The following is a 144,179-nucleotide window of genomic DNA, read 5'->3' as shown; positions in this document are numbered from 1 at the left end:
TGCTGAGCCACAGCAGGGCTCCTCCCAATGTGCAGCAAGCCAGGCCCAATAAAGCTGGGAGTGGGGGTGGGGAGAACTCAGCTCCTGCAAGGCGCACGGTATCTGCAGGGTGGGCCTCGGCTGAGGAGAAGCATCCAGGAGAGAAGCAGGAATTACGTGAGGATCTCCAGATGCGAGAATTATAGGGCTAAGCCCCCCAGTGAGAGCTTCCAGTGGAATTCTACAGGAACAGCCCCACTGGGTCTGGTGGAGGCAGGAGGAAGGCTCCGGCAGGGAGTGTGGAAAGAACCAGATGGGGCCGGAAAGCAGTGCCAACTAGTGGAACAGAGGTTTAAGGGCAGTCATTTTCTTGGGTAATGGTTTCAGCAGGGGCTCCTGTGGAAACCGAGGAGAATAGCAGCAATTGAGATTTTCTGCTGTGTGCCAGTGGAGGCCCCTTGAAATGAACCTACTTAACTGCAGTTCAGCCCCACAACCCCCCGGGCCCCAGGTATGGCCTCAGACCCTGCTCTGATAACCATAGCCTTGATCTTCTCCACCTTGACCAGGACTTCCTGTCCCTACACAATGTCAGCATTTATCCTTTTGGTTCAAGCACCAGAGGGATGGGTCAGAGATGCTCCTGATTTTGGAGCTGACTAGCTCTTGGCCAATTTGTAAGAACATATCCTAGAACCAAGTAATTATGTCTCTGTGGCCAGGACTATGCAAAGACTTTTGGGTTTTTTTCTCTCTCAAATACTGAAGACCCACTATGTGCTGGACTTGCTTTGGTCTTGAGGAAACAAAAATAAATACTAATGGTGATCGGGTGGGATGTTTGATGACAACACACCTACATACAATGAGGTAAATACTATAGAAGCCGTTGGAATCAAATGCTGTTGGACCAATGCAAGGGAGGCCTTTTTCACATTGACCTGTTAAAAAGACCTAAAACCGCGGTGAGCTAGATATTTGAAGCCTCTCAGGCAATCATACTGAGTACAAATATAACCACATTTGGAGGTACCTGGGGAGTGTGTCTAGGCGCAGCCACCAAGATCAGAGTAATCACAGTTCCCTTCCACTTTGGATGCTTTGCCAACTAATTTAAACAGATTCACCCAGATGCCCGTTCACACTGTCTCCGAACCATGTGGTATTCCTTCTCGCCTTCATCCTACAGATGATCTTGTTTTAGAGAATCTCCCTCCATGTCACAGGCCACCTGGTTAGAAAGTGGAAGACAAGAGCCAAAGTCTGTTGGACTGAGCCCTGACGACTCCATCCCCCGAGTTGGGCAGTGGATTTTAACCTATTTGTGGCTTAACTTTCTCATCTTTAAAATGGGGGGTTGCCAACCTCACAGATTCATCATAAGGGCTGAGCTAAACATGGAAAATGGGGCACACAGCCTGGCAGAAGGCGGCCACTGAATACATGGAAATTGCTCGTTCTCTTTGCCCCTCCTCCCTAGAGGCTGCCCTGGGAAAAGAAAGAAGACGGCTGCTTCCCCTGTGATTCTTAGAAGCTCTGTACCTCACAGCCCTGCAGTTTCACCCTCTTTGGACCCCTGGGAAATGTGTGTTTGCACATTTGCAATGACAGATCAGCACTTGGTCCACCTTGTCCAGCCCCTGATACCACCAGGAGGTATTACCAGATGGTTTCTCCCTTTGCCAAAGAGTCTCTAGGATTTCCACCATCTAGACACCCTTCACTGGCTCAGGTGACCACCCTCGGGGAGGTGCTCGCTGGTGGTGCCATGCCCACTGGCCAGGGCCTGGGGAACAGTTTCCTTTCTGTTTCCCACAGGCTGAGCCGGTGCCCTGCTGCCCCACTTATGGAGCGCAGCCAGGGCCGGGCCGGGCAGGCTCATTCGGGGACTCAGTGGGATGCTGCCTCTGATGTCCCTGCCAGGAGCCTCTCCTCTGCCACGTCTACATTCACGTGGCTGTGGGACGAAGCTGCGGGATGCGAAGATCCCGGTTGGTGGAGTGTCTCCCCCTGCCTGGATTATTCTCTTTCCTTTCCCCACTTTCAGCCGGGCAGTCGGCTCCAATCTTGTCATCTAGGGGTGGCCAGTGGTGGTTCTTAGTGTCCGAAGGACAGAGGAGGGGGGTTGCCGCAGCCTGCACATTTCCGGATTTCACTTTCTCAACGTCTGAACTTTAAGAAAACATGCATAGGGTTTGAAAGAGATGAAAGAAAGAGGTTATAAAGACAGTGTCTTGAAGAAAGAAGGGCTGCACAGGCTTCCCTCTAGCTTTCTGACTTTCCTTCCAAACTGGAAACAGACACCCCCAGGGGAAGAAGAGGACCATGAGCAAGGCCTTGGGTGACTGCATGCACTTTCTATTTCTGCATAATAAATTACCACCAACCCAGCAGCTTCAAACACCATTCATTAGCTCACAGTTCCTCGGGGACCGCAGGGGCTGTGGTCCTACAGCTCATGGATGTGTAGGTCCAGTGCAGCGTGCGCTCAGAATATCACAGGCTGAAATCGAGGTGTCAGCGAGGCAGAGTCTTGTCTGGAGACTCTGGGAGAAATCACTTCCAGGCTCCGTCAGGTTGGCAGGACTCCGTTTCTTGTGGTCTTAGGGCGCAGGCCCATGTTTCCCGCTGGCTGGCAGTCAGGGCTGCTCTCCATTTTACTCTCAGGCCCGAGATGGTATGTTGAATCCTTCTCATGCTTTGAGTCTTGGATTCCCTCTTCTGCAACCAGCAGGAAAAACACTGTGCTCTTATGGACATAGGTCATTATGTCAGGCCCACCTGAATAGTCTCCCTAATTTAAGGTCAACTGATTTGGGACTTGAGCTACATCTGCAAAATCTTTTCACACCAATACCTAGATTATGGTTTTCTGAATAACTAGGAAGAGGTATGTGTACCCCTGGGAGCAGGAATCCTGGAGGCCAGCATAGAATTCTGCCTCCTGTAGCCCCAGAGCAAAGAATTAAATCCTGCTTCTTGGCCATGAAGGGGATGGCTGGATGAGCTGGCCAAGAACACAGGATCATAGGAAGCCCTGCAAATGTTCTCACCTTCGCTCTATCTAGGCTTGCCCATGAAACTAGTATGACAACGTCAACTCCCCAGTCCTGAAGCCACCATGTGGACCTGGGCAAGTGGACACCTGAGAAGTGACCAGTAGTAATCATACTCTCAAAACTAGGTACTGTGTCAAAGCTCAGACGTGTGGTCAGAAATTAAATGGAGTTATGTAAGTCAATGACAGTGATATTTCTTGCACACCCACAAGATAGAAGTTGGACACCTTGGTGTCTCCAACACTAACAACATAGTACCTGATGTATTTTCCTCACTGTTTAATGAATGAATGAACAAAGGAATGGAGCTACTAATGAATAGTTTGCAAAAGTTCACAAGAGCCACCAGCTTCTTGAATCAATCTCTTTCAAGTAACAGAAAAAATTCATCAGGGCAGCTCTTTTAAAAAGTGTGTTTGGAGAAAGGTTGAGTATTGTATAAAAAAATAATTCTTTAATCAAGATAATTGGGAAAATGCTAGATCACAGTGGTAAACTGGTTTCTTTCCTGAAGGATTTTTTTTTTTTAACATCCTTTAAAATGCCAGTGTGTGTTATTTTGAGTGGGATAGCATATGCAGCATTTTCAAAATTTCCTCGACACAAAAAATCCCACTGGCAATGCATCAGGAAACCTGGGCTCAGATGCTGCAGTAACAAAATCTCAGTGGTTTGCCCGGTGGTGCTTTGTTTCTCGTTCACTTTCCACGACAGCTGCTAGGTGGCTATAGCTCTTCTCAACATGCTCTGCACTCTTGGATCAAGGCTGAAAGGGCAGCTCCAATCTGGGCCATTGCCAGCCTCACAGCGGAGATCAAACTAAGCGGGTGGAACCTTGCGAAGGGCTTGAGGCTTTCGCTGTTGGCGGCACGTGGCACTCGGGGGCTGCTTCGTTGGCTGCAGCAGATCACGTGGCCAAGCCTGATGTGAACCGGGAGATCAACCCCCCAGAGGGAAAGTTTAGTGATACTGATTCTGTGTGTGGAACCCACTTTGAAAACCCCACCTTAGGAACCCAGCACTTGAAAATCACTCTGGGCTTGGGGCACCCTGTATTGCCTACGACCGAGGAAGAAAGCAGAACCACAGAGCAGTGCAAAATTCACGGGCAAATCTTGGATTTTATTCCAAATCAGTTGTTCTTGTAGTTTATGCTTTTCTTTCCATTTGAGAAAAAACTGGGAACAAAATAAAATGGAATAATGATCCAAAATTTCACTCCTTTAGTTTAATATGTCTAAATATTTTCAAAAGAAGAAAAACATTAAGTCTTGCATCATCTTCTGCCTAACAGTTCTGATTTTTGGATATGACCAAAAAAAAAATCTCTGGGAAGGGAAGAGCATTGGTTTTGTTTTCTTCTTTAAGTTCTTAATGGGACAGTGCTCTGGGCATCGTGCGGTAACGCCGACCAGCCATCCTGCTCGCTTCAGAGCCCTGGGCCCCTCTTTTCCCACAGGGCCGTGTTCGCCTCGCGGTCAGTCCTGCCCGCGGGTCCGTGCAGATCTGTCCCCGTGAGGGGATGAAAAGCAAACAGTTTTGTACAAATAACAACCTGACTCTGGGCTAGATCTGCACCAATAACACAGCTGGTGAAAGACTTCAGACTCCCAGTGATAGAGTGCGGCATTCTCTCACTGAGAAAAAGAAGGTTCAGGAGAAAAAGCACAAAACCAAAGTGAAGGATTGAGACTTTATTTTCTTCTTCTACTTCCCGCCTTTCTATCCTTTACTTCAGAGCTGGGCAGGGGACAGAGACAACTTGTCCCAATTAAGAAAAATTAAAAACAATAGCGATGCTACTTAAAGATTCACCTGATTGGCTAACTACTGATCCAAGACTTTATTCTGGCTGCCGTCGAACAGCACATCGAATTTTTTACTGATCACCCCAATAACAGTTCCATCCCAACAAATCTATAGCTGAAATTTCAGGAAGAAGGATGACTCTGTGAACTCCACTTGTTTGAGAAACACCTTTATACTCAGGCTGCTGATCCATTCAGTGCAATAGGAGAACCACCCAGAATTAGCTTTAAAAATGCAATCACAGCTATTGGACCTCACCTGTCACACCCACTACCATTCACTAAAGTCCCTTCATCAAAAGCACTCCTAATACATACACACACACCCAACATATGCACTTATATATCTAAGTTAAAACTCATATATTAACTCATTTCTATAGTTTGCAATTCAAATAGTTATACATTGATAGCTAGAGAGACCATGATCAAAATCTAACAAAATACCTGTATGGTGGTTTTAACTGATGCCCTTTCACCAAGCCTAGAACTGGCCTAATGACTGTGTTTTGTGAACTGTGTGGGTTTACTCTCTCCTGGGCCATATGTTTTGAACAGCTTAACTACTAAGGCTTATATTTTCAACTCTGCCCCCAAAGGTCTTTGATTCATAGGCAGTGAGATTGACCTGGATTTGACTCTGCCTGAATGAAACTCGTGCTTGTTCTCAGCCATGAGTCATCAGAAGTTGAAATCTGCAGGTGGATGTGATGGGTGCACTGGCTCTTCAGAAATACAAAGAGAGTCTCTAGAGAGACTCCATACAAAAGATGTTGAATTTCAAGTCCCCTAAGTGGCTTTATGCAAATTAAGTCATTTACACTGCCTAAAATAGGACAAGCCTAACAGGGTGTTCACAAAACAATAACCCACACTCTTTCCTCCTCCACATGGTCTTTATAATAGTCTAATTAGCTTAAATTATTTTGTTAGCTAAAGCTTATAATTAAGATGTAATAAGAACCTCTCACTTATAACTAGAAGTCATAGCTAATCATCTTGAAACATCAGTTTCTCAACTTGATCTTATTATAAAACTGTCCAGAGAAATGGAATATATTTTCTTCTTCATCTAGGCTCTTAAGAATATACATTTTACTTATATTTTTGGACAAGTGTTATAAATTACATTCCCAAATTTTCACAATACCAGAGAACTAGAGGAAATTTAAAGAAAAAAGAAAAGGCTAGGACTGTGTCAACAAAGACCACAGATGTGAGCTAACTTGACTGCAGCAAATAAGTACTCCATGTTGGAGAGGAAATAATATATATGTCATTGGCTTGTAAATATTTTAAGTGGAAAGTTTTAAATTTCCTTTTTATAAAAACCAGCTTTAAGAGTATCTGAATCTAGTTGCCCAAACCTTAAACTGATAGTAAAAGAAACGCCTCTCCATCATCCCCTCCAATCCCATTTATACACAGCAAGCTTTCAAGACAATTATAAAGCATCCCTTTAATTTGATAGATAAGAAATTCACTATGAAGAGTTTTGCAACTTCAGGAATGTAAAAGGTCATTTTCTAAGAGCCTAACAAAATTTTTGCCTGCTGAGAAGTAAAGACTACATATTAGGCGACACTGTTTCCCTATGTTCTGACAGATGATGTCATTCATACTCAACCCAGAAAATCCAACAGGGGCTTCTCCATCTTCTGAGCACAAATCCACACATCTGCTTTTATCCATACTCATGTCCTGTGCACCCCCCTTTGACAAGGAAAGAAGTGTTGCCGCTCCTATGAAGCATCTCCCCTTGCTCCTGGCACCCAGCGCCTTCCCCTTTATAAGGAATCGCTTCTGCCATTCTTTCTTCTTTCCTGCATCCTCTTTTATTCTTCTCCTCTGGGTCCTTCCATCGGCACATGGACAAGCTCGTGTTTCACATTCTCAAACAACAAATGACAATAGCAGCTAAGACGAACTGTCCTAATCCCACAGCACCTTCTGTTTCTGACTCCATGCTCTGCTCCTCTTCACAGCAAAACCCCATGAAACATGAACCCATTCATTATCTTCACGCCCTCACCCCCTTTCCCTCTGGGGGTGTCGCTCTACCCTCCACTGACTCATCCTGCTGGGGCCGCTGACAAGCTGCGTGATACCGTTTCCAAGGGTCATGTATCTGCCCTCATGTTACCCAGATTGCCAGGAGCTCTCAAAGAGGTGACCACTCCCTCATCCACCAAGCACTTTTCTTTCTTTTTCTTTTCTCAGTGACCCCACACTTTCCTCATTCTCTTTCAACCTTCTACCAGTTTCTTCTCTGTCTTTTATGTTCCTTTTCTTGGCCCAATCTCTAAGGTTAGAATGCCCCAAGATTCGATCTTTCCTCTGTACATTTTCTCCCTGGACTTACATACTAGTTATGTGCTAATGACTCAGGGGTCATCAGTTAGGATTCATACCACAAATAACCAAAAATCAAACTTTGTCCTAAAAGTAATAAAGGTGGGGGGGAGGGCCTCACTGGATCACATGAATGAAAAGTCCTGAGGCAAGGCAGTCTTCAGGGCTTAATGATATCATCAGGGAACCAGTTTCTTTCTAATTCTCTGTTCTGCCTTCCATGTTATTAGCATTATCCTCAAGTCAGTGTGTCCCTCATGTTGACAAAATGGCTGCAGTGTTTCCAGACTTTACATCCATAAATCATGCTGTCCAGAATGAGAAACAGGATTTATAGTAGCTTTCTCAGTGGTCTCAGAAAGACAGGAAACATTTTTCTTAAAAGATCCCCAAAATGAACCCTACGTGTGCCACTTGCCCAAATTTTTCACAGACCTACTTCTGATCCGATTCCTTTGGATATGGTAATGCCATATACAGGGTGCCTTAAATCTAAGTTTCCTGAATCAATAACAGTGTGGGAGGTATGCAAAAGAATTCTATAGGCTAATTAGTCCATTTCCTCCTCATCTATGTTGAACTTAGGCCAATTGCATTGAGATATATGTCCCTTATTCTTAATCCTTTACATAGCCCTGCAACTTTCCTGTACAAAATTTTTGTATTCTACATTTTAAGCTATCCTGAAGGGACTGCTGATTCTCTATTATTGTGCCTTGATTTTTATAACAATATGTCAATGGAGAGGTTTGGAAAGAGATATGATTAATTCTATTGGTTATGTTTTGCTTGAGATACAAGGGTAAGATTGGCCCAGATGGCCTTTGGATATAGGTCTGATCTTAACTTTACCAGTTTTTGTTACTAGCTATAGTAAATGATGTGAATGACTGGGTTTAGGTGAGTTTGTACTTCTATCATATAGAACTTCCTGTTTCTTTGTGTCCTAAAAAGAATTTTAGGCTGAATAAGTTTTATAACTAAAAGCAGAATCTTTTTGTGTATAAACATTAATAGTGACTCAAAGAGATAACTGCCTATAAAGTGATGAATAGATTTTTAATATAATTTTCTGTCAAAAAGTACACATCAAAGATTATAGTTAAGTTTAGCATTAAATAAATACAGAACAAGTGTCTTCAAATTATCTTGAACTCAGAAAAAATGGAAGTGTGAATTTATTAATTGAATGAATAAAGAGCAAGAGTTGAAGCCTGGGCATCTACACAGAAGCTAGGTTAATTTTGTAAAGCTGCCTTATTTTTTTTAACACTTCACATACTTGCCTTTTTAAAAAAATATATATATTTTAGGAATCCTTTGAAAGCTTGTGGATTGCTCAGAAATGGAGTAGTTTACAGTCATATTATTTAAAAATTCTTGATTGCTAATCTACTTGGTGAAAAGTTAATAGCACAACTGACTAGAAATCATTTTGGCTTCATTTACCTGAGGTAGGGTCATCTTAGAAAACAGTCTTCATGTTCATTAGAATTGAAATTACAATTAAATAGATGAAATGTGTTGAGTTCTTATCAAGAGAGTTTTTAAAATTATAGATACTTCGAAATAAAAAAAAATCTTAACAAAATTTTACTATAGTCAAGAAGGGAAAAAGTATGGCTCTGACCCTTTGTGTTGTCTATACATTGATATCCCCAAAGATGGGAGAGTTAGTCAATCTTGTCTTTCTGGCAGAACTATCCCCAGATAGATAACCATAGAAGTACCACAGGATTTGTGCATGGAGGGTCTCCTTATTCAAGGCTCAAAAGGGCTCAAGAAGGAAGAATTTGCGCCGAGTGGAGACAGGAGTGGAGAGAGGAAAAGAGGGAAAGAGAAACTCCTCTAGAAGCTCATAAAATACAGACATAAAAATTTAAACCCTATCATAATAGATTGGAAAAAAATTATACCCAGCCCAAAGTTACACAATATCATTTTGTCTTCTTTCTCCTTGTCAAGGAGAGATCTCACATACATAAGACAGGACCCTGGTGACTGAACAAGGGTGTGGAATTGGAAAAGAAGAGGGTACAAGACATTGTGATGCACTGGGAGCCCCAAGGCCTCATAATCCCACACTTTGATGTTAGTTTCCTATTTTTGTTTTAAAAGAAGAGAAAAAATGTGATTATGCCATTAAAACACTCATGGAGTTAACCTTCTATTTTGTGTAGTCAAGTAGTACAAAGAAAGGAATGCCTTTGGGATACATTTTGGAAGTAGAATAACAGTTGGGGTAATAGCAAAAAACACAAGAATTTCCCTGAGGTTTTTCTTTTGCGTGGATGATGGATGCCATTGACTTCAACAGAAAAATGGTTAAGAAATAGGGTTGGGGATGAGGATTGTAAATTAAGAGTTCTAATTTGGCCATGTTAACTCTACAGTGTCTTCAGTGGCCCAAGGGAATTGAAAACCTCAGAGGTTTTGTTGCTGCACTTTGACCAACATTCCTCATTCACCCTGTCTCCCACGGGCAAAGCCTGAATGTCATCCTAGACCAGGCCTTCCCCTTCCCCTCCAGCCATCAGCTCAAGCTGTCTACATTTCACCATCTTATTTAATCTGACTTTCATACCCAATGCCACCTCTATGATCCAATTCTTGCTACTCTGTGCCTCCTCCAGTCATTAGGACCAAAAGAGTATTGTGTGAAACTATTGCTGGATGGTACCCCTCACAAGACACAACCCCAAATGATGATAAAGATTTGATGATCTGGTGTATGGTACATTTTATAAGTTTCTTTTAAGTCTTTTCTTTTTGTATCCCTCCCACACACCCTAGTGCCAGCATTATTTTCTGGATAGCCCCACAGCAGTCTGGTTGACCAGAGCTCCAGTTAAGATACCCAGACTAGTTCCAAAGTCTGAAAAATCTCAGCCTCACCCTAGTCAGTCTTCCAGCCTACGTTTGTCCATCTTAAGAACTCCAGCTTTACCTAGCATTTCCTCGTCTCTTTCAAGCTATGAAGCAATAGATGGAGGAGAGGGAAAGAGGAAGAGAGGAGGAGAAGAAAGATCTATGTGTATGTCATCTCATATCCACCCTCTCAAACATTATCATCATTCTAATACAGTATGCTATTTGGATCATTTTCCTGTTCCAAGGACCATCAGAATCTCCAGTGAATGCAGAGTCTGCTGTATATATAATCAGTGTTACTTATAGAATCAAAAGAGAAGAGGTGATCATAAGTGATTAAAAGCTGTTTAAATTTCTTCAAAGTTCCTGGGATAAGAGGGTTTCCGTCGGTATTGACAGGGGAAACAGAGATTCCCCCACAGAAAGGAAGACAGAAATTATTCTAATTAGGGAAAGTCAGGGAAAACCAGTCCATTTAGAGGCAGTTCATGAGGAGGTATGCATCAAGAGACAGGGACACATACACGAGGCTGGTGTTGTCATGTGATGGATGTTAGCAGAGTCCACAGGCAGGAATTTGAATTTCTGAGGTAACTGAGAAATCCTCAGAGCAAATTTGACCAATTACCTGCAACCCCATTGGAACAGCCACGGTGAGAACCACACTTCCCTTCTGTTCTCCAGACGCACCTCCATAAGAAGTTAATTTGTATTGCACAACCCAGTCTTCTGGCTTAGACAGAAACATTTCGTTTTTTTTTAGAAATTACCAAGAATATTTATAGCTTAACTAAGCTAATTTAAAACACATAGCAAAAGCATGCCGTGCCTTGGGCTCTCTGGGCTGCAGCTGTGGGAGCGGCTGCACGCCCCTGGGGGGGGTGGTTGGGAGGATGGGGGGGCTGGGTGGGTGAGGACACCGTGTCAGCAGCAGCACTCTCCATTCATCACGACCTTGCTTAGATTACACAGGACCTCTTTGCTCACTAGGTAACTGTCTGGCATAGATGCAACCATTTCCTGGCACGTTTTCTTCAGAACCTAAACTTTCGAGGCATTTGAGCCTCAAGCAAGACCCTGAGCTCCTCTCAGGGTGAAGTATTTTGTGTCCTGACCCAGCAAAATATTTTACAATCTGTTCCCTAATCCTGGAAAAGCTGAGTCTTACCCTTGTATAAACCGAAAATTTGCCCTAAAAAATGAAAGCAATTAAATAAAACAATAGGGAAAAGATTTCCTTTGTTCTGCAGAGAAAATTCAACATTTGCCCCCGGGCCACAGCCAGCTATCAGGAATCTCAGCTGAGTGAAGTTGGTCAAGCCTGCCCCAAGCACCTGAACCAGACACCAGACATTCTGCACCTTCTCCCTGGTGCTTCGGTGGAAGCAGTGATTTTTATTAGCTTCTGTAATATTAAGAGACACAACATGCCAGAAGGTTCTTGAATCTCCATAGAACATAAAGTTCATCAATTATAGGTATACTGGACAGACTCTTATTTTTCTGATTAAACTAGTAATGCTTCCTCTGGAAAAACTGTTTTGTCATCAATTAGGGCATGGAAGGAGAATTTTTTTTTTTTTTTTTTTTGCTCCAAAATGTACAAGGAGAAAAGGAAAATGGAAGAGGAGGAGGGGAAGGAGGCCACTAGGAAGTGGAAATGACCACCAGCCACTTTTATTCTGAAAACACAGGGATGTTGATTGCAACAGTACGTTTGATACATATATGCCTCCTGATAAAAGCAAAGGCAACAAATTACAAAAGCCAATGTGATCATCGCTGAAAAGCAATATGCAAATTATGGTCTTAAAATAAGATTGGGAGAAGCATGGGCTTCACCCACATGAAGGCGACTTCTTTGCTAGGCTGCTCTTATTGTTTACACTAATCTCCGCTAAAGTGAGCGTGGAGTTTCTATGAAGTGCAGTGTTGTGATTCATGACATTTAACAGATGAGAAAGGGCCCTCTCCAGAAATGAGCCTCTCGGCTGAAGCTGAGCAGAAAATAGCCTGAAATGAGTCACACAACGTAAGAGACGGTGCAAAAGATGATTCACAGGGTCCCAAGGAAAAGAAATAGGAATGAATGGCTAGTGTACCCAGGGAAACGCAGTCTCAGTGGGCAGAATTTACTGGTCTGCCTCCCGCTGAGCCCGGTCACTGAAGCTGGTGGGACGAGGTGCTGGTGCTGAAAATGTGATGGGTGGGGGGGAGCTCCTTGTGAGGTGGCAGCGCTGTGGTGGCTGCTCGCTTCGGTTAGGGATCTTCATGGCTGAGCGATACATCTACACTAAGGGCTGTGAAGTATATGATGTGAAATGATTTATCCAGAAGGCTGCACTGCTGGCATCAGATAAAACATTTGGAATCATTTTAAATGTACATTACCTAGAGGCAGCCTTCCCTCCCCAATGCTAAATTTAAACCATTCCTGTCATTTCAGACTCTCTGATGAAATCTGTTTCTCATAGGATGTCTGCCTTGGAAATAACATGCAACCCCCATCCCTATAAAATGGAAGGGAATTTGAAACTTCTAATTCAGCCGTTCTTCCACCTTCCTCTCCCCGTGCGCAGGCCCATGTGCGCAGACACAGCCGCCCTCACGCACAGCCCTACTTCTCTCTTTCAAGAATTTCAGAACAGAAGAAGGAATGCATGGAAGTGATAAAGATGAGCTTCCCAGGATGGCGGAAGAAGAAGGAGGGGGTGGCTGGTGCCTGCCAATAACTCACAAACAGCGGCACTGAATGACTCATGCAAAGGCCCCAGAAGGATCATCGGTTCCCTCAGTCGCTCTTTAGAAGAGAAACCAGAAACGTGGTATTATAAATGTTCCCACAGAATCGCAGCTTTACTGGATCCAAGGCAACCACAAGTTTACCCTGCTGCTCTCTATGCTGTAGTGTAAATAAGCTGATGGGCCCTACACACCTAGAAACCCAACAGAAAACATGCAGCACACACGCGTGATTCAATATCCAATGGGAAAGCTTACATTGTCTGATTGAGTCCATCCTATCCCATGCTTGAATATTGAAGCAAGTTTTTGAACCGTTCAATATTTCTTGATGCAATTTAAAGGCGAAATCAACATATGAATGTGACTATCCTGATCTCAACTGTAGATTCCAAAACTATTTCAAGAAATTAAAAACCCACTTTAAGCAGAACTCAGGAAGAGTTCCAGTTTGAAGCCCAAACACAAATGTTCTTTGCTGTTCGTGGAGACTTGCTCACATCACTGATGATCGTAACACACAGTCACAAGAACACCACATCTTTAACTTTTCCCATATGTCTTGGTTTTGCATGATGATGATGCTACTGCTTACCATACTTCTTCCCCTCATCTGGAATGAGTTAGCCGAGGAACTGGATGCTCTTGCAAGGGGGCCAGTAAAGATGCCTAGGATCCTGCCCAATGCGTAGCAGTGCTCACAAATGTCTGTAAGTGTAAAAAAAAGGGTTGGTAAGCCTTGTTTTGTCTCAGTAACCTTCTCCCTCCCCTCAGGGTGGCTCAGAAAGAGCAGGTTTCTATGGCCCTCTCTCAAGCTGAGCAGACAGGCAGGATACCAGCAGCCCTAAACCAACAATGGTTCACTAAGAACTAGGAAAAGTCTTTGTAGAATGCCCAAGGCGGTAAATCCTCTGAGTGCTTCCTTAGAGAGTCCAAACTACCTGGGTTGCTGTCTCTTGTTTCCAGGGTTTTCTATCAAGGCATTTGACCAAAAATCTTGCGGCCACCATGCGTTGTGACATTGCATTGCTCAAATAGTTAATGTGGCTGAAAGCTTCCACTTGACATTTCAAGGAATGTGCATAAAGGCACTGGGGAAAAAGTGGTTCTTCATAGGAAGTCCTTAACTTAAGCCTGATGTCATACATTACTTCAAGTGTGAGAATGTCCTTAAGCCATATCATCAGTGCTTCTAGCCTTAATTAACTCAAGGAAAACCACCTGCAGTACTCACTACCACAGCTAAGAGCTTTAGCCTTCCTGGGGTTCTACCATGTTTTTCATCCATACCAAGTATTGCTGAAACACCCGGTCCCCTAACACATTTCTTGATGTGGGGCTTGCCATCAGGAGTATAAGAAGTCAGTCCATTATTGACATCCTAGTGGATGTCAGTACATACTGTTGAATGCAAGTTACTGTTTTGTATCACCATATTACTTTGTGATGAAAGATCTGTGAACTCACAAGATCAATTGCAGTCATCTTAGAATGTAACCACCTCTATGGTGGCAAGATGATATTGCTATATTATCAAGCCAAAACGTCCTAAACTGGCTCTGTCCTACAAATTGGACTGCTAATTATAAATGCCTTCTGGGTGGAGTCAGCCCAAAGGAAAAGTTACCTCAATGAAGGTATGTTAATGAAGGCCAGTTCACTCCTGCTTCTTACTTAAATCTTTACTCGGTGCTCAGAACAAAGTTTGATCAATCCCCTATTGACTTTCAGAATGTACACAGAATCCATACTTCCTCTTTGATTAAAACATGCAGTGATAAGCAGAGCTTGGCAATACATACTCAGTCACTTAAATCTTTTTTTGAAAGTATCACAAGATGCTTTACAGGCAAGAGTCATGAAACTAAGGCTCAGAGTCAAATATAAAACTAGGTACAACTTAGGCATATTCCTTTTCTACTAAAAAATATTTGCAGATCTCTCTATTGACATAGGAAATAGTTTTGGTTCTTACAGCAGTTTATAGTACTGGCTGTCCCTTCAGGGTTTCCAGTGTTCGTGGTCAAGGCTGGGCTGTGCTTACTACAGAGTAATCAGGGTAACCTCATGGCCACTGACAATGTGTAAGGGGGACTGTGAGCCATTCCCTAGTGCCTGGGCCCAGAATTCCATGTTCTGCTTCCCTAAGAATAGTCTATTTTAGAACAGAAAATGAAAGGTAATTCCCATTTGTGTTAGAGAAGCTCAAAGAGCTTTGTGTTTTTTAAAAAATTAACTTTCATGGCAACCTATTGAGATAAGGAACAGGTGTTAACCAGATTCTTACTAGGAGATTACAGTCGTAAGCAGGGAAGGGCATGGTATGCCAGCAAGCGGGCTGTAGTACCGTCAGACATTGGGGTCAAACATCTTTGCACTTGGCTTCCTGCTGAAGTATCACTTCCTGCTTTCATGCAGCACATTTATTCAATATGTGAAACAAAATTCAGAATCCTCTTCTCGTTAGTGTATGAAACTTCTGGTAACAAATCCCGGCCATTAGAGCCACTACTGTCTTCGTTAAAATATAGCAATGGTGATGTTTGGTACCACGTGGAATTATAGTCTGATAGAAAAATCTGCATGAAGTAAATGCCAAATTTAAGTCATAAGGGCAATTAAGTGATTTTATCACCAAAACTATTCACAATTGCTTCAGGGTTTTTTTCCATATGTTCTGTTTAATGGAGAGCATGCATTTCAGTAGTATCCTGCACTAATCCAAGATTTTGAAGCACTCTATTCAGTAACCAATATAGAATAATTGACTATCAAATTGATTTTTTAAAATGTACTCTTTGTAAATCCCAGGCATTCTGAATATCTTTAGAAATCAAATTAGGTCCTAAGAAAGCACTTGAAGTGTGTGCCCAGTACTCAACATTTCTCACATTCAGCTAGGGGATTTAGTTACAGCTGTCTATGGGCATAAAGAGATGGAGTTAGTTCTTCTTCTCAAGGAAGGGGTGGAAAGGCAGAGAGACTCCAATTAAGACAGTCACCATTTACTCACATGACCATTCACAATGGGAACAAGAACTCAACCTATTAATCTACTCCCGTTATACTGGGTGCAGGGATAGAAAAAAAGAGAAAGTAACTTGCCTTTTTTGTCTATCTTGCAAAGTGAACAAGAGAGCTATTTGGTCAGGGAAAATTTTAAGCCCAAATAATTAAATGTATTGATGGCTTTTGGGGTGGGGGGGAATTACACTGAGATTATTTTAAAAGGTCTTCCTTCTGTTCAAAGAAAAAGGCAAGGACAGTGTCCAGAAAGCACATTGCCATTCAGAACTACCACCACCACCCCCCACAAAGAAATAGAATGACTTCTGTCACCATAGGTGGTTTGGTTCCGTCTAAGTATAACCTTAACAATCCTTGTTAATCAGTATTTTAGTTCTATAAAAAGAAGTATAGTACTTTGCAGTCATTTCCTAATTAAAAACATGTGCAAGAAATGCAATGGTAAAGGAAAGGAGGTAAAACTTAGGAGTCCTTAGAAAAGGAAAGTGCCTATTTTCTCTTTATGCTCTGACCTTTGCTTGATTTCCACTGTCCACATTCTCTAGCTCCTCGCTGTGATGTCCCATGGGAGCTTGGGGCTGTCCCAGTTCCAGAAGTCTTTCAACGGTCTGTGCACTTTACCTGCCTCTGAACCCAGCACTGTAGGATTTGGTGAGAGTCAGACCGCCAGCACAGGACCCACAGACTCAGATGCCCCCTGTTGCCAAAACTCTGCAAGTCTGCCTAATCCCCAGGTTGCCCAGTGCTTTCTCCAATTTGGCCTCATTTTCAGAATTGGGTCTCTGCCTAGGTTTCTCTTTAATTTTTGCCTGTTAGTTGCCCTGTCTGGTAGACTCTTTACCCTCAAAGTCAGGCACTACATCCTGAACCTGAAGGAATGGAGATTGAGCCCTGATGGTTCTCACCAACCCACAGCTCCTGCCTCCTGTCCTTTCAACCAAATAGGGACAGATCATCCAAAATCATGACTTTTGTTTGCTGGCTCCTAGAGCCCAAGTTCTCAGTTTCTCACTATTTACTCACTCACCTGGAGGACTGTGTAACTTGTCTCCACAATGGTGGCAACAATCCCTCCCATCAGGTAGCCTTCAACCAACTTCACGAAATGCTGTTATCAAAAGTATAGCTATGGTATGATATCATGATTATTGGACAATATATTGTACACTATCAAAACCAGGAGACTGACATTAGTATATTATTGCTAACAAAAGATCTTTACATCATCTTCAATTTATTCATTTGTGTGCTTATATAGTTCTATGCAATTTTATGCCATGTATAGATTTGTGTGACAACCACCACAATCAAGATACAGAACTATTTCATCACCACAAGAGAACTCCTTCACGCTGTCTCCTTGTATCCTTGCCCACCCTCTCCCAACTACACCCTCCTCACCTCTAGTCTCTGTCCCTTGCCAACCACTAATTTGTTCTCCATCTATATATTTTTCTCATTTTCAGAATGTTCCATAAGTGAAATCTTACAGTATGTAATCTTTCAAGATTGATTTTTTTCACTAACCCTAAGACCCTTGAAGTCTATCCACGCTGTTGCTTGTATCGACAGTTCATTCCTTTTTATGATAGTATTGCATTGTACAAGTTTGTTCAGGTGAATGCAGGGTAAGTAGGGATTGTTGCTGCCATCTTGGAGACAAGTTACACAGTTCTGCAGGTAACTGAGTAAAATGCTGGCACAAAGACTGAGAACTCTTCCCCCGCAATGTAGGAGATTTGGGTTGAAGATTTAAGTTGATTCCAATATTTTGCTGTTATAATTAAAGTTACTATGAATATTTGTATACAGGTTTTGTGTGAACATAAATTTTCACTTCTCTAGGATAAATGCCCAAGAGTGCAACTGCTGGGTCATATGCTAAGTGCAGGTTTAGTTTTACAAGAAATTGCCAAACTATCTTTCCAGAGTGGCTGTACTCTTTTACATGTCCACCAGCTAATGAGACCCAGTTTCTCCACATCCCCCTCACTAGCAACTGGCATTATCACTAGTTTTCATTTTAGCTATTGTAGTAGGTGTATGATGATTCCTCACTGTGGCTTTAATTGGCATTTTTCTAATGGCTGATATTGAATGTGGTTTCATGTGCTTATTTGCCATCTGTATCTTCTCTATGGTGAAAAATCTGTTTATATCTTTTGCATATTTTATAATTCATTTTTCAGATGTCGTTTCTTATTCTAGATATAGTCTGTAGCTTGTCTTTCATCCTCTTAACAGGGTCTTTCACAGCACAAAAGTTTTAAAATATGTTGATTTATTTGATTAATCATGCTTTTGACGTCCTATCTGAGAACTCTATGTATTCTTGGATAAACTAAGAATATATATTTGTATGTGCTTGATTCTGCATGAAGGAACTGGAAAAACACCAAATCTTATGAAAGTGTGGGGCATCTTAAAGTGGGAACTGGGGGATGTAGGCAGGGATAGGAGATGTGACTTTTCATCTTTTAATATTCAAGTTTTTAACTACATGAGGATGTTAATTTTAAAAATGGAGGATGGGCTTCAGAATCAGATTAGTTTCAAAACAGGTTCCACAGATTAGCTGTTAGAGCTTGGAAAGTTATTACTTTAGTTTCCTCATCTGTAAAATTAAATGTAAAAATAGACATAGTATCAGTCATTTTTATGAAAATTAAATAAGATTACGTGAAAATAGTTTAATAGTAAACCAGTATGAGATTGAATTATGAATCACCAAAGTAAAATGTATATTTAATATAAAATAGTTCAATTTTTTCCTACTGTTTAATAGTTATCTTTGGTGACATACTGCTCAGTTTTTCTAGGCTTTGTATATTCTGCTGAGGAATTACAGTAGCTGCATTTGTGGACTCTGCTTCAATTAATGTTGTTTTGATAAGTAAGCATTTTTTATTTGTGCTTATAATTAGCTATGTTCTTTACATGAACTACCAATCTCTAATACTCTCATTAAGTAGAAATTTTTATTCTTAATGAATAGGTGAGAACTCAGGGCTCAGAGAGGTAAAGTGACTTAATAGTTTGTCTAATTCCAGAGCTTTATAACAAACTTTGGGGTGCCTGGGTCGGGCTCAGTCGGTTAAGCAGCCCGACTCTTGATCTTAGCTCCAGTCTTGAATTTAAGCCCCACATTGGACTCCACACTGGGCATGGAGCCTACTTAAAAAGAAAAACAAAACAGCTTATATCTAACTTGGATGCCAGTATAATCCAGAATATTTTCCATGGAATTCCAAACCCTTAGGGATATTGAATAGGCTGAAGATGTCTTTTCTCTGTCATCTTAAAACTGGAAGTCCTGGGGTGCCTGGGTGGCTCAGTCACTAAGCGTCTGCCTTCAGCTCAGGTCATGATCCCAGGGTCCTGAGATCGAGCCCCACATTCCTCAGCGGGAAGCCTTCTCCCTCTCCCACTCCCCCTGCTTGTGTTCCCTCTCTCACTGTGTCTCTCTCTGTCAAATAAATAAATAAAATCTTAAAAAATAATAATAGTATAATAGTATAGTGTAATAATAGGAGTAATAGTATAGTATATAATAGTATATATAATACAGTATAGTATAATAGTATATATAATATATAATAGTATATAGTATATAAGTGTAATATAATTAGCATAATAGTATGATACATATAATATATAATATATAATTAATATATATTATACAAATTATATAAAATATATATTTTAAGATTTCACATATATCTTTTAAGATTTCATATATACGTGAGATCATATGGTATTTGCCTTTCCTTATTTCACTAGCATAATGTCCTCCAGATCCACCCATGTTGTAGTAAAGGCAAGATCTCACTTCTTTCCATGTGGGTGTATATATATGTGTGTATCACAATTTTTAGCCATTCATACATCAGTGGATACTTAGGTTGTTCCCATAGCTTGGCTACTATAAAATAATGCTGCAACAAACAGGGGGTGCATATCTTCAGTGTGGTTTTTTTAGAAAAGTACCCTGATGTGTAACTGCTGGATCATATGGTAGTTCTAATTTTTTGAGGAACCTCCATACTGTTTTCCATAGTGGCTATACCAGTTTATGTTCCCACCAAGTGCACAGGGGTTCCCTTTACTCCACAGCCTTGCCAATACTTGTTATTTCTTTGTTGTTGTTGCTTTTAAATATTTATTTGTGTAAGAGAGCACAAGCAGGGGGAGCAACAGGCAGAGGGAGAAGCAGGAGCTCCCCCTGAGCAGGGAGCCCAATGCAGGACTCGATCCCAGGACCCAAGGACCATGACCTGAGCCAAAGGCAGACCTGAGCCACCCAGGCGTCTCTCTTTTTTGTTGTTGTTAACAGCCATTTTAACGGGTGTGAGTGATATCTCCTTGTAGCTTTGATTGCCTTTCCCTGATGACCAGTGATGTTAAGCACCTCTCATATGTCTGTTGGCCATCTGTATATCTTTGGAAAAATGTCTATTCAGCTCTTCTGCCCATTTTTAAATTTGTTTTTTGCTATTGTATAGGTTTTTTAAATTTTTATTTTTTTAATTCTAGTATAAGTAACCTACAGTGTTATATTGATTTTGGGTGTACAATATAATTCAATTCTATACATTACTTGGTGCTCATCACGGTAAGTGTACTCTTAATCCCCTTCACCTGTTTCACCTATCCTCCAACCCACCTTCCCCCCCGGCAGCCACCAGGTTCTCTACATTTAAGAGGGATTTTTTGTTCATCTTTTTTTCTTTGTTTTGTTTCTTAAATTCCACATGAGTGAAATCATATAGTATTTTTCTCTGTAATTTTTTTCACTTAGCATTATGCCCTCTAGATCCATCCATGTTGTTGCAAATGGCAAGATCTCATTCTTTTTTATGGCTGTGTAATATTCCATTGTATGTATATATGTGTGTGCGTGTGTGTATACTACCTCTTCTTTATCCATCTATTGATGGACACTTGGATTGCTTCCATATCTTGGCTATTGTAAATAATGTTGCAATAAACATAGGGGTGCATAGGTCTTTTTGAATGAGTGTTTTCGTTTTTGGGTAAATACCCCATAGTGGAATTACTGGATATGGTAATAGGTAATTCTATTTTTCATTTTTTGAAGAATATCCTTACTATTTTCCACAGTAGCTGTGCCAGCTTGCATTCCCACCAACAGTGTGCAAGATTTCCTTTTTCTCCACATCCTCGCCAACCTTATTTCTTGTATTTTTTATTTTAGCCATTCTGACAGGTTATGATGTGATGTTTCATTGTGATTTTGATTTGCATTTCCCTGATGATTAGTGATGTTGGACATCTTTTCATATGTTTGTTGAGTTTTAGGAGTTCTTTATATATTTTGAATATTAGCCCCTCATTTGCAAATATTTTCTCCCATTTGGTAGGTTACCTTTTCATTTTATTGGTGACTTCCTTTGCTGTGCAGAAGTTTTTAGTTTGATGTAGTCCCATTTGTTTGTTTTGTTGCCTTTGCTTTTGTTGTCAAATTCGAAAAATCCTTGCCAAGACTGATGTCAAAGAATTTACCACCTATTTTTTTCTTTTAATAGTTTTATGGTTTCAGGTCTTTATTCAAGTCTTTAATCCATTTTGAATTAAATTTTATACACGGTGTATGATAGTTTTTCCAACACCATTTGTTGAAGAGACTCTCCTCTCCCCATTGTATATTCTTGATTACTGTAAGGTTATAAATTAACTGACCATATATGTATGGGTTTATTTCTGGGCTCTCTATTCTGTCCCATTGATCTAGGTGTCTTTTTTTATGGCAATACCATGCTGTTTTGATTATTATAAGCTTTGTAATAGCATTTGAAATCAAGAAATGTGATGCCTGCAGCTTTTTTGTTTTCCCCTCAAAACTGCTTTTGCTATTCAGAGTCATACACATTTGAGGACTGTTCTGTGAAAAATGCCATTGGAATTTTGATAGGGATTCCTTTGGGTAGTATGGTCATTTTAACAACTTTAATTCTTCCAGTCCATGAGTACAGAACATCTATTTATTTATGTCTTCTTCAGCTTCTTTCATCAATATTTTATAGTTCTCAGTGTACAGATCTTTCACCTCCTTGGTTGAATTTATTCCTAGGTATTTTATTCTTGTTGCTGCAACTGTATATGGGATCATTTTAATTTCTCGTGATAGTTCATTATTAGTGTATAAAAACAAAACAGATTTTTGTGTGTTTATTTTGTATCCTGAAACTTTACTGAACTCATTTAGTAGTTCTAACAGTTTTTGGGTGAAGTCTTCAGGGTTTTCTATGTATAGTGTGATGTTATCTGCAAGTAGTGACAGTTTTACTTCCTTCTTACCAATCTGGATGCCTTTTATTTCTTTTCCTGCCAAAATGCTCTGGCTAGGACTTCCAATATTATGTTAAATAAAAGTGGCAAGATTGAGCATCCTTGTCTTGTTTCTTATCTTTCAGCTTTTCCCTGCTGAGTACAATGTTAGCTGTGGGCTTGTTGTATATGGCCTTTATTACATTGAAGTACATCTCCTCTTATATCCACTTTGTTGAGTTTTTATCATAAATTGTTGCTGCATGTTGTCAAATGCTTTTTCTGCATCTATTAGAGATGGTCCTTCATTTTGTTAATGTGGCGTATCACATTTACAGATATTGAACCATCGCTGAAATAAATGCCACTTGATCATAGTGTATGATCCTTTTAATGTATTTTGAATGTGATTTGCTAATATTTTGTTGACGATTTTGCGTCAGTGTTCATTGGGGATATAGGCCTGTAATTTTAGTTTTTTGTGGTGTCCTTTTCAGGCTTTGGTATTAGGGTGATGCTGGTCTTGTAAAATGAGTTTGGAAGTGTTCCCTCTTCTATTTTTTGGAAGACTTGGTTAAGGATTGGTGTTAATTCTCCTTTAAATATTTGGTAGAATTCATCAGTAAAGCTGCCTGGTCCTGCACTCGTTTGCTCGGAGGTTTTTGATTGCCAGTTTAATCTCCTGAATAGGAAGTAGTCTGTTCGGGTTTTCTCTTTATGATTCAGTCTTGGTAGGTTGTGTGTTTCTAGGAATTTATCCATTTCTTATAGGTTTTCAAATTTGTTGGTATATAATTGTTCATAGTAACTTATGGATCCTTTTTATTTCTGTACTCTTAGTTGTAACATCTCTTTCATTCTAATTTTGTGTCCTCTTTTTTTTTCCCCTTGGAGGGTCTTGCTAAAGGTTTGTCAAATTTACCTTTTCAAAAATCAGCTCTTAGTTTCATTGATACACGTAAGTGTCTTTTTCATTTCTATTTCATTTATTTCCATTCTGATCTTTGTTATTTCCTGCCTACTACTAATTTTGGACTTCATTTGTTCTTCCTTCTCTAGTTTGTTGAGGTATAAAGTTAGGTTGAGATTTTTTTTGTTTCTTGATGTACGCGTTTATTGCTATGAATTGCCCTCTGAGAAACACCTTTCCTGCATCCTCTAAGTTTTATTATGTTGTATTTCTATTATCATTTTTCCCAAGGTATTTTTTTCTCTTTTGATTTGTCCTTTGACCCATTGGTTGTTCAGTAGCATGTCGTTTAATCACCAGATTATTTCTGAATTTTCCAGTTTTCTTCCTGTGATTGATTCTAGTTTATACCATTGTGGTCAGAAACGATGCTTGATATGATTTCAATTATCTTAAATTTATTAAGACTTGTTTAGTGGCCTAACTTATGATCTATCCTGGAGAATGTTCCATGTGCACTTGAAAAGAATGTGTATTCTGTTGTTTCTGGATGGAATGTTCAGTATGTAACTGTTAAGTCCATCTGGTTTAACATGTCATTTAAGTACATTATTTCCTTATTGATTTCCTCTCTGGATGATCTTTGGAAAAACTATTATTTTCTTTATATCAAGTTATAATTAGGACTAGTGGATTTTAGGGCACCCAAGGAAATTCAAAATCTTCTTAAAACCGTACTAAATATTTGAGATTTAAAGGGAATTGTAAGCAATTTATAAATATTCCCCTTTTGCTATCAATTAATAAAAAGCCCTTCCATTTGGTGATAAACAAAATTTAAGCTTTTAAATTTATATAGCAAGTATGTTTTCCACTCTCTTCCAGTTACTGGCCTTCTCTGTGCTATGAAAAGTAGATTATCAAGCCAAGCATATCTTCCCTTTTTTTTTCACCTCAAAATGTCCTCTGTACTGTGGTTTTTTTTAAACTTTAGCATGCATCAGAATCCCCTGGAGAGCCTGTTAAAACATAGATTGCAGGGTTCCACTCCAAGTTTCAGATTCAGTAGAACTGAAGTAGAGCTCAATAATTTGCATTTCTCGCATGTTCCCAGTAATTTTGATGTTCTTAATCTGGAGACCAAACTGAGAACCACTGATCTATGATTATACTCAATTACTCCCCTTCAGTTTAAGAGAAATAAATAGCACTTCTCTCCAACAAATTTTACTTTACTCTTGATTCCATTTTCATTATTATCTGCAATTATTCCCTCTATTCCCAGCTCTCCAATCTCTGTATGTACTGACTTCTTCCTTTCTGCCTTCTTGATGAGTAGACTTCCATTTTTAGAAAACACAAAAAACAGGTGTGCCATCTACCATTTTTGTCTCTCATGTATTTACCTGTTCACTGCCAAATTTCTATATATAATATCCTTGAACCAAAACCTCTACATTCTCTTACTTTTCTTCATTACTTGGATCATCTCTGAATCAATTAAGAGTCCCAGCAGGCAACAGGTAGCACTCTCAACTTGGGTAAATTATTAATTAACTATAAAAGTATGGGCAGGACATAGGGGAAACTACAACAGATACTGCAGTAACCTGAGTTAGAAACAATGAGATGATCCTTTTTCATTCCTAGATCTGAATGAGTGAGAGGAAGCAACACTAAACAGAATCTGGAGAGAATGTTCCATGGGAGCTATGACCTTCTGGTGAGGAGTGTAACCCATAACAACACTATGGAGGTAGGAGACAGGGAAAAAAAAGGTTCAGTCTCTTTACTCCTGTCAATACTATTCTGGTTGCTCCAAACTGGCTAAAGCAACCAGAAGCCAGAAGGAAAATGAGCTAGTTGATAAAGTTCTAGAGTTCAGCCTCACAAGACAGGATAGTGGAGAGAAGAATACAGAATGGATCTGAGGTGCAAATAGATGATATCCAGCACAATCCGTACCTTTTGATCTTCAGCCTCTATTCTTGTCCTTTATTTAGGTAACAATTTCTGCTCTCAACATAGAAAACAAAATTCTATAAGCTGCCATTTCATAAGATGATGTCAATTCTGTCATATTCTTCTTATGAACACATGGAATAATCTCTAAGATTCTACATATGTAAGATGATAAAATACGTCTTGATAAATTTAAAAGGATTGAAACAATACAAAATAGGTTCTCCGAATTTAACAAAATTAAAACAGAAACAACAAAAGGATACTTAAAGAAATTCCCAAATATTTTGAAATTAAACAATATACCTTTAAATAATCCACGGTTCAAAAAAGTAATCAAAAGGAAATTTAAAAATATTTTGAACTGAATGAAAATGAAAACACGACATATAAAAATTTATGGAATGCAGGTAAAGCAGTGCTAAATGGTAAATTTATAGCTTTAAATGCCTATATTTGGAAAAACTCCTAATAATCTAGGTTTAAACATCTAGAAAAAGAACAGTAAAAGCTAGAGCAAGCAGAAAAAAGGAAATAATGAAGATAAGGGTTAAAACCAATTGGAAAAAAATAGGGGAAAAAAATCAATGAACCCCAAAGTTGATTCTTTGAATAGATCAACAAAATTAATATGATCAGGGGAAAAAAAAAGAGAAAACACAGAACCAAAATCCAGAATGAAAGTGGAGACCTCACCACCAATCTTACAGAGATTAAAAGGATTAGAAATACTGTGAAGAACCTTATGCCAACAAACTAGACAATTTAGATAAAGTTCTAGAAACATACTGAAACTGACTCAAGAAGATATTAAAAAACATCTCAGTAAGCCTGCAACCTGTACAGAAATAGAAAGACACTGAATATTTTCACACAAAGAAAAGCCCACATCCAGATGGCTTCAGTTGTTAATGCTAGCAAACATTTAAATAAGAAATACCAATTATTTATAAACAGTTCCAGAAAAGAGGAAATACTCAACCCATTCTATGAGGCCATTATTACACTGATTCTAAAGCCAAAAAAAAGAGAACAAAAGAAAACCACAGACCAATATCTCTCATGAATTACAGAAGCAAAAATCCTCAATTATAAACAAATAAAATCCAGTATCTCTTTTGAGGTGCTGTTAATGGTCCATTTCTTGACTTACTGGTAAATCACTGAGCTGAATATTTTTGTCTTTTGCACTTATCTGTGTTATGGTTCAAGATTTTAAATAAAACACATAAAAGAAAGTAAGGAATGCTTAGTCTGTGCCTTCAAAGTATAAGTAATTTAGTGAAAGATAAAGACTAATAGGAAAACAGAAGTAATGGCAGAATATGACAAGTACCCTGTAAGGCATAAAGTGTTAAAAGGAAATGGGAACACAGTCGATCTGTGTATACTACTGTTTTTTTCTTTTGAGAAGCTATGAGGAGAAAAAAAAAAAAAAAAAAAGCAGGAAAAAGTTGATGAAGTAAACAGAATTGGGTTGCCTTAACCATGGATAAAGAGAATTTCAGTAGGTGAAGAGAAAGAAATATTTATGCAGAGAATCTGCATGAACAAAGCAAAATCTATTTGGGAGAAATATCAGGCTAAGTTTGGCTCTACCACCACAGGTAGAGATGGGGGAAAAAAATCACTTGAAGGCCAAACCAAGGAAATATGAACTTACTCAAAGTGTAGAGGGAGTTACTTAAGTTTTAAATTTTCAAAGCACAGACAAGACCTATGTATGCTTTTGGGCTATTAGTTTGGGAATTAACAAGTTTGATGGATTGGACCAGGCAGATGGAAAAAGGGATAGCAGCTAAGGGATTAAAGAAGTGGTTCTTTACCATGTTCTCAACCCTTCAGGAGTTAGTGAGATCAAAACCATTTTCATAACTTGTCATTTGCCATTTTCTATCTCAGTCTCTCAAGTTCCCAGATACTATATGACAAGTGACACTGCAACAGATTGAATGCAGAAGCAGCTAGGAGAATCTAGGAGTCCTCTATTAACCCAGACAGCAAAGACCTAAACCTGCAATACCGAGTTATATGTTTTTATATATAAAAATATAAAATGATCCCAATCTTAATTTTGTTTTATAAAATAGTTACATTTTTATTAAAAATGTTATTTAACATATGGTTTATGATTTTTAAGGGAACTGAATTTTTACAGTTCTAATTTTGAATACATTAAATAAAAATAGATGTAACACATATAAACAAAAGCTCTTTGGAGTTCTCAATAATTTTTTATCAGTATAAACCTTTGGTCCTGAGACCAAAAGGTCTGAGAATTTTTAGAAAGAAAAAAGGACATAAAACACAGTAGTAGTAATGAGAATGAAATGGAAAAGGTTAAACGATAGGCGCTGGACAACCAATAAGTGTGGGGGCAAACGGGGAAAGAGATAAAGTAGAATCCAAAAGTTCAGCCCAAATGACTTAGAAGAATGACAAAATAAGAGATAAGGAAATAAAAAAGATCAGGCAGTTTGGGGGTATCAAGAATTCAGTTTTGACACAAATGAAATGCCAGCCAAGCAGCCAAGTAGAGAGACATAAAAAAAAAATACGTAAAGACTAAGATACAGTTTGATGGTTATGTGTGTAGGGAAGACCAGGTTGTTCTCGTATATCTTACATAATTGAGCATCACTTCAAGCAAAAAAGATACACATAAGCAGTACCATAAGTCTTGGATCACATGTCCCCAATTCTTTGGTGGAAGGTTGTTTAAGTTTCTTCTGAAAAGCTCTCTTAAATGGACAATTCTGGAAGCTTCTGGTTACATTTATCTTTTCTAAGTGCTTTTTTATATGTCCTCAGTCTTGGTTAAATTGCTATAGACAATTAGCAATTTCTAAGAGGCACGGCTCTAGGGGAATCAGAAAAGACACTTCATTCTCATTAGACACTTTCTCTGGAGTTCACTTTCTTTTCTTTTTTTTTTTAATGAAGACAATATGCAAGGTTAATCTATTGGGCTTCTTCAGATCTAAAATTTTATGAAACAGCTATTAACACCCTTATCATGAGCAAACATGATATGATGTTTGTTCTATGATTGTTTTGGTCAATCGTAAAAACCTTTTCACTCCCCTGATCCTTTAAATTGACAATTTCTAGATTTTCTTCAATTCTTATATTAAGTCTTGAAGTCAAGGGATTAAAGATGAACTAATTATTACAGGCAGAATAATATCGTTAGGGGAAAAAAAAAAACCCATCACTTTCCTGGGCTTTTTGGCGGTAAAGTATTAGGTTACTATCTTCATGGAATTGTTTATGAAAAGTTATAGTGTATAGCATGCTTATCTTTCCTTTTACTAGCAAAAGAATTTTTTTTCCCAATGAAATTTTATATAACACCTAACTATATAAAATGGACCATAAAGGGCAACGCTCTAATGGAGGTTTGTAAAGGCCTAAAGCCCCACAGACTCAGTCAGCCCTTGTCCCTCCTTCACATCCCATCCAACAAAGGCTCTTTAGGGTGCTTCCCAGGCAACATGGAGTGCACTGTGAAAACCATCACTTTGTAGCATCTTTAAATGTTAAAGATTCCAATATGCATTAAGAATCAAAGCTTCATATGAAATAAAGCAATTCAGAAGGCCTCTTTACTGCAACTTCAATAAAACATTATAAAATCATTTCTTCTCAATTTAAACACAATATAAAACTTATCACAGACACATCTTAGGAAAACTGCCTTTTTTAAGTGGTGAAGGAATGAACACACAGCATCAACGCAAACAATACCGGCTATAATATAGTAGATCAGGAGGAATAATTAGTAATTCCTCCTATGCTGGTTGTCAATATAAGATATCAAATACACATTAACAGTAAAATGGATCAAGATTATTTTTTATTGCACATTTGCTTACAAATTTAGGTAGAGCTAAGCCTCAAGTATTAAGTTAGTTTCAGCCATATTTCAATCACCTGAATTACAGCAGTGAATTGCCTATATGTTCCCCTAGGATTATGTTTCAGAAACTAGAACATTAACCTTCCCAATTTGTCTAGTTTACTGGAGCACAGATTTAACATTTGTTTTTAAAAAATTTAACCACTCAAAACCAAATAGCATACTGTAAAGAGAACAATGTTTATGCCTATTCATATAACTCAGGCTCAGAGAACTTCTGATTACATAATATTGTAAAGGGTCTTCAAAACTATTCAATTCTTGTATGTATAATTAAGCATTTATTTTGGAAAATTTTAATATTTTGATAAATTGATTCTCTCATAATCAGGCTTTTATGAGGTCTTCCCTCCCCACCAAAAAACCAACACACAATGACTCCAAATTTAATAAAGGAACCATTATCTTGGACAAAAGCTTCAGAATAGTATTCACATTCTCTTTTCACTGTACTCTGTAGTTTAAAGCAAAATATGCGTACAAATTGAAATAATACAGCATTTGAGCAGTCCATGCTTTAAATAGATCTGGAACATTGATGGCCTGATCAAAAAAGATGCAAGAATGAAAACAACTACTATTGCAAACATAAAATTTTGGCCATTAATGGATCAGAAGTAATGGCTGATGCTCCTACTTTAAGCTCATCAATATCATATTAAAAAAAAAAAAAAGTGACAACAGATATTTGGCAATATCTTCTAAATTATTTATCCCAAATTCTCAAATGGAAAGTTATTTTTAATGCCTCACACTTAAATTTTATACTTCAATCACTCATGTTTTCCTTTTCAGACTGTTCAGGAGAAATAATTCTACTTAAATTTTTAACCTAGTAAGTTTTTCCTCTCACAGAGTTTTACATAAAAAGTTACTGAAATCACAATTCTGTGGCATTTGTTTTTAATCATACAAACATTATATACCTAAACTGCACTAAAGAAATTAGATCCTTTCTTAATCTATCTAGAACGATGTTACCAAATTTGTAAGAACTCTTTTCCATAACTCTGCTTTTTAACAATCATGATTTATGAAAAGTGCATTTCAACTCCACAGCAAATTAGCATCCATGCTTATTCCACATAGGTACTGCTAGTGGTCCCTGTGGTGTCCTTTCAACAATGACAAACTCATCAGGGTTGCCAAATGCCTCATAGAAAACCAATAAATCTTGTATCGCATGCTCTTCAATCTGAAAAAAGGGTGAAAAAAAAACTTGCTTTAATCTTTTAGCAGGATTATATTAGCTTTTCAGTTTCCTTTTGCAGAAGTCCCACTTTCTATGAATACAATGCAGCAGAATTAAATTAGGTATCCTGCTATCCCCATGGCAAGTAGAAGGCTTAAAGCCTGAAGAATAATCAGATACCCGCCTTCTCTTAAATTTTAATCTTGTGCAGAAAGAAAAAAACCCTGAAAATAGTTGTTGGAATCCATTCATTCCAATAACTTCAGTGAGATACTTTCTGCTCTACAAGTCTTCTAACTCTTCAGGGCAACTATGGGTCTTATCTGTTTCCAAGCCTGGGTCCCTGGTCCTTCAACTAAATCTGTGGAATTTTAATATCCCTCTAATAATTTCTCTTTTCCGTAAGTTAGCCAAAGTTGGTATCTGTGGCTTACAACCTAAGAACACTTACAGAAGCACTAGATAATGCTGAGTTCATTATTGATCACTTTTATTCTTTTTAATATTTATTTCTTTATTTATTTTAGAGAGCACGCACAAGTATGGTGGGAGGGGGAGAGGGAGAGAGAGAATCTTAAACAAGCTCCAATGCCCAGTGTGGAGCCAGAAAGGGGGCTCAATCTCATGACCCTGAGATCATGACCTGAGCCAAAATCAAGAGTCACATGCTTAACGGACTGAGCCACCCAGGTGCCCCATTGATCACTTTTAAAAACTAAAACAGTCCAAAGCATCACCAGTGCTAAAAAAAAAAAAAAAAAATTACCCTGGTGACAATTTAGTCTAAATTAATTATCCTGAATTCCTTCAATTAATACTATTGAGTGCCTCAGTTTAGTTTTATATAACATTTTAATGTGATAAATATATGCACCTCTGTGATCAAAATAAACATAATTTTCTTAAGATGAAATGTAGTATAGTTCTTCTCTAAATTAAGTCCATAAAGGCACATTACTTACCTGAATCAAAGCCAAGGGTTTTTCTCGACTTCTGATAAGAGCTGCTTCCTGCTGTAGTTCTTCTTCTACAATAGATGCAAAAGTGACTGGGGCTACCATGGAAGGAGCAGTCAATGAAGAAGACAGCCAGGGACTGAAAGAATAGTAACATGAGTTCTCATTCATCTTCCCAAATTTTTGCATATAAATTCTCCTCTGAAATATTCTTCAACAGTGTTACATTTTTTTTTCCCCAGTGACCTACAATATAAAGGGACTTGGAAGCTTTTGCATTCTCTTTACAGAATGGTGAGGTGAAAAACAGAGGAAAGGAGAGCTAATATTTTATTTGGATCAGTGTTGTAGAGAAAACTTTAGAAAACACCAAAAGGATGGATGGAGCAGAAATGATATAACCAAACAGAAAAGTAACTCAAACTGTGGAGCAGACAGTAGTCAGAAAACTCACTCTATTCAATATTCTACTCCCAATTTTTAATATTATCTTTCACTGCTAAACAATAGCCTAGCTTTGGAGGCTCCAAAGCTAATCAATTAGCCTTACTTGTGACTGTCTACAAGTGGTAAATCTGAAATATGGTTGCCTTCTGGTCCTGGGGTACCATGAGTCGAGCATCTGCAAAACAAATGCCAAAATTGGAGATTAAAACTTCTACTAATATTAGTAAAAGTGTTTATTAACATAAATACAGAGGAAGAATTACAAGTCCTGACTCAGGATACAAGTTAATGTGTGCAGTCAGACTTACCTTTAAAATTGTAAGTAAAAAAAAAATCTATGCCTAGGTGGCTCAGTCAGTTAAGCGTCTGCCTTCATATCTAAGAGTCTGGGATCTAAGGGTCCTGGGATCGAGCCCCGCATCCGGGCTCCCTGCTCAGTGGGGAGTCTGCTTCTCCCTCTCCCTCTGCCCCTACCTGTTTGTGTGTGTACACGGGCTCTCTCAAATAAATAAATAAAAATCTTTTTTAAAAAATCCTATGTATAAAATACCATAGAGGAAGATCTCGCAAGAAATGGTCTGTTTCTTCTAATAATATTCATATAACCATTTACTCTTATCAAACATACATTAGGAAATACAGAAAGCTTTGTATATAAAGTTTTACATTAATAAGTTTATGAATAAAAGTGAAAAATTAGCACTAAGTTTCAAAATACATACAAACTGGATAATTAGCAGCCAAATTTTGTGAGCAACTAATATAGTAAATATTTTGCTAAGCCAGAAATTATAGGATGGTAATATAAGATATAATTTCTATGTTCTAAGAACTCACAAAATGAGGAAACAATATATAATTTGAAGTATAGCAGAAAATAATTTAAGACACTATCTAACAAGGACTATAAAAATCAAAAAAGATTTGGTCATTTGAGAGGGCCTCATGGAGAAGACAATAAAAGAGGTGTAGGATGAGGGGTTAGGAAGTATTCCTGTAAGGGAAAAAATTAACAAAGGTACTACAGAGACTGGCCTAATTGTGGAATTTTACAGCTAGAAAAGTACCTAGAAATTATCTGGATTAATCAAATGCCCTCTTTCAGGAATGAGCAAACTAGGCTTAGTCAGGTTTAACAGAAAGTCAAAGAATGAACAAACCGGGTCTAAAATATTGACTTCCTGATTCATTTATGGATCATTTGTAGAGTTACTAGGTATGTGTAGCACTATGGTGCTGAAAATCAGGCTGATTAAAACTCAGTCCCTTCAGGAGGGAAAACTGAAAGGGGAGAAATCAGAGAGGGAGATGAACCATGAGAGACTATAGACTCCGGTAAACAAACTGAGGGTTTCAGAGGGGAGGGGCAGCGGGGGGATGGGGTAGCAGGGTGATGGGTATTGAGGAGGGCACGTGTTGTGATAAGCACTGGGTGTTATACACAAGTATTGAATCAATGAACACTACATCAAAAACTAATGATATACACTGGCTAACTGAACATAAAAACAAAATTCAGTCCCTTCCCCTCTAAAAACTCTCAGGAGAGAGATTTAAAAATCTATTTATAAAGAATGATAAAACAATGGGAGATAAAACAATTGATACTTGTACCAATTTGCATAAAGTAGTATGGATTCACAGGAGAAATTGACATGCGGGCATATGCTGTTGGCTTCACTGAAGAAATGGCATTAAAGCTGAGGAGAGTGGCACTGAAGTAGGGTTTCTGGTTGTACATATACATGAAATGGTAAAAGACTTTGGTGGCTTAAGTAAAGACAGGCTGTTCTTTTCAATAAATAGAATGATTTGGAAGAGATTAAAAGAGAAATAAAATTAAAATGAGCCAGTAGGGCCAGAGTACAAAGTGCACTGAAAGCTAAAACGTTTAGACTTGATGTATGGACAAATAAATTTATTGAGAGTATTTTCATATATATTACCTCATTTAATCTTTGCAATACTCTATAAAGCATGTATTATTTACATTAGTGATTAGGGAATTTAGACTCAAAGAATATTATATATATATATATAACTGCCTGACTCACAGGTTGGGAAGTAGCAGAAACAGAACTCAAAGCAGATCTTTTTCACTCAGAGGACAGTATGTTTTCCATTATCACAAACCTGCCTTTATTTCTATTATTTCCCTTAGTTTAGAATACATTCCACTACAAATGTTTTCTTATTCTTAAGGACTGGTTCAAATATCACCTTCTCTCTGCTCCTACAGCACTTCAACTACTATTACAGAGCTTCCCACACCGTGTTGTTATTGTTTGCACATCTGTCTTAACTGCTAGACTAGTCTCTCAAGGTACAGCACTGTACCTCATTCATGTGTCCAACAGAACACCTGGAACACAGTTGTTTGTAAAAACAGATTTAAAGAATAAATAACAGAATCAAAAAGCCAAAGGATTTTAAATATGAGATAAAAGCAGGTTTTTGTTTTTTTTAAGTTCCTCATTCCTCTGAATTACTGGTAACTTTTTTCTTCTAGATGTTAGGTACTGAATGAAGTGAAAATAGTATAGTTATATGTTCTTAGTTTTAAGTTCTAGGACTTGAAATCTCCTGGATGCTTGACCTATGACATCCAAAATAAGAGAAGTCTCCAGGATGAAGTAGAAGACTTGTAGCCAAGAGAAAAATGAAGCTAAGGAGATGAACTAGAAAGTTACTGGAATAAATGTTACAAGATGAAGAGAATCTAGACTAGAATAACTATAAAATAAATGGAAAAAAATTCTACATTGTGATGGAAGAGAGAGCTACCTTAGAGACTAAATGCAAATTCCCATGGTTAAGTTCCTTGAAAAGTCCTAGGAAGGAAGGAAGGAAGGAGAAGGAAGGGAAAGAAGGGGAAAGGAAGGCGAAGGGCAAGAAAGAGAAAAGAAAGAAAAGAGAAAAGAAAAGATGAAAAAAAAAAGAACGGTCTTAAAGTCAGTCCGAGGCTAGAGATTAGAGGCCTTCTAGGGCACTAAAGCATAATATGCTAGCCTCTATTAGGTGTATACATAAAAGTGTTAAATACAGGCCTAGTCCCTTAAATGTGTTTGAAATATCTAGTTGGTAAGTCTAAATGAGCACACATAAAAGTTAAATGAATGACTTGAGTGGTGCTCAAAAATCCCTCCCTGGTATCTGGGATTGGCTAAAAATTTTGACATTGTCAAAGAAACAGAAAAATATTGTAGAATCAATCGTTAATAAGTAAGAAGCAGCAGCTACAAGCTGTCTGTGAAAATGGTATGGTACTGGCTAAAACAAATTGAATATCAGAACTAAAGTATCTTATATAGGCCTTGTTAAATCACAGTTGAGCAATCAGAGCTTAAGTATAACAACTTACCTGTATAACATTTTATAATTTATAAAGTACTTCCATATACGCTGTCAGATATAAGCCTTATGATAGACATTATTGTTCTTATTTCAGATGTGATGAATCTGGTTCAGAAAGGTTCACAGAGGGCTACTGTGTTAGACTGAAACTCAAATCTGTTTTATAAGATTGTAATCTCAAGTCTTTCCATTAATGATTTTTCAGTGGATAATCTCATTAGTTATAAATTTATCCAAACAACTGAAAGTCCATGAAAATTTCATCTTAGAATGAAGTAAAACTATTAAATAGAGGTATGATTAAACAAATACCAAAAACATACTAAGCTTTCAGATAATAAATACAGGTATTTGCAACACAGAAACAGACATCTCAATAAACAATCTGTATAAAAATTGGCCTTCTGAAAATAAAAGCAACATTAAAAGGCTGGCAAAAATAAAATCCTCTTTCAGTGATTTTTGTTCAAACGGAACAACATTAATCTTACCAAATTTAGGCTTTGAGAATAAATTACTTCTTACTCGTACCATCGACTTTGAACTTTTTTAAGGAATTCAGTATTAGCTTAATGACAAAGATTTTTATGTAAGTTTAGAGCTGATATAATTTTTGTCTCACAAGTAGTTTTCCTTAACAGTAAGAAACACAAGATCAGTTTCTGTCCAGAATTACATAAAGGGGAGTTTAAGTGGAAGGAAAATGAAAGAAAACACATGAAAATGAAAAAGAACACATAAGTAACAATAAACACATAAATTCCACAAATCCCTCTTTTCTGCATTTTAACATCCCCAAATAACATTGCCATTCCTGGATTTCCCTAGCCTTGAGAGAAAAAAAAAAATCACATTTTCTACAATTAAAACAAGAATATAAGATTTGAGGAATTTCCTAAGATGAACTCCATTACACTTGCCACACAAATTCTCTAAAGGACCACAGCATTTGTCTTCTAGCTATAATTCTATTACTTCTATTTACACTGCCTCTATTATACTTCTCCTCTCTTAAAAATCTCATCCTATGTTCAAAAGCTTGTGGCAATAGATTAATATTTTTCTAATACTATTTATATGACCATACATATAATGACCAAATATTTGGCACTGAATAAGAAAAGTGTTTATGAACTATTACTCAGGCCCTTCTTCAATTGAGTTTTTCCTGACAATTCCAATCCAGTCATTTTTTCCCCTCTCTGAACCACTCACCTGGCATTTAAATCATATACTGCTTGTGACTTAATACTGTTACACTGTATTGCAATTTCACTCTTGACTTTTCATTTAACTTTCATGTGTGCTCATTTAGACTTACCAACTAGATATTTCAAACACATTTAAGGGACTAGGCCTGTATTTAACACTTTTATGTATACACCTAATAGAGGCTAGCAGAATGTTGTGCATATGTAATTTGGTGAATTACTATTTTACTTTTTCCTTTTTAAAAAAGCTCATTTATGATTTCACATTTTCTGTAATAAAATTAAAAATGAAAGTCAAGCTGTTTCCATTCTCAGTCATCATATATTACACAGTGATCAGTGATAATATACAGCTATTTGAAACATTTACTTCCACTTACCAAACAGCCAAGCTATGGATGACATGACACTATTATACACTCCTTTATAATATTCCTGTATTATAGTGTATACTATTATAATACTCCTGTATAATACTGTATACTATTATACACTCCTTTACAATTTCCAAACCAGTATAATAGCAGAAGCCACTTTTCACAATTAAGAGCCTTAATGTTATAGCACACTCTAGTGATCAACTATGAAACCACAGATCTTCAATATGGTAAGACAGACTTATCCAAAAATAAAATTTCAATCTATAGTGTTAGTATTTAAAATGTAAAAATATTACAGAATGAACTTAATATTCATGCCTTACAATTTACACACCTAAGGCATACACTATAACTTACTCATTAGAAACAAATGTTACCTGAAACAGCTACAATTTTACTTCATTTATTCATCTTGTTCTCAATGAAAATATTCTAAGCATTGGTAATTCAGTGAGGAGCAGAGATCAATCTCTCACTGAGATGACTCTCTTCTCCTATGCTTTCACTGAACATATGTTAGATACACAGATATTAAAATACTTGTAGTTGAAAACATTAAACAAAGAATCACACTAATCTGTGAAAAGTGTGAGGAGTGAGAATTGCTATGGGAACATATCATAGAAAACTGACCCACTAAGGGAAGTCTGACTTCTCCAAAGAATATGACTGAATAGAGACTGAAAGAAGAATCAGTCAACTAGTCAAAGGGGAGGTAAGTGGCAAGAAGTAAATGGCATTTGAGAAACTGAGAGAAGAAGATAATGAGAATCCAGAGATGTTAGAAAGATAAGAGGTTGGAAGAAAACAGACTATGCAGGCCTTAAAGCCCAGATAAGAATTCTATCTTTTACCCTAAGAACAGTAAGATCTGCCATTTCAAAAAAGAACATAACTGGCTCTGTATATTGGAGGAGAGGAAGATAGGTTATGCCAAGACCAGTTAGGAGGCTACTCAGGTGGCCCAGGTGAAAGATCACAGTAATCTGAATGAGGGTAAAAACAGTGGAGATAAAATTTAATATATGATTTGAGGAATATTTAAGAGCCAAAACTGGCATGTCCTGATGATAGACTGAATATTGGTCGGGAAGATGGAATATTAAAGACTTGCAAATGCCATTTAACAAGGAAGGAAACTCAGAAAGAATGGGTTTTAAAGAGAACTTTATTCTTTAAACTAAGCATTATGATATACTTTTTTGTTTCCAACTACCCATAGAATATTCCATTCTTCTCATGAAGAACTGGATTTCATATATGCATTTTTTAACTGAAGTAAAATTGACATACAATGTCATATTTGTTTTAGGTGTACAAGAGTGATTAACAATTCTATACATTATGCTATGGTAACCACAAGTGTAATCACCATCTATCACCATACAACGTTATTACATATTGTTGACTATATTCCCTATGCTGTACTTTTCATCCCCATGACTTATTTATTTTATAACTGGAAGTTTGTAGCTCTTAATCCCCCTTCATCTATTTTGCCCATCCTTCCAACCTCTTCCCCTCTGGCAACCACCTACCCATTCTCTGTATTTATAGACATAAATGTTTTGTTTGTTTCTTCTGTTTCTGTTTTGTTAGACTCCACTTAAAAGTGAAATTATATGGTATCTGTCTTTCTCTGACTTACTTCACTTAGCATAGTACCCTCTAGGTCCATCCATGTTCTCACAAATGGCAAGATCTAATTCTTTATGACTAAGTAATATTCCATCTCACACACACACACACTCTCTCTCTCTCTCTATCTTCTTTATCCATTAATCTATTGACAGACACTTATGTTGCTTCCATATCTTGGCTATTGTAAAAAATAATGCAATAAACATAGGGGTGCATATATTTTTTGAATTCATATTTTTGTTTTCTTTGGGTAAATCAGGAAGAATGGGCTGTTTTGTATTTTTGTTCGATTTTATGAAAGGGGTTTGAGGAAAACATTGTTTGGTTTTAGACAAAGTTAAAGTACTTCTGAACATCCAAGTAGGAAGGAGTTATGAAGAAGACACCTGAGTATGTCTGAAGCTCAGATGATAGTTGTGGGCAGGCAATATAATTTTTGAGGCTTTAGTGTATAGCTGATAACTGAAAATAGAAGCTCATGAAATGGTGTAGAAAGAATATAAAGTGAAATGAGAAGATGACCTGTAATTGAACTTCAAGTAGAATGAGTCACATAAAAAGTTCATGGTTTTGGCAATATGGAGATCACTGCTGAACTTAGCTTGAACTACTTCAGTTTAGTAATGGGACTAGAAGCCAGACTGGATTAAGAAGTGACTGGGAGCCGACAGCTCTTTTAAGAAATCTGGCTGTGAAGGAAGTAGGGGATTGGTAATGATAGGACAACTGTTAGAAGGAAGTGTGGGAGAAGACTGAGGGATTCATTACCTCACCCAGATCACATGAGAGAGATCTAACACATATACAAAACCAGATGGGAGGTATCCACCTAAAAGGACAAGGCTGAATATCCACAAGAAAAGAGAGGGATAATTAATAGCTTAAGGCATTTAAAGTGGAAAGGAATGAAGATACCAGCACAGGTATAAATATTAACCATAGATAGGAAAAATAACTCTTCCAGTGCAAAACAAGAAAGGAAAAAAATGAATAAAAATAGATGCAGATTTGTTTCACAGTAAGAAAATAAGGAAGTTACATGTCTTTCTATTTAAAAGCCTGGTCTATATCACTTATCACACAACTTACAAAAACCAGTGGTATTCTTATGTTTCTCTTATATCAATAAAAAGACTATATTCAATTTTTAAAAATATTGTGATAGATGCAGGATCATTAGGGTATAACAATTTTTTTTTTAATTTCTAAAAAAAATTTGGAATCAAAAAACATGAGATGTACAGACTTTTTAAAAATTTTTTAGAATTATGTACATAATAGACACATTCATAAAAGAAATATATAAACATAAATGCATGTGTATGTGTACAGTGGCACTCAAATGCAGTTGAAAATAAACATTTTTACTGTGAGAATTTAACAACACTTAAAAACCTACCTGTCACTTAGGAATGGAATAAAATGCCCTTCCCTCAACATCTTTAAGAATACAACTTACAAAACACTGAATAGTTTTACATTGTTTAGGTTCAGTCATTTTCATTGTATCATAAAATGTTCACCAAACTTTGTTAGTACTTTTTTCCGAAATACATTTTGAAACTAATAAAAAAAAAATGCATTTAAATACTTTTAATACATTGATGATCACTGGCATGTTAACTTCTGTTGCCAGGTTAATTCATTTCTATATCAATTCAAGAAGAAAATTTCTTCTGCCATCTCTGTTTAAATGAAATATGCTCTGAGAGAATCTTAAATCATAACTATTTCAGTCAGAATTTTCTTAATATTAGACAATTAAATGCTGAAATAAATGTTGAGGCTGATTTTTATATACTTAATTACTTGTGTAAGGTTTCTCTTCTCTTTTGGACTGTGTGTTCTCTACAGGCAGGGGCTATATTAATTTTATCACTGTAACTAAATATTTGTCAATTTTAAGACTACAAATGTCTTACATCACATCCAGTTCTGTAATTATGATCCTAACAAGCCAGCCTTAATATTCTCACTTTTTCATAAGTAAGCATATAACAAGTTTATCTATTTGATATGTTAGAGTTACATTTAAGACTTTCATAGTGTTCCACTTATAAAAGTTTTCACAAAGATAGGGAGATAGACCAAATGATTTCTTCAGATTCTTTCTGATCTCCGATTTTCCATATTGTAAGTAAATGGCTCAAGATCTTTGGTCCCAAATGTATGTTATAATAAGGCAGCCAGTCACAATATCAACAACGAAAATGTTTAAAGAATTCATCTAAACCAATAATTTCCAATGTTGTTGTTAGAAGACTGACAGTTCCTCCGGAGTTGCTTACAGGGCAGATATGATGAGGTTAAACTATAGTATGGTTCCCAGAACCCTCTTCTTGGTACAATCACAGAAATTTATACTAACCTGTTTGATAATACTGGAATTAGACATAAGATTTCACATTAAAAACGGTTTAGGGGGAAAAGGTTTAACAAATAGTGTTAAAAAAGCTTTATCATTATGTAAAACAATATTAATCTGGTCACAGCTGACATTTTTAATTACATTTTTGTTTTGTCTAAAATACTTTAGGGTTTAATATCTTTGGGAGACGTCATATTAGCAGAAATAAGAAAAAAAAATCCATTTAGCCAACCAACTTGAAACACAGTTCTTTCTTCCAACACTGGACTATCTAATGCTCCAAGAATGATCCTTTTTGTACAATGATTAAGAGAATTTACATAACATGGCAGAAAAGCTATTTTTATTAGAAAATTGCTTTTAAATTATGTTTAGATTTTCATGTTCTATGTAGGCATTTAAAATATGAAACATCTTTTAAAATACATTGAACTTTAAAAACTAGTATCAAAAACAGCTAGAGAAAAAACTGGAAACACCTAAAGGTCCATCAACAGATTCAGATATATGGGTTGCTTTATAACAATGAAATACTACTCAGCAATAAAGTGGAATGAACTAATGATACACATAGCAACTTGGATGAATCAAAAACTATATACTGAGTAAAACAGAATTCTTAAAAGTACAGACTAAATGATCCTATAGGTGTAAAACTAGAATATACAACATAGTCTCTACTGACATGAGGATTAGTATCTGCATAGAGAGTAAAATGGGGAAGGGAGGAAGAGATTACCAAGGGACATGAGGAAACTTCTGAGAATGATTGTTATAGTCATTGTCTTGAATGTAGATGGTAATGGGTTCACAGGTGCATATATATGCCAAAACATCAAATTGTACACTTCAGATTTATACAGTTTACTGTAAGACAATTATACCACAATAAAGGTACAAAAAAATAGACATGTTAATTTTGAATGTAAAAGAATGTGTAAAACTCTGCCTGGTAAATTTTTAAAGATTTTTTCAGAATGTAAAACCAATACAGAACTTTTTAAGGTAAAAAAATGTTTAACTTATTACCTTTCAACTTTTGAAGCCGGGGAATTTTCTATTCCTTTAAAACAAACTTTTTTGACATGATCTCCAGTAATAGATTTTTTTTCTTCTAAGAAATCCCGGAATGACTTGGATGAAACTGAATGCAGAGAAGATGCCCTGCAAAAGACAACAGAGATCATGTTAAAACATCCATTTTTTAAAAGGTCATTGCTAGAAATCACAAGGAGAAAAGGGAGAGAATGTATACAAAAATTTTACAGTGATGATATATAGGTTTTAATGTGATGTTGGATTCTTGCTGTTAGTTGTGAACTAATCAAAATGATGTGATAAAAAAACAGTGGAGACCAACACTGAAGATAACCCAGATGTTGAAATTAGCAATGATATTAAAAACAAGTGTTAAAACGATGTCTCAGGCAACAATAAAAAAATGCTCAGAATAAACTGAAAAATAAGCTCAGGGAAAAGAAACTATGAAAAAGAACAAAATAGAAATTCAAGAATTTTTAATACAATATTTAAAAAACAAAATTCACTGGATGGATTTAACAGCCAGAAGAGAATCAGTAAAACTGAAGATAAATCAACAGAACTTTTAAAACTGAACAGAAGGAAGAAAAGATTGAAAAAAAAATCTGCCACGGGGACTTATCAGATAATATCAAAAGGTCTACCGTAAGTGTAACTGGGAGGACCAGAAGGAGAGGTTAGAAATATGGCAGACAAAAATATTTAAAGAAACAATAGCCAAGCATTCCCCAAATCTGGTGGAAGATATAAAGATTTCAGCAAACTCCAAAGAAGACTGATCTAAAGAAAACCATACTTAGGTATATAATGAGCAAGCTGCTAAAAACCAAAGATCAAAAGAAAATCTTGAAAGCATCTTGAAAGAAATACAACACAGTATGAAAACACCTAGCTTATTAGAAACAAGGAAAGTCAAAAGACAGTGGAACAATATCTTTAATTTGACGAAAGGTAGAAAAAAAAGCTATTGATCCAGTATTCTATATGGGTGAACTTGGACAAGGATCCTCTCCAAGTCAGGATCAGAAACGATTACAGTCCTGGCTGAACCTTGATTACAGCAGTGTGGGAGACTTGAGCCAGGAGCACCCATAAGCAATAACTCAGTGAAGCCTGACCTAAAGGAACTATAAGACAATAAACACTGATTGTTTTAAGCCATTGTTTAGGGATAATCTGTTACAAAGCAATAGATAACTAATATAAGATACCACTGGAATTAAAAAGATAATAAAAATTATAAGTAACTTTATGTAAATAAATTTGACAACTTAGATAAAATGGACAAATATCTTGAAAAAACAATTTATTAGGGGCGCCTGGGCGGCTCCGTTGGTTAAGCGTATGATTTTGGTTCAGGGTATGATCTCTGGGGTTATGGTATCAAGCCCTGTGCTCAGTGGGGAGTCTGCTTCCCCTCTCCCTCTGCCCCTCCCCCCCCTCAGGCACACTCTCTCTCTGAAATAAATAAATCTTTAAAAAAAATATTTATCAAAGAAAACAAAAATATAAAATAATATATATAGACCTTTCTCTATTTGAAAAATTGAATTAATACCACTAGTTTTAATTGTAGAAATTGACAAATTGATTCTAAAATTTTATGGGAATACAAAAAACCTAAGCCAAAGTATTCTTTTTTTCTTTTTATGAACATAAAATGTATTATTTGTTTCAGGGGTACAGGTCTCTGATTCATCAGTCTTACACAACTGACAATGCTCATCATAGCACATACCCTCCCAATGTCCATCACCCAGCCACCCCATCCCTCCCACCCACCTCCACTCCGGAAACCCTCAGTTTGTTTCCTGAGATTAATAGTCTCTTATGGTTTGTCTCCCTCTCTGGTTTCATCTTGTTTCATTTTTCCCTCCCTTCCCCTACGATCCTCTGCTTTATTTCTCAAATTCCTCATATCAGTGAGAGCATATGATACTTGTCTTTCTCATGATTGACTTATTTCGCTTTGCATAATACCCTCTAGTTCCATCCACATCGTTGCAAATGGCAAGATTTCATTCCTTTTGATGGCTGTGTAATATTCCACTGTGTATATATATATATATATATATATATATATATATATATATATACACCACATCTTCTTTATCCATTCATCTGTTAATAGACATCTAGGCTCTTTCCGTAGTTTGGCTATTGTGGACATTGCTGCTATAAAATTGGGGTGCACATGCCCCTTCAGATCACTACATTTGTATCTTTGGGGTAAATACCCAGTAGTGCAATTGCTAGGTTGTAGGGTAGCTCTATTTTCAACTTTTTGAGGAACCTCCATACTGTTTTCCAGAGTGGCTGCACCAGCTTGCATTCCCACCAACAGTGTAGGAGGGTTCCCCTTTCTCCGCATCCTTGCCAACATCTGTCATTTCCTGACTTGTTAATTTTAGCCATGCTGACTGGTGTGAGGTGGTATCTCATTGTGGCTTTCATTTGTATTTCCCTGATGCCGAGTGATGTTGAGCACTTTTTCACATGTCTATTGGCCATTTGGATGTCTTCTTTGCAGAAATGTCTGTTTATGTCTTCTGCCCATTTCTTGACTGGATTATTTGTTCTCTGGGTATTGAGTTTGAAAAGTTCTTTATAGATTTTGGTTACTAGCCCTTTATCTGATATGTCATTTGCAAATATCTTCTCCCATTCTGTCGGTTGTCTTTGGTTTTGTTGACTGTTTCCTTTGCTGTGCAGAAGCTTTTTATCTTGATGAAGTCCCAATAGTTCATTTTTGCCCTTGCTTCCCTTGCTTTTGATGATGTGTCTAGGAAGAAGTTGCTGCTAGCCAAAGTATTCTTAAAGAAATACAAAGTTGGAAGAAGATAAAACAAGTCAGAGTAATCAAGACAGAGCAGTACTGACATAAGGATTAACGAACAGATCAGTGGAAAAGAATAGAGAGCTCAAATATAGATCTTCACATCTATAGTCATTTTAATTTAAATAACTAAATTCCCAAAACAATTCAGTGTAAAAGTATTTCATCTATAATAAACAAATGTTTATAGAAGAAAAATACCTTTACCTTTATCTCACACCATATCCCAAAATTAATTCAAGGTGGATCACAGACCTATGTAAAAGCTAAATATCCTAGAAGAAAACAAAACACGATCTTCATAACTTGGTGGTAGGCAAAGGTTTCTAGGACTTATACAGGAATAAATATCAAATAAAGAAATGGTGAATTAGACTTAACCAAAATTAAAACTTCTGATCAGAAGACACTGTTAAGAAAACAGAAAATATCTGCAAAACATGTATTTGACAAATGACTTGTATCCAGCCTGTAAAAAGAACTCCTAGAGGGGTGCCTGGGTGGCTCATTCAGCTAAGCATCTGCCTTCGGCTCAGGTCATGGTCCCACGGTCCTGGGATTGAGCCCTGCGTGGGGCTCCCAGCTCAGTGGGGAGCCTGCTTTTCCCTCTCCCCACTGCTTATTCTCTCTCTCTCAAATAAATAAAATCTTTTTTTTTAAAAAGAACTCCTAGAACTCAAAACTAAAAAACACAAGTAATAAAAGGCAATTTCAAAGAGCAAGCAAAAACAATTTCAATAGATACTTCACAAAGAAAGATATGCTAATGATCAATAAGCACATAAAATAGTGCTCATTATTCATCAGGGAAACACAAAACCACGATGAGAGGTTGCTATACACCCACCAGAATGGGTAAATTAATTGACAATATCACATATTGGCAAGAATATAAAATAACCAATGCTCTCATACATTGTTGGTGGGAGGATAAAATGGTACTAATACTATGTTAATAGGTCTGGCAGTTTCTTAATAAGTAAACATATATCTGTATAATCCAACAATTGTCCCTAGTATTTATCCAAGAGAAATTAAAATATGTCTCTAAAAAGGCTCAAACAAGAATGTTAACAGCAGCTTTATTCATAATTGCCAAAAACTATTCAATAGGAATAAACACAAATTGTATATTCATACCTTGGAATACTACTGAGTAATAAAAAGGAATAAATCATTGGTAAACACAATCCAGATAAATTTGAAAGACATGCTGAATGAAAGAAGCCAGAGAGAAGAAACTACATTATGTTTCATTCTCATTATACAAAGTTCTAGAAGAGGCAAAACTAATCTGTGGTCAAAAAAGAAAAATCAAAACAGTGGTTGACATTGGTATGGAGGAGGGGGCCAGGATAAAAGAGAACTTTCTAAAGAAAACTTTGGGATAATGGTAATGCTCAGCAATTTATTAAAAAGATAATAAACAATGACCAAGTGAAGTTTTTTCCAGGAACGCAAGGTTGGCCTAACAATAAAAAAAAAAAAAATCAATATAAAACATACATTAACAGGATAAAGTAGAAAAATCTTATGGAAAAGGCCTATGATCCAAAATATGACCAATAAAAGGCAAAGATCTGAACATGCATCCCAAAGATATAAAAATGGCCAATAGGCCCTTAAGAAATGTAAAATAAACCACACCTACTAGTAGCTAAAATGAAAAAGATTAAGTGTGCCAAGTATTGGAAAGGATATGTAACAACAGGAACTCTCACACACTGCTGGCAGAAATATAAAACATGACCATTCTGGAACACTGTCTGGTGCTTTTCTTATGAAGTCTAACATTCACTTAACATATGATCCAGCAATTCCACTCCTAACTATTTACCCAAGAGAAATAAAAACATGTCTATTATGACTTTAATAACTTTTTTCATAAAAATATACTGGAAACCCAGTATTTCTCAACAAAAAAGGAAGAAATTATGGGATAAATGCAACAACATGGATGAAGCTCCAAAACTTTAAATTGAATGACAGAAAGCCAGACATAAAATAGAACATTACTGTACTTATATGCCATTTATACAAAATTTGAGAGCAGGCAAGAACTAAGTTATAGTGACAGAAATTTCATCAATGGTGGCATAGGTGGAGACTGAAAAAAGGTACTGGGATGACAGAAATATTTCTTTTTATTTTCATTGGGGTGGTGAATACACAGATGTATACATTTGTCAAAACTCCTATACATAAAATTAGTGCATTTACCATATGTAAATTATACCTTGATAAAGTTACTAAAAAAAAAAAAACAGTATAGAAAAGGAAATCTGAACTCCTTCCCAAATGACTAAATTAAAGTTGAAAAATGCCAAGTTTTGGTAAAGAGGTGGAGAAAGCACAACTCATATACCACTGATGAGAATGTCTTGTGATAGCCACCAAAAATGAATATATGCATATCCTATGACCCAGTTATTCCTAGTTATATACCCAATAGAAATGCAAATGTACTTCACCAAAGACATGAACTAGAACATCTATAGCAACACTAATCTTAATAGTAAAACAACGAAGATATTCAAATGCTAACAAAAACTGAATGAATAGATTAGTTGCAGTATATTTACACAGTAGAAATTAGTACTCATCAAAATATGACTGAGTTTCATAAATATGTTGTACAAAGGAAGCCAGACACAATTCTATTTATATACATTAAAAGAAAATCTATGGAAAGAGAAGTCAGGATAGTGGATGATAAAAAAGATAGTGGGTTGGTGCAGGGGGAGGGGACATAGAAGGGTGGCAGGAGGGGACTCAAGATGCTGGTAATGTTACTTCTTGATTTGAGGGCTGGTTGCACAGGATGTGTTCAATTTGTGAAAATTCAACCTATACAGTTATGATAACTGTACTTTTTAAATTTTTTTTTTAAAGATTTTATTTATTTATTTGACAGAGAGAGACACAGCAAGAGAGGGAACACAAGCAGAGGGAGGGGGAGAGGGAGAAGCAGGCTTCCCGCGGAGCAGGGAGCCCGATGCGGGGCTCGATCCCAGGACCCTGGGATCATGACCTGAGCCGAAGGCAGATGCTTAATGACTGAGCCACCCAGGCGCCCCTGATAACTGTACTTCTAAGTCTATATTGTTTTAATAAAAAGTTACTTAAAATGTAAACCTAATTTTACATTGATAAAATAGAGGAAATAAAAATTAGGTTGATCTAAATACACAAAATTAATCACACCCAACATAGGTTTAGTTAAAAGTAGAATGTATTTTAGACTAATACGAAAAAACAGGCAAACAATTAAAAATCATCTATTCAGACTAATTTAGCTTTCAAAGATTTCATATTCAGATTTTATGATATCAATCTCTTAATTCAACATTGTTTTATTTTACAATCAATGCAAAAACAATTTGTAGGATAATAGGGTTAGGCACGTAAGCTCTGTTGCTAGACTGACTGGGTTCAAATTTTAGCTGACCGTGAGAAGTTAACCTTTGTGTTTCAGTTTCCTCATCAATAACAGGATACTAATACCATCCGCATCATCATAATGGTTGTTATGAGGATCAAATGTTAATTTATGAAAGAATTATGAAATTATGAAAGAATACTTAAAATAGTACCCAATACAGAGAAATGCTATGTTAAGTCTTACTATCCATGATTTTCATAGCATTTAACAAAACTTATTGTGATTTAAGAGAAAAAAAGACAATGAGAACAAAAGTTCTGACATGAAGACATATAATCAGTTATAAAAGGCTTAGTATCTCTTTCCTTCTAAAGTCTTAAAATATTTTAAAAAAATAAAATTAATTTTTCTATTTATTTATCAGAGAGAAAGAGAGAGCACAAGCAGGAGGAGCAGCAGAGGGAGAGAGAGAAGCAGGCTCCTCGCTGAGCAGGGAGCCCGATGCGGGACTCGATCCCAGGACCCTGGGATCATGACCCGAGCCGAAAGCAGATGCTCAACCAACTGAGCCACCCAGGCGTCCCCAGAAAAAGTAATTTTAAAAGATAACCTTTAGTTATTAGTTATTTAATACACTAGATCTGCACCATATCCTTAGCATCATTTTCAGAATCCTTAACATTAGAGAATCAAAATTATAAGCAATAATAATATGTAAATAATTTCCATGCCTTTTTTTTTTCTATTTTTCTTTACTCAGAGAACGAAGTGGTCATGTTACTAAGTGAACACAAATGCTAACAGGATAATTCCCCAAAAAGTTACATTCATACTGGCAAGAAATCATGAAGTCCATACCTAAATTACATTCATAAATTACTTGAGATATCCCATAAAAGAGCAAGGCTTTCTAAAATCCTGGATTTTGTCTGAATAGCTCATTTGTACCTAACGCTGACCTAATTACCAAACCCTATCTGCAAAACACTGTAACAGGCATCACGTCATTTAATTCTTACAGTAACAATCCTAAAAGATAAGTATTTTTTTTTTTTTTTTTTTTTTTTTAAAGATTTTATTTATTTATTTGAGACAGAGAGAATGAGATACAGAGAGCATGAGAGGGAGGAGGGTCAGAGGGAGAAGCAGACTCCCTGCCGAGCAGGGAGCCCGATGCGGGACTCGATCCCGGGACTCCAGGATCATGACCTGAGCCGAAGGCAGTCGCCCAACCAACTGAGCCACCCAGGCGCCCAAGATAAGTATTTTTATCACCTCCTTTGTTTAAAAGAAGAGTAAAACCAAAGTTCAGGGATCACCAGAGAGAAGGCAGAACTGGGATCCAAATCCAGTTCTTTTTTTTTTTTTTTTTTTTTATTTGAGACAGAGAGAATGAGAGACAGCATGAGAGGGAGGAGGGTCAGAGGGAGAAGCAGACTCCCTGCCGAGCAGGGAGCCCGATGCGGGACTCGATCCCGGGACTCCAGGATCACGACCCGAGCCGAAGGCAGTCGTTTAACCAACTGAGCCACCCAGGCGCCCCCAAATCCAGTTCTTAATGATCATAGAACTCATCCTTTATCTAGTATACCACTGCCTTCAGTAAGAAATCAAGACACTTCTTATGAAGTGCTAAAGATAACACAAATAGGAAGAAGACACTGATGATTCACAGTATGTCTTGTTATGAGCTAAACAAAACAAAACAAAAAATTCATAACAAAACAAAAAATTTTTACCAAATTTCTCTTCGCTCAGTAAAGATTAGATCAATCAATACAAAACATCTCACATAAGATTTTTCTAAGAAAAAAGAAAAGTTCACCAAAAATTTAATACATGTTAAGGAAATCAGTTAATCATGTGGCCGTATTACAAATCAAGTTACAATTTATTAAAATATAAATGCCTATCATTATATATTTGATTAGACAATGTTGAAGGTGCTATGCTAAATGTTTCATGCTTTAACTCCATTTCAGCTTCATAATACCCCTGTGAAATAGGTACTGTTTTTAGCTCTATTTATGGATAAGGAAAGTAAGAGAAAGATTAAATAACTGATCTAAGTTTATATTGCTACCAAGTAACAGATCCATGATTTAAACTCAAACAAGGCTCACTCCAGAACCCTGGGTTAATCACAGTATATACTGCTGTCCACATATAAGTCATTTGCTCTAAGTAAAACCTTATATCAGAGCAATTTTCCTTATAGATTTCTATCAGAAATATGACCTACCTAGGTATTCATGCTAAAAATATTTCTTCAAAAGGAACTTACCTATGACTTGACCACAAAATTTTTCCCAAAACACATACATACATAAAAAGTTAAACACATATACAGAAGAATCATTCCCTATTTCCTTAACAACTCCTTCCTCTTCCCAAAAGCACACATGCCTAAAGGTTTCTATTAGCAAACAAGGTAACTATGGTGTACAGTATAACATTAGCAATTTGGGAACACTGCTGGCAAATGTTCTTGCCTGAGAATCCATTCAATGTCTCTGTAAGTATTCATGTTTCTAAATACAGAAATTTCACAATGATCTGTAAAGCACAAGCTGTCAGATTGATCCTAGTAGTAATTTAGGGACACCGAGATGTGGTAAATGATACTTCTAGATGTGGTAAAACTCAAAACTTTTTTAAAAAGCTACTGATAATCTTCTTAGGAATAAATGTAAGTAACAGTGCTTATAAAATACCTTAAACTCACATGTTCATTAATCATGCACAGTGGTTACCTATAAAATGACTTACCAGATTTCTTTAAATGAGTTCTATTCTTTCCACTGATCATGCCATAATTTGAAAGTGTCTGATTTCCCATGATTTTGCTTTCTAAACTCAGGCTCTGGCATCTTAGCATCTTAGCATCTTAGAAACCACAGTAGCTTTATGAAGAAGCATTTGTAGACATTTGTAACCACATAAAAAATTAATTGAGATTTTGTTTCTCAGCTAAAGCAGCCCTGGAATTTTAGCTTTAATAAATAAAATTTCCAGCTCTAAAAAGTTAAATAATTGAATTAGTATATAATTTATAGGTTACCTCTACATGGAATTTGGAAGAATTTATATTCATACATCAAGCCAGGCCACAAAGACTGTGCATTCTTCCACTCAAGATGACTGGTGAGAAATGTATTATTTCTCCAATTAAAACAGGTGATAATGAATAGTGACCAAATCCCATATACACTCGGTGTTTCACATTAGATTTAAGTTCAGCTGATCAGAACTTCATTCTAATGCAAGAACCAATTCTCTTTAATACACACTGCCACATTTAACTGTAGACAGCAGGAGTACAACTATGTATTATGAGTCATATAAACTAGGTGAGTGAATCTGCAAACAAACTAGTGAAAATCCTTCCCACAATCGGAAGGAGACTTATAGAGCTAATTTGTGATTTCCTAATGAGCTGTATCTTAACCTTAATATTAAGATAAACATAGCATAAAAACATCTTCTATGGAAATAAAATTGTGTTAGATGATTCTTCAGAATGATGAAGATGCACCTTTGGGAAATAGCTTTAAAAACTTAAATCACTACAGTATTGAATATACTCTATACATACAATTTGTAAATCAGATTAAAATGCTAATTTAATCTTAATTTTCTAATTTATTCATAGAATAGTAAAGTTTAAATTCTACCAACTTTCTTTAGACCAACATTTACATGGGATATTTTCAGGAAAACAAATCTATTCCATTTTTTAATTTCTTCAAGCATATACTGCATGTATTTATACCCTATGTGTAAAAAGTATTCAAGAATCAAATGATTATTTCCATTTACACTAAATATGGGTCAAAATTCATGAATTCCAAACATCAACCATTTTATATAAACATGTTTTTAAGATTTCTAACAAATACCTTGATTTGTGCCATTAACTTATAAAATTTCCATAACCAAAGTATAGTAAATATTTTATATCCTTATTTTATATATATATAATTATTTTTATATACACACTGGCACTACATATATTTTACTAAGTTACCTCAGCCCACTGTTTCATGAGTACAAATAGAAGTATATATAGCAGGAGAATTTAGCAGAAATGCACTTTTAAAGATCCTTCAGATACCAAAAATACTATCAAGAAATCATAAGGACATAAATAATTTTACAACTCACTTTGATAATTCAGAATAAAATTATAATTAAATTTACTTGGTGTCCTAAGATACATAAAACCACTATTGATTAGTTTGTATTTTTTAATTTTACTAAAGTATAGCTGACATACATTATATTAGTTTCAGGTATGCAATATAGTGACTCAACATTTATATACATTGTGAATTGATCACCCACCATAAATCTAACTACCGTCTGTCACCAAAGTTGTTACACATTATTAACTATATTCTCTATGCTACACGTTATATCTATGTGTCTTATTTATTTTATGACCAGAAGAGTGTTCTTTTGACTTTTTAATCCCCTTCCCCTTCTCCCCTCTGGTAACTACCAGACTGTTCTTTGTATGTATGAGTCTGTTTCTGTTTTGTTCATTTGTTTTTTAGATTCTACATATAAGGAAAATCATACAGTATTTGTCTTTCTCTTCCTTATTTCACCTAGCATAATACCGTCTAGGTTCATCGATCTTACTGCAAATGGCAAGATTTCATTCTTTTACTTTTTTTTTTTAATATTTCATTCTTTTTAATGGCTCCTATTCCACTGTATGTATATATACCACATCTTTATCCTTTCATCCATCAATGGTACTTAGTTGCATCTATATCGTGGCTATTATAAATAAAGCTGCAATGAACATATTCTATATTTATCTTTTCAAATTAGTGTTTCATTTTCTCCATATAAATACCAGAAGTAGAATTGCAGGATCATATGGTAGCTCTATTTCTAATTTTGTGAGAAACCTCCATACCGTTTTTCATAATGGCTGCATCATTTTGCATTCCACCAAGTGCATGAGAGTTCCCTTTTCTCTATATCCTCACCAACACGTTATTATTGTCTTTTTGACAACAGCCACTCTGACAGGTGTGTGGTGATAGCTCATTGTGGTTTTAATTCGCATTTCTCAGATGATTAGTGATGCTGAACATCTTTTCATGTGTCTGTTGGCTATCTCTATGTCTTCTTTGGAAAAATGTATATTCGGGTCCCCAGACCATTTTTTAAATTGGGTTGGGGTTTTTTGTTTGACATTGAGTTGTATGAGTTCTTTATATAATTTGGATATTAAATCCTTATCAGTCACATCATTTGCAAATATCTGTTCCCAGTTGGTAGGTTGCCTTTTTGTTCTGTTGGTTTTCTTTACTCTGCAAAGGCTTATTGGTTTAACGTAGTCTCATTTGTTTATTTTTGCTTTTGATGCCCTTGTCAGAGGAGACATTTCAAAAAAATATGTTGAGGGCGCCTGGGTGGCTCAGTTGGTTAAGCGACTGCCTTCGGCTCAGGTCATGATCCTGGAGTCCCAGGATCGAGTCCCGCATCGGGCTCCCTGCTCTGCAGGGAGTCTGCTCCTCCCTCTGACCCTCCCCGCTCTCATGTGCTCTCTGTCTCTCTCATTCTCTCTGTCTCAAATAAATAAATAAAAAATCAAAAAAAAAAAAAAAATGTTGATTAGGGGTCCCTGGGTGGCTCAGTTGGTTGAGTGTCTGACTCTTGGTTTCAGCTCAGGTCATGATCTCAAGGTCGTAAGATTAAGCCCTGTGTTGGGCTCTGTGCTCAGAGCAGCAGAGTCTGCTTGAGATTCTCTCCCTCTCCCTTTGCCCCTCCCCTGACTTGTGTGCGTGCACACACTCTCTCTCAAATAAATCTTAAAAAAAAAAAAAAAAAAAAAAAGTTGCTCAGGCCAATATCCAAGAGCTTACCACCTATGTTTTCTTCTAGTAGTTTTATGATTTCTGGTCTTAAATTTAAATTTTTAACCCATTTTGAGGGCTTTTTTTTATGTGGTATAATGACCCAGTTTTCCCAATACCATTTATTGAAGAAACATATTCTTTCCCCATTATATGCTCTTGCCTCCTTTGTCAAAGATTGACCATATAAACATAGATTTATGGAATCTATTCTTTACATTCATCTATGTGTCTGTTTTTGTGCCAGTACCATACTGTTTTGATTATTATAGCTTTGTAATAGTTTGAAATCAGGGAGTATGATACCTCTATCTTTGTTCTTTCTCAAGATTGCTTTGGCTCTTCAGGGTATTTTGTGGTTTCATATAAACTTTTAGGAGTATTTGCTCTAGTCCTGTGAAAAATGCCCTTGTTATTTTGATAGGGATAGCACTGAATCTGTACATTATTCTTAGTAATATGGACATTTTAAAAATACTAATTTGGGCGCCTGGGTGGCTCAGTTGTTAAGCGTCTGCCATTGGCTCAGGTCATGATCCCAGGGTCCCGGGATCGAGCCCCCCATCGGGCTCCCTGCTCCGTGGGAAGCCTGCTTCTCCCTCTCGCACTCCCCCTGCTTGTGTTCCCTCTCTTGCTGTGTCTCTCTGTCAAATAAATAAATAAAATCTTTAAAAATAAATAAATAAAAATACTAATTCTTCCAATCCATAAACACGGTGTACCTTTCTGTTTGTGTTATCTTCAATTTACTTCATCAGTTATAGTTTTCAGTTCTTTCACCTACTTGGTTAAATTTATTTCTAGGTGTTTTATTCTTTTCAATGCAATTGTAGAGAGTATCATGTTCTTAAATTTTCTGACAGTTCATTATTAGTGTATAGAAAGGTGACAAATTTCTGTATATTAATTTTGTATGTAACTTATTTATTCTAACAGTTTTTGGTGGAGTCTTTAGGGTTTTCTATATATAGTATCATGTCCTCAAATAGTGACAGTTTTACTTTTCCAATTTGGATGCCTTTTATTTCTTTTTCTTATCTGATTGCTGTAGCCAGGACTTCCAGTACTATATTGAATGAAAATGGTGAGAGTGGACACCTTTGTCTTGTTCCTTATCTTAGGGGAAAAGCTCTCAGTTTTTCACCATTGAGTATGATGTTAGCTGTGGGTTTTTCATATGTGGACTTCATTAAGTTGAGGTATGTTCCCTCTAAATCTACTTTGTTGAGGGTTTTTATTATGAATGGTAGTTGTACTTTGTCAAATGCTTGTTCTGTATCTATTGAAATGATCATATGGGTTTTTTTTTTCCTTTCTCTTGTTAATGTAATGTATCACATTGATTGATTTGCGAATACTGAACCACCCTTGCATCCCAGGAATAAATCCCACTTGATCTTGGTGAATGATATTCTTACTGTATTGTTGGGATTCAGTTTGCCAATATTTTGTTGAGGATTTTTGAATCTCTGTTCATCAGAGATATTGGCCTGAAGTTTTTGGGTTTTTTTGGGGGGGGGGTTCTGTATCTGATTTTGGTATCAGGGTAATGCTGGCCTCATAGAATGAATTTGGAGTTTTTTTCCTCTTCTATTTTTTTGGAAAAGTTTGAAAAGAATAGATATTAACTCTTCTTTAAATATTTGGTAGAATTCACATGTGAAGCCATCTGGTTCTGGACTTTTTCATTGGGAGTTCTTGATTACTGATTCAATTTCATTGCTAGTAGTCGATCTGTTCATATATTCTATTTCTTCCTGCTTCAGTTTTGATAGGTTATACGTTTCTAGGAATTTATCCATTTCTTTTAGGTTGTCTAATTTGTTGGCATATAATCTTTCATAATATTCTCTTACAATTCTTTGTATTTCTGTGGTGTCAGTTGTTATTCCTCCTCTTTCATTTGATTTTGTTTATTTGAGTCCTCTCTCTTTTTTGGGGGGGACGGGGAGGATCAGTCTAGCTACAAATTTATTAATTTTTTTGATCTTTACAAAGAACCAGCTCCTGGTTTCATTGACCTATTGTTTTTTAGTTTATCATTTATTTCTGCTCTAATCTTTATTATTTCCTGCCTTCTACAGTAGGTTTGGGGTTTTGTTTGTTCTTCTCTTTCTAGCTCCTTCAGGTGTGAGGTTAGGTAGTTTGAGACATTTCTTGCTTCATAATGTAGGCCTGTATTGCTATAAACTTCTCTTAGAACTGCTTCTGCTGCAGCCCAAAGATTTTGGACCATTGTGTTTTCATTTTTATTTGTCCCCATGTGTTTTTTGATGCCTTCTTTGATTTCTTGAGTTAACCCATTCATTGTTTACTAGCATATTATTTAACCTCCATGTATTTGTCCTCTTTCCAGATTTTTTTTTCTTTAAAGATTTGAGAGAACACAAGTAGGGGAGAGGGGCAGAGGGAGAAGAGTCTTAAGCAGACTCCGCCCTCAGCGAGATGGGGCTCAATCTCACAACCCTGAGATCATGACCTGAACCGAAACCAAGAGTCAGATACTTATCTGACTGCGCCACCCAGGCAGCCCCCAGATTTTTTTATTGTGGTGGATTCCTAGTTTCATAGCATTGTGGTCAGAAAAAATGCATAGTATGACTTCAATCTTTTTGAGTTTGTTGAGACTTGTTTTGTGGTCTAATATGTGATCTATTTTGGAAAATGTTCCATGTGCATTTGAAAAGAATGGGTATTCTATTTTAGAATGGAATGTTCTGAATATATGTATTAAATCCATCTGGTCCAACGTGTCATTCAAAGCCACTGTTTCCTGGTTGATTTTGTTTAGATGATCTGATTGATGTAAGTGGGGTGTTAAAGTTCCCTATTATTGTATTACTATCGAGTAGTTCCTTTATGTTTGCTATTAACTGTTTAATGTATTTCAGTGTCCCAATGTTGGGTGCATAGATATTTACAATTGTTATATCCTCTTGTTGGATCATCCCCTTTATGACTCTAGAGCATCTTTCTTTGTCTGTTGTTACAACCTTTGTTTTAAAGTCTATTTTGTCCAGTATTAAGTATTGCTACCCCGGCTTTCTATTCACATTCATTTGTATGTTTCTCCATCCCCTCACTTTCAGTCTGCGGGTGTCTTTAGGTCTGAAATGGAGTCTCTTAAAGGCATATGGATGGGTCTTGTTTTTTTAATCCATTCTTTCACACTATGTCTTTTGATTGGAGCATTCAGTACATTTACATTCAAAGTGATTTTCAATAGGTATGTATTTATTGCCTTTTTGTTACTTCTTTTGTGGTTTTTATAGTTTTCTGTTTCTTTCTTCCATTGCTCTCTTCTTTCACCATAAGTTGGCTTTCTTCCATGATATATTTGGATTCCTTTCTCTTTGTTTTTTTGCATATCTATTACTGTTTTTTTTTTATTTTATTATGTTAATCACCATACATTACATCATTAGTTTTTGATGTAGTGTTCCACGATTCATTGTTTGCATATAACACCTAGTGCTCCATTCAGTATGTGCCCTCTTTAATACCCATCACCAGGCTAACCCATCCCCCCATCCCCCTCCCCCTCCCCTCTAAAACTCTCAGTTTGTTTCTGAGTCCATAGTCTCTCATGGTTCGTCTCCCCCTCCGATTACCCCCCCTTCATTTTTCCGTTTCTGCTATCTTCTTTTTTTTTTTAACATATAATGTCTATTACTGGTTTTTAATTTGTGGTTACCATTAGGTTTGTATATATCTTCTGCATATACCAGTCTATATGAACTTGATGGTCACTTAAGTTGAACCCATTTACTCCTCTTCCCATCACAATTTAGGTATATGGTGTCCTACTTTACATACATTTATTTTGTGAGTCCCTTCACTGTTTTTTGTTTTTTTTTTTTTAACAGGTACACTTATTTTTACTGCTTTTGTGCTTCTTACTTTTCTTACTTAGGGTCTTTCCACTCAAAGAGTCCCCTTTAACATTTCTTGTAGGGCTGGTTTAGTAGTCATGAACTTCTTTAACTTGTGTTTGGGAAACTTTTTCTCTCTCCTATTCTGAATGAAAGCCTTATTGGATAGAGTATTCCTGGCTGCAGTTCTTTTCCTTTCAGCACTTTGAATGTATCATGCCAATCCCTTCTGGCCTGTAAAGTTTCTGCTAAAAAATCCACTGATAGCCTTATGGGGTTTCCCTTGTATGTAACTGTCTTCTTTTTTCTTGCTGCTTTTAAAGTTCTTTATCACTGCTTTTTGCCGTTTTTATTACTATGTGTCTTGGTATGGACTTCCTTGAGTTGACTTTGTTGGGGGCTCTCTGTACCTACTGGATCTGAATTTGTTTCCTTCCCCAGATTTGGGAAGTTTTCAGATGTTATTTCTTCACATAAATTTTCTGCCTGTTTTCCCTCTCTTCTTCAGGGATCCCTATAATGTGAATGTTATTACGCTTGATGGAGTCATGGAGTTACCTAAGTTTGTTCTCATTTTGCATAATTTTCTTTCTCTTACCTGCTCAGCTTTATTACTTTATGTAACTTTGTCCTCCAGGTCACTGATTCGTTCCGCTTCCTTTAATCTGCTCTTTATTCCATCTAGTGTATTTTTAATTTCATTTATTGTGTTCTTCATCTCTGACTGGTTCTTCTTTTTAATCTCTTTGTTAAGGGTCTCACTGATGTCCTCCACTCTTTCAAGTACAATGATTATCTTTATGATGATTACTTTAAATTCTCTATCAGGCATATTATTTATCTCTTTTGCTTAGGTCTCTTGCTATGGTTTTGTCTTGGTTCTCTCATTTGGAACATATTCCTCTTTCTCATTTTATCTAGCTTACTGTGTTTCTATGCCTCAGGAAAAGTTGGCTACATCTACTCTTGAAAGAAGTAACCTTATGAAGAAGATGCCATGTAGTGCCCGGCAGTGCAGTGTCACCTGTTTACCAGAATGTGGCGCTTCAGGGGTGTCTCCTATGTGTGTTGCATGTGCCCTGCTATTGTGACCCAACTACTTTTTGCTTCAGTCCAGTTGTCTGCAGTGGCTCACTTTGCCTACTGTGGGCAATGTTTGATCCCTGTGGTGCTACTGGACCAGTCTGGGGCCATGTTGGGCTTGAATTGAGTCAAACCAGGCTTTTGCCCGAGATGCAGTAGCACCAAACTACACTTTCCCTGTGTTGTCCCCTGAGATGCTTTTGTTGGTGGGCGGGGCCTGCTATCAGACCAGCTGTCTGCCCCTAGCCCACTGTTGGGGCTATAGTTTAATTGGTTTGTGTGGTTATCTTTTCCTCTCCCTAGGGTAGAAGTCACTTTGGAGTGGTGTTGGCCCCTGTCAGGGCTGCTTGCACAATGCCAAGCTTGTGGCCCTGGTCTGAATGGGCTCCGGCCAAAAGTGTATTGGTGGGGGTGGATCTACAACATGATCAGGGGTGGGGCATGCAGTAGGTCCTCTGGGAGAAGGGATGAGCCTCTGCAAGGACCATGACCATCTGGGCTGATCAACAAAATACGTGGGCTGGGTGCAGTTTTAACAAATGCATACCAGTCCTCTCCTAGAGGGGATGGGCGTCGCTGACCAAAGTTGGCCAGGGCCAATCTGCAAGTGTGAGTGGACAGGGCACACAGTGCCTACAAGTTTTGCATGCCAGTCCCCTGCTAGGGGGATGTGCCTCCAACACAAGGAAGGCCAGCTGGGCCTGTCTGCAATGCATGAAGGGGTGGGATGCACAGTTTTAACAAGGTGCCTGCTGGTCTTCTGCAAGAAAGGCCCTGCAAAGTGCACTGTCAGGAGATGTGATATTGGCAAGGCTTTGCTGGTCTTTTGGGGGGTGGGAACCTGCAGTGCCGGACTAAGGCAAGCCTGGCTGGAGGGGGCAGATCCCCGAGGCACAGAAGTGGGCTGGGGAAATGGCAACTGCCAGCTCCTCTGTTCCTGGAGGAGTCTCCCAATGATCTCTGTCCCTCTGGAATATGCTCTGAGATTAGTAAATTATTCTCCCTTCCATATGCCCCAGGGGTTTTTCAAACTGCTGCTTCTATGCTGTAGGTCAGTGGGCTGTTTGTTGTGCTGTCTCTTTAAGTACACAGACTCTTTTTCCTATAGTCCTAAAGGCTCTCCCAGAACCAAGCCCGCTGATTTTTAAAACTCCATGTTTTAAGTCTTAGTGGTTATAAGAACTTACAAAATTCCATCCCTCTAGTTTTCAAAGCCAAATGTTATGGGGATTCGTTTTCCCCTTGCAGGCTCCTTGGTGTGACAGTCTGTCTCCCCTCTCTGCACCCTCAAGTCCCTCCCTCCAGCGAAGTCCATTTAAGCTCCCCACTGTCTCTGGCTTTCTTACACTCTTTGATGTGGCCTCTTCTCTAGATTTAGTTGTAGAGTTTGTTCTGCCAGTCTCTGGATAATTTTCTGGGTTATTTACAATGATGTGTGTGTTGCATCGTGGGACAAAGTGAGCTTAGAGTCCTCCTAATCCACCTTCTTCCCTGGGATCCTCCTCTACTTTTTGTTTTTAAATAATGAAACTGATTAATGGCATGGCTAAAACTATACTACTAAGCCCAAAGCTTCCTCATAGGCTTAGTTAATTCTCTGAAATTGCAGTATATTTAGTATCTTGAGAGCTGATCCAAGAACTTTTTTGTGTCTCCTCCATACTTTTCTTTAGGGAAAACACAATTCAATGTTGAAACAGCTATCTCACAAACCCTACAGAGGCAATGACCAAATCAGTCTACCAAACACTATCTCATATATACAAGGTATGCAACAAATACTGATGAATTAAAACATTCTACTAAACTAATTCTCTCAAATTTTATCTTTTTTATCTGGGTTTTCCCACCTCTACTTTGTTTTCTGTGATCATGCTTTAGATCTACAAGTAGCTCTGACAGACATTAATTTAGTCCCCTCGGTAGCACTCAAAATGAGTTGCCACTAGCTTCAAAATAATTTACATTTTAATTGGGAAAACTATTCTCTTACAAGTAGGAAATGTGGCATTAGAAGCAATGAAGGGGGGGGGGCACCCGGGTGGCTCAGTTGGTTAAGCGACTGCCTTCGGCTCAGGTCATGATCCTGGAGTCCCGGGATCAAGTCCCGCATCGGGCTCCCTGCTCGGCAGGGAGTCTGCTTCTCCCTCTGACCCCCCCCCCTCATGTGCTCTCATTCTCTCTCAAATAAATAAATAAAATCTTTAAAAAAAAAAAAAAAAAAAATTCTCTTTCTCCCTCTCCTTCTGCCCCTCCCCACCCTCAAAAAAAAAGAAAAATAATAATAATAAATAAAAGAAGCAATGAAAGGATTCCCTCCAACAAAGGGTAGCCTCCAAGACCCTCTTCAGTCCTTCTGAGAAAATGGAGTTCAATGAATCTCATTCTTGCCCTTCACACTATCCATATACTTTTCCTCTAGAATTGCTTTTTAGTTATTATGATATAAACTACAAAGAAAAGGGAGGCTAGAAGGGAAGCAGGAAGTACAACCTATTTTATATACCTCAAATTGCTAGCTGACCTTTTTAGAGATTTTATCTAAAATGGCAGCATTAATAGGAACAATCTAATGGAGAAAACTTACAGCAAGTAAATACCCCTGCTTAAAAGTGACAATGAAAGCCATGATTATAACAACATATTAATGATGTATCCAAAAGGACAAAGTAAGTGGTAAAAAAAAAAAAATAATAAGACTGTTGCTTAAATTACTTTAGCAATACACACTAATTAGAATCCAAGAAGTGGGGCACCTTGGTGGCTCAGTTGGTTAAGCATCTGCCTTCGGCTCAGGTATGATCAAACCCCACGTCAGGCTCCCTGTTCAGTGAAGTCTGCTTCTCCCTCTGCCCCTCCCCTGGCTTGTGCTCTCTCACTCTTTCCCAAATAAAAATCTTTAAAAGAAGAAAAAAAAGGAAAGGCTACCAAGAAGAAATTGTATCTATGTACAAAAAATTTTGGAAACCATGATGTAAATGTCAAAATAAAAAAAAAATTACTCCACAAGGTCTAGTTTTTAACTTAAAAGCGAAGAGAGGAATGAAATATTTGAAAAGATGGGAGGGGGACCCAGAAGCCAAGAACTACCTTAAAAGCTAATGCACAGATCTCTGTTTATTTTAATAAAATTTAAAGCATACCATGCATTCGCTGGTTTTGGAGTTTTTGAAGGAGCAGTTAAAGCTGTTTCCATGCTATTCGTTCCTGAATTGTTTTCTTTGGTAGTCATTGCAATCATTTTTCGTTGCTTCTGAGAAAGTTTAACGCCATGAGAAATCATTTTGCTAGAAATTAAATGAATTAGCATTAATTTCTAATGAAGGTTACAGGTAATTATATTGCTTTCTGTTTATTTGATATGATTTTACTACTTTGGATCAAAATGGCCACAAGATTCAACAGTGACAACAACAGTTTACACTATCAATGATCAAATAATAGCTACAAATGAGCCTAATATATTTACATGACACTTGCATCAGAAATAGTCCACAATGATCATTTTAGAGGCCAATTTCTGACAACACCATATTCCACAAGAGCTGGACTACCAACCCAACTCAATCTTTAGCATATATTTAAGAAATGTTAGGAAGGCTAGAGTACCAAGGAAAGAGCTTATAATTTGAGTTTAATATCAAATGTAGAAAAACAAAGTCCAGTAGGCCTTTCCAATTCTTTAGAACAGAACTATAAAACAACACCATCTTTCCTTTTTTATGATTTTTTAACCGACCCCAAATTTGTCTTTGGTGTAGCTCCACATTTTTGTCTACTTTCTTCAATTTGCATGATGGTTCTGAGATCCATGACCGGAGGGCTGACAGGACTAAAATACATATAAAAGGTACTTTACAACACAGTTATTGATCCATAAAGTCCAACCCCCAAACTTCACTGAAACTGTAAACTATATATAAGATTGATAATGAGAGGCTAATTTAAGGTTTGTCAGCTATGGCCAAATTCAAAAAGGATACTCTGAATGAAGGCTACTTTTATATATACATAAAACAACTAAAATGCATCCAAAGTCATAACTGAAGCTCTCAAAAAAAAAGCCAAGCAATAAAATGATTCTTTTCTAACTCAGGCAGAAGTAATCAAAGTTCTGCTTAAATTTTTATCCTTTAAGATGAATAGAACTTGCAAATTATATTCTATTTTTAACAAAATTCTTACTACTGTCTAATGTTAACAACAAAAATTTAACAGTAAAGCTTGAGAGTGCTCGATAATATTAGAAACCTACCTGGGGGAGTTACACAATAATGAGAAAAAAAATTCTACAATCTTTAGAAATAGCCAATCTATTTTGCTGACTTTACACCAAGCGAATTATTCTTAAAACACATTTAATAAAATAATCTAGTGATCAGAAGATGCTTCTCAGTGTTTCCACAAACATGTTGACTTAAAAAGGCAAAAATTTGAGACGGATTTCTAAACTACTTTTAGAATATGAAGCAACATAAACTGGCACATCATAATGTGGTCTCCCAACTTGGCAAAATACAGCACATTTCAAAATAAATAATTACATAAATATAATTGGTAAGTCAACAGTTTTAGCCTATGATAAACCATAGTAGGTATATAAAGATGAAACACAAGCTCAATAAACACTCTAAAAGTACTGCATTCTGATTATATCTACTCCTTCCACTTAAAAATGGACTTTTCTAAACAAAAGAAAAATATGGATTTAATACAGGCAAATCAAAGCACAGTGTAACATTAAATGAATGTCCTCTGAAAAATAACTGAATAACAATACATTTTGTGAGATCTTAAATACCCTTTAATGTGCTAAAAACAAAAAGTAAGCCTACAACTTACAACTGACAAAATAGTCTTCCTGAATGGGAGTTTTAATTAATATATACTATCAAAAAAATAGCTATTAAGTCAATACATATCTAGATATAGGTATGTGTGTGTTATATAGTATTTACCAATTTTCACAAATGACAGTACAAAGGGAACTAAATTCTGTCTGGGGAAAAAAAGTGCTTATTTTAGCTGGCTACTAATCTGTATGCATTTAGGTAATTTTCTATGTATTAGAAATTTACATTAATACTTTTTAAATGTGCTTCATTAAAAATTTCCATTGGACTGAAAATGAATAATATTTCTCGAATAGGTACAGAACAAAATGAAAATCCTACCTGAAAGAGCCAGCAACCCAAGTGGAAGAGCTTGTAGTATCAATTCTGTTACTGGGAATGGTCTGTGGAGCAGATATGTTAAGTACTGGTGATTTTTCCCATGGTTTTAAATCTTCCCTAGAATATGTAGGAGGTGTACCATTAACATATGGTTTAATTTTCCCCTGGAGATTAAAAAAAAGAAAAAATTAAAAAATGAGTAATAGGCACCTGGCATAGTAGCTGACGTATAGTTGGCACTTAACATTGGTTAAATATATTAAAGCATAAAATCTTATAACAATAATCATCCAGAATTCTTCTAGTTTAGTGCCTTAACCAATTCTCAGAACTTATCAGTGACTATAACCCAATTATCATGAACTTCGGGAATAATTTTTAGGGGAATAAGTTTGCATATTAAATCCCTATTAACATGAGTATTAAAAATGTTAATAAAGTTGTTCAAATAAGATATGAATCAATAACTTTAAAATTAATGTCCATGACTTTTGTTTATGCCAGACTTTTTGTTTTAATGTCATATAATTCACTCTGAATAAAATTAAATAATATTGACAGTTCAAAAGGAACCCTAAAACAATTGCCATTACAATAGATCAAAGAAGTTATTAAAATGGCTATTTCCATAGCCAGGATAGATTCTTATTGCCAGACATTCACAGCATGCCCTTAATCTTCCTTTTTAACCTCAATTGTCTTCTACACCCACCTGAGGTTAATATGAATTGCCCCCAAATTTCTATCCTACATAAAAAAAATAATAATAAAAATAAATTTTATAGAACCACATTAAAAAAAATCCTTGAGGCCTAGAAGACCAAGAAGAATGGGTAAATTTTCCATTGTCTCATGAATTTCTCAAAGTTCCAATAGTTCTGTGGAGGACTAGGAGTTAGAGAAAAATGACAGTATCTAATAAGTTAGACACTTTCCTTTCCTGTAGATTAACAATTATGGAATAAAATGTTAAGACATGTCTAAAAAATGGCCTCCCCAGAATTTAACCAGACTAGAAATTCTGTAGCTTAATGTCAATTGTGCTAGAATAGGAGAACTCCATTCTAGATTGTATTGCTCCTAGTAACATGATAGAGGAAAGAGACTATGCAGAATTTGAAGTTAGGCTTACTTTCAAAATCAGTTTCCTTTGACAGTTTTTAGCTGGTGTTAACTGACGTTTCGCAAAATAAATTTCAAGTAATTTAGCTATAAATATATTTCTCCATATGTCTATACAGTGTTGCTATATTTTACATCACCATTATATTTTAATTGCATAAAGAGGATTAGAAATATGTCATAAAAGGCTCAAACTGCCATTAAAATCTTTAAAACTAGAAACATAATGCAAATTTGAGAAAACTAATACTACATATTATATTTTTTTTATAAACCAGCCAGGAGAGTATTTTAAAGTTAGAGCAAAAAATAATAAAAAACTAAAGATAAATTGTCTATAGATCTAAAATTTGAAGAAAACAGTGCATTAATAAATAAAAACAAACCTCAAGTTTATCTGACTGAAATCCTGCTGTGAAATCAGGGGACTGTAAATCTCTAGGACTACCCACTCCTGCATAGCTTCCTTCAGAGTCTGATGTCAACAGTTCTGGAAGAGATTCCACAGAATTGGTCTTACCAGACTTTAAGAGTCCTGAAAGGTAAAATTTTTAAAAATATTTAAACACATATACATTAAACATGTGTATTACATTCAGTGAACTAAATAGAGCTAAAAACTTCCATTTATCCAGAGACTTAAAAACATTTATATTATACTGACTGTATCAAATCTTGACAATTCAAGCTGATGAAAAAATCAAAGTAAAAAAATGAAATGGAGGAGACTTTAAAACAACAGTTTTAGCCATTTCGATTACACAGCAATTATGCAATGAACCTAAGGAAGACACTTCTTTGGATCTGCTTTAAGAAGTGATTCAGAACTGGGGCGCCTGGGTGGCTCAGTCTGTTAAACCGCTGCCTTCGGCTCAGGTCATGATCCCAGAGTCCTGGGATCGAGCCCCGCATTGGGCTCCCTGCTCTGCGGGAGGCCTGCTTCTCCCTCTCCCTCTGCCTGCCTCTCTGCCTACTTGTGCTCTCTATCTCTCTGTCAAATAAATAAATAAAAAATCTTTAAAAAAAAAAAAAAGTGATTCAGAACTTCCTCTCCATAAAAAAGAAAAAATTAAAAAACTTCAGACCCTCTCCTTTCTCATCTCTCTGTACTAAGTTCTCTGCACCCATGCACAGGGGGACTGGCCCCATTCTGTGTGGGAGGAACATTATAGCCTTTCTACTCCAGTCAACAGACTGGCCCAGTAGCAGAGGCTATGCTAAAGCCAACTGTGGCCTGTGTGAGGGTTTATACTTCTGCAAAAAAAAAAATCTGTGGATTGAAAGCTATTTTAATTAGCTTACCACCTAAAGCAAAAGGGTCGTTAGAAATGTACATACCATTTCTTCTCCTAGGCAACCTAAATACCTGTCTCCCTGCCATACCTGGTATCCATATTCATTAGTACATCAGAATCATTTCAAATATAGAGAAAACAATAAACTTTTGTTTAAGTTCATGTGTTTATTTTCACATATTTCAATTTTAGTAGAATCTAAATGAGGTAGCAAAAAAGCCCCCACATATATGAGCTGTAACTAAAAGTTTTACAAATGACTTAAAAATAAATAAAACATACCATCTCTCATATAAAGAAGTGTGTTTTCTTTAAAGTAAATCACTTTGACAAGATATATGCCTCTTTTGTTGCTGTCACTGCTAAAATAGTTTGGGAACAACATTCAGCACCCCCGCAATCTTTTAAATATTTTTAAGAGCAGCAAATTTTTTTTTGAAGATTTATTTATTCATTTTAGAAAGAGTGAGAACATGAGCGGGAGGAGCACAGGGAGAGAGAATCCCAAGCAGACTCCACACTGAGCATGGAGCAGGACGCAGGGCTGGATCTCATGATCCCAAGATCACAACCTGAGCGGAAACTAAGAATCAGATGCTTAACGGACTCTACCACCCAGGCACCCAGCAGCAAATTTTTATCTAAGTATATTTAATGCCAGAATGCTCCCAAAAGTCAATTAGAAATAAATCTAATGAATAAAGACAATCTTTAAAGTGGCCAACAATTATTTTTAGTATAAATCATTTTCACAGAATGTCTTTTGTCTAATGTTAAGGATCAACAAAAATAAATTTACTTCCAAAACAGGTCTTTTTGGTCCCCGGTTTAAATTTGACCTTTAAATCATTATCTGCTTTGGCCACAAAAAGAGTGGTACAGCACAAAGAACACAGAACTGGAATTGAAAAAATAAATTCTATTTCTGTCTGGCACTACCTCAAATCACTGAAGTTTTCTGAGCTTGTTTCCTCAGGTTTAAAGGAAGAGACATAAACTAGCTCATTATTGTCTCTTCCAGCTATGAAATGCTAAGATTCTAACACATGTGCTAATAATACCACTACTTAAAGCAAACCAAATAGGGGTGCCTGGGTGGCTCAGTTGGTCAAGCCATAAGACTCTCAGTTTCAGCTCAGGTCATGATCTCAGGGTCCTCATATCCAGCCCCACGTCAGGCTCCGTGCTCAGCACAGAGTCTGTTTGTTCTTCTCCCTCTGTTTCACACTCCCCCATCCCCACTCAGGGGTCTCTCAAATAAATAAATAAAACCAAATATTTGCTTTTTCCCTAAGTCTTTTAGGCGACTGGGAAATCACTAGTTTCATGACTATCTGTCTATCCGTTTATTCATCTTTCCATGTGTCCTTCTAAGGACTAGAGGTAACTCATGTAACACAGAGAACACAAAATCACAGAATTTTAAATTTTGAAAGATCCTAAAACAGGAATCAAGAGGTGTAGTAAATGTGAAAGACCTATCTTTAGTGCTTCATCAATCAATTTAGGTATATTATCTTTTTTATATTTAGGTATATTATCTTTTATATATCTCTGTATTATCTAAAGTAACTATTCTTGACATGATTTATCCTTTGAGCATTACCGAACACATCAAGTACCTAATTTGTAGATCGTGTTAAACATAAAAAGACATTCTTTACCCTGAATGACAACTCCCCCCTCCAACAGGGACACAAACAGTGTGCACTTGTATGAAAATACTGCTGACAGAAATTGCACCTGTTTGTCTTACTGCTATAGACACACATAAAATTTCCTAAAGCCATACTGTAGTCTCATTATTTTATGGTCACAGTTCCATATTTTCACTGCAAGAAACTAGTAAAATTTAGATAGTTTAATCTGGATCTAATCAGATAAATGTGGAACAGTCTATACCACTGGCCTGAACTTTTGGAAACAAAACAAAAAGGTGTGAGAGGTGCTACTCTAGTTAAAAGAGACTAAGGAGACATTAATAAACAAAGGTAATGTCTATCTTCATAGGATACTAGGTCTTTTTTAAGGTTAAAACACAAAAGCCTATAAAAACATTCTTGGACAATCAGGGAAATATGGATAGAGACTATAATACTAGATAATATTAGTGAATTAATGTCTTAGATGTGATGATATTGTAGATGTGATAACGATACTGTGGTTATGTAGAAGAATATCCTTAGGAGATTCATATTAATATTAATTCACATTAAAATGTCATGCCTACAACTTCCAAGTGGATCTATAAAAAATACATAGAATGTTTGGAGGATGAGGGAAGAGAGCATGCAACAGAAAGTCTGTATGAAAAAGTAAATGTGGTAAGAGGTTAACAGTAAATCTGAAAGAAGGGAATACAGATTTTCATTTTTCTTCATCTTTTCAGTAAAAGATTTTCAAATTAAACAAAAAATTTTAGAAAAACTACATAACCTTTACTTTCTTTTTCTTTTTTTTTTAAAGATTTTATTTATTTATTTGACAGAAAGACAGGGAGAAAGGGAATACAAGCAGCGGGAGTGGGAGAGGGAGAAGCAGGCTTCCTGCTGAGCAGAGAGCCTGATGGGGGCTTGACCCCGGGACCCTGGAATCGTGACCTGAACCGAGGCAGATGCTTAACGACTGAGCCACCCAGGCGCCCCTATCCTTTACTTTCAAACAGCTCACATAATGCAGAGAGATGAAATGTATTGTAGTATTTTACTGGATTATAACGTCCTAATGCACATGAATGGCATGTGCATTGGATTACTGATATAAATGAAATGAATCCATGTGATAACAGTATCTCTGTCATATTTTGTATATCTCTAATCCTCTATGCCACTACACAGAGTGGTCTTTCTAAAAACATAAATTTTATCCACTCACATCATACGCCTTAAATATCCATCAACTAGGGTGCATGGGTGGCTCAGCTGGTGGAGTGTCTGACTCTTGATTTCAGCTCAGGTCGTGATCTCAGGGTGAGATCAAACCCCGTTGTCAGTCTTCACGCTGGCCGTGGAGTCGGCTTGGGATTCTCTCTCTCCCGCTCCCTCTGCCCCTCCCCCATCTCTCCCTCAAAAAAATTATATATCCATAAACTACCCATAGCCTTCAGAATAAAATTCAAATTCCTTAGTTTGTCATAAAATGCCTCCAAAATCTGACCAGTTTTCAACTACCACCTATCTGCACATACCCTATATGGCTGAGTCATGCTGAACCATAGGCATAAAAAATGTGCAGTTCTTTCTAGTGCCTCTAGTCTTGGGAGCATACTGGCCAACTCCTCCCTCATTCTTCAAGATGCAACTCATGTATTATTTTCCTCTAAAAGGTCTTCCCTGATCTTCTCAGACTAATATGGGCTCTTCTTTTGTGCTCCCAAAGCAAATTTCAATTAGAATATTTATTACAATATACTATCATTTTCTGTAGCCTCCTAAGACAAAGACTATTTTCTATTACAGTAGGCCTCACAAGTGGCATACAATAGTATTTAATACATGTTAAATCAATTAGAGAACAGAGACATGAAAGATTAGATCAGGAAATATATCCTAAGACACTTTCACTAACCTGTAGATGGTGGACTCTGAATAACATCTGAAAGGTTATAACCTCCAGAACTATCTGAACGCTTACGTGACTTCTTTTTTGCTTTTGTTTTTGCCTTCTTGAACATACTTTCCCTAGGAAAAAAGCAAATATAAAATTCATTTTTTAGAAATAAGTTACAGATTAACAACAGAACTATGTATTTTGAGCAAAAGAATATATATAGCATTTTAGTCAGAGAACACAAAAAATACGCATGCTCTAGTTGCATTTATCTATGTGGCCCAGAGCAAATTACTCCGTTTCACTGAAATTCAACTTGTTCTAACTCTACTATTTCTGTGAAAGTTAGAAATAAGATAATATATAGGAAAATACTTTGAAAAGTAAAATAATCAGATATCAGAAACGTCAAGTAACCTAAATGCTAACAAACTCTAGAAAAGGGAGTTAAAAAAACCTCTGGAACCCAAGACCAGTTTCTCAGTGAGCTACACAGTTAGTATACATAGTATATATGTGTATATGTGTATGTATGTATGTATGTGTGTGTGTGTGTATACATATATATATATATACATATATATATATATATATATATATATAGTAAATTACTTGAATGCCCAAAGATTTTAACAAGTCATTTATCAAGTAGAAGGAAAGTAATTCTGTAACCAGTTGATAAGTGAGCCTAAGACACAGACTGGAAATTCTAAACAGGGCTTGCTAAATGGTTGGCCACACAAAGGGAGATAATGGAGAACTTGGGATATTTTGTTGCGGGATTCTCAAATGTCAGTCACTATAGGTCCTATCTCTTGAACCAGTCAGGTTCTCTACAGAAAAAAATCCACAGTGGCGATGCACTCCTCTTAGGTTCAAACTCTCCAGAGGGCAAATCTTTCTGTCAAGATGGATGGGAGGGGCAATCATCTGGGTGAATGGGGTTCAGAAAGAGGTCAGTGCTCTTTGAAAGAATATTAAAAAATGCTCTTTTCCAAATCTAACCACTCACTCTGAAACTTGCTATCTCTAATTCTTAAGGCTTTCTGGAATTCTGTTTTAGTTTTTTTCTAAGTCATTACTCTCCGTAACCGCTTTCCAACTTCCAAAACTGTACATCTCCGAACTGCTGTTTTCTCGTTTCCTGTTCTCTCTACTGCAATATGCCTTTCTTATTTCTTTATTATAATTTCAGCAGGGTTTGGGAAGGTAGCTAAGATAAATGCACTTATTCAACCACACATGTTAATTTAAAGGTTGTGTTCCTTTTATATTTACAGTTAATTTTGTTACATCTGCAAATAATTATGCACTTACTTTCTTATAATAAGGCTAAGAATAAACATAAGTACATACTTCTTATGTCAGGATTCTCCAATTTTTCTCTTTCAGCATAAAACTGTTAATAGTGTAAAAGATTGGGGAGGGGGACAGAAGGGGAGGAGGGAAGAAAAGAAAAAAAAAAGAGGGGCCCCTGGGTGGCTCAGATGGTTAAGCATCTGCCTTCAGCTCAGGTCATGATCGCAGGGTCCTGGGATCGAGCCCCACCTCGGGCTCCCTGCTCAGCAGGAAACCTGCTTCTCCCTCTCCCACTCCCCCTGCTTGTGTTCCCTCTCTTGCTGTCTCTCTCTGTCAAATAAATAAAGAAAATTAAAGAAAAGAGAAACAATGCTTACGAATAATTTTGTTCCAAATTTATTTCTTCTTTCAAAAAGATATCTCCATCTTCTACTTCCAAATAGCTAATATCTGGTCCATCTTGATATGGTGTAATGACTCTTCTTTCCATTGCTGGAATCTATTAAAAAAAAAAAAAAAGGTGTCCCTTGTTAAATACAAAATGTGTAAAGACTTTTTTAAAAAATAGGTATATCCCACTTGTTTATATTGGTATGTGGTGACGTTAACAAGGAAAAGTCTAGAATGCCTAATGACTTCCTAAGTTTACACCAATGGGAAAAACTAATTAGATTCATTCATTTATTCTAAAAAACTGTCAAAAAAAAATTTTTCAAAAAAGCTCTACTTTATTATCAAATACAAATTAATCCATTTCTTAGGGATCATGTGAATCCATGTTTTTGTACTGTCCTGACCTTTGGTAATGAAAAACTCAAAAAGCTTTCAATAACTTTCATTTATAAAGGAATTAGATAATTTTATCATTAAATATTTTCAATTTTGATTATCATACTAATCTGGGATCTGTAAAAAAATTTACATCCTCATTTTTAAAAGATCCTAATATATTAGAATTCAATAGGAAATTATTCCATTGAGAAGTCTGACCTAACAGTACTACTTTAGTTTGATCATATTATTGAAAAAAACATAAACCTTACCATTTTTCTATAAAACACAGAAAGATCCTTCAAAACACCATCACTTAAAACATCAAGAGACCTAAAAATCAAGATACAAAATTCTATCTTAAGACTTAAGTAACTTAATACTCATCAAGATTTTCAAATATGTAGAGACATTTTACATTGCTGAATAAGTAACAGTTATTTTTTAAATCATTAATATGCCGGCTGCTACAAATTCTTTTTGGAAGTATGTATAGTTGTATATTTCAAATAAACAGCAATATATATAGACAAACATCTTCAATAAAACTCAACTCTTAAAAAAGATTTTTCTATCACTTATTTATATTGTAGCAAAATAGCAACTAAAGTTCTTCCTTGACATCCCAATAAATCCATCAAAAGTTAAAAATCTCTTAAGTCAAAAATATATTTAAATATACCCACTTACTGAACATCACAGCTTAGCCTAAACTACCTTAAACATGCTCAGAACACATACATTAGCCTACAGTTGGGAAAAATCATCTAATACAAAGCCTATTTTATAATAAAGTGTTGAATATCTTATGTAATTTATTAATTACTGTATTGAAAGTAAAAAAACAAGTGTTTCAGTTGTTTACACCCTTGTGTTCCTGTATGTCACTGGGAACTGTGGCTCACTGCCACTGCCCAGGATCACCAGAGAGTATCGTACTATTTATCACTAGCATGGGGAAAAGATCAAAATTCAAAATTCGATGTATAGTTTGTACTAAATGTGTATCACTTTCACACCACTATAAAGTTGAAAAATCCTAAGTCAAACCATGGTAAATCAGGGACCATGTATTCATTTTCCAACTTTCCAATCTTTAGCTACAGAAGGAGCACTATACTGATAGAACAATGGCCTATCACAATACCTTAATTCTATCTAGAACTATCAATGCTACCAGTTACCTGCATGACTTTGAGCAACTCACTTTACCTCTCTGGACTTTAATATGTTCATGACGCAAAAAATAATGGTTTGGACTAGATCAGATGTATTCAAAGTAAATTTTAAGGAACTCTCAAGTTCCAAAGAGATACTTTTAAGGCATCAGTGAAAACTTAAAGCTTACATTCTAAAATATATTTTAAACTATTTTTACAAATGCAAAACAACTTGCCTATTCAAATCTGTACCATACCAGTTTTTAACATTTTGACGATAATTAACCTGTGATGTTATATCAGTTTTGGTGCAGCTCTCCTTTTTTAACATCTCTGTACATATTTATTTACACTCCTAGGAAACATATTTGATAAGGAATGGTTAAATTTGTACAAATCTTTGTTTTAATGCAAGTTACGCATACCTACTCATGTAAAATTATACAAGTAGACATCACCACAGCACGTGCCATTTTTAATGATTCACATGATACACTTGTCACAACATAACAACTGAACAATGGTACTAAGACACATCATTTTCCAATATCATATTTTAGATTTGGTGCTTGTTTTGCATTTTGGTTGATTCTTATCTGACAAACTGAATGAGCTTAATTTGGCAAGGCAAAGTAAAAAAAAAAAAAACAAAAACAAAACTGCTTCGATTACAATTATTAATGTAATAACATCAGCAAAGAAATTTATTCTGAAACCCTAGCCAGGTTCTGATACTAAAATATCAGAGGCATTTTAAATCACATTGTCTAGGGGTGCCTGGGTGGCTCAGTTGGTTAAGCCTCTGCCTCTGGCTCAGGTCATGATCTCAGGGTCCTGGGATTGAGACCCATGTCAGGCTCCCTGATCAGCAGGGAGTCTGCTTCTCCCTCTGCTCCTCCCCCCACTTGTGTGCGCGCGCTCTCTCTCTCTCTCAAATAAATAAATAAGATCTTTTTGAAAAGAAATAAAATAAAATAAAATCATTGTCTAATATCCCATATTAATTTGCATTTGAAAAGCATTTTCACAAAATAACAAAGCATTATATTGCCAAAAGAATTTCCTCTGAATTGAACCCTATGTAGCAATTATTAATAATCTGTTAGTGATTCACCTCTAAAAATCAGAACACTTTTATTTCAATCATATTTTAGAATTAGTTTCATTAAAGATTATCCTGACTTTGAAAGGTGAGACAGCAAAAATCTGTTACCATTTATAATAAATTATATGGATCAAGATTTTGATTCTTTGCAAAAAAAAGGGTTCCTGGGTTTTCTCATCTGTAATATGAGGATATAAAAAGAATCTACTTCATCAGAAGGTTTCCATGAAAATCAACTGAGATCTGCATAACACTTTTAGAATGCTCCCTGGCACACAGTATTAGTTATCATTATTATGACTAAAACAAAATACAGAAATAAATGATACTGAAGCTTCAAAAATGCCAAGTGACATGAAGAACTCTCATCTAAAACTTGTGTTCACCAAAACACTCATTTTTCTCACCACTGACTTTATAGTAATAAAAATTTGACCTTATATTAAAAAATAAGTCTGTAAATTTATTTCATTAAACGATTCCACTAAGACAGTTGAAAACACTCCCTCGGGCGCCTGGGTGGCTCAGTTGGTTAAGCGACTGCCTTCGGCTCAGGTCATGATCCTGGAGTCCCGGGATCGAGTCCCGCATCGGGCTCCCTGCTCAGCGGGGAGTCTGCTTCTCCCTCTGACCCTCCCCCCTCTCATGTGGCTCTCTCTCATTCTCTCTCTCTCAAATAAATAAATAAAATCTTTTAAAAAAAAAGGAAAACACTCCCTCTAATTCTAAAATACCTACGATTCCTAAGTTATTACCATTTATCAAATTTTTTCAATCCAAGTAAACATCAACAGTATGAAATACTAGCTTATAAAATAGGGTGTATATGTTTAGCCAATTGTTTTATATAAAGTGTCATTTTTCTAAGAATCATTACTCATTGATTTCAACATAGTAAGACTTGAATATTCACACCAGCTTGCAACAAACTAAACCAACTAAATTTTTCAGGCCATCAGCTGCAGCCTAAGTTTGACTAAAGAAGCAATATGTCATATAAGAAATATTCAAAGAGAAAAATACAAAGAAAAGGAAATCAACTAGTAACAAATTTTTCACATGCTTACATGTGAAATAATTATGTGCTGTCTTAATTAGTATTATATATAGTTTCCAAAAGCCTAGGTAACAATTATAGTTGTAAATCAGCCTAAACAAGCAAAGAGATATGCATACATATAAAGAAAATACTTGTAATAACATTTTCCCACAAATTTCCAAGAATGGAAGCTCTCCATTAAGGTCAAGGATTTTGTCTGTTTTGTTCACTGTTGTATCTTAGCAGTGGCTGACATATATTAGGCACTCAAATACTGATGTAATGACTGAATCCCCTTACATTTTTATTTTCTACAAAGCTGTAATTTATCATTATGCCTTTTTAAATTACTAACAGATCTGCTATTATACATAAGTAATTGCTTTTGCAACAGTCATATAATGTATGCACCCAACCTACCTTGCTTCAAGTAAAGAGGCCATATTCAGTCCTATAAACTGTAAACAAGACAGTTTCAATTGTTCAGCATTATACATTGCTGCAAATTCCAGTACCATAGCAGCATTCTTAAGGGTAACTACAAAGAAAAGATACTCAAAATGAGATGAAAGTCATGTTACTACAGCAAATACAATATACTTATTTTTAAAGGTGTCGGCTTTGAACATTAAGAACAAGGAAAACAAAGTAGTTTCTTGCCAAAATAACTTATACTAAGGCAAATTTAGAATGCTATTTTCCTCCCAGGGTGCCAAAATAATTTTAAATGATTGGTTATGAGGAGAAATAAGCACACCAAAAGAAAATACAGATGATGTGTTACAGTGTCATCTAAAAGCAAATACGTAAGGGGCGCCTGGGTGGCTCAGTTGGTTAATCGGCTGCCTTCGGCTCAGGTCATGATCCTGGGGTCCTGGGATCGAGTCCCGCATCGGGCTCCCTGCTCCGCGGGGAGCCTGCTTCTCCCTCTCCCTCTGCCTGCCTCTCTGTCTACTTGTGCTCTCTATCTCTCTATCAAATAAATAAATAAAATCTTAAAAAATATAAAAAATAAAAAAATAAAAGCAAATACATAAGAATTGACAATCTTCCACCTAACATCTTTAGAATAGTTTTAACTTCCATCGATAAACAACGTTCCTTTTCATTTATATAGCACAGAATAGTTATTCTCTCTTCTACAAAACTAAAAAGATCTTAAGACTAAGAGAAACTAGGGGCACCTGGCTGGCTCAGTCAGTAGAGCCTGCAACTCTTGATCTTGGGGTGGCACTGAGCCCCATGTTGGGAATAGAGATAACTTAAAAAAATTAAAAAATAAAATATGCTTAAAAAAAAATAATAAATTTAAAAAAGTCAAAGGTAATGTTAAGGGTAATTTTAAAAAAAGACTAAGAGAAACTGGTGAAATCAGTCTATAAAATATATTTGAGTATATTTACATTGAGTAATCCATCAGAATTTATGTGAGTATATTTATATAAACAAATACACACACTATATATTTGGAACATAATTACATTTAAATATGACTGTATTATTATTCATGCCAGTGCAGAATCTGGCATACTGTATAAAAGATTCCGGATTTTATTACAGTCCTAGTAGCTTTATATATGAAGTGTCCTATTTTGCTAGAGACCATCTCAGAATATTCTACCTACCTAGCTTATAACTTTGGCTTCCCAAACCCCTCCATTCTTGATTTACTGTGAGTTCTAACCAAGAGAGGGACACAACTGTTTTCTATACCTGGCTTACTTCACATTTGTTTTTCTTTCTTCCTTGTAACTCTGTCAAAAGGTATAACTGCAGTCAAGAGTGGTCTTTGTCCCACTCCTAACCAAACCTAAAGTTTCAACTAATTATGAAACCAAAGTCTCCCATTTCACAAAAATGGATCATACAAAAATTTTAGAGTTGTTCAGTTGGGAACAAGGACTGCCCAATACTAAGAGACCAGACTTCTGTTGAACCCTTCTCTTGCTAGGTTCTAGGATGATCAAGATATTCATTTATAGGACAGTTGTGCAGCATGGGCCAAAAAAGAATATACAAGCAGTGCCAGGAAAAGTCAGTTGAGCAGCTGAAAATATCTCCAATATGTATACTTTACTCCTGTTATATTAAAATAAAGGATGCAACAAACATTTCCATTTTCTAGCTTAAAAGATTAGAACTGTTGTTCTTTTTGATAACCAAGAAGATATCCCATAAAGCTCAAGAAAAGTAAGTAAATAAGACACTATAGCTAAGACAAACTATCAGCGAGTACAAATTAGAAAATTCTGACAGGAAATCCCTTCATACTTCCTAAAGTGGAAATGTGACAATGAAGATGAACAAAGATAAAATTAGAATCTTTTATATCAGGCTAAGGAAACTTAATCTTTACCCTAAAGTAAGCAATTAAAAATACCTCAAGAGAGGAAGACATAATTACTTCCAACAGAAAGATTAAAAAAAGAGAAGTAGAGAGAAAGAGGACTTAAGATTACTGTGACACTACACAGAAGGGACAGATATCAGTGACCTCAACTAGCATAGTGACAATAAAAAGGAGGGGGAAATGTAGTTGAGATGCATCAGTTCTGGCAACTGAAAGAATGTGGATGTAAAGAACAAAACAACATAAAAGATAGCTTTGGGTTTCAAAAGTTGAATGTTCAAAAAGAAAGCAATGCAATTAACTGAAATAATGAAGTATTCAGGGATGCCTGGGTGGCTCAGTCGGTTAAGTGTCTGCCTTCGGCTCAGGTCATGATCCTAGGGTCCTGGGATCAAGTCCCACATTGGGCTCTGCTCAGTGGGGAGCCTGCTGCTCCCCGCTTGTGCTCGCTCTCTCGCTCTCTGACAAATAAATAAATAAAATCTTAAAAAAAATAATGAAGTATTCATTAAATGAAATAATGAACAGAGAAAGAAGAGTTTAAGAGAAAAGAGATGTGTTTTGATCAAATACATAAATGAGACAATTATATAAAAATTCCAGCAGTAACAGGTAGCTAAACACAGACTTATAGCCAAGACGAGGGCAAAAGGAAAAAAATTTCTTTCAAACACTCATCTTTTAAATTTCAAAATAAATTTCCTATCATCTTCATTATTCGTTTTACATTTCAAAAACTTAACATATTTCAATTATAAGATGTACATATTTTCACATATTAACACATGTGACATAAGAAATGTGCTTACAATGACACAAAATAGCTTAAATGTTTTAACATTTTTCATGATTCAGAAAAACAATTGTGCATTTTACCACAAATGGAATAATAAAGTCAATGAATAATCCTGTACCAACCTGAAAACACAGTAATATTCAAATTCAAAAATACTCACGTTTCTCAGTTAATGCTACTTCACAAATCCCTTTCAATCGAGTTATAAGAAGCTGATCAGCCACCACAAGAACACTACACACAAAATCCACATTTTGAGATTCTAAAAAAAAGAAAACAAGCAAAACTATTACTTTGTAAACATTATACCTATGAAAAAAGTTCTAAGTAATTAAGAAACAAAGAAAGATAATTATGACTATTTTCTAAATGTTGCAATGGCAACTATGATAAATAGTAATAACGTGAGAATTTTCTACCTTTATTTTAAGTAGAAAGCTGGAAAGAAACACATCAAAATGTCCTGGTTCACACTACGACATAAAATGGGCAACTTGAATTGATCTTTTTAGTCTAGAAGGCTACTAGATACATATGTTAAGAACAAATGTATACATATATATGGGGGGGTGAATAATGATCTTAGATAATCATTTTTGTTTTAAATAAAGAAGCCTAAGAGTACACTTTCTTTTTAAACTATAGGAGTTCCTTAATTTAAAATAACCTCAATCCTGAGTACTACTAATGGCCTTGAGCAATCACCCTGAGACAGTGCCAGAATAACAACATAAATACAAAAACAAAACAAAACAAAACCACACTAGGAAGAAAAAAAAAAGACTAAGAAGAAAAAATATAGAAAAATCATTTTTAACAAAGGAGGAGGAGGTGAAGTCACCGAATGGCAAACTAAGGACTACTTCCAGAACTCCTCTTCTCCACAAAAGCAATGAAGATACTATGAAAATTGTCAAAATCAACTTTTTCAAAATTCGAGAAAATAGCCAAAGGCTTGCAATAATTTGAGGAATGTTGACTCAAGAAAAATGGCTGAATCTTACTAGGAACAGTGAGCAACGGGACACTGTAGCTTTTTCTATTTAAATCCTCCTCTTCCCTCCTCCACAGTAGTCTTAAAAACCAATAACCCTGCCGTCACAGTGGAAACGAACAACTACAGCCATTGAAGGAGGCAGAAGAGTTATGAAGCAACATTATCAAAGAACTGTCATTATTTGACCTGCCTGGCAGTTCCCTGGAAATCCCACTAGCAGGGCTTGTCTTTATTTTGACCTGACTCAAAGCTTTACTGGTCTGAATAGCCTCTTCCCTCAGGGCATTTATTAAAAACAATCAATAGCAACTGTTTAACATTGAAGCTGACTAAGACAGTAACAACAGATGGAGCAAACAAGCAGATCAAAACAGTTTTTTTAAAAAAAAGGTAGGGGGCACCTGTGTGGCTCAATCGGTTAAGCATCTCGTTCAGCTCAGGTCATGATCTCGGGGTCCTGAGATCAAGCCCCATATCAGGCTCCCTGCTCAGTGGGGTGCCTGCTTTTCTCTCTCCCTCTGCCTGCCACTCCCCCTGCTTGTGCCCTCTCTCTCTCAAATAAATACAATCTCTTAAAAATAAATAAATAAAAATTTCAAAAAGGTAGGAAAAGAGATGTTATGACTGGATGTTTGTGTTCCCTGAAAATTCACATGTTGAAGCCCTAATTTCCAGTGTGGCTGTATTTGGAGATAGGGCCTCTCAGGAAGTAATTAAGGATAAATGAAGTTATAGAAGGGTAGAGCCCTGGTCCAATACGATTAGGGTCCCTCTAAGAAAAGAGGTATCAAAAAGGTATCTGTCTATTTCCCTCCCTCCTCCCCGCTCCCTAAACACACACACACACATGCACACACGCATAGAGGAAAGGTCATGTGAGGACATAACAAGAAGGCATCCATGTATAAGCCAAGAAGAAAGTCCTCACCAGAAACCAACCTTGTCAAACCCTAATCTGAGACTTCTAACCTCCAGAACTATGAAAAAATGAATTTCTGTTCTTTAAGCCACCTAATCTACAGTATTTTGTTATGGCAGTTCCAGCTGACTAATATGGATGTCCATAGGGGGTTCTGAAAAGTTCCAACACACTGTTGTGAATCTAGAAGGCCACACGCATATAAACAACTATATACATGCCAAGGAAAAACTTAAGGTCCTAAATTTTTACCTTTGGCTGGACATGAGGCTGTACTAAAGCAGACAGTAAGAGCTAAAGCAGAGTCATAAATTGCCTGCTTGAGAAATGAAGGCATGCCCCAACATACACAAAGAACTCTATGGCAAAGGCTGGGAATCTATTGATTTTAGGCATTTAAGGAAATTTCTAATTATTAGCTGACCACTAAGCTAACCCAGCAGAAACTTTAGTGGTCATACAAGACAAAGAATAGAGATTTGACAGAATTAATTAGTTCAGAAAAGTCAATAAACAAATAGCACAAACAATAAACCCTGGGGAGGGAGGAGAATCTGATTTCAAGAGTTACCACATTATATTATTTAAAATATATGAAAAATTATGAAAGATGAAAAAAACATGTAAGTATGGCCCATATATAGGAAAAAAGCAACTGAGAGAAACTGTCCCTGAGGAAGCCAAGATGTTGAACTATTAGAGTTTAAATCAGCTATTTTAAATATGTCCAAAGAATTAAAGGAAATCATGTCTTAAATTTAAAAGAAAGTATGAGGATAATGTCTCTTGAAATCAAGAACATCAATGAAGACACAGAAATTATAGGTCAATTGAAATTATCCAACCTAAAGAACAGAAAGAAAAAACAATGAATACAAATTAACAGGGCATAAGAAACCTATGGATCACCATCTAGCGTATCAAGATACATATGGGAGTTGCAGGAGAAAAGAAAAAAAGGGCATAAAGAACATTTTAAGAAATAATGGCAGAGTGGGGAGAAGTAAAATGTAGAGGTTTTGCATGCAATGGAAATTAAGTCGTGATTAGTTAAAAACAGACTGTTATATCGGGGCGCCTGGGTGGCTCAGTTGGTTAAGCAACTGCCTTCGGCTCATGTCGTGATCCTGGAGTCCCGGGATCAAGTCCCACATCGGGCTCCCTGCTCGGCAGGGAGTCTGCTTCTCCCTCTGACCCTCCCCCCTCCCATGTGCTTGCTCTCTCTCATTCTCTCTCTCTCAAATAAATAAAATCTTTTAAAAAAAAATAAATAAATAAAAATAAAACAGACTGTTATATGCACACTGTTACATGTTATATGTAAGCCTCATGGTAACCACAAAGGAAAAACCTGCAGTAAATACACAAAAGATACAGAGAAAGGAATCAAAGCATATCACTACCAAAACATCATTCAATCACAAAGGAAGACAATAAGAGAGAAAGAAGGTACTATAAAAGTCAGAAAACGATGGACAAAATGGCATTAAGTCCTTACCTATCAATAATTAAATGGATTAAATTCTCTAATCAGAAGACAAAGTGGCTGAATGGATAAAGAAACAAGATTCAATTATATACTGCCTACAAGAGACTCATTTTACCTTTAAGAAAACACATAGGCTGAAAGTGAAAGGACGGAAAAAATATTCCATGCAAATGGTAACTGAAGGAGAGGTGGAGTGGCTATACTTCTATCAGACAAAATAGGCTTCAGTAAGAAATAGAAGAGACAAAGAGGTCATTATAATAAAGGGGTCAATACATCAATAGGACATAACAGTTGTACATATACATACAACAAGCATACAACATTGAAGCACCTAAATACATAAAATATATAAACTGAAGGCAGAAATAGTCATCAGTACAGTAATAAGAGAACTTGAATATGGATATTCATGTTCAAATATGGACAGACCATGGAGACAGAAAATCAACCAGGAAACATCAGACTTGACCAACACTACAAACCAAATGAACCTAACATATATACCGAACATTCCATTCACAACAGCAAAATATATATTCTTCTCAGCGCACATAAAACATTCCTCAGGACAGATCATATATGAGGCCACAAAACAAGCCTTAACAACTTAAGACTGAATGATACCAAGTATCTTCTCCAACTACAGTGGCATAAAACTAGAATAACAGGACGAAAATAGGAAAAAGTGTAAATATGTGGAAATTAATACAGTAAGTCAAAGAAGAAATCAAAGAGAAAGCAAAAAATATCTTGAGACAAATGAAAATGGAAATACAATATACCAAAACCTATGGGATGCAGCAAAAGAACTTCTAACAAGAAGTAAATACTGATAAATGCCTTAACAAAAAAGAAAGACCTTGAAAGAACAACTGAGGGTTTTTACACAACAAGGAACTACAAAAAGAAGAAACAAAGGCCAAAGTCAGCAGAAGGAAGAAAATAATAAAGATTGAGCAGAGGGGGGAGCCTGGGTGGCTCAGTCGGTTAAGCATCTGACTTCGGCTCAGGTCATGATCCAAGGTCCTGGGACTGAAGCCTGCATTGGGCTCTGCACTCAGCAGGGAGTCTGCTTGTCCCTCTCCCTCTGCCCCTACCCCCCCACACTCATGCTCTCTTTCTCTCTCAAATAAATAAAATCTTCAAAAAAAAAAAAAAAAAAAAGACTGAGCAGAAACATATGACCTAGAGACACTAGAAAAAGCAAAAAAGGTCAACAAAACTAAGAGTTGGTTGTTTGAAAAGATAAAATTAACAAACCCCTAAGTAGAATAAGAAAAAAGATCCCCCCAAAATAAAATTCTAAATGAAAGAGGAGACATTACAAGTGATATCAGAGAAATGCAAATTATAAGAGACTACTATCAATAACTGTAAGCTGACAAATTGGATAAACTAAAAGAAAGAGATGAATTCCTAAAAACATGATCTACCAAGACTAAATCATGAGGAAACAGAAAGTCTGAATAGACCAATAAGAGTAAGGAGACTGAATCCATAATCAAAAATCTCCCAAAAAAGAAAAGCCCTAGACCAGATGGCTTCATGGATGAATTCTACCAAACATTTAAAGAAGAATTAACATCAATCCTCCTCAAACTTGTGCAAAAAAAAACTGGAGGGAACACTTCCAAACTTATTTTATGAGGCCATGATTATCCTGATATCAAAAGGAGTCAAGGACACTATCAGAAAAGAAAATTACAGTACAATATCCCTGATGAACATACCTGCAAAAATCCTTAATAAAATACTAATAAACTAAATTCAATAGCATGTTAAGAAGATCATACACCATGATCAAGTGGGATTTATGCCTGGATGCAAGGTCAATACATGCAAATCAACGAATGTGATACTATCTTAACAGAATAAAGAACAAAAATCGTATGATTATTTCGGTACATGCAGAAAATGCGTAAGACAAAATTCAACATCCATTCATGATAAAAACTTTCAACAAATTAGGTAGAGAAGGAATGTACCTCAACATAATAAAGGCCATCTATGACAAGTCCAAAACTAACACCATATTCAACAGTAAAAACCTGAAAGCTATTTGTTTAAGATCAGAAACAAGACAAGGATGCCCACTCATGCCACTCCTACTCAACATAGTACTGGAAGTCCCAGCAAGAATAATGAGGCAAAAAAAAAAGAAAGAAAGAAAAGTCATCCAAATAGAAAAGGAAGAAGTAAAACGGTCTCTGCAGATGACAAGATCTTATTCTAGAAAACCCTAAATGCACCATCAAAAATCTATTAGAAGTAATATACAAATTCAGTAAAGTTGCAGGATACAAAATCAACACAAAAATCAGTTGCTTTTCTAGGCACAAGTAATGAGCTATCCAAAAAAGTAATTAAGAAAACAATCTCTTTCACAATTATATCAAAAAGAATAAAACACTCAGGAATAAATTTAACCAAGGAGATAAAAGATCTGTACTCTAAAAACTATAAAACACTGATGAAAGAAATTGAAGACGAAAATAAATGGAAAGATATCTCATGTTCATGGACTAAAGGAATACTGTTAAAATGTCCACTCTACCCAAAACAATCTACAGATTCAATAAAATCCCATCTAAATTCCAATGGCATTTTACACAGAAATAGAAAGAGCAATCCTAAAATTTATATGGAACCAAAAAAACCCTAAATAGCCACAGTAATCTTGAGAAAGAAGAACAAGGCTATGAACATCACACTTCCTGACTTCAAATTATGTTACAAAGCTACAGTAATCAAATATTAATGTATTGCCATTAAAAGCAGACATATATACCAATGGAACTAAATAGAAAGCCCAGACATAAACCCTCATTTTACAGTCAATTAATCTTCAACAATGGTATAAAGAATACAAAATAGGGAAAGGATGGCCTCTTCAATAAAGAGTGTTAGGAAAACTGAACATCCGCATGCAAGAAAATGAAACTGGATCTACACTATATACTAAAGTCAACTCAATGGATTAAAGACGTCAACAAAAGACCTGAAACTGTACAACTCCTAGAAGAAAACAGGGTAAAGATTCTAGCCTTGCCAATGATTTTTTGAATGACATCAAAACCACATGCAACAAAAAGCAAAATAAGCAAGTGGGATTACATGAAACTACAAAGTTTCTGCAAAGCAAAGGGAAACAACAAAACGAAAAGGCAAACTTTGGAATGGGAGAAAATATTTACAAACCACATTAGATAAGAGATTAATATCCAAAATATATATGGAATTCCTACAACTCAATAGCAAAGAAAACAAATAACTAAAAAATGGGCAAAAGAGCTAAATAGATATTTCTCCAGAAAAGACATACAAATGGCCAACAGGTACATGAAAAGGTGCTCAATGTCATTAATTACCAGGAAAATGCAAATCAATACCACAATGAGATGTCACCTTACACCTGTAAGAATAGCTATTATTAATAAAACAAAAGGTAAGTGTTAGCAAGGATGTGCAGAAAAGGGAACATTCGTGTGCACTGTTGGTGGGAGTGTAAAATGCTATAGCCACTATGGAAAACAGTATGGAGGTTCCTCCAAAAATTAAAATAGAACTACCATATGATATAGCAATCCCACTTCTGGATATTTAGCCAAAGGAACTGAAATCAGGATCTTGAAGACATATCTGTACTCCCATGTTCACTGAAGCATAATTAACAACAGTGAGGATATAGAACAGCCTAAATGTCCACTGAGGGATGAATGGATAAAAAGAATGTGGTATACACATACAATTAAACACAGTAGCCCACCAGGCCTGACTGAAGACACTTTGTAACTAAAACATTGGTGTATTACTTGAAAAAGTATATAAATGCAATCTCTCCATAAATTTTGATCCAATTCTTAGTCTGTTTCTTTTACTTCAGAGATACTATCACAAGGGGGAAAACAAGAAAAAGACTTTTGTAAAGTATTTGTCAAAACTATTCCCTACTGTCAGTTCCTCATCTCAATCATAGAAATAGCTGGGTATGAAACTGTTAAATCTAATCTCAGTCATGATATATAATCCTTACAGAGTTCATTTTCACATAGGTATTGAAGATTTTTTTTCCACTCCTTTCATATTAGTAAACATCCCTATTGCTGATTCTAAATTAAGCCTCTGTTGATGGCTTATTTCAATTAGAGTAGGTATGATTCATGTTGATTTTGCCATTACTCAATTATATCTTAAATATCTAAAACGTCCCCTTATTAATACCTTTTATCACCACAGCTTCATCAGTATAGAGGTAGTCCAAAATAACTTTCAGTATGTCAGAATGTATTGGCATTTCCAGAGCTGTACAAGTGGAAGCCTAAATAAAATAAAGTAAAATAATTAATTTTAAACTACAAAAAACTACTGCATTCTGACTGGAACAGAAAACTCTGAATAGGAATCACATCAAATGCAAAAGAACATAACATTTATTAAACACAAATCTAAAATGACATACATTTAATTTTAAAATCCCTTGTAACATGGAGAATCAAGAAAAATTGAAACAAAAAACAATTACACTGGTATTCCAAATACATATCCCAATAATAAAGGGGAAATTCTGACCTAAGAAGCTTTTCTGTAACAATTTTCTAAATGTTGCTATTTTCCAGAAGGCTAGAGCATAAATAAAGTTTAAAACAAAAGTAAAACTGAGTTAAAATATCAGGTTCCCATTCTGATTTCTTTAGTATGTAATTTCCCAAAAATAAAAAAAGTGTGATTACCAGCCATGTGGCTTCAACTTAAATCTTACCTCAATCCATGAGCTACTCAGCATACTATGAAAATATTCTGGAAGAAGAAAAAGTACAATTCATTAGAACAGTGAAACAATACTAGAACAAATAAATCAGCAACTTATAAAAAGTATACCTACCAAGTCTAGCACAAAGAACACACTTATGACAAGGAAATTCCTTTCCGTCCACTGATTTCATGGTCACATCACATAGAAATGAACTGAAAAAAAAAATTTTTTTTTAATTGAAGAGAGAGTGATTTCTTTACATATTTAGCAAATAGAAAATTTATTATAGGATTTGGCTTAAGTTGATTTTCTCTTAAAGATAGCAGAGAACAAACAACTTGAGAGTATACATACAAATAAAATACTTCATCTCCTTCCACTTGAGGAAAGATAGTAAGGGCCTTACAATAAAGATAATATTTAAAAGGAATTGAATACAGATAAATATTCAATAAAAGTCTTTCTTCTAATTTTCCTTTTGCATTACAGACCAGGTGTTAATAATATAATAGTAAGTGACATCATAGTCAAAGGTCATTAATTTACTTCTTTTTACAACCTATTCTTTGCTAAAGCACAAGTCTGGATATCTCCAGTTTCTCTTTCTCCAAAACTTTTCCCCACCTAAAACCAAAAATTTTTAATAACATATTTAGAATAGTATACTTATTACTGAAAAAGCTTATATTAAAGGAAATCATCATAATGATGAAGAGGCATAACTAGTTTGGTTTTGGGTTAACATCATTTCCTACATATTGAAAAATACACAATTTGGGCAAGGAAAAATAAAAATTAAAAATTTTTTCATTAGGGGCGCCTGGGTGGCTCAGTCGTTGGGCGTCTGCCTTTGGCTCAAGTCATGATCCCAGGGTCCTGGGATCGAGTCCCACATCAGGCTCCCTGCTCGGCGGAAAGCCTGCCTCTCCCTCTTTCACGCCCCCTGCTTGTGTTCCTGCTCTAGCTATCTCACTCTCTGTAAAATAAATAAAATCTTTAAAAAAAAATTTTTTTTTTCATTAGAAAATTATTTATTTTTTTATTCTTATGTTAATCCCCATACATTATATCATTAGTTTTAGATGTAGTGTTCCATGATTCATTGTTTGTGCATAACACCCAGTGCTCCATGCAGAACGTGCCCTCCTCAATACCCATCACCAGGTTAACCCATCCTCCCACCCCCCTCCCCTCTAGAACCCTCAGTTTGTTTTTCAGAGTCCATCGTCTGTCATGATTCGTCTACCCCTCCGATTTCCCCCGCTTCATTCTTCCCCTCCTGCTACCTTCTTTTTTTTTTCTTAACATATATTGCATTATTTGTTTCAGAGATACAGATCTGAGAGTCAACAGTCTTGCACAATTCACAGCGCTTACCAGAGCACATAACCTCCCCAGTGTCTTTCACCGAGTCATCCCATCCCTCCCACCCCACCCCCCACTCCAGCAACCCTCAGTTTGTTTCCTGCGATTAAGAATTCCTCATATCAGTGAGATCATATGATACATGTCTTTCTCTGTTTGACTTATTTCGCTCAACATAATACCCTCCAGATCTATCCACGTCGTTGCAAATGTCAAGATCTCATTCATTTTGATGGCTGTATAATATTCCATTGTGTATATATACCACATCTTCTTTATCCATTCATCTGTTGATGGACATCTTGGCTCTTTCCACAGTTTGGCTATTGTGGACATTGCTGCTATAAACATTGGGGTGCACGTACCCCTTCGGATCCCTACTTTTGTATCTTTGCGGTAAATACCCAGTAGTGCAATTGCTGGATCATATGGTAGCTCTATTTTCAACTTTTTGAGGAACCTCCATACTGTTTTCCAGAGTGGCTGCACCAACTTGCATTCCCACCAACAGTGTAGGAGGGTTCCCCTTTCTCCGCATCCCCCCCAACATCTGTCGTTTCCTGACTTGTTAATTTTAGCCATGCTGACTGGTGTGAGGTGGGATCTCATTGAGGTTTTGATTTGGATTTCCCTGATGCGGAGCGATGTTGAGCACTTTCTCATGTGTCTGTTGGCCATTTGGATGTCTTCTTTGGAAAAATGTCTGTTCATGTCTTCTGCCCATTTCTTGATTGGACTCTTTGTTCTTTGGGTGTTCAGTTTGATGAGTTCTTTATAGATTTTGGATACTAGCCCTTTATCTGATATGTCATTTGCAAATATCTTCTCCCATTCTGTCGGTTGTCTTTTGGTTTTGTTGACTGTTTCCTTTGCTTTGCAAAAGCTTTTTATCTTGATGAAGTCCCAATGGTTCATTTTTGCCCTTGCTTCCCTTGCCTTTGGCGATCTTTCTAGGAAGAAGTTGCTTCACCTGAGGTCAAAGAGGTTGCTGCCTGTGTTCTCCTTTAGGATTTTGATGGACTCCTGTCTCACATTGAGGTCTTTCAACCATTTGGAGTCTATTTTTGTGTGTGGTGTAAGGAAATGGTCCAGTTTCATTCTTCTGCATGTGGCTATCCAATTTTCCCAACACCATTTGTTGAAGAGACTGTCTTTTTTCCATTGGACATTCTTTCCTGCTTTGTCGAAGATGAGTTGACCATAGAGTTGAGGGTCCATTTCTGGGCTCTCTATTCTGTTCCATTGATCTATGTGTCTGTTTTTGTGCCAGTACCATACTGTCTTGATGATGACAGCTTTGTAATAGAGCTGGAAGTCCAGAACTGTGATGCCGCCAGCTTTGCTTTTCAACATTCCTCTGGCTATGCGGGGTCTTTTCTGGTTCCATACAAATTTTAGGATTATTTGTTCCATTTCTTTGAAAACAGTGGATGGTATTTTGATGGGGATTGCATTGAATGTATAGATTGCTCTAGGTAGCATTGACATCTTCACAATATTTGTTCTTCCAATCCATGAGCATGGAACGTTTTTCCATTTCTTTGTGTCTTCCTCAATTTCTTTCATGAGTATTTTATAGTTTTCTAAGTACAGATCCTTTGTCTCTTTGGTTAGATTTATTCCTAGGTATCTTATGGTTTTGGGTGCAATTGTAAATGGGATCGACTCCTTATTTTCTCTTTCTTCTGTCTTGTTGTTGGTGTATAGGAATGCCACTGATTTCTGTGCATTGATTTTATATCCTGCCACTTTACTGAATTCCTGTATGAGTTCTAGCAGTTTTGGGGTGGAGTCTTTGGGGTTTTCCACATAAAGTATCATATCATCTGCAAAGAGTAAGAGTTTGACTTCTTCTTTGCCGATTTGGATGCCTTTATTTCTTTTTGTTGTCTGATTGCTATGGCTAGGACTTCCAATACTATGTTGAATAGCAGTGGTGATAGTGGACATCCCTGCCGCGTTCCTGACCTTAGGGGGAAAGCTCTCAGTTTTTCCCCACTGAGAATGATATTTGCTGTAGGTTTTTCATAGATGGCTTTTATGATATTGAGGTATGTACCCTCTATGCCTATATTCTGAAGAGTTTTGATCAAGAAAGGATGCTGTACTTTGTCAAAAGCTTTTTCTGCATCTATTGAGAGGATCATATAATTCTTGTTCTTTCTTTTGTTAATGTATTATATCACATTGATCGATTTGCGGATGTTGAACCAACCTTGCAGCACAGGGATAAATCCCACTTGGTCGTGGTGAATAATCCTTTTAATGTACTGTTGGATCCTATTGGCTAGTATTTTGGTGAGAATTTTTGGATCCAAGTTCATCAGGGATATTGGTCTATAATTCTCCTTTTGGATGGGGTCTTTGTCTGGTTTTGGGATCAAGGTAATGCTGGCCTCATAAAATGAGTTTGGAAGTTTTCCTTCCATTTCTATTTTTTGGAACAGTTTCAGAAGAATAGGTATTAATTCTTCTTGAAATGTTTGGTAGAATTCCCCTGGGAAGCCATCTGGCCCTGGGCTTTTGTTTTTTGGGAGATTTTTGATGACTGCCTCAATTTCCTTAGTGGTTATACGTCTGTTCAGGTTTTCTATTTCTTCCTGGTTCAGTTTTGGTAGTTGATACATCTCTAGGAATGCATCCATTTCTTCCAGGTTATCTAATTTGCTGGCATAGAGTTGCTCATAATATGTTCTTATAATTGTTTGTATTTCTTTGGTGTTCGTTGTGATCTCTCCTCTTTCATTCATGATTTTGTTGATTTCGGTCATTTCTCTTTTCTTTTTGATAAGTCTGGCCAGGGGTTTATCAATCTTGTTAATTCTTTCAAAGAACCAGCTCCTAGTTTCGTTGCTCTGTTCTACTGTTCTTTTAGTTTCTATTTCATTGATTTCTGCTCTGATCTTTAAGATTTCTCTTCTCCTGCTGGGATTAGGCTTTCTTTGCTGTTCTTTCTCCAGCTCCTTTAGGTGTAGGGTTAGGTTGTGTACTTGAGACCTTTCTTGTTTCTTGAGAAAGGCTTGTATTGCTATCTACTTTCCTCTTAGGACTGCCTTTGCTGCATCCCAAAGATTTTGAATAGTTGTGTTTTCATTTTCATTGGTTTCCATGTATTTTCTTAATTCTTCTTTAATTTCCTGGTTGACCCATTCATTCTTCAGTAGGATGCTCTTCAGCCTCCATGTATTTGAGTTCTTTCTGACTTTCCTCTTGTGACTGAGTTCTAGTTTCAAAGCATTGTGGTCTGAAAATAGGCAGGGAATGATCCCAATCTTTTGGTACCGGTTGAGACCTGATTTATGATCTAGGATGTGATCGATTCTGGAGAATGTTCCATGGGCACTAGAGAAGAATGTGTATTCCGTTGCTATGGGATGGAATGTTCTGAATATGTCTGTGAAGTCCATTTGGTCCAGTGTGTCATTTAAAGTCTTTATTTCCGGGCGCCTGTGTGGCTCAGTTGGTTAAGCGACTGCCTTCGGCTCAGGTCATGATCCTGGAGTCCCGGGTTCGAGTCCTGCATTCGGCTCCCTGCTCAGCAGCGAGTCTGCTTCTCCCTCTGACCCTCCTCCCTCTTGTGCTCTCTCTCATTGTCTCTCTCGCAAATAAAGTCTTAAAAAAAAAAAATTAAAGTCTTTATTTCCTTGTTGATCTTTTGCTTAGACGATCTGTCCATTTCAGTGAGGGGGGTGTTAAAGTCCCCCACTATTATTGTATTTTGTTGATGTGTTTATTTGCTTTTGTTATTAATTGCCTTATATAATTGGCTGCTCCCATGTTAGGGGCATAGATATTTACAATTGTTAGATCTTCTTGTCGGATAGACCCTTTAAGTAGGATATAATGTCCTTCCTCATCTCTTATTACAGTCTTTGGTTTAAAATCTAATTTGTCTGATATAAGGATTGCCACCCCAGCTTTCTTTTGGTGTCCATTAGCATGGTCAATGGTTTTCCACCCCCTCACTTTCAACCTGGGGGTGTCTTTGGCTCTAAAATGAGTCTCTTGCAGACAGCATTATCGATGGGTCTTGTTTTTCAATCCAATCTGATAGCCTGTGTCTTTTGATTGGGGCATTTAGCCCATTTACATTCAGGGTAACTATTGAAAGATAGGAATTTAGTGCCATTGTATTGCTTGTAAGGTGACTGTTACCGTATATTGTCTGTGTTCCTTTCTGGTCTATGTTGCTTTTAGGCTCTCTCTTTGCTTAAAGGACCCCTTTCAAGATTTCTTGTAGGGCTGGTTTTGTGTTTGCAAATTCCTTTAGTTTTTGTTTGTCCTGGAAGCTTTTTATCTCTCCTTCTATTTTCAGTGACAGCCTAGCTGGATAGAGTATTCTTGGCTGCATATTTTTCTCATTTAGTGCTCTGAATATATCCTGCCAGTCCTTTCTGGCCTGCCAGGTCTCTGTGGATAGGTCTGTTGCCAATCTAATGTTTCTACCATTGTAGGTTACATATCTCTTCTCCCGAGCTGCTTTCAGGATTTTCTCTTTGTCTATGAGACTCATAAGTTTTACTATTAGATGTCGGGGTGTTGACCTATTTTTATTGATTTTGAAAGGGGTTCTCTGTGCTTCCTGGATTTTGATGCCTGTTTCCTTCCCCAAATTAGGGAAGTTCTCTGCTATAATTTGCTCCATTATACCTTCTGCCCCTCTCTCTCTTTCTTCTTCTTCTGGGATCCCAATTATTCTAATGTTGTTTCGTCTTATGGTATCGCTTATCTCTCGAATTCTGCCCTCGTGATCCAGTAGTTGTTTCTCTCTCTTTTTCTCAGCTTCTTTATTTTCCATCATTTGGTCTTCTATATTACTGATTCTCTCTTCTGCCTCATTTATCCTAGCAGTTAGCGCCCCCATTTTTGATTGCCCCTCATTAATAGCCTTTTTGATTTCTACTTGGTTAGATTTTAGTTCTTTTACTTCTCCAGAAAGGGTTTCTCTAATAACTTCCATATTTTTTTCAAGCCCAGCTAGTATCTTTAAAGTGATGATTCTGAACTCTAGATCTGACATCGTACTAATGTCCGTATCAAGTAGGTCCCTGGCAGTCAGTACTCTTGTTCTTTTTGTTGAGGTGATTTTTTCCGTCTTGTCATTTTGTGCAGAGGAGAACAGATTAATGAGAGAACAAAATGCTAGCAGAGTAACAACGTCCCCAGAAAATATACTCTAAACAAATCAGAAAAGACCTGAAGCAGTGGAACAAGAAATGGAAAGAGAGAAAAAAGAAAAAGAAAAAGATAAAGATAAAAACAAACAAAAACAAACAAAACAAATCAACAACAACAAAAAAAAACAGAATGTGATCAAATATGATCAGGCTGGTATATAGATCAGTGCCACACACTAGATTTGGGGTGTATTTTGCTCTTTTAGAAGAAAGTGCCTCCCAAAATTTTAAAGAAAGAAAAACTTACATATGTACAAAAATAAGGGTTGATATGATGAAGGGATGGAATATGACTGTAAAGATGGAAATTACTAAAAAATTTTATAAAAGGAATTGATAAGAAGTTGTTTGAAAAAAGAAGAGTATTTAAAAAAGAAAAAAGAAAAAGAAAAGGGAGAGAATGTGATCAGGCAGGGGAGTAAAAAAAACCATATACTAGAGATTTAGGGTATATTTTAATCTGTTAGAAGAAACTATCTCAAAATTTTAAAGAGAGAACAACTTATATATATATATGCCAAAAATACGGGTAACTACTACGAAGGGATAGAATATGGCTCTAAAAATGAAAAATAAAAATGTTTTTTAAAAAAAGGGATTGATAAGATGTTGGTTGAAAAAGAGAAAAAGAAAAATTCAAAAAAAAAAAAAAGAAATAAGTTAAAAAAAATTAACTTTGAAAGACTAAAGAATCATGGTAAAAAAAGCCATGAATTCTATGTTCAGTATTCCCCTAAAGCTGGAGGTCTGCCGTTCTCATTGATCGGTAAACTTGGTCTTGGCTGGCTGTTCTCGCTGATCTTCTGGGGGAGGGGCCTGTTGCAGTGGTTTCCAAATGTCTTTGCCGGAGGTGGAATTGCCCTGCGCTTGCCCCCTCCCGGCTAAGTAATCTGCTCAGGTTTGCTCTCCGGAGCTTTTGTTCCCTGCGAGCTTTCCGTACAGCTTTGGAGGCGGAGAGTGAAAATGGCGGCCTCCCAATCTCTGCCCCGGAGGAGCCGAGAACTCAGGGCCCTTCTCCTCAGTGAGGCCCCAGAGAAAAGCCGTCAGTCACTCCCGTCTCTCCGGTCTCCGGCCGCACTCCGTGCTCACCCGGCCTGTGACTGCGCGTTTCTATCTCTGGCACCCGACCCCGGGTGGAGTCTCCAAACCCAGCAGATCCCTGCGGTGCACTCCCGCACGGCTCCTCCCAGGGGAGGAAGGTGAGTCTCCCCGGATCTACCGCTTGTTGGGTCCCTGCTGGAAGAGCTGTGGCCCGACTGTGCCGCGGATCACGGTTTATGGCAATCCCGAGCTGAGAGTCCGCTCCTGGGCTCCGCCTCTGCAGCCGGCTTCCCTGCTCCGTTACCTGGGAGCTCTGCCGCACTCAAGCACCCCCGGTCTTTCTGTGACCCCGAGGGTCCTGAGACCACACTGTCCCGGAGGGTTCCACCCCCCGCTGAGCCACCAGAGTGACGTCCCTCAGCGGAGCAGACTTTCAAAGTTCCGATTTTGTGCTCCGTGGTTCTATCACTTGCCAGAAGTGGCCGACGGAGGCCCCTCCCCCGCCGTCTATCCTCCCGAATATCGCCTCGGATTCACTTCTCCGCACATCCTACCTTCCAGAAAGTGGTCGCTTTTCTGATGAGAGAGTTGTTGCTATTCTTTTCTTCGATCTCCTGTTGAGTTGGTAGGTGTTCAGAATGGTTTGATCCCTATCCAGCTGAATTCCTGAGAGGAGACGAAATCCAGGTCTCCTACTCCTCTGCCATCTTGCTCCACCCCCTCATTAGAAAATAATTTAAAAACGAACTGTTTCAATGTCTTATTGAGCAGTTAATATTTCATCCATTTACCTCAACATCTCTCCAACATTTCTAGAAATGAAGACTAGTGAAGATAAAAGGGTATCAATTCATATATTTTGCTTCATATGTCAGAAGAGCTCTGTTTTCACACTTAGGTCTCAAAATCTAGAGATGAGAAGTTTATCTTCATTTCCTAACTTACCATTTTTTCTGATTTAGCTTTGATTTAGTACCAGGTTTCTTCTCAATAACATTAATTTTTCCATTTTCAAATTTGACTCCATCTAACCTATGAAGAATAGATAAAAATTAGCATTTGATGGACCAAAACAAACAACAGAAATCCAACAAATTACCTTACATCTGAATATAATTATATAATTTATATCGCCTAGAAAAGTATCTCAACAAACTCTACTCTGTGTTAAAGGAGTACCATATATTCTCCTTCAATTTTACTTCAAAGTACAGTTCCTCCTTGAACAGTTCAGGAGTTAAGAGTCACCACTACGCCCTGGCCACACCCCCAGGGTTGAAATCTGCATATAATTTTGACTCCCCCAAAACTTAACTAATACCCCACGGTTGACTGGAGTCCTTCCCAATAACATAAATAGTAGATCTGTATGCTTATACTTTGTATGTTATATGCATTATATATTGTGTTTTTATAATAAAAGAAGCTAAAGAAAATGTTATTAAAATCATAAAGAAGAGAAAATACTTTTACAGTACTGTACTGAATTTATCACAAAACAATCTTAATACAAGTGAATCTGCACAGTTCAAATCCATGTTTTTCAAGGGTCAACTGCACATTAAATATAATTACTGACAAAAAACATATCAAAGCCATAGCACAAAGCCCCTCAGTGTTTTTAATAGGAAACCTGATACATGCTCCTCCTCTGCTTCTACCCCACATATTAGGTTATACCGCCACAAGCAACATACATACCTTAAAAAAAGAGAGAATTCCAAAGATTCTGGTTTATATGACAAATCTGTCTTTGGCACTTTACACATGCTATATGACAGAACTACACCAACAATCTGAGATCACTATTATCCCTCCCTTTTATATACTGAGAAACTGAAGCTCAAAGAAACTTAAGAAATCTGCCCCAGCTAGTCATTGTAGAGCTAAGAGGCATATATAGGTCTAACTTCAAAGACAGTATTCTTTTCCAGTATACCACACTGCCTACCACTCCAGATCCCTGTTACACAAACACCATGGAGAGTTCAAACCCACTAACAGCCTCCACAGTTTTAATCCAGGGAGTCCTACAGAGATAGTTTTAGCAGAAATTGGAGAAAAAACATATCCAAAAAGGAAGGAGTTGAGGGAGGGGAGAAGAGGATTAGCAAAGAAAAAGAGAAAAATTTTTAAAAGGACATAATGAGGTTCAAGAATAGATATTAAGGAGGAGCCATACCTACTACTCAAATTACTGAAACCAAATTTCTTTGCAACATTTTGCAACATTCTTACAGGATCATCTTCCCCAATACTTTTCCCTTTATTGGAAGATTTTGGTTTGCTTTTCTGCTTTTCATTAACTGTTTGAGCTTGATTACTTCTGTAAACTTCAAATGCTGACTTCTGATTATCTTCATGGCAATTCATTTTATTTGAATGAGAATTCATAGTGCCCTGATATTCTTCTGGCTTTTTCTTAAAGTTTATTCTTGGTGTGAAGCCATGAATTAAAAAATCACAAGTATCTGTGTATATAAATTGTAAAAGGTACTCAAACAAGTCAGGATGAACCTTCTCTACCACAAAGAGATGGCATCCTGCAGAATCTTCATCTTTCCGGTAAACATCTGTAAAGTCTAAAGAGGTCCCATCTGAAAGAAACAATTTCTGAAAAAAGTCAGAATGCACTGCCAAAATATATTTATGTGCAGGGAAAATTCTATTGCCAACTTGAAATGTCACATCATGTATATTGTCCGTTTCATCTGTTTCCCTTAAGAGTTTGCCAAACTCTTCAAAAAAGGATGATGACGATACAGCTGGAATTTCATAAAGGCTAGAAATGAAACAAAAATCATTTTTACTTTCATGAAAAAAAAAAGTATCCCTAGTCAATTCTCCTTTTAAAGTACAATTTCTTTTTTAGTTATTAAACTTATTAGATTTTAAATCTGGCGTTTCCTAAAATATAAGAATATTGCAAAGTCTTAGATACAGTATCATGCTTCAAAATGTTTTTATTCCTTTTTATATTTTTCTCCTAAACTAAAATGACAAGATTTAAGTTTTCCTTTGAAAGCAGTGTTTTTTATTTCTACAAGGAAACACTAGAATATAAATTCAAATGACCATTTCATAGAAATTTTTTAAATGACTAAACACAAATGACTATAAAACTAAAAACATCCAAAAAAAGAGTACAGTTCTCAACCTTTTTGTATTCTTTTATTTTATCCTTTATCCTTTTACTTTAAGTGAAGAAAACCAAATATACAAAGAACTGAGCAAATACTTCAGGTCAAATACCAGAATAGGTTAGAAACTCAGGAAGTAAAGATAAAGATAAATACAAATACAGACATACAATCAGTCCGTAACACTGGTTCTTTCAGTACTCTTAGATGGTTATCACACCTTCCCAATCCACATTTCACCCTTCCAGGTACCGAAAACAATCCTCCTAGTTTGCCCTGGATTGAGAGCCTTCCCAGGAGATGAGAGTTTGGGTGCTAAATATGGGACAGACCTAGGCAAACCAGTATGGATGGTCAGCCTACTTCTGGGACTTCTTTCTAATAGAACCCTTGATATTTATCTTAACCTGTCATCTCTCTACTAATGTGACTTAGAGAAGATTGGCACTGAGATTCACACTACCCTACAGATCACTCTATACTACCTCTTCTTTTGTTAATTTCAAGTGTTAGAAGTTTTTGCAAACTATTTAATATTTATATTTCTCAGAATCTGAGAACCTAGAGTACATCATAAAGTACTAAGATATAAATTTTGTGCATATATATCTTCAATGTTTTCAATAAATATCAGTTTACAAACTAAGAGAAACACTTATTATTCCCACTATAACAAATTCCACCTTTGAGTTATCCAGGTAACATTATTTTATGTCTAAAGCCTCTACAAGTCTTGGCAAAAGCATTTCAATTAAATTTGCTCCAGAAGCTACTGAAAACAAAAGAAAGCCCAGTGATTATTCCTTCCAAAAATGAAATTTAATATATACAAGTGTACCTTGTTTTAGGATCTGACTGCAGGATTGCAAAGTTGCATCCACTTGGATCTGTGCTGACACTAACAGCTCTATGGGCAAAAGTAAGTTTCTCAAGTCGAATTCTTTCATATACACTATTTATATCAGAGACACAAGACACATCTGATGAGGAATTATGAAGATTTGATAAAATCTCTGCTAAAAAGAAAAATAAACTTCCATTAATGGAGGCTTTACTGAAACTCTTAAAATGGTTTAGTAGTAAAGAAAATAGAAAAACAATTAAAACACGGAAATATCTTTCATATATAAGTCCTTTTGAAGAACTATATCCTCTCTCTCTTCAACATATTTTGCACCCTATGTACAGGTATTATACAGGAAATTTTGGTTAGTCAATTCTCAATTATCCATGATTTTATCCCTTTCAACAAACCATCTTCCACACTGCAACCAAAGTTCTTTCTAAAAAGCAAATCTAGTGTTATACTGGCTTCTAAAATTCCTCAGCTTGCATTAAAAATATGTAAACTTGGGCATTTTCATAATTTGCATGTTCATTTGTTTCCAAATATCTGAGTGACCACACTGTCCTACTGTGATACAGTGATCATCAGTCTGTCCCTAATGATACAGTAGTGAACAAGACAGGCATGTCCCTACCATCTCGTTTACACAATCTAGCAGAGAAGACAGACATTTAAACAAATGATTATATCATTACAAGTTGGATTAAGGCTATGAAACAAAAGTATGAAATTTGCATGCAAAGAAATGATTGTGGCTGCAACAGGAAGAATGTTGAAAGTAATTAAAAATAAAGACAAAGAGATCATTTAGGAAACTTTAATAAGAATCCAAAAAAAGAATAAATAATATACACTGAAGTTGTAGCAATAAAAGTGGAGAAAAGTGGAAAGATTTCAGAAATATCGGGAGATAGAAGTGACAAAACTTGGTGACTGATCGGCTGTAGGGGTGGGGGGATGTGAGGTGTCAAAGGTAACCATTTACTTAGATAGAAAACATTAAAAAGCAAATGTGGGAGCATGAGATCATGAATTCAGTTTTAGACCACTAAATATGACTAAGATACTATTCCAAGACTTCCAACATTTACAAGTCAAACCTGCATTTTGTTTACTCTCTAAAATTCACTGTATTTCAGTCTTATGGGGCTTCACTAATATTCCCCCAAACACTCAGTTATTGCAATTTCTACACTCTCAAAAAACCTAACATATGCATATTAGTATTTGTAAACTGTAAATAGTTATGTATATGTCTATTGTCCCTACAAACTTATGAATGTCTGAAAACGGGGCTATCTTACATATATGTTGCTATCAATAAAGCGTAGCCCTATATCTGACACCTAGTAAATCTACTTTAAATGTTTACACAACTTGCATAATCTAGAAGAAAGAAAAAATACAACAAATCATTAATCACTTCACTGTGGCTTTATGATTTTGAAGAATATGTTTATAATTTTCTGAATAATTACAAATGTTCCTTATATATGTCTTAGCATACAATAACTGATTTATTCATTTAACAGATGACTTAATGAGGGACTACTATGTGTCAGGAAATATACTAAAGGCTAAGGATACAGTGAAACAGTCAAGGTCCTTGCCATCTTAGAGTCTGATAGGAGATAAGCATTAGAAAAATTAATCACAAAGATAAATCCATAAAAACAAGCAAAAATGACTTGCATCATGAAAATACAAAGGGAATATGAAAAGTGAAACAGGGTACTTCAATTTAGATTGAGGGATCTGTGAAAATATCTCTGATGAAGTATAAATAAAGCTCAGATGTGAAAAATTAGGAAAAGCCCTGGGACTACTAAACAAAATTGAAAACCTGAAGGTCAATGTGACTGGAGAGTGGTAAATGAAAGGGAGTTCAGAGACACAGACAAGGGTCAGAGCAGGAGCTTTCAGGACAATGTTCAGGAAGTGAGGAAACCATTAAAGAGTTTTAAACACAGGAATATTAGAATCTGATCTTAAAAGATCATTCTGATAATCCGTTAAGAACAGATAAGAAGAAGTAAGAGTACAAATAAGGAAAACCTATTTTTTGCGGTAGTCCATGTGAGTAGGGCTAGGGTGGGACCAATGAACTATGAATAGGTAAATGAATTCTAGTTTTTCCAGAAGAAAAATCAACAGATAATAATTATGGATGAAAGAAAAAAGTTGGTAACCTAAGTTAAAAAACAATTCAAGTAATTCAAAAATTTATAAATTTATAATCAGATAAAATTAAGAATGAACTATATAATGAATAACTTCTATTTTCAATGGTGGCACCTTAATTAAAGCTATCCTTTATATTCATCAAGTAATGAAATAAAACATCTCTATTCAAAGAGCAACCGCTTAATTCAACTACTTTTATTTTTTAAAATTCTCATTAATATAAAAACTTCATTCTTCCCATAATTTCCCTTTAAGCCATGAAATGTACCTTTTAAAACTTTAATTTTAAATATACAAGTGGGGGGAAAATATATATATATAGTATAAGCCACTCAATTCTCAATTTAGGGAAGAAGAGAAAAAATAGAGCTTGGAAGATGGTTTAAAAGCATCTGGGAAGTTTTTCTTTAAACTTTATACTTCCCTGGCCCTAGAGCCAAGTAGTCATCTACTATTACTGATAGGAATGCACCATGACCTCAGGATATACTGAGACAGATAAATGTTTGAAAACCAGACTTAAGTGAATTGAAATCACTGTTTACCTGCACACACACAAACCAAAATCAAAATAGGAGACTTATGGGTAAAAACCTACCAACACTTGTCAAACCTAATGAGAAACACTTGTGAAATTAAAGGTTAACTGAAAAGTACTTTATGCACTATTCACATATATGAACTCACCTTTCTTTTCAGAATTCTTTTTTTTTTCTTCAAACCATTTCCCTCGAAATCCTTCCCCATCTTGTGTGACAAATAAAATGTCTTTTCTATTTAAAGCAATGTCAGAAATGAAGACCTGGCGTGGATAGGCCCATCGACACTGCTTGACAGAACTGCTGACTGATCTCCAACAAAATACCTAAAATAAGCCCAAATTACATTAGAATATATATTCCCATACATCATCTGAACAACCAAAAAGGGAAATTGCAAGATAATATCTCTAAAACAAAAGCTCTGATTAATGCTTCCATGTTCATTCTTTCACAGGAAAAGATACTATAAAAATCAATTTATTTTTAAAGAACTGTATCTTTCATTAAAAGTACATCAAGCAAATATGAAGCATTAAAAATATTTCAAAGACATTCCTCTTAAGAAGTTAATATTCAATATTACTTGTTTTTCTCAAATCTATCTGCTACAATGCTAAAGGAAAACAAAAATATGAAAGCTAAAACTTAGATATCAGACTTGTAATACCATCTGTTTGCAAGAAGAATGAAAATCACCCTATTGAAAATCCAAACTTTAACTCTCAAGAAAAAAAAAGAGATGTATGAATAACCCAATTATATAACTAAAACAAAATCTTACAGACAGAAAAATCATAATAGAGTTCAATGGCTTCCAAGTGCTTCTGCAAACCTTAGAATTCCTGAGAAATGACTTAGAACCTGCTGCTCAGGGATGGAGAGAATAATGAGAGGTATGGTGTTGAGTTTCCCAATCCAGTTTTATCCAGAACAGTAACTCTTGTCTGCTTCATATATTTGCATTCCAAGAAAGATTTCATTTGAAAAATTAACACTGATGATTTTTAAAAGTTCAATTCCCCTCATATTTAAGAAAACTAAAACACAAAATGGTATCTGCCAAGATCACTCAAAAGTTACATAAAAAAAAAAAAAAAAGACTATACTTATTGATTCCTTCAGAGACTGGTTTTCATAGTAAGATTCTAATTTTCCAGAAAGTAATGATCCAGAGGTATACACTAGATCCATATTAATATAAATGAAACACATCCTAGAGTCAAATGTTTTTTATACTATTTTATGTAATCCCATGCCACTGCTTCCTTCCATTAGTACAAAATTAGAGTTCTAATTCTAATATAGTTCCCCATATTAAAATGATTGACTACAGATTTATACCTGTTAAGTACCAGTAGGTGGAGCTTTATGATTAATTCTTCAATTTCCAAAATGTCAAATTTTATAGCACTTTATAAACCTCAGAAAACAATCTCGTTGTATGTTTCTATTTGACAAGCAAAAAGCAGAAGGCAATCTGTGTTTTTCTAGCTACAGTGTAAAACTCTTTGTGTTACTAAGGTATATTTTTAATTTAACAATTTCATTAGAGAAATGTACTGATATATTTGCATAGGGAACAAAATTGAACTCTGCTTAAATGGAGAGAGATTAGAGATTCTTCCTACAGTGATCTAGGAATGCAGCTATAGTCTCTAAAAATACACATTATGTCTACATTTGTTTAAAACTAAATCTGGGAAAAATTTTCTAATTACGCAACAAATTTTTAATATCGCCTGTTTAGCTTTTAATTTTTTTAAGAAGCAGTTATATAAAATATCTCCTATCTATGCAATTCGATATCTTCACCAGTACTCAGTATACATATCAAATAATATATCAAAATCCCTTATTTCCATTTTAAGCACAGTAAATGAAATTTTAAGCTACAGTTTAACAAAGCTGTACTGTGCAACATTAGTTAAATGTCATCAAACTTTCTTTGAAATACCAGCTCCATACTAATTAGTACTGGATGTCAAAAATAAGTAGAGAAACAAAGTCAACAGGAATCATTATCATAGTAATACATGTTCACATTATCAGGTCCCTTACAGCTATCAACTCACAACAAAATTACTTTAATATACTTCTGCATAAATATACACTCACCCTTCCAGCTCCATCCATTGCAAGAATGCAAATTTTTTGACCTCCATTTTCTTTCAAATTTTCAGGATCAACCTTGTATTCCATACGCCCCCCAGAAACAAGAACTTTTTTCAAGTTTAGTTGTCTAGGTCAAAAAGAAAATTCTTCATTAATATGTTTTCTAAAATACACATGCTCAATTTTAAAGAAATTACTAATCAAACAATAATCTAGGGTGATATATGTGAAAGGTGAAGTAAGATGATTTGGCCTTTGATAACCTTAGTCCCTCCTTTCTGTAAGTTTCCCTTATATAATGGCTGTTTCTTTTTATAGCAAGTCCTTCCCTCCCAAATGCCACTACCCGTACATATACACACTTTCGACACCTAAAGCCCCACTTGAGAATGCACACGTTTACTCTACTTTTGACTTTCCCTTTCAGTTTTAAATTTTCTCTGTCTAGTTTTCTCCATCTGACACTCCAGAGCATAGCATAAAGCTGATACTCAGTTTTGCTGGAAGAATTGAATTATTATTAAGGTTGTATTTCTTTACAAAAATACACATACTTAGAAGCCATCTTCTTGCACTGATAGTCTGCAAGTAAGTAAATATCTCCCCTTGTGGTAACACAGACTGTGGCCCCATCACTTGCAGCAACCAAAGACAAAGTGATATCCTTATGATGAAGGGCAGAGACTTGACGAGGAGCAGTTACATACTTTTCTCCATTGGGATCTGGCAAATAACCTAAAAAAATCACACAAATAAATCACAAAATATCCATCTTAAAAATTCAATTTATTTTTCAGATATTGTCATCAAGATTTCTTACCCAGTTGTCCACCATTTAGCCCCATAGTGTAAACAGCTTCTCTAGTCCACAGCACTGTATGAAACCTGCCTGCTGCTACTCCAATGATTGTCCTTCCTTTCAGATATTTTGCCTGCATCTATTCAAAAAGACAAGCAAGACAGCAGTTTATTATATTATTAAGAACTTGTACAATTTTTAAAAGATCCAGTAGACCAGAGTAGCAAATATATCACATACTAACTACCAGTAAGGGCAGAATTCACTAATAGATCTTAGCACTAACACTGAGAATCCAACTCTTCTCAGAACACAAGATACTTTGATGTAACCACTTTAAATCAGCAGATTTAACATATAAAAAATTGACCTGACATAAAAACCAAATCATCCAACCTGTCAACAAGCAATATGTAAAACCCGGCATTCTCATTCTATCAGAAAATACAGTACTTTTAAACTTGACATATTCAGGGTCTCTCAACAGTGGCACTATTGACATTTTCAGCCAGATGACTCCTATTGATATAACATATCACACTGATTCTTGTAGTAATATTGAACCACCCTTGCACCCCAGGAATAACCAAAGCAATCTCAAAAAAGAAAACCAAAACTGGAGTTATCATAATTCCAGACATCAAGTTATATTATAAAACAGTAATAATGAGAACAGTATGGTATTAGCACAAAAACAGATACATAGATCAATGGAACAGAACAGAAAATCCAGAAATAAACCCACAATTACATGGTTAATTAATCTTCAACAAAGGAGGAATGAATGTTTACAATGGGAAAAAGACAGTCTCTTCAATGAATGGTACTGGGAAAACTGGACAGCAACATACAAAAGAAAGAAACTGGACCACTTTCTCTCACCATACACAAAATAAATTCAAAATGGATTAAAGACCTAAATGTGAGACCTGAAACCACAAAGATCCTTGAAGAGAACACAGGCAGTAAAGTATCTGACACTGGCTGTAGCAACTTTTTTCTAGATATGTTTCCTGAGGCAAGGGAAACAAAAGAAGAAATAAACCACATCAAAATAAAAAGTTTCTACACAGCGAAGGAAACAATTAACAAAACTAAAGGGCAACCTATGGAATGGGAGAAGATATTTGCAAATGACATATCCAATAAAGGTGTAGTATCCAAAATATATAAAGACCTCATACAACTTAATACCCAAAAAACAAATAATCCAATTAAAAAATGGGCAGAAGACATGAACAGACATATCTCCAAAGAAGACATACAGATGGCCAAAAGACACATAAAAAGATGCTCATCATCAGGGAAATACAAATCTACAATAAGATACCACCTCACACCTGTCAGAATGGCTAAAATAAAAAACACAACAAGTGCGGGCAAAGATGTGGAGAAAGGGGAACCCTCCTGCACTGTTGGCAGGAATGCAAACTATTGCAGCTACTATGGAAAACAGTGTTGAGGTTCCTCAAAAAATTAAAAATAGAACTAGCCTATGAGCTAGGAATCATACTACCGGGTATTTACCCAGAAAACACAAAAACACTAATTTAAAGGTATACATGCACCCCTATGTTTATTGTAGCATTATTTACAATAACCAAACTATGGAAACAGCCAAGTGCCAATCAATAAATGAATGGATAAAGATGTATGTGTGTACACACAAACACACACACACACACACATACACACCCCAATGGAATATTATTCAGCCATAAAAAAGAATGAAATCTTGTCATTTGCAACAACATGGATGGAGCTAGAGAGTACAATGCTGAAGGGAAAAAAAAAAAAGTCAGAGAAAGACAAATACCATATGATCTCACTCATATGTGGAATTTAAGAAAAAAAAAAAGAGCAAAGGAAAAAAAGAGAGCAACAAAAACAAATCAAGAAAGAGACCCTTAACTGTAGAGAACAAACTAATGGTCACCACAGGGGAGGTAGGTTGGGGAATGAATGAAACAAGTGATGGGGATTAAAAAAATAAAAGAAAATGAAAAAAAAAGAAAGAAAAGAAAAAATACTGGGCATATTCAGGGTCTCCCAACAGTGGCACTACTGACATTTTCAGCCAGATGAATCTTTGTTATAGGGGACTACCCTGTAAACTGTAGTTTTAGCAGCATCCCTGGACTCTACCTACTAGATGTCAGTAGCACGATTTCCACTCCCACCCCCAGTTGTGACAACTAAAAATGTCTCTGCACATTGCCAAATGGCTCCTGGGGATGCAAAAGTAACTGAGAATACTGAATATGTCCATATCAACCTAAAGCTCCAAGATAGCCACACAATAAGAATAAATACAGGAATAAAATCTATCATTTGTAAAGAAATCTATGATTAAATATCCACGAAGTCCACGTCTGTAGAAAATGGATCTTCCAACCAAAAAGTACCACAGATTGGAGATTACCTCTAACAACTTCTCAGTAATTCCTATTGATTCATTAGTCATCCAGAATGGAAAAGCATTAGATTTAAAAGTTTATTAATAAAAAATGTATATCTAATAATAATCTTAAATCCAGAAGATTAAACCAGTAAAGAAACTTCACCTCTGAAATACAAAATTTTATGAGCTGAAAACTCATTTGTTATTGAGTGATGATTCTAGCAACATATTAATTTAGAGCACCAGTCTTAGTTCTTTGAACTAGGTCTGTGAAGTACTCTTGAGTAAAGAGTACCTTCTGGTAGTGGCTGTGCAAATGGGAGGGGGAAATTAGAACAAACAGTGGCTTTTGGGCCCATGTCCCCTCACATAAACTTGCCATGTATATTTTCGGTGCAGAGGAAGATTTTCCATGAGGCCAGTAAGCTTAGTGTTCTGGGTAACTCACTTCCATGGCCATTTTGCATTTATAACTTCGTATTTTTTCTTAAGGAGGGACTCAAAATTATTTGTTTCAAACCGCAAAAATGTGGATCCCCCTCTGCTTATAAATACTTAAAAAGCTGAAACTAAAGCACTTTGGGGCCTAATTTCCTAAGTGCCTTCTCTCTTACTCCAAACAAATGCTAATTTGTACAATGCTTAATGTCTCCTGTGAAAAATAAAGTATATACCATCAAATATAAGTAAAATAAATTGCATATCAATACCTTCCATCTTTTTGTCCATACAGGTTTTATAGCAAATAGTCACCTTGTTTTAAAAAGGAAGCTTACCTGTCTGGGTACATTACAACTGGAAGGTGGAGGAATAATTCCTAATTGATGAAAAATATTCAGACCAAAAGTATAAACACATCCATCTTCAGTCAGTACAACAGTATGATCCTTAGCAGCTGCCACTTGGGAACAATTATGACCACTCAGTCCTTCCACAAGCCTAGGGATCTACAAAATAAAATTAACTTTAATATATTCTTTTTTTTTTTTCTTCTTAAAGAAAGGCAGACTACCACATGCAGTGCCTCATTTGGATGTGTCTGGAGTCTTGGAAACTTGACTACCCTACGTTCTACAAATGGACTTGAGAGCTTCTTTGGAGGTTCTCGCAGGGGAGCGCAGCTATTCGTATACCCCTGACCCAAGAATGGTCCTCTTCTATCAGGGACGGTCGTCCTCTTCAACGGAGCGCGCAGCTTCAGGAGGGACGCACATGGAGAGGTGAGGGAGGAAGGGGACACCTGCCTAGCCAGCCAGATCAGCTGAATCAACCCTGGCGATCAATGGAGTGACAGATGTCGCAGCCAGATCACCCTCACATCCTATAATATATTAACCATTTATATAAAAATACAAATAGAGTCTGGTGATACTATATCCAAATGACATGACTAATAAATGGCTGATCTATCATGGGTAAACTCTACAATTTAGCAAGGGACAGGTGAGTTTAACAGGATATGGACATTGGTTTATGAGTAAAATACAAAACCCCAGTATGACATTTCAGTAAAATAATTCAATCCAACAAGTGATTTTTGAGCCCTTATCATACACCAAGTGCAAATTTGGTTGGTATAAATAAAGGGAGCTCTTCAGCCAAAGTATTCACTGATGTATTGAAAAAAAAATAAATAAAAATACGGGAAAATACAGGTGTGAGGAGTAAATGAGTTGGTAAGTATAAAAAACAACAGTCTGACACTGCATAAAATGAAAATAATGTCTATAATCTCAAAGGGTTGCTGTGAGGCTTAAGTCAAGGTAATAATACTGCTTGAAAAGCATCACTGATGCCTAGAACATAATAAACCCATGAGAAATGGGTATTGTCATAGCTGTCCCTTCTTTTTAAAGCACCCTTTAATAGATAAATATACCAGTAATCCTGTCAAAAAAAATTTACCTTAAAAAAAACCTACTGAGGCAACTTTACTGAATGCAGTAATTATTAGGTTTCTTCCAATTAGCACTAAGTTTCAGTACTGTAAGACTCAATTTTGTGATTATACAATGAAAATACGGGCTCAACTTTTTAAATTTTTTTTTAAGATTTATTTAGAGAGAGCACACACACGCAAGAAGGGGGAGGGGCAGAGGGAAAGAATCTTCAAGCAGACTCCCCACTGAGTGCAGACCCCTACACAGGGCTAAATCTCACAATCCGTGAGATCATGACCTGAGCTGAAACCAAGATTCAGAGGCTTAACTGACTGAGTCACTCAGGCGTCCCCTGGCTCAACTTTTAGACCACAAATACTTTGATGAGAAGTTAAAAAAAAAAAACAAACACCAGGGTTTTGCAATTAGTCTGACTTATGGGGCACCTGGGTGACTCAGTCAGTTAAGTGGCTGCCTTCAGCTCAGGTCATAATCTTGGGATCCTGGGATCAAGCCATGTTGAGCTCCCTGCATGGGGAGTCTGCTTCTCCCTCTCCCTCTGCCACTCCCCTTGCTTGTGCTCACATGCGTTCTCTCTCTCCATCAAATAAATAAATCTTAAAAAAAAAACAATAGTCTGACTTTTAAAATTTCAACTATGGAAATATTTTAAGGCTTATTTATATGCTCTCCTGTCCCAGTATTTGCCAAATACAAAATATAATTTTCCTTTGATGCTTTAGAATTCGGCATATCTAAATCCTTTAATGTGAACATGATATACCAAGAAACTGATTTTTTTTTAAAGATTTATTTATTTTTTTCAGAGAGAGAGAAAAAGAGAGTGTACAGGGAGTCTGCTTTCCCTCACCTACTGCCCCTGCTGAGCAGTGAGCCCATAACATGGCTCTATTCCCTGACCCGGAGAGCAGGACCTGAGCTGAAACCAAGAGTCAGAGGCTTAACTGACTAAGCCACCCAAGTGACCCAACTAATTGATTTAACTCTACTATCAATTGTTATATTACTCTCTGCTTACAGATTAAAAATAATATTTTTTTAATTAACTGAAGTTTCCGTGTTATGGAAATTTTACTGAAGTTAACTAAAATGTGTAATGACATTTCAATTACCAAGCATGTCTGTTCATCTCCATGGCCTAAACGTCCTCCGGGACCATGACCACAGGTATAAACCTGACCTTTCTGAGACAGAAACACTGAATGAAATTTACAAAGCACCACCTAAGAGAAAACAAAAGAATATTATTAAATTTCTCTGAATAAAATATCCTTTATTTTATAAAAAAAATAAATTACTGCTAACTATTTAAGCTGGATGATGGGTAAGTGGGGATTTATTATATGTTCTAATTTGAACATGTTCTATAATAAAAATTAATAATATATATGCTTTATTTTAAAACCATGTCTACAAACATTGACAAATGGGAATAAGAACAAAAAAGAAATTAGGAATATGTTACCCACAAAAGAGACTAAACAAAGGAAATGAAAATCTCAAATGTTCAACTACAAAAAGCAGTAGCCAGCTGTTTTCCAACTTTATAGAATCCCAAACAACAAGAACTGAGCAGTGCAACACGAAGCACAAATATTAACAAATACTGATATATGTTATTTAAGAAAATAATGGAAATGGCTTAAGTGTATTTTAAAAAAAAACAACATCCCCTATACAGGGATTGATGGCTAGATAATATGTCCTTTTAATATCTATGATTTTGTCTAATATATCTCTAATATCATTACATGACTTTAAATAATTCTCTATTTTCAAGTTTTACTCTCCTCCCATTTCCTTTTCTACCTGCCATCTTTCAACACCCTCCATGCCCTCTTGACACAAAATTACATGTTCACAGACTCTTACCAAAAGATAAGGGTACTTAAATGACTGAACTTCATCAAAAAGAAGTAACAGAAAATCAACAGCAGTTTTAAATACAGGCATAGCTCAGAGATAATGTGCGTTTGGTTCTAGATCACTAAAATAGGGGGAATTTCCCAGTAAAGTGAGTCAAATAAATTTTTGGTTTCCAAGAGCATATAAAAGTTATGTTTAAATTATACTGTAGTCTGTTAAGTATGCAATAGCACTGTGTCTTTTAAAAAAAAATGATGTACATATCTTAATTTTGAAAATATTTTATTGCTAGAAAGTGCCAACCATCATCTGATCTTTCAGCAAGTCACAATCTTTTTGCTGGTTAATGGTCTTGCCTCAGTGTTCATGGCTGCTGACTGATCAGGGTGATGCTTGCTGAAAGTGAGGATGGCTATGGCAATTTCTTAAAACAAGTCAACAGTGAAGTTTGCCAAATCAACTGAGTCCTTTCATGAATGATTTCTCTGTAGCATGCAATGCTATTTGATAGCATTTTACCCACAGAAGAACCTCTTCAAAAACTGAAATCAATCCTCTCAAACCCTGCCACTGCTTTATCAACTAACTTTATAAACTATTCTAAATCCTCTGTTGTCATTTGAACAGACTTCACAGCATCTTCACCAGGAGTAGATTCCATCTCAAGACACCACTCTCTTTGCTCATCCATGAAAAGCAACTCCTCAGCCCATCAAGTTTGATCATGAGATGGTAGCAATTCAGGCCCATCTTCAGGCTCCACTTCTAATTCTAGTTGCCCTGCTATTTCCACCACATCTGCACTCACATTCCCCAATGAAGTCTTGAACCCCTCAAAATCATCCATGAAGGTTGGAATCCACTTTTTTAATTGTTTAAATTTTATTATGTTATGTTAATCACCATACATTGCATCATTAGTTTTTGATGTAGTGTTCCATGATTCATTGTTTGCATATAACACCCACTGCTCCATTCAGTACGTGCCATCCTTAATACCCATCACTAGGCTCACCCATCCCCCCACACCCCTCCCCTCTACAACCCTAAGTTTGTTTCTCAGAGTCCATAGTCTCTCCTGGTTCATCTCCCCCTCCGATTTCCCCCCCTTCATTTCTCCCTTCCTGCTATATATTTTGTTTTTTAAACATATACTGTATAACTTGTTACAGAGCTACAGGTCTGTGATTCAACAGTCTTACACAATTCACAGTGCTCACCACAGCACATATCATCCCCAATGTCTACAACCCAGCCACCCCATCGCTACCACCCCCACCACTCCAGCAACCTTCAGATTGTTTCCTGAGATTAAGAATTCCTCATATCAGTGAGGTCATATGATACATATCTTTCTCTGATTGACTTATTTTGCTCAGCATAATACCCTTCAGTTCCACCCACATTGTTGCAAATGGCAAGATTTCATTCCTTTTGATGGCTGTATAATATTCCGTTGTATATATACACCACATCTTCTTTATCCATTCATCTGTTGACGGACATCTTGGCTCTTTCCACAGTTTGGCTATTGTGGACATTGCTGCTATAAACATTGGGGTGCACGTACCCCTTCGGATCCCTACTTTTGTATCTTTGGGGTAAATACCCAGTAGTGCAATTGCTGGATCATATGGTAGCTCTATTTTCAACTTTTTGAGGAACCTCCATACTGTTTTCCAGAGTGGCTGCACCAGCTTGCAATCCCACCAACAGTGTAGGAGGGTTCCCCTTCCTCCGCATCCCCGCCAACACCTGTGGTTTCCTGACTTGTTAATTTTAGCCATTCTGACTGGTGTGAGGTGGTATCTCATTGAGGTTTTGATTTGGATTTCCTTGATGGGGAGCAATGTTGAGCACTTTTTCATGTGTTTGTTGGCCATTTGGATGTCTTCTTTGCAGAAATGTCTGTTCATGTCTTCTGCCCATTTCTTGATTGGATTCTTTGTTCTCTGGGTGTTGAGTTTGATGAGTTCTTTATAGATTTTGGATACTAGCCCTTTATCTGATATGTCATTTGCAAATATCTTCTCCTATTCTGTCAGTTGTCTTTTGGTTTTGCTGACTATTTCTTTTGCTGTGCAAAAGCTTTTTATCTTGATGAAGTCCCAATAGTTCATTTTTGCCCTTGCTCCCCTTGCCTTTGGGGATCTTTCTAGGAAGAAGTTGCTGTGGCTGAGGTCAAAGAGGTTGCTGCCTGTGTTCTCCTTTAGGATTTTGATGGACTCCTGTCTCACATTGAGGTCTTTCAACCATTTGGAGTCTATTTTTGTGTGTGGTGTAAGGAAATGGTCCAGTTTCATTCTTCTGCATGTGGCTGTCCAATTTTCCCAACACCATTTGTTGAAGAGACTGTCTTTCTTCCGTTGGACATTCTTTCCTGCTTTGTCGAAGATGAGTAGACCATAGAGTTGAGGGTCCATTTCTGGGCTCTCTATTCTGTTCCATTGATCTATGTGTCTGTTTTTGTGCCGGTACCATACTGTCTTGATGATGACAGCTTTGTAATAGAGCTTGAAGTCCGGAATTGTGATGCCACCAGCTTTGCTTTTTTTTTTTCAACATTCCTCTGGCTATTCAGGGTCTCTTCTGGTTCCATACAAATTTTAGGATTATTTGTTCCATTACTTTGAAAAAAGTGGATGGTATTTCGATCAGGATTGCATTAAATATGTAGATTGCTCTAGATAGCGTTGACATCTTCACAGTATTTGTTCTTCCAATCCATGAGCATAGAAAGTTTTTCCATTTCTTTGTGTCCTCCTCAATTTCTTTCATGAGTATTTTATAGTTTTCTGAGTACAGATCCTTTGCCTCTTTGGTTAGATTTCTTCTTAGGTATCTTATGGTTTTGGGTGCAATTGTAAATGGGATCGACTCCTTAATTTCTCTTTCTTCTGTCTTGTTGTTGGTGTATAGGAATGCCACTGATTTCTGTACATTGATTTTATATCCTGCCACTTTACTGAATTCCTGTATGAGTTCTAGCAGTTATAGGGTGCAGTCTTTTGGGTTTGCCACATAAAGTATCATATCATCTGCAAAGAGTAAGAGTTTGACTTCTTTGCCAATTCAGATGCCTTTTCTTTCTTTTTGTTGTCTGATTGCTGTGGCTAGCCCTTCTAATACTATGTTGAATAGCAGTGATGATAGTGGACATCCCTGCCGTGTTCCTGACCTTAGGGGAAAAGCTCTCAGTTCTTCCCCATTGAGAATGATATTTGCTGTGGGTTTTTCATAGATGGCTTTTATGATATTGAGGTATGTACCCTCTATGCCTATACTCTGAAGAGTTTCAATCAAGAAAGGATGCTGTACTTTGTCAAATACTTTTTCTGCATATATTGAGAGGATCATATGGTTCTTGTTCTTTCTTTTATTAATGTATTGTATCAGATTGATTTATTTGCAGATGTTGAACCAAACTTGCAGCCCAGGGATAAATCCCACTCGGTCGTGGTGAATAATCCTTTTAATGTACTGTTGGATCCTATTGGCGAGTATTTAGGCGAGAATTTTTGCATCCATGTTCATCAAGGATATTGGTCTGTAATTCTCCTTTTTGATGGGGTCTTTGTCATGTGTGGGGATCAAGGTAATGGTGGCCTCATAAAATGAGTTTGGAAGTTTTCCTTCCATTTCTATTTTTTGGAACAGTTTCAGAAGAATAGGTATTAATTCTTCTTGAAATGTTTGGTAGAATTCCCCTGGGAAGCCATCTGGCCCTGGGCTTTTGTTTTTTGGGAGATTTTTGATGACTGCTTCAATTTCCTTAGTGGTTATAGGTCTGTTCAGGTTTTCTATTTCTTCCTGGTTCAGTTTTGGTAGTTGATACATCTCTAGGAATGCATCCATTTCCTCCAGATTATCTAATTTGCTGGCATAGAGTTGCTCATAATACGTTCTAATTGTTTGTATTTCTTTGGTATTGGTTGTGATCTCTCCTCTTTCATTCATGATTTTATTTATTTGGGTCCTTTCTCTTTTCTTTTTGATAAGTCTGGCCAGGGGTTTATCAATCTTGTTAATTCTTTCAAAGAACCAGCTCCTAGTTTCGTTGATCTGTTCTACTGTTCTTTTGGTTTCTATTTCATTGATTTCTGCTCTGATCTTTATGATTTCTCTTCTCCTGCTGGGTTTAGGCTTTCTTTGCTGTTCTTTCTCAAGCTCCTTTAGGTATAGGGTTAGGTTGTGTATTTGAGACCTTTCTTGATCTTAAGAAAGGCTTGTATTGCTATATACTTTCCTCTTAGGACTGCCTTTGCTGCAACCCCAAAATTTGAACAGTTGTGTTTTCATTTTCATTGGTTTCCTTGGATTTTTTTTAATTCTTCTTTAATCCTGGTTGACCCATTCATTCTTTAGTAGGATGCTCTTCAGCCTCTATGTATCTGAGTTCTTTCCGACTTTCCTCTTGTGACTGAGTTCTAGTTTTAAAGCACTGTGGTCTGAAAACATGCAGGGAATGATCCCAATCTTTTGGTACTGGTTAAGACCTGATTTGTGACCTAGGATGTAATCTATTCTAGAGAATGTTCCATGGGCACTAGAGAAGAATGTGTATTCTGTTGCTTTGGGATAGAATGTTCTGAATATATCTGTGAAGTCCATTTGGTCCAGTGTGTCATTTAAAGTCTTTATTTCCTTGTTGATCTTTTGCTTAGATGATCTGTCCATTTCAGTGAGGGGGATGTTAAAGTCCCCCACTATTATTATATTCTTGTCAATGTGTTTCTTTGCTTTTGTTATTAATTGCCTTATATAACTGGCTGCTCCCATGTTAGGGGAATAGATATTTACAATTGTTAGATCTTCTTGTTGGATAGACCCTTTAAGTAGGATATAATGTCCTTCCTCATCTCTTATTACAGTCTTTGGTTTAAAATCTAATTTGTCTGATATAAGGATTGCCACCCCAGCTTTCTTTTGGTGTCCATTAGCATGGTCAATGGTTTTCCACCCCCTCACTTTCAACCTGGGGGTGTCTTTGGCTCTAAAATGAGTCTCTTGCAGACAGCATATCGATGGGTCTTATTTTTTTATCCAATCTGATAGCCTGTGTCTTTGAATGGGGCATTTAGTCCATTTACATTCAGGGTAACTATTGAAAGATATGAATTTAGTGCCATTGTATTGCCTGTTAGGTGACTATTACTGTATACTGTCTGTGTTCCTTTCTGGTTCATGTTACTCTTAGGCTCTCTCTTTGCTTAGAGGACCCCTTTCAGTATTTCTTGTAGGGCTGGTTTCATGTTTGCAAATTCCTTTAGTTTTTGTTTGTCCTGGTAGTTTTTTATCTCTCCTTCTATTTTCAATGACAGCCTAGCTGGTTATAGTATTCTTGGCTGCATATTTTTCTCATTTAGTGCTCTGAAAATATCCTGCCAGTCCTTTCTGGCCTGCCAGGTCTCTGTGGATAGGTCTGTTGCCAATCTAATGTTTCTACCATTGTAGGTTACATATCTCTTCTCCCGAGCTGCTTTCAGGATTTTCTCTTTGTCTCTGAGACTCGTAAGTTTTACTACTAGATGTCGGGTTGGTGACCTACTTTTACTGATTTTGAGGGGGGTGATCTGTGCCTCCTGGATTTTGATGCCTGTTTCCTTCCCCCAATTAGGGAAGTTCTCTGCTATAATTTGCTCCAATATACCTTCTGCCCTTCTCTTTCTTCTTCTTCTGGAATCCCAATTATTCTAATGTTGTTTTGTCTGATGATATCACTCATCTCTCGAATTCTGCCTTCATGGTCCAGTAGTTGTTTATCTCTCTTTTTCTCAGCTTCTTTATTTTCCATCATTTGGTCTTCCGTATCACTAATTCTCTCTTCTGCCTCATTTATCCTAGCAGTTGGAGCCTCCATTTTTTATTGCACCTCCTTAGTAGCCTTTTTGATTTCAGCTTGCTTAGATTAGTTCTTTTATTTCTCCAGCAAAGGTTTCTCTAATATCTTCCATGCTTTTTTCAAGCCCAGCTAGTATCTTTAAAATTGTCATTCTGAACTCTAGTTCCGACATCTTACTAATGTCCATATTGTTTAGGTCCCTGGCAGTCGGTACTGCCTCATTCTTTTTTTTGAGGTGATTTTTCCCATCTTGTCATTTTGTGCAGAGGAGAATAGATGAATGAGAGAACAAAATATTAACAGGGTAACAACGGCCCCTGAAAAATATACACTAAACAAATCAGAAGAGACCTGAAACCGGGGGGGAGGAAAGAAAGAAAAAAGAAAAAAAGAAAAAGAAGTTAAAAAAACAAACAAACAAAAAGAATATGATCAAATATGATCAGGCTGGTGCACAGATCAGTGCCACACACTAGATTTTGGGCTTATTTTGCTCTTTTAGAAGAAAGTGCCTCCCAAAATTTTAAAGAAAGAAAAACTTATATATGTACAAAAATAAGGGTAAATATGATGAAGGGATGGAATATGACTGTAAAGATGAAAATTACAAAAGACTTTACAAAAGGAATAGATAAGAAGTTGGTTGAAAAAATAAAGAAGTGGATTTAAGAAAAAAAAGGAAGAGAATGTGATCAGGCAGGAGACTAGAACAAAGCCATACACTAGAGATTTAGGGTATATTCTGGTCTGTTGGAAGAAACTGTATCCCAAAATTTTAAAGAGAAAATAACTTATATATATATATATATATATATATATATATATATATATATATACCAAAAATAAGGTTAACTACTATGAAGGGATAAAATATGACTCTAGAAATGTAAAATAAAAAAGATTTTTTAAAAAAGGGATAAGATGTTGGCTGAAAAAGGGAAAAAGAAAAATTCAAAAAAAAAAAGAAAAAGAAAATTTAAAAAATTATCTTTGAAGGACTAAAGGATCATGGGAAAAAGCCATGAATTCTATGTGCAGTATTCCCCTACTGCTGGAGTTCTGCAGTTCTCATTGATCGGTAAACTTGGTCTTGGCTGGCTATTCCTGCTGATCTTCTGGGGGAGAGGCCTGTTACACTGGTTCTCAAATGTCTTTGCCAGAGGCAGAACTGCCCCGCCCTTGTCGGGGTGGGCTAAGTAATCTGCTCGGGTTTGCTCTCGGGAGCTTTTGTTCCCTACAAGCTTTCCGTACAGCTTTGGAAGACGAGAGTGAAAATGGCGGCCTCCCAATCTCCACCCTGGAGGAGCCAAGAACTCGGGGCCCTACTCCTCAGTGCGCCCCCCAGAGAAAAGCAATCACTCCCATCTCCCCAGTCTCCGGCCGCACTCCATGCTCACCAGGTCTGTGACCAAGCATTTCTATCTCTGGCTCACGACCCTGTATGGTCTCCAAACCCAGCAGATTCCTGTGGTGCGCTCCCACGCCCCTCCTCCCGGGGCAGGAAGGGGAGTCTCCCCTGATCTGCCGCTTGTTGGGTCCCTGCTTCCAGAAAGTGGTCGCTTTTCTGTTCAGAGTTGCCGCTATTCTTTTCTTCGATCTCCTGTTGAGTTCATAGGTGTTTAGCATGGTTTGATCCCTATCTAGCTGAATTCCTGGGACCAGATGAAATTTAGGTCTCCTATTCCTCTGCCATCTTGCTCCTCTGGAATCGACTTCTTCTAAACTCCTGTTAATGTTGCTATTTTCACCTCTTTCCATGAATCATGAATGTTCATGGCATCTGGAATGGTGAATCCCTTCCAGAAGATTTTCAATTTATTTTGCCCAGATCCATAAGAGGAATCACTACCTATGACAACTATAGCCATATGAAATGTATTTCTTTTTTTTTTTTTTTTAAAGATTTTATTTATTTGAGAGAGAGAATGAGATAGAGAGAGCATGAGAGGGGGGAGGGTCAGAGGGAGAAGCAGACTCCCTGCTGAGCAGGGAGCCCGATGCGGGACTCGATCCTGGGACTCCAGGATCATGACCTGAGCTGAAGGCAGTCGCTTAACCAACTGAGCCACCCAGGCGCCCTGAAATGTATTTCTTAAATAATAAGACTTGAAAGTCAAAATGACTCCTTGATCCATGGCCCACAAAATAAATGTTGTGTTAGCAGGCATGAAAACGACATGAATCTCATTGTACCTGTCTATCAAAGCTCTTGGGTGACCAGGTGCATTATCAATGAGCAGTAACATTTTGAAAGAATCAATTTTTCTGAGCATTAGGTCTCAACAGTGGGCTTAAAACATATATTCAGTAAACCATGCAGTAAACAGATGTGCTGTCATCCAGGTGTTCCAGTTTTAGAGCACAGGCAGAGGAGATTTAGCATTATTCTTAAGAACCCTAGGATTTTTAGTTTGGTTAAGTGAATGAACACTGGCTTCAGCTTCAAGTTACCAACTGCATTAAGCCCTAACAAGACAGTCAGCCTGTCCTTTGAAGCTTTGAAGCCACTCACTGACTTCTCCCAATAGAAAGCTGTTTGTCTACATTGAAAATCTTGTTTAGTGTAGCCGCCTACATTAATGATCTTAGCTAGATCTTTGGGATAACTTGCTGCAGCTTCCACATCAGCACCTGTTGCTTCACCTTCACGTTGATGTTCCAGAGACCGCTTCTTCCCTTAAAATTCATGAGCCAACCAACCTCTGCTAGCATCAAACTTTTCTGCAACTTCCTCACCTCTCTCAGCCTTCATGGAATCGAAGAGAGTTAGGGCCTTGCTCTGGATTACGTTTTGGCTGAAGGGAATGTTGTGGCTGGTTTGATCTTCTATCCAGACCACTAAGACTTTCTCTATACCAGTAATAAGGCTGTTTCACCTTCTTACCATTTGTGTGTTCACTGGAGTAGCACTTTTCATTTCCTTCAAGAACTTTTCCTTTGAATTCACAACTTAGCTAACTCTGGTTCAAAAGACCTAGTGTTTGGCCTATCTCTGCCTTTCTCACTAGGCTTAATCATTTTTAGCTTTTAATTTAAAATGAGGAGGCATTCAACTCTTCCTTTCACTTAAACACTTAGAGGCCATTTCAGAGTTCTTAACAGGCCTAATTTCAATAATTTGTGTCTCAGGGAATTAAGGAGGCCCAAGAAGAGGTAGAGAGATAGGGGAACAATGGCCAGTGGAGCAGTGAGAACACACACATTTATCAGTTAAGTTCACCATCTTAAATGGATGTAGTTTGTGGTACCCAAAAACAATTACAATAGTAATATCAAAGATCACTGATCACAGATCACCAGAAGAAATACAGTTAACTCCTGAAAAACACGTGTTTGAACTTCAGTGCGCATCCACTTATATGCAGATTTTTTCCAGTAAATACAGTATAGTACTTTAAATGTATTCTCTTTTCTCTACTACTTTCTTAATAACATTTTCTTTTCTCTGGTTTACCTTATTCTAAGAATACAGTGTATAATGCACATAAGTATGTGCTAATTGACTATGTTCTCAGTAAGACTTCCAGTCAACAGTAGTTAATTTTTTGGAGAGTCAGAAGTTATGCAAGGATTTTTGACTGCATGGAGGGGTCAAGTGCCCCAAACCCCATTTTCTTCAAGGGTCAACTATATAATACTAATGAAAAAGTTTGAAATATTGACAGAATTACAGAGTTACAAAGTAAGGAAATGCTATTGGAAAAATGGCAATGAAATACCTACTCAGTGCAGGACTGACATAAACCTTCAATTTGTAATAAATACAGTGTCTATGAAGTCCAATAAAGGGAAGGGCAATAAATCGAAGTATGCCTGTTTGCATGTACGTACATACTTAACCTCTACACCACACTGCTATTTTTCAAAGCATCTAATATTCAGTATATTAATTTTATCTTAATACTATTTAAAAATCCTTTTTTCTTACTTTTAAAAAAATGTACATTTACATTTCTTATGTCATCTATAAATATTTCTAACTTTGAATATAAAAAATGATTACGAAATAAAGAAATCTCAGAATTATTTTCCAGAAAGACAAGTTCTTATGGAAAACAAAATTAGAAGCTGAATTACAAGCTCTACTTACACATATCCTTTAACTACTTGGTAAGTTCTGTGACTACATATACTTATCATAAGTAATATAAAAAGTCATTATCTCATTTAACTACACCACAAATACCTAAAAATAAAACCCAAAATTGTATTCATATTTGTAATACAAACTTAGAATCTGTAAAGGAAAAATCATTTTTTGAAGCCAGAAATAATACATTTTGTTCAATTTTATATTCAATATTAGAATGCCATTCTATAATTTGACTTATATTCAACAACCAAAAGCAGAGTTTAAGTGTTACAACCTTAAAACCTCAATTTTTTAAGGAGATAAGTGATTATGCCTTTTCATCTTAATTCTCTGGAATATATTATGCTGAGATTAATAATTTCTGCTGCATAGCAGTATAGAATCAGCCCATTTCAGTGACTAATGGGGCTCTCTATATAACTGGTGCTCAGTAAATATTCCCATAAAACTTGCCCTCTCTTTTCCAAATGTTATTTACAGTTTTCTTTCCTAACCTATCCACAGTGCTTGCTTCAACCCTCGTTCTGTGGTAAATAAAATTCCTTATACCCTTAATCTCGTCACAAAATATTATCACTTCCTTGCCTTAAGTGTAGCTTTCTCCATAAGTGTACTATTTCATCCTAACCAAGGATGAAAATGCTCATTTCCTCTACAGCACATATATCTGAGGACCAGAAGGTATAATAGTCTCTGGTTTACCAATGCTACCATTTATTCTTTCACTTTTGTTTAAAAATCCTTGCTCCTGAAAAAGCTCAGCTCATGAAAGTTGACTAGATCATGGATTAACTCAGAGAAGGAAAACAGGAATCTTTTCTAAGTAAGTGCCCCAACTGTGATCAATCGTTAGTGGCTGCTAATGGGTGGAAGAGCATTTTAAGGACTCCAAGGACCTAGTTAAGCTCAGATGAACACACACACACACACACGCACACACACTGCATTATGGAAAAAGATGAGTATGTCAACAGTAGCAAAATCTATGGAAGTGGAAGACATCATCCAACATAATGAACTAAGACCAAAGACCAAAACTTTTCAATTGTACCAACTAGAATTTTATAATTACTTATATTTAAGAACTCAGGTTCGCTCACCTAAAACTAGTAACACTGAGTTTCAACAACAAATTCACTTGAGAAACAATATGAAGAACTCTAATTTTTGTGAAATGAAAACAAATGCTAGAAAATGTATACAAGCTCTACCTTTAAAAGTAGTATCTCTATAGGGCTTTCTAATTTCTAACACTGCTTGCACAAACATCTCATAGTTTTATGGTATTTAACACAATGTAAATATGATTAAAGCTAACACAAAATCTAAAATAGAATTCGTGAAGTTCTGTTGATTTCTAAGTGTTATTATCCCTTCAACAAAGTTAACATAATCCACATGAAAAGATAAACTATCAAACACAAAAGTTCTTTTTAATCTCTAAAAGTACTCAGACTGTACTTCAAAATACCTGCTTGATATAAACCCCACTCCGGGAGAACAGATCCACCAACTCTGGATGATGTTTGCTATTCTGGCTTCCATGACCCAGGGTGAAATTCGTATTATCTCCCCAAGTGTAGACATCTGTAGGATCTAAAATGTAAATTAATTTTTATACTTTTATATTTTAAAACAAATATCAGTTGAATTCAATTATATATATACTAATCAGTTTACCTCAAACACAGACTCTTTACAGGAACTAATTTAACCAGCATATTTAGAAAGATGATATCAACATTATCTTTTACATTATGAAACTATTAACATATTATCTAATTCTAGGAACAGAAACCAGAAAATCCAAATCAGCACAGGGCTATCTCAATGTTAGGAATCTAACACTTGTTTCTTGTTTCGTTAGCAGCTAGTTTAACTGCCAAATGAGTAAAATACCACCTGCCGTATCCACTTAGTTTCCATGAAAACAATATAGTTATTTAAATACAGAATGTTACTAAGAGATACATAATATATATAGTAATATTATTTATATATTATATACATACATATAAGGGTTCTAGATGAAACAAATGTGATATTAGTTACTGTTCCTACAGAAACATTAACTTCAACAGTTTGCTCCTGATAGACGCAAAAATCACACTCGTGATCAGGGTAATAACTATTTTAAAGTGGGATAAAACTTAATCACAGCTAAGTTATGATCTAAGTCTTCATTTTTATTTTGGAAGGCATATAAATTCCCTGAATGGAATTATAACTATAACTTGCAATACAGTATCCAAAGTAGACATAAAAATGAAAAATGTGTCCTTACTTAGCTTGCTCACTACTTAAATGCAAATTATAGAGCGGCCCCATTTAAAACTCTTCTCCTTTTCTACCAATTTCCATTTTCCAAGTTCAAAGGCAAACAAATTAGAGAAATAAGTAAAATCAGAAGGATGTGAGGGTAGAAGAATCACTTCCTTTCCCCCTCTACCTCAAGTATTGATGTTAATTTCTGGACACACATTAATTACTTTACAGTAGTTACAGTTCTGTCTTCCCACTTAGGGTGTGTTTTTACTCTTACATAGTATAGATTGAAATTGAAAATGCAAAATAAACCAGTGTTCTGAATAAAAACCCAAAATTATCAGGTAACACACACCAAGGTAAAAGTTCTTTGCAGATATCCACACACAAATCAATTTTCTCAGGTATTTTAATAAGAACAAAGTTTCATTAAAATTTTCTAAGCTGTACTTTAATGGAATATATTTATGGAATTTTCTTACCAGTAGTTTTGAATACTACATGAGTTGGTCTATCCTTCATTACAAGATCCAAAGCTGACAAGCCTTCTTTGTCTTGAATATACAGACTAACACCATGCTAAAAAAAAAAAAAAAAAAAATACGAAAAGTCTTTAAGTTACCTCCTATGCCCACATTTTTTTCCACACACACAAGAGAATTAAGAAAAATCAAATATCTAATTCTTAAAATAAGAACCAGAAAACCTGAGGAAATAAAATAAGTAACATTTAAAATCAAAATGAACTAGATGTGAAAATTTTCTACGATAAGGCAAGTCTGGCTGCCTAGAAGGACCTAGCTCTGGGTCTGTCTGTGCCTGTGCATGCACTACACTTTACGTATTTAAAAAGCCATGCTCCATGTCTAGTTCAGTTAAGGGCTATAAGAACTTCAAGGTAATGGCACAGCAGTACTTATATTAGAATTTAGTATTTATAAATATAATGTGATCACGTAGGGCCCATCTCTTCTTGCCTTGAACTTTGTTATATCCAGTATTTACATTAAAGACAATTATAGTTCTTTATTTCTATTTGTGTGATATAAGTTTTCATCTTTGTACTTAAATTTTTTATAGCACTGTTGAGTTATGGCTTCTTATAAATCATATATAAATAATAGTATCCTTAAAAAACCTGAGAATGTGTATGTGTTTTAGGGATGAATTTAAAGTAATCTTTCTATCTTCACAGTTCAAAATCAAACATGAAACAGAATATTTTCTGTCCCACTTATTTAAGGCAGTTAGACACCCTATCCCTATCACCATACTTTTCTATCTTTTAAAATATAATGGAAGGGGGGGCAGGAGGGACAGAGAGCAATATTCAATTCATATTGTTATTACTTAACTACAGTTTTTAAATATAAAACGTTCTCCTTTTCAAGAATAACTTTTGGTACCTCACACCAGTCAGAATGGCTAAAATTAACAAGTCAGGAAACAACAGATGTTGGCGGGATGCGGAGAAAGGGGAACCCTCCTACACTGTTGGTGGGATTGCAAGCTGGTGCAGCCACTCTGGAAAACAGTATGGAGGTTCCTCAAAAAGTTGAAAATAGAGCTACCCTATGATCCAGCAATTGCACTACTGGGTATTTACCCCAAAGATACAAATGTAGTGATCCAAAGGGGTACATGCACCCCAATGTTTATAGCAGGAGTGTCCACTATAGCCAAACTATGGAAAGAGCCAAGATGTCCATCGACAGATGAATGGATAAAGAAGATGTGGTATAATATATACGATGGAATATTATGCAGCCATCAAAAAAAAGTGAAATCTTGCCATTTGCAACGGGTGGATGGAACTAGAGGGTATTATGCTAAGTGAAATAAGTCAATCAGAGAAAGAAATGTATCATATGATCTCACTAATATGAGGAATTCTTAATCTCAGGAGACAAACTGAGGGTTGCTGGAGTGGTGGGGGGGGTGGGAGGGATGGGGTGGCTGGGTGACAGTGAGGAGGGTATGTGCTATGGTGAGCACTGTGAATTGTGTAAGACTGATGAATCACAGACCTGTACCTCTGAAACAAATAATACATTATATGCTTTAAAAAAAAAAAAATGAAGATAGTAGGAAGGGAAAAATGAAGGAGGGAAATTGGATGGGGAGACGAACCATGAGAGACTACGGACTCTAAGAAACAAACTGAGGGTTCTAGAGGGGAGGGCGGTGGGGGGATGGGTTAGCCTGGTGATGGTATTAAAGAGGGCATGTTCTGCATGGAGCACTGGGTGTTATATGCAAACAATGAATCATGGAACACTACATCAAAAACTAATGATGTAATGTATGGTGATTAACATAACATAATAAAATTAAATTAAAAAAAGAATAACTTCTTGTATTTGCTGATAGTTTAATATGACATTCAATAATTAGACTTACCTCTATTTTAATCTGTGCAAGTCATCACTGCCTGTCTGTACACAGTTCACTTGGGTAGTTACAGGCAGAGAACTATGAAGTTATTAAACTCTGTGACATGTTGGAATCCTCTGTTTTAGGTTACTTAGGAAAGAAGACTCTCCTCTTACCTTGTAACAATGGATTCCTAACAAACTAAAACCAATTCTAAGTTCATTATGTTCCAGATGGTTATAATACTTGATTTCACAAGAATTGTCAATGAGCAAAAAATACTCAAACGAGCTAACCAGTAAAAAAAAAAAAAAGTGATCTAAGATTTTGATAAATTTAAAATCATATGTTACCTAATACTTTAAAAAAATTAGATATAATAAATCCATGTGAGAAGCCAGGAGTTTAACCTTTTAAGAGAAATGAAGGCAGATTCCAGGACAAAGTGCTCCAAGCTATGAAGGTGACAAATGGGATCCCAGAAACCGAGATCCCTAGAGAGTTTATTTTGCCAGTTTTATAAATTTTTTATAATTTTTTTATTTTGTATAAATTATAAATTTTCCTAAACTTTACCAACTGGACCCTATTAAGTAAGACCACATACATTTGCATCATCCTAAGTAGCCCCAACTGCGTAAGACTATGTTTGGCCATTAGAGCTCCCTAGATATGGTAGACTCTGACATTTTCTAATATACTCATCTTAAAGTCTAAGGTTGCAGGACCAGTGTGTAGTCTATCCTATTTATTTAAAGATCAACTCTTTACATATCCCCAAAATAGTAAAGTCATTACCTTGTTAAATAGCATCTAAGTATTACCAGGCTTATAAACCTGAGCATTTCATGAGAATGCTCCACAACAAGGAGCAGATGCACTTTAGACACAGCTATTCCACTACAAACCACTAATAACACTACTGGATAGGTCTGTCTGCAAATACAGAGAACTGTTTTTGTTTGCTTTGACTATCTTCCTCCAAAGCAAAGCGTAAGATAAAGACTGGCATGCAGGTAATTTCCTTGGGAAGAGATCCTAGAAAGTGAGGACCAGAAGAGTAAATAAAAGGAGGAAAAACCAATACAAGGATGTAGGCCATTGCTAAGGCTTGTGCACGATCCTGCCAGGAAATTCTGGGAACCTTATACAATATATCACAGAGTAATTCTCCAGTTGAGGAATAAAAGGGGTAAAGGTTTACCCCCCAGTTCCCATTCTTCATTAGCAAAGAGTTGCTCTAAAAGGCATTTAACTCTCCTGTACTTTTGGCTGGTCATGCATGAATGCCAAGCTTTGGGACATAAAATAAGAGACAAGCAGTAGATGCTAGAAACAAGCTGCAGATTTATACCTATACAAAGCTGCTGGAAGCCTGTACACAACTGGCTAGAATAAGGGATGAGGCCAAAATTATATGAAGCGGTTCAAGAGAAGTATCTGATACACTAATTTTTCCAAACTGGTTATGAGCTAAATTGAATGAGTTTAATATGGCTCTCTCACTATTGCTGCCCGTATACTGCCAAAAAAGTCAGAATCAAAAGACTATCTTGATTCTCAGAGTCCATAGTCTCTTGTGGTTCGTCAAACTGAGGGTTCTAGAGGGGAGGGCGGTGGGGGGATGGGTTAGCCCGGTGATGGGTATTAAAGAGGGCACGTACTGAATGGAGCACTGGGTGTTATATGCAAACAATGAATCATGAACACTACATCAAAAACTAATGATGTAATGTATGGTGATTAACATCATAAAAAAATTTTTAAAAAAAGACTATCTTGAGACTATAATTTCCAGTGGGGTAAGACGGGATGTATTCTACTCTCCTTCTTTCAAGCCTATTCTTCAAAGCTTTGATAATACTGTTGGATACACTGGCTAGATGCCCTCATAACTAGAGAAAACAAAAAAATAAGCATTCTCTTATATTCAAATGACATGGTTTTAACATTATAAACTAGGAATAGTTTTTTTTTTTTTTTTAAAGATTTTATTTATTTATTTGAGAGAGAGAATGAGAGACAGAGAGCACGAGAGGGGAGAGGGTCAGAGGGAGAAGCAGACCCCCCGCTGAGCAGGGAGCCCGATGTGGGACTCGATCCCGGGGCTCCAGGATCATGACCTGAGCCAAAGGCAGTCGCTTAACCAACTGAGCCACCCAGGCGCCCTAGGAATAGTTTTAATAAACTGGTCCGGCTATCTAATTATCCTGGGGCAGGGAGGTGGGAGATACTTCAGATCAGTTCTACTTAGTTTATAACTCTTCTATTTTAGTTTGAGGAGATTTATCTTATTTATGATTTGACAATTAATTGTATTACTCTTATTCATGACTCGTTCTATTCTGTGAGGTATCTGATATCCCTCTAATAAAATAGCTTTTGCTTAGGGAACCTTAGTTAGCTTCTGTTTCTATGAAATAAGAAGTCTAATACACCAACATTTATTGTCCTATTTGTTTATTTAATTATTTGGTTGCAGTCTATCTCCTTCTACTAAAATAAAAACTCAAACAAAAAAAAAGGATTCTGTCTGTCGTGTCCATTACATATCCCTAGGACCTAGATTAGTGCTTGGCACACATCAGGCACTCAAAAAAAAAAAAAAATTGTTCCAAATACTTTACAAATAGTTTAGCATTTAATCCATACAATCTTATGATTAAGTTAGTTCTATTTATAAATGAAGAAAATTAAAGCAAGTTTTTCCAGAATAGTAAGTAAACCACCAGTATGAAAAAACAACGGCATAGCAATAACAAACAGCAGGACGCTACAAGCATAAACAGTCTTTGCCAGCCACTCATCTTGTCATGGAACCAAGGAGCCAAAGAAGATATGCATAAGATAGGCTGTCTCTCCTCCAGCTTTTGGTAGACAAGTAGTTTCTGCTGAGGTTTTGTGTTTTTGTTTTTTTGTTTTTTGTTTTTTTTATCTTTGGCAATCAGGAACTGACAGTGCGGGTGTATATTTATTGTACAATTTGTTTTGGCAATTAAAAAGTCTTATAGCTATAAAGTTGTTATCAAATGCAATTTATTTAAAATGTGTATTTGTGGGGCGCCTGGGTGGCTCAGTCGTTAAGCGTCTGCCTTCAGCTCGGGTCAGGATCCCTGGGTCCTGGGATCAAGCCCCGCATCAGGCTCCCCACTCTGTGGGAAGCCTGCTTCCCCCTCTCCCAGTCCCCCTGCTTGTGTTCCCTCTCTCGCTGTGTCTCTCTCTGTCAAATAAATAAGTAAAATCTTAAAAAAAAAAATAAAATGTGTATTTGTGTATGGTCTCTCTCTGCCAACCATAATACCTTAAGGGCTATAGTTGTCATAATACCTTATATGCTACAGTTGTCCAGAAGTGGAACTGACATGCACACTCCAATCACTGCAGCTCTTCCAATTAAATGATGTTGAAAGGTCAAAAGAAAAAAGGATATACCATGTTGAGACATGAATACTAAATGGATAGGAAAAGGTTTTTGTGGGAAAATTTTATCAGTGCAATGCATCCACTGTTAGATATCTATCATTGATCAATAGGGCTCCGATGATAATAAAAGACAGTCAAGCCAAGCGCAAGGTGGCTGAAGGCATAAATTTCCTGGCTTCTCTTATCCAAGGAGGAAAGAATGAGGATTTCTAAAGAGAAATGAAACCCCAAAGGGAGGGAAGGTCCAAAATTCAGACCAGATCCTATTTCAAACTGAAGCCCCAAATCCTGACACCTGAATGTCAACTCCTATGACAACAGAAAATCCAAGGATGCTCTCCAGCTTTATAGGACTGGAGTCATCCAAATTTCTAGCAGAAACTGGAAAAAAGCTGAGGTTTTAGATGTGGGAAAGGGTAAGAGTAGAGCTGATAAGATGCTTTAACTCTTACCAACCTAACTTTCTGTATAAAATAGATTACAGTAAAGAATTAAACCATCTAAATCAAATGTTTTAGATGTAAGAGGAATTAACAGTACTATTAGTAAACTTTTTTAAACTCAAAAATAGATGAAGACACTGAAGATAAGCTCCCTAATGTGACCATAAGTTCCTTGAGGACAGGAAGTGTTTTGTTCTTTTCTGTGTCCTCTACAAACATGATAAAATGCCTGTACAAAAAAAAAAAAGAATTCAATTTAAAACTCATGACTTCTGATTCTGAGTTTTTAATGTGCATTCATTAGTGAAATGACATTGGGGTATATCTCAAAAAACACTTCATTATTTGACTATACAGTACAACAAACCTAGATTGAATCTACTTGATGGGAAATTTCAAATAAATTAAACTGATTCTAATTACTATTTTTATAACTATAAACACTTTATCCTAGCCAAACAAGAAATAAGCATACTATCCAAAACAGTCCTTAAATGTTGTATTTCAATAACTAGTGCCCTTTTAAAGTAGCTAATAAAAGTTAAAGAAAAGTAAACCATTTTTCTTAAGAATACTAAAAGATAGGTTATACGGATTAAATGATAAAATGTGTGGGATTTACTTCAAAATAGTGTGAGATAAACAAAGGCAGTGGGGATATATATAACACATAATTAGCCAACAGTCCATTATGTATTGTAAACTTTGGTATATGTTTAAAATTCTACATCATAACAAGTCTAAATTAAAATATATATGGATTTGAATTCTAAAGACGAGTCAGTTACTATAGTAAAAGATATCAAACAACTGATAAGAACAAACTCAAATCTTTGGAAAATAAATGGGGTGTCTGAAAAAGACTAAGAAAAGCATATGCCAGAACAAATAGTTTTAAATAAACAAATGACACTTACCTTCAATAGAGACCAAACACAATCAATATGTCCATAAAAAATGCTTCTGTGCAAAGCTGTCCATCCTGATTCCTTGTCTTTCACCAGTAGATCCACTCCTTTCTCAATAAGCCAATCTAACACTCCTTTCTTTCCACAGGAGGAAACAAGGTGGAGGGCATTTCTGCCAAAAGCATCTTTGATAGTTGCAGCATTGTAACAATAACTGGAGAGAAAGGCCTTAATCTGGTTTTCATTCCCCTTTGTTACCACAGAAAGGACATCCAAAGCATGCTTCAGGGATCGACACTTTGATGTGCAGTCAGGGATGGAAGAATTCATCCTAATTGTTTTTATACTGCTTAGTTTAGTTCTTCGGAGTAGTCAGTTAAGATTAATTTTTAAAAATGAAAAAGCCAGGACAAAAGGTGCTATTCAGAAAGATTTATAGAGAATAAATGACCTGTTTAGGATTATAATTTAAATCTTCAATGGCAAGAGTATAAAACTATATATCTTTGTACAATTTATTTTGGCACATAAATCAAAAAATTATAAATAGTTCTATAAAGTTTATATCAAATGCAAGTTCTCTATTAAAAAAAAAAACAAAAAACTTTCCACAGTTTATAAATTATTCCTGGAGTCAAGCACCAAGGGGGAGTGAGGAGGGGAACTCCCCCTCCACACTGTCTGATCCTTTTAAATATCCATAATTGCAAGGGTGACCTATAAAAAAAAAGGGAAAGAAAGAGAAAGTAAAAAATACAAAATCTACCTCTTGTTCTCCTCAAGTACTTTACAACTACCTCTATATTTAAGTGCCCCTAAAAATAAATAAAGTTCTCCTAATTCCTATTTCAAAAAGATAAATAAAAGTATGTCAACTTTTCACCTTCACATCCACAGTATCCTAGAACTATACTAATCATCTTCACCTCCTTTTTTCCATTCTGCTTAAAGTTAACCTCTGTATCTGTACTCTGGAGTCCACCTCTTTCTTTCCAAAAGCTTCATTCCTTCTCTCTTGTATTTTTACACTCTACTAGCTATGTCCCCACAAGATATAATAAGCACACTTAAGTCTACCATCTTTATAGCAATCCCATCTCAAACCTTTACCCCCTAAAATCATTTCATCACCACCACCACAAAAACCAACCCTCTCATCATTCAGTTTTTACTAAGAGCCAGGCACTGTGGTAATGTTCTCTGTGCCTGGAAAGTCCTTCACCATAGGACCATAGGAGGAGATGATAATTAAATACCAGGTATCAAAACAACTAGGTATCAACCTGAAAAAAAAAAAATAGTAACTTTACTTACTTTATACCTTACACCAATATAAATTCCAGATGGGTCAATGACAAACATAAAAATAATACCATAAAAGCACTAGAAGAGAGCATGGGAGACTCTTTTTTATAATTTCAAAGTACAAAAGGCCTCTCTAAGTATGATGTGAAATTCAAGAGCTGTAAAATATTAATAAATTTAATCAGTTTAAAATCTACATTAAAAAAATTTTAAGACAAAAAAGGAGAAAAAGCTTCCTTAACATATAGTCTCTACAAATAAGAGACCAAGAGAATAAAACTCAAAGAATTTGGTATTTCTCAAAAAAAAAAAAGGAAATTTAAACAGATTTTTAAAAAGAGACACACCTCACTCAAAAGAAATGTAAATTAAAATTATAATGAGATACCATGCAACAACATGAATGGAGCTAGAGAATATAATGCTGAAGCCAGTCACAGAAAGACGAATACCGTATGATTTCACTCATGTGTGGAATTTAAGAAAAAAACAAATGAGCAAAGGGAAAAAAGAGAGAGACAAATCAAGAAACAGACTCCTAATTATAGAGAACAAACAGAGGGGAGGTGGCAGAGGGGATGGGTTAAATAAGTGATGGGGATTAAGGAGTGCACTTGTCTGTGATGAGCAAAGGGTGATTCATGGAATTGTTGAATCACTACATTGTACACGTGAAACTTAAATAAAACTGTATGTTAACTAACTGGAATTAAAATAAAAACTTTAAAAAAACTATAATGAGATACCATTTTTTTATCTATCAAAATAGCAGAGATCAAAAAGGTTGACGTTACTATGTATTGACAAGATTGTAAGAAAATACATACTCTACTCCATTGCTGGTAAGCATATAAACTCATACAATCTCTTTGGAGAGCAATTTAGTATAGTTGTGAAAATGTAAAATACACCTTTTTTTCTGACCCAAGCAATTTTACTTCTAGGGATTTATCTTGGAAAACCATATCCAGTGTGAAATGGCATAAGTACAAGAATATCCACTGAGTCATTGTTTTAAATAGTAAAGCGTGGAAAAAACTAAATAGTTAGAAGTAATTATGTCCATGCAACAGAATATTATTCATGTATCAAAAAGAATGAAGCAGCTATATATTTTCTGATATGAAATAATCTGCAAGATACATTGGACAATGTCCTTTAAAATGAGATGTATATATAATACCATTTATGGAAAAATTGTATATGTATTTACACATTTGTGCTTGAATATGCATGAAAGATGTCTAAAAGAATACATAAGAAAATGGTTAAGAGTGGTTCCTCTGGAGAAGAGCACCAATAAGTGGAGACAGAAATGGAAGGCATACTTACTTATATTTTACTACAAACCACTTTTGAATGCTTCACCATGAGCATGAATACCTATTCAAAAATAAATATCTAAAAAATATAAATAAATGCTAATATATTGATTAGAGAGTCTGTCGGAAAATACAGAAAACTCAGCCACCATATAAGAGCCTCTAACTTCCTTTTTTCCAATATGCTACCCTGTCTGCTTTGCCCTGTTCAGATCTGGAGAAATGAAATACAATTTGTCAACTATTTGATAAACTACTATTCTTCAGGTTTTTTACTTCCTGTTAGAGAACTAACCACCTATATATTAGAAATTTTATATCTAGAGTGGTCTAGATGGACTATTTCTCCATCATCTTTTTATTTATCATCTCCTAATTATTTTTCTTTCAATATTTTTGTACTCTGGATTTTATTCTATTTTATTTTAGTCCTCTGGATTTTAAATAACTAGTCAATCCATTTCATAATGGTTAGATTTTAAAGCTTTTATAATAGAAATTCTATGTAAATTCTCTTCTCCAAGGTATTGATCATAAATACTTTATAGAACAAACAATCCTAAAACCACAAAAGACCCCAAATAGCCAAAGCAATCTTGAGAAAGTAGAACAAAGGTGGAAGCATCACACCCCCTGATTTCAAACTACATTACAAAACTGTAGTAAATAAAACAGTATGATACTGGCATACAAAGAAACACCTAGATCAATGTAACAGAATAGAGAGCCCAGAAATAAACCCATGCATATATGATTTATAACAAAGGAACCAAGAATATACAATGGCAAGGGGACAATCTCTTCAATAAATGGTGTTGGGAAAATTGGACAGCCACATGCAAAACCATGAAACTGGACCCTTATCTTAAACCATACCCCAAAATTAACCCAAATGGTTTAAAGACTTAAATGGAAGACCTGAAACCATAAAACTCCTAGAAGAAAACACAGGCAGTAAGCTCCCTGATATAGGTCTTGGAGATGATTTTTTTAATCTGACAACAACATCAAAAGCAACAAAAGCAAAAATAAACAAGTAGTACCACATCAAATTAAAAAGCTTCTGGACAGCAAAGGAAACCATCAACAAAATGAAAAAGCAACCTACAGAATGGGAGAAAAATTTTTGCAAATCATACATCTAATAAAGGGCTAACCTATATAAAACATCCAAAGAATTCATACAATTCAAGAGCAAAAAAATAAACCATCTGATTAAAAAAAATGGGCCAAAGATCTACATAGATTTTCCAAAGAAGACATACAGATGCCCAACAGGTACATAAAAAATGTTCAACATCACTAATCATCAGGGAAATGTAAATCAAAACCACAATGATATATCACCTTTCTCCTTTAGAATGGCTATTATCAAAAAAATAAGAAATAATTACTGTTGGCAAGGATGTGGAGAAAAAGGAACCCCTATACATTACTGGTGGGAATGTAAATTGATATAACCACTATGGAAAGTAGTATGGAGGTTCCCCCAAAAATTAAAAATAGAACTACCATATGATCCACCAAGTCCACTTCCAGGTATTTATCCAAATAAAACAAAACACTAACTCAAAAAGATATATGCACCCCCATGTTCACAGCAGCATTATTTATAACAGCCAAGTTATGGAAACAACCTAAGTGTCCATCAATGGATACATGGATAAAAAAGTTATATATACATATATTATACATACACACACACACACAATGGAATATTATTCAGCCATTAAAAAGGATGAACTCTTGCCATTTGCAACAACATGGATGAACCTCAAGGGCATTATGCCAAGTGAAGTGAGTCAGAGGAAAGCCAACAGCATATGACTCTCTTATATCAGATTGGGGGTGGGAGGGAAGAAATGGATGAACTGGTTTGTCTGTTTTAAATAAATTGAATAAATTTTAAAAAATAAAACTTAAATTCCCTAAAATACTTCTTTCATTTCTAGTTTTAAATATATACTTTGAATGACAAAGAAAAAGTTATGAGGCGGCTACTTAGAGGGACATATATGCGTTCACTATATATGTGTAGGGGAAACTTCTGTGCACCATAGATAGATATGAAACATTGCAAATCTGCACTTTCAACTCCCATTTCAAACCACACTGAGTCAGAAGTCCTAAATCTAACTAGTTCTTCACTATTCTGACTTCCCCACCTAGAGGTGACAGCACAGAATTAGAGGATTCCCAATCCTTTCTAGCTCCAGTTGTATCTACTAGTCTGTATGTTTTATAATTTGATATAACCCTTATAACATTCATCCCCACCTTAAACTGTTGATTGGTATAAAAAACAAAGTGTTTCTTAGTTAGCTGACATAAAGAAAAAGGTATCAAAGCCTCAAGTAATTTAAAATGTGAAAACTGGAAAACAAGATACATGGCAAAATAGTCAACTGTAGTTAATTTCATTCTTTTGAGGCTCTAAAATTTTTCCACCTTTGTATTTTCAGTGTATTCATAATACCTGAAAAGAACTACTTACTGGCAAATAACTCAAACACTACATGAAAGAATTAAGGTATAACCAAAGAAAATTCCCTAATTGTTACTATACATGAACAATTAAAATGGAAAAAAGGGGTAATATGAATGTAAAAATGGTAGCATACTATAATATATGAGAAACATACAGAATACTATGAACATAAATATGGAAGTGACTAAGAGCTGGTGTTTCTTAGAGTCTTACATATTTGGATTCAAATATAGCAGTGCCGGCTGTTACTAGTTACATAACTTTAAAAATTACATAATCTCTCTTTTCTTCATCTGAAAACGGATACAATGTCACCAACTTCACAGGGTTACTGTAATGATAAATGAAATTGCTTAGCCTGGTACCTGGCACAAAATAGGCATTCAACAAACAGTAGCTTTTATTACTATTATTTCTTCAGTAACAAAAGGGTAACAAATTTAATCTCAAAATTCATGTTTGAGTTTCATTGTCTCTGCTACCTGGTTTCCATGCATATTTCTCCAATTAAACCATACATACTAAGGTTACCAAAATGACCTCCAAACCTACAAATACTTTTAGATACTTCCAGTTCTTACTTAACTTCCCTGCTTTTAGTCATTAACACCGCATTCTCCTACGGTATCTATGAAGGGATACTGAAAGCATAGGGAACTACTGAAGCATTTAAGCATGGGCTCTCTCTGACCCCTTCTTCCAAAGCCATTATCTCTTCCCCTTACCTTCAAATTTTGGGGTTCTCTCAATGTTCCATCTTCAGTCTTCTCTTCCTCTCCACTTCATATTCTCCCTGGATAATTTCAATCTCTTTCTAGCTTTTAACTGTAACCTACATGCTCATAATCCCCAAATACGTCTTCTACCCTCACATCTTTCCTAAATTCCAGGCCCATATTTCCAATTACCAGTGTAAATGTTATTTATGCATTCAACAAATGCTCACCGAAAGCAAAGAAAGCAAAGGAAATATTTATTAAGCACCTAATACATACTGGAAATTTTACATCACAGAGAGGTTAAGTAATCATAGCACCAATAAAAGAGGAGTTAGAATTCAAGCACAGATCTGTTTAATAGCAAAGTCCAAGCTATTTCTACTATACTACACCGCTTCTCCAGTGCATCCACAGTAGGTCACAAGGTACTGGGAATACAAAATAAATATGGTATAAATATTTTAGATAACATGATAAAAATACAGATTCACGGATAATACTGAAGTGAAACTATAGCTCATTTAACATCTGTATTCAATGAACAATATTTATTATCTATTATGGTCTCTACTGTCAAAGGGTCACAGTTTGATAGAGGAGACTGATTTTATTTAAGTAATAAAAACGTGATTATAAACCTATGGTAAAGATAAAACAAGTGACTCATAGGAATAGGGAGTTGACAAGAGAGAGATAAGGAAGGTTTCCCACATTACGATGAGGACATGTTTGCCTGATAAATTCAGGGTGGGTGCGCATTCAAGGCAGAGCGAACAATAAATATAAATAAAAGCATTAGAATCATTTTAGTCTATTCTGAAAATTCCAAGTAATTCAGAAGAAAGAAAACAGCGAGGCCTAATATATACACAAGGATGGGCCAGATGATGAACAGCTTTCTGTGCCTTTCTTTAGGGATAAAGAAAGTGAGCAATTCAGAGACACATTTAGATATTTAAGCTCTTGAATTGACAAGATGTGGTGATAACTCTCAAATTTCTAGCCTGATTATAGGTAGAGTAGGGGGTAAATACTTGGGAAATTAGAAAAACAAAACAAACTTTTAAAAAAGCAACAAATAAAAATTAAAGGTGAAAAGTTGTTTTATATGTGATGAATATGAAATGCTGATGGGCAACTGACTGGTAGCAGTATAGGCAATTGTTCAACCTTGGGCACTGGCCCACCACAAAGGCATTAGCCAGTAGAGGTTGAGCCCTCAACATCGACTCATAATTGTTCCACTCACCCTTGGTAGGAGTTTAGGTATCTTCCTAAAACACAAATCTGATTGTGCCATTCTCTGACAAATCCAAGCCTAACATCTATATTTCATGTGTTAAGGTTAGCCTGTGACTTCAGGAAGAGGATATCAATTAAGCCTGGAGACCATGTGGCATGTAAAATTCAGACTCTTAAATTCAGAACACCGGAGGTAGGAACCCAGGTACACCACTAACTAAATGATCCTAGGCACATCACAATTTCCTAAGCTTCAATTCTCTCACTTAGAAAAAGTGGAAACAACTATTTATATCCTGAGTTGTTCTGAAAATAAATGAGACAGTTCATTTGTATGTAAGCACCCAACAAATGTTTAAAAAAAGAGAGAGAGAGAGAAAGGAGTATATTAGTACACAGGTCAGAAAAAGGCATAACTTTATTAGAGTCCTTTCTGTTTAGAATGCTTTTCACCCAAACCCTTACAAGACTGCCAATGTGTCCATGAGTTAGTTATAGAGTATCTATCATCTTTTAAATTTTGATATGAAAATTCTTTAAAAGAAAAAAAAAGGGCGCCTGGGTGGCTCAGTCGGTTAAGCATCTGCCTTTGGCTCAGGTCATGATCCCAGGGTCCTGGGATGGAGTCCCACAGAGAAGGGAGTCTGCTTCTCCCTCTGACCCTCCCCCCTCTCATGCTCTCTCTCTCCCTGTAATAAATAAATAAAATCTTTAAAAAAAATTATTTAAGTTTTGATATGGACAACCAACAAATTTCAGCCTCATATTGCCCCTTTATATATGAGTACCTTCATTTTACAATGAGGAAATTTACTTGAAAGTTTAAGCAGCCTATCCAAAATTACAAATACAGAAAAGTGTACTCTAGATTCTATCTATTCTATTCTACCCAAATTGCTCTCTCAAAATGAGAAGTAGAATAGTGTAGTACAAAAAAATTACCCTTATTTGTAGTCATAAGAATTGGGTTCCTACTACCTAAAACCTTGGCCAAGTATCTCCCTAATCCTATTTCACCATCTGCAAAGTTGATGATAATAACTTGCCCCGTTAGTATGTACCTTGCCTACACAAAGATTTTAAGTTCTTGGGGCGGGGGGGAACAGGGATGTCATATTTCTTCATATTTCTCACAAAATAATATATATTCCATAAGTAGATTTATTTGTATAAGCAATAATACCAAAATACCTTCCTTTTAAACTTGTATCTATATTAACTGTCACAAAGCTACAAATTATAACTCATAATTGAGTTTAAAAAATTTTTAATTCCTTCTGTAAACCCTGAAAATAGTTCACATAACAATTTTAAAACACACGCACTTACTTCTTTAGGAAATTAGTAATTTTGCTTTATCAATATTGTATTTTAGTCAAACATTATCTCAAATACTCTCTTGGTACAAAAGATAGAAACTTCAATACTTTATCGGTGCAATACCCAGTTTCACAATAGAAAAATTCCGCAAATTTTAGGGGGCAAGCACATTTCTACATGTAGCAAAAAATTACTGACCTATTAATAATGGTAAACTGACTTTGATATCATTTATAATAATAAACCAAGTAATACTGAGCTCCTTATGTGATAGGTAAGTTCATTTATGGTCTACTGAACTTTATATTGTTGTCCTAAAGCATAATGAAAGTAAAAGAATGTAATAAGTTCCTTCACAGAATTTAGCATCCTAAGAACCCTCAATACAAGTTTTTTAAATTTAAATAATGGAACATCCATTTTTTTAAATTTCTTGAGGTAAACTCTGCTTTGATTAAAGTTTCTGCAAATACCTGTACAAATTCTTTTTGGAAAGCAGACCTTTCTGCCCTCATCTAATCTGTTTCTAAAACCAATAAAAATCAAGGAATTCAAAAAAGAAAAAAAGAGAAGATCAAGAAGTAGCTATGCAAGGATGTGAAATGGTACATTATGGGTGGAGAAACACTACCACTCATAAAAGTCACATTCTTTCAGTAATTCTAATACATTTCCAATTTCAAACGCCCTACTTCGAAGCATGAGGGGAAGGGGGGCGAGGGGAGTGCTACATCAATTTCTGCTTCCTGATATCTTGGAAGTTTTATTAACTATGTTGGAGAACAGTAGTCAAGGATGTGCGGGCTTAGCTATTTCGCTGTTGAACTAAAACTTTTTTTTTTTTTAAGATTTTATTTATTTATTTGACAGAGAGACACAGTGAGAGAGGGAACACAAGCAGGGGGAGTGGGAGAGAGAGAAGCAGGCTTCCCGCCGAGCAGGGAGCCCGATGTGGGGCTCGATCCCAGGACCCTGGGATCATGACCTGAGCTGAAGGCAGACGCTTAACGACTGAGCCACCCAGGTGCCCCGAACTAAAACTTTTTAAAACCAGACAACGTGATACAATAAAAAGCCTCTATCCTGTTCCCCCCACCCCCAAAAAGAACCGGTCCCTTTTCACACACTGGTCAATTCACACAGAATTTCAGAGTTAGTATCCCCATAGTGGAGTAAAACTATGTGACCCCAACGAAGGGATAACGAACAGCTTCAAATTCAAAGCTCGAAGGGAAGTGACACCTACAACTACTGAAACTAGCAAGGCAACAACGCTGGAGGGCGTGTCGGGCAGGACAGCAACGTAGCGCGTCGCCGAACAGACCATTCATAAGCTGAACGAGGCAGCAGGACGGCGGACGCTGGGACCCCGGCCAGTCGGCCCGCTACGCGCCGTCTCGCTCGAAGCGCGCCAGCCTCGGAGCCACTGGGTTCCCTCCCCGCGGTCCATCCGCGCCACTGGCGTCCCGGTCACCCGCACCCTCCAGAAACTGAATACTGTCTCATCGCCCCCCCCTCCCCCGGCTGAAGAGACACCGTCGCCTCAGCCCACTCCGCACGTTGAGGCCGCGCAAAGCACTCCCTCACCAGTCGCTAGATGAAAGTGCGCCGGTGTACTCCGCGAGACGAGCACACAGCTGCGCAGGGACTCATCCTCAGTGAAGACAACTGGAGAAACCGAACGGTGCCAGGGAGAGGCCGGTCCCCAGACCCGGGTCAGCTGTGGAGGCGGCTGCACATTCAGCCGCGACTACAGGCACGGGGAAGGGGGGCAGGGAGAAAAGGCCGGCGCGGGCGGTACCCAGGAATAAGACAGGCGTTGATTGGCTGGGGCTCGTGTATGCCTCATGAGGATTGGCTGGTGTCTGCCCAGGAGGCCTCGCGTGGCAACACCTAAGCTGTGGCCTTTCCCGGGAGTCTTGAGGGAACTTGACCCTGCCGGCCTTCTGACCACTGGCGCAAGCCGGGGGCGGGGAAACGCAGCCGCTGAAGTTTCTCAGCCAACAGCGGTGGTGGAGATGTCCCTTTCAGGGTCAGCCGTGGTCTAGGTAGAAACGTCAGCTGCAGACTTGGAATTCCGGATAAACCTGGGCGGAGAGAGAGAGCGCTGGAGACCTGGCCGAATGCCTTGGGTCACCATACAGCAGAAGCCAAATGCGTAGGCAACTTGCACAGAAAAGTTCTCCCGTTGGCAGCATCGCCCTTCCCTTCCCGCTCGTACACCCGGGTTGTCTGAAAGTCACTCCCTTGGTCCTAAGGCGTCACTGCCTTCCTAGATTGCTACGGGGACCTGCTGCCCACCAGGGTCACGTCACTCAGCGTCTGACGCCGGACTTGCACTACGATTTTCCCCGTTTAACTCCGCACGCAAGGCCGGTTTTAAAAGTGCTGGAGTGAAGAAAAAAGGGCAGGGACGGGGGAGAGGACTTATTAGTATTAAGAGGAGGAGGAAATCAATACTAGTATACCAAATGGGTATCACTGCAACCAAATGCCTCATACAGTAGGCATTCAGTAAATGTTCAAGGAGGGGTAGTTTGACTCAGAACAACGCTAGCCGTTAGGATTTGGCTGTACGCTCGGCCACGTTGTCAATTATACAAGCCACTTAGCCTCTCTCATCTATAAAACGAAAGCGTTGGACTACGTGTCTTCTTTTTTTTTTTTTTCCCCAATTAGAAAGAGTTTTTATTTTTTTTATTATTATTATGTTACGTTAATCACCATACCTGTCTTCTTAAGGGCCGCCAGTTCAGCTTTACTGTCTTTGTAGCCTTCCTTATAAAAGTGCAAAGCCATACAGCTGGTTAGGGAAAGGGAGAATAGCTCCCCTGCTGCCCTTCCCAATACAGTGGTCTGTTTCTTTGCCCCTTTTCAAGGTGCCCTGTTGCCTACTTTGATGTAACAAAAACCAATTTGTAATGTAAAAATTAAGTGATTTGGAAAATAAGCTATATATGATGACTTTTATATTACTGAACGAAGAAACCAGTAATGGCAAGTAAGGATAATAATGTATATAAGTGCATAGGCCTGAGTTCAAATCTTTTATTGATCTCTTTTATTTGGCAAGTTAATTAGCTTTCCTGAAGATGTACTTTCCTCGTTTGTAAAATAGAAGCAATAAAGTATTTTAGAAGCAAAAATGCATTTACATTTGTGAAAAATTATATACAGGTATACAGCACATGGAGTGCCTAGCACTTCATGAATAAAAAATCTTACTTTTATAAATCAGAAGGTATTTGCAGGGGCACCTGGCTGGCTGAGTCAGAAAAGTGTGTGACTCTTGATCCAGGGCTTGTGAGTTCAAGCCCCATGCTGGGTGTAGAGATTACTTACAAATAAAATCTTAAAAGAAAAAAAAAAGTATTTCCATAGTAGCAGAATTATTCCAAGCGGTCATTCATTCATTTTAACAAGAATGGCAAGCCCAGATAATCCCAAACGTAAGAATAGATTGCTACCTATACAAGTACTACAAAGAATATTATCAATTTAATCCGACTTCCCAAAGAAGTGACACAAACTGTGATCCTAGGAATGAGTAGGCGATAACTAGATGAAGCAGGGAAGAAAGAACATTCCAGTCCAAAAGATGTGGAATTGCTCCTAATTTCCCTAAAAAACTGAATGCCTTCAAATATATTGGTTATTTGCAAGAATTATTGAAATGATTAGGAATTAATGCAAATGAAATACAATTAAATGAAAAATGTATTGCAGATGATATTAGGGGAGGAAGAGATCATAATTAGCCATTTTGGGAGGCTTTTAAACATGTATGTGTTTACCATAGAAGAAAGAAGAGAGAGTAATATACTAATGATTATCTTGGTGTGGTGGAATTAGGGGTGATTCTTAATTTCGATCTCTGAGTTTTATAATTTATCTTTCTTTGCGATAATTAAATGTTGATTTAAAAAATCAAAATTTACCACAAAAGAAAAATTGACTAGAATTTCTGAAGTAGACTTAAAGTAAGAAATACATCCAGAGATGGCTTTAGAAGACTGCAGTGATGTAAATGGAGAGAAGTAGGAGAATGGTCCAGGCATCAGGAATGGAGTTTGAGATGAAGCCAGAATAGAGCACTGCAGAAATGTTTTTAAGCAACACAGCTTAAAATACTCCCAAATGCCATTTTTCCAAAATAAATTAACAGCGCTATTCTTCATAATCAAGATATATTGTGCTGTCATTCAAGTTGTATATAGGCAGTGCTGCCCCTACTTTAGCTGGTAATATAAGAATGTTAGAACTTGTATGGTTGGATCAAAACCCAAACCCAATGAGGTTCTGCAAGAATAGTTATTACTGTAGGAAGGTCAGTGCGGCTGGCCTAGAGATGACTGGAACCTTATGGTTTGGCCCTGTTTTCTGCTCCAGACCATTTTCCATGTGAAAACACTTGGCTCGCTACAGCTTTCTGACACACACCTCAGCTTTTCCATTAGGAACACAGTGCTGTGCCCTCTGCCTTAAGCACAAAAATTCCAGAGCCCCTGATGGGTTCATATTGACTCAGATTAGGCACAGAGTCAAGGTTATAAAGCTTGACAGCCTCTATGAGAGTCATGTTTGAAGCAGAGTAATGAGTAGCTCCCCCAAAGAATGCAGGGTACAGGGCAGGCAAAATAACAGACAAATAAGGTGTTTCTCTACTATTAGATCCAGGGGATATGGTCCCAGCTACATTCTTCCTGTGCAATGATTATCCTTCAAATCCTCATGTAGAGGAGGCTACCTCCTTAAAAATCTGTGTAGACTTCCCTGATGCCCCTTCCTAACAGTTATCCCCTCATCTTTAACTTTGATAACTTATTAATATTATTGTGTCACACTGTATTATTCTTACATTTATTATTTTACGTGTGGATGCAGTAAAAGCAGGGACTCCAGAGGCATACCGCCTGAATATAAAATTTTACTCCTCTTCATATGTGAGACCTTAGGCAAGTTACATAACCTGTGTAGGCCTCAGTTTCCTCATCTCTACCATGTAACTAATAATAGTTGATGCATAAAGTTTTTATGATGTTTAAATGAGATATCTGTCAAGCTCTCAGGAGACCTCTTAGCACTTAACAAAAGTTGACATACCTCCACCCTTCTGGTTGTACTTGTGTGAGGGAGCATTTGAGGGTGGGATGGGGAGACAAAAGGAATGACCCACAAGATGGTAGTGTTTGAATATAACTTTAGAACTGTATAAGCTTGAAAGAATCCACCAATGAATCTATAACTTTAAGGCAATTCAAGACAAATTCAAAACCTACATGAAACAAGGAAACCTGTGAGAAAGCAAACCTATGAATTTGGCAAGCTTAGCATCATTTAATAACCAGGACAATGTGAACTCCCTAAACTCTCTCTCCCCTTTACAATGACTAAGAATTTGTAGTGTTCCTTTCTTGGAATTGCTTGTGTTCATCCTTTACCTAACTATAAAATTAAATCAAGCTGTTGACACCACAGCTTCCTTTTCAAAAAAGGAGAAGAAAAGCAAGTTTGATTTAAAATGGCAGAGTGGGCACATAATACAACCTTCTCTTCATGCCACAAACCCCTAGACCTGGCAGAAAACACATATTTTTAAAAATTGAATTCATAAATGCACTGGAAAACAAGAAGGTTAGCTGTCGATGGAATTTATGAAAATTCCCTGAAAAATGGATAGGAAGCTGGATTGGACAGAAGAAAGGACTAACAGCCCCAAACAACAAGACAGAACTGCTACAAAAGGTAATAGCAGCACCAAAAGTGTTCCACATCTAGAGGTGACCATCAGGAGCAGGAAGGAGTCCAGACTAAACCACAAAGTAATTAGAGTCTCACAGCAGGAGCAGGTGAGCCAATGAAGTTCCCCATCCCCCAACCCATGATGGCAACAGGGGTATCTATCCATAGGAAGAATATACAGGACCTTCAGTTTGGTAGGCCAGCATCCATGTGGCTGGTGAAACCTGGAACAATCAGGAAGCTCTTAAACCCAGAACACCAGCTCTTAGCTCTTCCTGTTCAGCAGCATGCCCCACCCCTTCCTCATACTTCTAAATAAAAGGCAGGCGGTGGCCACATGTGTTAATCCTCCCCACCAGAGATAGTGTGCAACAAGCCACCGCACAAAAATAAACAAAACAAAAAAAGAATCTCAAGTACACAGATGAGCACAAAAGCAAGAATTACCAAATATTTGAGGAAAGCCAACATCCTAAGAGACATAAATTTACAAATCCAAGAAGCTCCACAAACCCCAGGCAGAATAAATACAAAAATAACTATGCCTAGAAACATCATAATCAAATTGTTGAAAACCAAAGATAAAGAGAAATCTGAAAGCATTTAGAGAAAAATGGAATACTACGTAAAGGAAGAATGATTTAAAACACTATGAAGTTCACACAGGAACTGTGAAGATGACCATAGCTCAATACCTTTAAAGAATAAAAGAAAGAAACTGTCAACCCAGAAAATCTTCCACAATATTGAAGGCAAATGAAGATATTCTCAGAGAAAGAAAAATTAAGAGTAATAGTAGCCATCAGAACTGCCCCCACCAGAACTTCTAAAGAAAGTTCTTCAGCCTGAGGGGAATGCTGCAGATAGAAACTCAAAATTTCAAGGCAGAAGGAAGAATATGAGAAATGGAAAGTACTTGATGAAATAAAGTCAACCTCCATTACA

At 36.4% G+C, this 144,179-nt stretch overlaps 1 protein-coding gene across 2 annotated transcripts; it reads right to left on the bottom strand.

The window, feature by feature from the left end:
* Window positions 1-28,832: 28,832 nt before the first annotated feature.
* Window positions 28,833-129,703, bottom strand: IBTK (inhibitor of Bruton tyrosine kinase). 2 transcript variants are annotated; one of them, XM_021693417.2, is made up of 28 exons: window positions 129,106-129,703; window positions 122,432-122,528; window positions 121,156-121,280; window positions 108,996-109,106; window positions 106,759-106,929; window positions 103,603-103,720; window positions 103,337-103,517; window positions 102,786-102,909; window positions 100,816-100,993; window positions 97,936-98,110; window positions 96,140-96,739; window positions 94,903-94,989; window positions 86,504-86,586; window positions 86,381-86,418; window positions 85,843-85,939; window positions 78,374-78,475; window positions 75,488-75,605; window positions 72,036-72,096; window positions 71,370-71,491; window positions 69,712-69,824; window positions 65,236-65,384; window positions 63,728-63,891; window positions 62,293-62,385; window positions 61,697-61,840; window positions 41,496-41,630; window positions 31,616-31,687; window positions 31,072-31,204; window positions 28,833-30,112 (listed from the first exon to the last, which is right to left on the bottom strand). In XM_021693417.2, exons 1-28 carry the CDS (start codon window positions 129,424-129,426, stop codon window positions 29,981-29,983), a joined length of 4,044 nt encoding a protein of 1,347 aa, XP_021549092.1. In that variant the 5' UTR covers window positions 129,427-129,703; the 3' UTR covers window positions 28,833-29,980. The 2 variants fall into 2 exon arrangements, with proteins under 2 accessions (XP_021549092.1, XP_044773630.1); XM_044917695.1 differs by having other exon boundaries at window positions 65,236-65,339.
* Window positions 129,704-144,179: the final 14,476 nt, after the last annotated feature.

Source organism: Neomonachus schauinslandi, chromosome 8 (genome assembly GCF_002201575.2).
Source record: "Neomonachus schauinslandi chromosome 8, ASM220157v2, whole genome shotgun sequence".
Lineage (NCBI taxonomy): Eukaryota > Metazoa > Chordata > Mammalia > Carnivora > Phocidae > Neomonachus > Neomonachus schauinslandi.
Note: the sequence above shows the minus strand (reverse complement) of the source record. Positions and strands in the feature narration are given on the sequence as shown.

What these genes read in the sequence shown, in the direction of transcription:
- IBTK (XM_021693417.2), bottom strand. Translation starts at nt 129,426, where the DNA reads ATGAATTCTTCCATCCCTGACTGCACATCAAAGTGTCGATCCCTGAAG. An exon ending in ACACCAAAGACAAATTTGGG is followed by an intron (nt 61,841 to 62,292) that starts GTCGGTTAAAAA and finishes TTTAATTTCTAG; the next exon opens with CAAAATGATTTCTCATGGCG. An exon ending in CCACTTGTAGACAGTCACAA is followed by an intron (nt 31,205 to 31,615) that starts GTAAGGCTAATT and finishes CTATTCTTTCAG; the next exon opens with TCCCTGGCTGTCTTCTTCAT.